At 41.9% G+C, this 144,179-nt stretch overlaps 1 protein-coding gene and 1 long non-coding RNA gene across 3 annotated transcripts; both read right to left on the minus strand.

The window, feature by feature from the left end:
• Positions 1–23,545: 23,545 nt before the first annotated feature.
• Positions 23,546–101,980, minus strand: SDHAF3 (succinate dehydrogenase complex assembly factor 3). 2 transcript variants are annotated; one of them, XM_073333875.2, is made up of 3 exons: positions 101,484–101,980; positions 100,769–100,843; positions 23,546–24,228 (listed from the first exon to the last, which is right to left on the minus strand). In XM_073333875.2, the coding sequence occupies exons 1-3, from the start codon at positions 101,664–101,666 to the stop codon at positions 24,025–24,027; spliced, it is 462 nt and encodes a 153-aa protein (XP_073189976.1). In that variant the 5' UTR covers positions 101,667–101,980; the 3' UTR covers positions 23,546–24,024. The 2 variants fall into 2 exon arrangements, with proteins under 2 accessions (XP_073189976.1, XP_073189977.1); XM_073333876.2 differs by lacking the exon at positions 100,769–100,843 and having other exon boundaries at positions 101,484–101,920.
• On the minus strand, positions 85,070–86,200 carry LOC140907596 (uncharacterized). The gene is made up of 2 exons (XR_012157548.2): positions 86,089–86,200; positions 85,070–85,193 (listed from the first exon to the last, which is right to left on the minus strand). It is a non-coding gene; the product is annotated as an uncharacterized LOC140907596 (long non-coding RNA).
• Positions 101,981–144,179: the final 42,199 nt, after the last annotated feature.

Here is a 144,179-nt window from a genome sequence, read left to right on the forward strand (position 1 = left end):
GCAGCGGGGCTGCAGTGGGGATTTAAAGGGCCCCGGAGCTCCAGCCACTGCTACTGCCCCAGGGCCCTTTAAATCCCCGCCTGAGCCCTGCTGCCCGAGCCCTGGGGTAGCAGCGACTGGGCTCTGGTGAGGATTTAAAGGGCCGGGGCAGTAGCGGCGGCTGGAGCTCCGGGGCCCTTTAAATCCCCGCCAGAGCCCCACCGCCACTACCCCAGGGCTCGGGCAGCAGAGCTGAGACTGGGATTTAAAGGGCCCTGGAGCTCCAGCCCCCGCTACCCTCCCGGGGCCCTTTAAATCCCCACCTGAGCCCTGCTGCCGAAGCCCTGGGGTAGCAGCGGCGGGGCTCTGGCGGAGATTTAAAGGGCCCCGGAGCAGTAGCGGTGGCTGGAGCCCCGGGGCCTTTTAAATCCCTGATGGAGCCCGCCCACTGCTACTCCAGGGCTTGGGCAGCAGGGCTCAGGCGGGGATTCAAAGGGCTCGGGACTCCAGCAGCTGCTACCACAGCGGAGCCCCAGGCCCTTTAAAGCTCTGCCAGAGCCCAGAGCCCCAGGGTAGCAGTGGCAGCTGGGAGCCCCCAGGGCTCCTCAGTGATTTAAAGGACCCGGGGCTCCACTGCGGTAGCGGCAGCTGGAGCCCTGGGCCCTTTATCACCCTCGAGCCCCGGGGATCCCAGCTGCCTCTGCAGCTGGCAGCTCGGGGGTGATTTAAAGGGCCCTGGGCTCCCAGCCACCACTACCACAGGTGGAGCCCTGGCCCTTTAAATCTTGATTTAAAGGGCCCGGAGATTTAAGGCCCTGCCTCTTCCAGTTGAGGCCACGCCTCTTCTGGTTGAGGCCACGCCCTCTCCTCAGAACTCCAGCATACCGGTAAGTCCTCTAACTTACTTTCCCCCTGGGTACAGGTGGACCTAAACAGAGAGGTCCTGTGGGTTTGCTATGCAGGAGTGGCGAGAGCAGGATTTGGACGGCCAATGCAGCCTTCATGAGACAGAGGTACAGCAGCCTTCAGGATTAGTATAGCCCAAGATTACTGTAAACCATGTCAGATCAGCCCTGTGGCCTGGGCAAAGGATGTCTTTGGCCCCCAGCAGATAGCATGTTTTGAGACCCCAAATTGCCCAACTAAATCTCTGTTTAAGGGAGGGAGCTACTATAAAATGAAAGCCACAAAACAACGTGGTTTTGCTTGTAATCATTGCTAAGGATTACACCTGGTATTCATGAAACAGCCACATTGGAGAACAATGGTGTAGAATGTGCTATTCATCCTAGTATCTAGTTTAAAACAGCAGTTTGAAACAGCTACCCCAGTAGCACCCATATTCCATCTTACAAGATGTCCCCAAGTTTCTTAAGGCAGAAGGGGCAGTAAAAACCCTTACAATTTACTATGCCTTAACTAACTGCTCAGTAATTCATTTGCTTTAATGAAAGTGTATTATGTAGAGCATGTTGCAGCAACAATTAAAATCATCACAGTGATTATTGCTCTCCGATGGAGTCATTGGATATGTATGCTTCCTGGACCAGGTATTGTATTTTACATCAAATGATAATCTCATTAATTTTTTTAGCAGTCTAAGTATGTCTCTCAGGCATTTTTAGCTTTCCAATATCTCAGGTTTTCATAACTATTTGTCTTAAGAGCCTGTACCATTGTTGTTCCTAATTATTCTTTGACATGAAAAAATTAGCCACTATATTTAAACTTCAAGTGGTTCCTATGGTAATAAAAAGATGCATCACGAAGGGCAAAATATCACGAACAGACAAACTGATGGCTTGAGAGTTCTATACGACAAGTGCAAATTGCCCTTGGTGACTCAGCTGAATCATAAGATACATTCAGTGTGAAGGGAATAACAAACATGGTGAGCTGGGATGAGGATATATTTTGCTTATATCAAAAGTTCAGGCCACAGTACTAAACCTTAGCACAATTCCGGGAAGGGAAAAGTTATTGAAGTTATCACCTTTTGACAGCACAAGTCACACTTGCAAGGACCCATTTGTCCCATTAAGTGAATGAAAGCTCAGACCCGTGAGCCTTAGGTGAACCTTTAGCGTACTTACCAGGCTTCAGCAAACCAGTCAGTTCTTTGAGCTTATATGTACAGTACACAGACATGTCTGTTATTCCAAGAGCATTAGGCAAGCTTCAATAGGGGGAAAGAAAAAACAACACTGCACTTCACCACATCACTATATCTGAAAAGGTTGGTGGCATACAGAGGGGTGAGAACAAATAACTCCTTTAGTGCCCTAAGCTTTTTTTCCCTCTTCATCCCCAAATAACCAAATAACCAAAACTATAATTCAGCCAAAAGCATCCTCAGAAACAGCAGTTGCAGCTTCATTTTATTCAAAAGTGTTTTGAGAACTAGGTCTGAAAGGGTCAGATTAGATTCAGTGAAGTAAACAAGTGCTTTGGAAAAGTTTATGTTTTCTTTTTCTTAAATGAAACACTTCCTAGAAAATGGTTTGCCTTTGAGATAAACTAGTCTTCCCTCTTCAGTTATTTACCTACATATTAACTGGGTGTACTGCTATATAAAGACAAGAATCAAAGTTACATTTAATGGCTAGATCCAGCTATATAACAGTAAGTATAACAAAAATTAAGGGCTTGGATTGTTCCCAGATTTGTAAGATATATAGGGGCCAGACAGCACTTAAAAAGGTTCCTTCCCTCACCATCTTCTTTCCTTGGACACTTGCTACCCAAAGGAAGCAGGAAGGGGGCAGGCCATAACAGCACCTCCATGTCTGCAGCAGTCGGCAGGCTTTTGACCCTTTTGAAAAGCTAACGGAATTCCCACCATTGCACATTGCACCATTCCACCATTGCACATTGCAACCGATAGGCAGTCTGGATAGTTTATTCTAAGTACCTCTACTTAACCTCTGAAGGAACATCCTGCACATGTTGCTGAACTGTCACTCCCAGAAACACCAACTTTGTGGAAGTGTTTTAGTGCCCAGAATATCTGGGTACCTGTAGGTGAAATGGCACATGCAGAAGTGTGGCTCACTCTGGACATGCACCGTTATAATAAAGCCCAGACACAGTACATGCAGTGAGCAGGTACGTTCTTTGCTTAGCAACCCTAAAGCCTACTCATGGCATGGAGTGCTTGCACAGAGGTGTGCAAAGTCATCAGCTCAGCTGTGTACAGTCACATGGAGAAATGAGACTTTTTAAAAATGCTTTTCATGAAAATCTGTACAATTGTTTAAGGGTGAAGTTTCATGGCTTCCATCTGCAGAGTTATCTGCTGGGAAAATGGCAATATTTTTTTCAGGAAGCCATCCAGATAAATCTTTAATGCTTAACTTGAAAAATACCTGTACAACAAGCCCTGACATTCTCAAACCCAGAGGGTTAGTACTCTGTCTACCTAAGAGATTATATAATGAGAGAAGGCACTCCAACGCTCTGTGGATGCAACCCTATCCACTCTATACATCTTGAACAAATCCATACTTAGTCTCCTGTATCAATTTCTTCACTCATACTTGGCAGAACCTCTGAACTCACCTGCCTATCCCCCACCACATTTCTTGTCACATCTCTAAAAGGTGTCTTTGAATCTACATTACACCTCCCTTCATTTGTCCTTGCTTTTCATATAAACTTTAATAAATGGAAATACCTCAATATGCTTCAACATATTTTTTGCCATTCTCACAACACTTCGGATGAGATCCAGCAGCCCTTATGAATGCTAGTAGCTCCAGTAACCCTTATTTATGTGAGTAGCTTCAGTGACCCTATTAAATCAGTGGAACTATTCACGTGAGTGTAACCCTTCTGCCAGGTGGAGCCAGCAGCAACCAGGGCCGGATTCAATATCTAGGGGTTCCTTTCCATTGATACAACACAGAACCAGCTTGAGCTCCCACCCAATAAACAGGGAAATTTACACACCACCTGTGGGTGCCTCTGAGAGGCAATACTTCCCGACTCCCAAGCACAGAGTCTGAGTGTAGAAGATAAACTTTTAATAAAAGGAGGAAAGTAACTGGGTGTTAATTTGGGAAAACACTGCAAACAGGGTTCATAAACAAACCATGAGTAAAAGACCCACTCCCAAGTAGGATGGGCAGTGTCCTTTTCCGCTCAGGTTCTTAAGTCCAGCAACCCAAAAGTCCCTTTCACATGCCCGACCCTTCTCTGAACCCCACTCACAGTTGCTGTCCTTGATCAATGCAGACCCAGAGTTCAGAGGTGCATCTGAAGAGTTCAGCTCCCCCCCACAGTGGGGTAAAGAGGTACTTTACTCACTTCACTGCTCAGGCACTCGCTCGCTACCCCTGTCTGCCAGCCACCCTGCTGGCCGCTGACCGGCCACTCCTGCCAGCTGCCTGTTCGCTGCTTCCACCAGCCACCTGCTCGCCACACCAGCCGCCCGGCTGGCCACTCATTGCACCTTTCTGCCGCACCAGCCACTTGTTCACCAGCTGACTGTCAGTCGCCTTCTGCTGATCACTTTGACACTGCTGTATCTGATGAATATATAAACAGAGCAGGAGCAAACTGTATGTACATAGACACACCCAAAGTCTCTTCCCCTGCTGGTAGCTGTCAGGGAAGCATTCATTCAGACCCTGCTTACATGAGTTAAAACCACAGGTATGACCCTAACACTGATGGGAACTACAGGTATTTTGTCACAATCAGGTCTCAGCCATTCTTGAACCGCTCTGCATCTTGTAACGATGAGTGTGGTATTACAAAATTTCAATGTTATGCACAAAAGCAACCTCTCAAACAAACTCTATGTGGGACTTTGAAAAGTGGGATATTGATGTTTTCTGAAATACTATAGTCAGTGCTCTCTAAAAAACCTTTAGTTTAACTCTTTTTCCTTCTCTAAGCTAGTGTATTTTAGAGGTGCTGGATGACTTGGGCTTAACATTTATCATTAAGAAATGGATTCCAGTAACTATTCTAGTGAGCAAACAAATCATTTTGAGAAAACGGAAATCAACAAGTCCTCCCTCATTCACAGACTGGCTGAGTTAGCTCTCTACTGATGCATTAACGGGCGAAAATGCCTCAGAAATGTTTGGAAAAAATACAAGGACGTCTGGTCACACGTGATACTATTGCATACCTTTGCAATTTAGTATATATTAGTCCCCAGACTATGTTTGCACTTATTTTGTTGTTTTAATAATCAATGCCCTGCATGACCTTTACGGGTTCAGGTTTTGTTAGTTTTGCTTTCAGGTTTTGCAAAAAATGAACATTGAACTGTGTTATTTATACACTATTTCCATCTTGTATATGTATTTATGTATGTTTTGTTCTATTATGTTCTTATATTTCATATAAAAACAATAAAAATGTTTAAAACAAAGAAAAACAAAGCAGGATATTTTCCCAAGTTTTTGATAGATTCATTTAAACACATTAGGCCATATCCAAAGAGCCACTGAAGGTGCCCTTCCAGCAGCTAATCTGGGTGATTTACCACAATGGATGGCTTCTCCAGTAGGAGAATAAGGGATGTGGGAAGCTGAATTAGTTTGCAGCCAGGGCTTAATAGGAGGCCCATTGGCAGAGGTTGCTGGAGGGCTCTACTGAATCATTGCATCACCCAGCCTGGCCACAACCCCTTCCCAGTTAGCATCATCCTCTTTTTTGGACCGAACTCCCGCCCAGGGCAGACTGTGGTTACTTTCTGCTGCAGCTGCAAACTCTTCCTAGGTGGGCTTTCTACTGGGTGGGCTTTGTGTCTCAGGTCCATCAGCGTAAACCAAATAAAATCTGGCCTTTGATGTAACTCCAGTGGAGTTACACATGAGGTGAATTTGGTCCATTTCATTTTATATGCTAAAATATGCTTTCAAAGAAACCACTTAGTACCAAGCTAAAATTTTGCTATTTCACCAGTCAAAACAGGACTCTTCGCCTGTTGAAAGCCAGTAAATGGAGTCGTTAGCTTTCTTAACAGCACTTGGAGGTTTCAGTTCATTTTGTTAAGGTCAACATATCAAAAGATAATCAAAGAGAGGGCTCACCTTCGCCAGGAGTTGTATGTTTCAAATAGAGTTTCCCAATTGACCGTACCTTAAAGTCATTACAGATAAAACCACAGACTTGTTTCTGTGTTTTACAGCATTTCCATAACAAGCTGAAAAATGCTGAACAATGAAGGTCATTTTATGAAATAAAAGATTTATTTCTAAGGCCCTGAGTGCTAATTTCTGAACTGCAGAAGCGGAAATTCACTGTGGTAAATCATCAACTAATATGCAAAAATAAGTACAGTAAAAGCTGTTATCTGGCTCTATACCAGACGGAAAGCTCTATAAACTGGCATTTCTAATCTTCAAAGAAAGTCCGGTTTATAGTCCGGTTGGTGCGGGGCCAACAGGCTCCCAACCTGGCTCCTCATAGCTACTCGGTAGTGGCGACATGTCCCTGCTGCTCCTAGGTGGAGGAATGGCCATGAGGGGTTCGGAATGTGGGAGGAGGTGCGGGGCTGGGGTATGGGAGGGGGTGCAGGCTCTAGGAGAGAGTTTGGGTGTGGGAGGATGGCTCAGGGTAGGGAGTTGGGATGCAAGCGGGGACTCGGGGTGCTGGATCCAGGGGCACTCACCCCAGGCGGCTCCCTGCAAGTGGCAACCTCTCCCTGCTCTTCTTAGGTGGAGGCACAGCGAGATGGTTCTGCATACTGCCTCTGCCCGCAGGTACCACCCCTGCAACTCCCATTGGCCGGAAACCACAGAGGCATCCTCCATGAACTTATCTAGTTCTTTTTTGAACCCAGTTATATTTTTGGTCATCACAACATCCTAGGGCAATGAGTTGCACAGATTAATTGTGCATTGTATGAAAAAGTAATTCCTCTTGTTTGTATTCAACCCTCTGTCTATTGATTTCATTGGGTGACCCCTGTTTCTGTATTATGAGTAGGACTGTCAAGCGGTTAAAAAAATTAATTGTGTGGTTAAAAAAATTAATCATGATTAATCACACTGTTAATAATAGAATACCATTTATTTAAATAGTTTTGGATATTGTCTACATTTTCATATATATTGATTTTACTTACAACACAGAATACAAAGTGTACAGTGCTCACTTTATATTTATTTTTGATTACAAATATTTGCACTGTAAAAAACAAAAGTAATCATATTTTTCAATTCACCTAAGTACTGTAGTTTAATCTCTTTGTTATAAAAGTGCAATTTACAAATGTAGAATTTTTTTGTTACATAACTTCACTCAAAAAACAAAACAATGTAAAACTTTACAGCCTACAAGTCCACTCAGTCCTACTTCTTGTTCAGCCAATTGCTCAGACAAACAAGTTTGTTAACATTTGCAGGAGATAATGCTGCCCACTTATTTACAATGTCATCTGAAAGTGAGAACAGGCATTCGCATGGCATTTTTGTAGCCAACATTGCAAGGTATTTACATGCCAGATATGCTAAATATTCATATGCCCCTTCACGCTTCCATCACCATTCCAGAGGACATGCTTCCATGCAGATGATGCTCATCAAAAAAATAATTAAGTATGTGACTGAAGTCCTTGGAGGAGAATTCTATGTCTCCTGTTCTGTTTTACCCACATTCTGCCATATATTTCATGTTATAGCAGTCTCTGATGATGACCCCGCACATGTTCGCTTTAAGAACACTTTCACAGCAGATTTGACAACACGCAAAGAAGGTACCAATGTGAGATTTCTAAAAATAGCTACAGCATTCAACCCAAGGTTTAAGAATCTGAAGTGCCATCCAAAATCTGGGAGGGACGAGGTGTGGAGCATGCTTTCAGAAGTCTTAAAATAGCAACACTTCAATGCGGAAACTACAGAACCTGAACCACCAAAAAAGAAAATCAATCTTCTGCTGGTGGCATCTGACTCAGATGATGAGTATGCACATGTATCAGTCTGCACTGCTTTGCATAGTTATCAAGCAGAGCCCATTATCAGCATGGATGTATGTCCTCTGGAATGGTGGTTGAAGCATGAAGGGACATATGAATCTTTAGTGCATCTAGCACAAATATCTTGCAACACCTACTACAACAGTGCCATGCGAACACCTGTTCTCGCTTTCAGGTGATATTGTAAACAAGAATCGGGCAGCATTATCTCCTGCAAATGTTAACAAACTTATTTGTCTGAGCAATTGGCTGAACAAGAAGTAGGACTGAGTGGACTTCCAGGCTGTAAAGTTTTACGTTTTTTTTAGTGCAGTTATGTAACAAAAAATCTACATTTGTAAGTTGCACTTTTACGATAAAGAGATTGCACTACAGTACTTATATTAGGTGAAATGAAAATACTGTTTCTTTTGTTTTTTTAGAGTGCAAATATTTGTAATCTAAAATAAATATAAAGTGAGCACTGTACACTTTGTATTCTGTGTTGTAATTGAAATCAATATATTTGAAAATGTAGAAAAACATCCAAAAATATTTAATAAATTTCAATTGGTATTCTATTGCTTAACAGGGCAATTAAAACTGTGATTGATCACGATTAATTTTTTTAAGTTAATCACATGAATTAACTGCGATTAATCAACAGCCCTAATTATGAGATAGTAAATAACACTTCTCTATTCACTTTTTCCACACCATTCATGATTCTATAGACCTCTATCATATCCCTCCTTAATCATCTCTTTTCTTTAAGATGAACAGTCCTAATCTTTTTAGTCTCTCCCCATATGTAAGTTGTTCCACATCCTCGATCATCTTTATTGCTCTTCTCATTTCCCTATAACATTTTTAAGATGGAGCGTCCAGAACTGGACACATTATTCAAGGTGTCAGCACACCATGGGTTTATATAAGGGCATTATGATATCTTCTGTCTCATTATGTATCTCTTTCCTAATAGTTCCTAACATTATTAGCCTTTTTGAGCAATGCTGAAATTTTCAGAGAACTATGCATGATGTCTCCAAAAATCTCTTCCTTGAGTGGTAGCAGCTAATTTAGAACCCATCATTATACGTGAAGTTAGGATTATTTTTTTTTCTAATGTGTATTTCTTTGCACTTATCAATGTTGAATTTTGTCTGTCATTTTGTTGTCCAGTCACCCAGTTTTGTGAAATCACTTTGTAATTCTTCGCAGTTAGCTGCCTTGAGTATTTCTGTATTATCTGCAAACTTTGCCACCTAACTGTTCACTCCCTTTTCCAGATTATTAATGAATATATTGAACAGTATAAGTCCTGGAGGGACTCAGTTATTTACACCTCTCCATTGTGAAAACTTACCATTTATTCCTACCTTTGTTTATTCCTATCTTGTAATCAGTCACTGATCTATCAGATGACCTTCCTTTTTATCCCATGGCTACTTAGTTTCCTTAAGTGGGACCTTTGGTGAGAGACCTTGTCAAAGACTTTCTGAAAATCAAATAACACTTTATCGACTGGATCACCCTTATCCACAAACTTGTAGACAGCCTCAGAGAATTCTAATAGACTGATGAGGCATGACTTTCTTTTACAAAAGGTAGGCTGACTATTCCCCTATAAATCATATTCATATGTGTGTATGATAATTCTGTTCTTTACTATGGTTTCTGCCAATTTGCTCAGTACTGAAGTTAGGCTTACCGGCCTGTAATTGCCAGGATAACGTCTGGAGATCTTGTTAAAAAATCAGTGTTACATTGGCTACCTTCCACTCATCTGGTACAGAAGCTTGTTTCAGTGATAGGTTACATAACCCCAGTTAGTAGTTCTTCAATTTCATATTTGAGTTCCTTCAGAACTCTTGGGTGAATACCATCTGGTCTGGGTGACTTATTCATAGATACTAAAGTCAGAAGGGACCATTATGATCATCTAGTCCGACCTCCTGCACAATGCAGGCCACAGAATCTCACCCACCCACTCCTGCGAAAAACCTCTCACCTATGTCTGAGCTATTGAAGTCCTCAAATCATGGTTTAAAGACTTCAAGGAGCAGAGAATCCTCCAGCAAGTGACCCGTGCCCCATGCTACAGAGGAAGGCGAAAAACCTCCAGGGCCTCTTCCAATCTGCCCTGGAGGAAAATTCCTTCCTTCTTTTAACTACTGTAGATGGATACAAATGTATCCATCAATACAAATACCTCTCTATCCATCTACTACAAATGTAATGTAGATGGATACAGAGGTGACACATGGGTGGTGGTGGGGGGAATGCTGAGTCATGTGCTTGGCTTGTACTGAGCATGCTCAGTAACACTCAGTAACACTGCTGAAGCTGGCTGCCCTCACTCTGCACCCCCACTCTGGATGGATACATTTAATTGTAGAAATATTTTCACTTTCCAACCCAGGAAAACCTTTATATGAAAACACCTAAGCAACACTATAGTGGAACTTCAATTTGAAAATGCTCAAATAATTGACAATACGGATGATTTAAAACGTTTTGATTTTTTTCCACAAAAAATATAAGACACTTCCTAACTTTTGTTTGAAATTTTTTGCAGAACTTTTTGGACTTTAAATTCAATGAAAAAGAGGTTACTTGCCATACGGTCTCTGGAGTTGGAGATGCATTTGTCCCCACAGATCTCACTGTAGGTGTGTGTAACCCATATGTGCAAGCCTGGAATCTTTTAACCAGCAGCATCTATTGGGGCTCCACAAAGGCCTTTAGCCACCCCAACCCGGCACTCAGTTCCTTCGTTCACACAGACATCCAGGTATAAAGGGGCTCCTTCTCCCCATATCCATGGGGAAGGAGGATGGGTTGTGGGATGTGTGTGGACAAAGGCATCTTGAACTCCAGTTACTATAAGGTAAGTATCCTGTCTCTCTTCTTGGAGCATTTTTCCAGATGGATCCAACTGTAGGTGATTGACTAACAGTTACCTCTCAAGGAGGTGAGTGATGGAAGTCCTGTCTAAATAACGGTAAGAAATCCCTGCCAAATAGGGCATCTGATCTAGAATGGAGTAGTGATTGGTAAATGACTAAGCAGAACTCAAAGTGGCTGCCCTACAAATCTCAGAAACTGGGATTTGCCTAAAACAAGGTACAGATGTTGCCTGAGTCCTAGAAGAGTATGCCTTAACTTGAGAGGGACAGAGTGGTTTGTTCAATACATTAGAGACCTTAATAGAATCTGAAACCTACTTCAAGAGCCTGTCCCTTGGATTTTTCACCAACTATGATAAGCTTGGGAGACTTTTCGGATATGTTTTGGCCTAGAAAGGTAAAAGCGCAGGGCTCTAAGAACTTCAAGTCTATGAAGTTGAATCTCCATCAGAGAGCCTTGAGACTTGGGAGCAGAAAAAACCCCTCAAACATATGAATTAGTTTAAATTAAAATCCAAAAAATTAAAAATTTCAGGTGCAGCCTGCAAGTGACTCTGTCCTTACGAAATACAGCTATGGAGGGCCCACCATCAAAGCCTGTATCTCACTCTTCAAGTTGAAATGATAGCCACTAAAAATGCTGTTTCGATAGAGAGAGGATATAATTAACAGGATGACAGGTTCAAAAGGATGGACCATGAAGGACAGAAGCATTGCAGTCAACTCACTGGTAGGAAAGGCTCTAACAGCTGGAAATATATGAGTCATACTTTTGAAATCTGGATACAATAGAGTGGGGAATAAACAAATGACCCTTCACTTACAGATGATGCACCAGAGATAGCAACCAAATGCACTCTAATAGAACTGATTGCATGTGTCACAGACAATAAGTAGTCCAAGAAAAATTGAGATAGAAGGCTCTAAGGGTTGAAGTGCTTCCATTTAGTTTTATGTGTCAGTCCTTTAGAGGCATTTCTGCTCTGAATCCAAACTTCTTGACCTGCTGCCGTACAGCTTCTGTCAACAAAGATTAATCAGCTGATCTCCACATTCTCAGATGTAGAAATATTGAGTTTGGATGAAGTACTAGATCTTGGTTCTGTGAAATGTTGTCTGGAAGGTTTGAAGTGGAAAAGGTGGGCAGATTGATAAATGAATAAGAACCAAAACTGATGTGACCAGGCTGGAGCTATTGTTATTACCCAGACCTTATCCTGACTAACCTTCCTGACAATGCTAGGAGTTAGTGGAATAAGGGCAGGGGGAGAAGACATATGGCAGCTTTTTCCCCCATGAATCAGAAACATATCCATTAGAGTGTCTGGATTCACTCCTCCCTAGGACCAAAATATGGAACACCTCTTGCTAATATTGGTAGCAAATAGGTCTACAGAGGGAACCCCAGCCCCACATCTCTGGAATACTTGACCTAGAACCAAGTTATTTACTTCCCTTCCCAAGTTATTTACAGCCCTTCCTGCTAAGGCAATTCACCAAATTGTTCCCTGCCCTAGCAAATGAAGGGTTACCGGGTTGATTTGACAAAGAATGCACCATTCTCAGCTGGGGTGACTGGCCATGGTTATCAGGGCTGGTAGGCTTCATGCTCTGCAGCAGGGAGTCTGGCAGTTTTGGGGTCCCTGGCCTGGGAGAATCCGCATGGCAGGCTGCCCTGGAGCTGTGGATCCCAGAACCCATGATTGCAAGCAGCCTGTTAGGAAACCAGCCATTTTCTGATGAACGAGTATTTTCCAGTGAAACTAAGTACCACTGGAAAATTTCCAACCACCTCTATTTATAGCTACACAAACAGTAACACTAACGAATTAACTGTCCTAAAACTATCTAATTCAGGTCAGATTACAGGGTTGTGAACAGCAGCACACACTGAAGTACTGTGCTGTGATTTCCCTGTGTGGACACAGCAGGAGCAAACTAAAAGGTTCTTGTTTGAAGAGGACTATGCCTGCAGCGTCCACATCATGGCAGTTACAATGCAGCACTTTGGTGCACACTGCTATTTCAATCCCTGTAATCTGGACTTTGGGACAGTATAGAAGAGCCCTAAAAAAACTACAGGGAAGCAGCTGGATACTGTAGCTCTGTCTCACTGCCGCAGGCAGTGAGAAGGATCTGAGTGGCAGTTGGGGCTGCTACATCCTTTGTGCCTTCAGGAAAGGGGGGCATGCAGAGTTCATGCATAGCCCCAGCAGTGGGCACTGCTGGCTAAAAGACTCCAAGTTCACACATCTGGGATGCACACACCTACAGTTGGATTCATGTGGACAAATGCTCAAAGAGACAAATAATTTTTGAGTTTCACACTGAAAAAATATTCATTCCCTGCCCCTTTCCTCATTTTTTTCCACCTGAAAGGAGAGAAAGGGGAAAAAAGTGAAAAAACATTCACAAATATTTTAGTCAAAAAGCCATTTTTAATAAAAAAATGTTTAAATGAAAAAAACGTTGACCATTTCTAATTGATGCTGTTTTCAATCTAGTACTGCACCCATTATTTCTTTTCCAATATTTAATAGCTCCTTCATATAATGTACATAAAACCAAAGCTTTTTTAGAAGCTTGCTCCAGAAGCCAACACTATGAATCTAGCACTGTGGCATGAAAAGACAGTAAATATTTAACAGAGCTCAGCCCTTCAAGTATATTACCCCTGGAAGGGTCCACAAAACAGCCCCCTGACCACAACAGATGTTACAGTTACTTTTCAGCATTAAGACATTTAGACTTTACTTACCTGCCAAATTTGTATTTTGGGCACATTGAGTGGGAGAGTTTGTCACATCTCTGAGGGATCTGTCATTTCAACACTCATTAGATGAGAACCTTGATCTGTTATTCTGCCTCCGACAGCCTCAGTAAATGTGCAGCTAAATACCATTTCTTGTAGATCAAGGGAATTACTCAGATTTATACATAATTCTATTGTCTATGTTTAATAATCATGAGAGGGGGGTTTTAGAAAGCAACTTGTTTACAAAGGAAAAACAATAAAGGTTTGAAGTTAATAAATAATTGTTTTCTAAACAGATAAATATAAGTATATGCAAGTAAAAACATTGTTTTTGATGTAAATTCCCTGAATTATTTTATCCAAGATGTAAAGAACTCACATTCTAATGTTTTAGCTTTTCTTAGATTTGTATTATTTTACTTTGCAATTATACCGTAAAAGCAATTGAAATGCCTCCAAATTATTATACCTAACCATTATGCTTTTATCTGTTGCCTCAACTAGGGAAAAGGTATGTTTTTCTATATAAATTCTGCTAGAACATTCAATTACAGCATATATTTTGAGGTTTTAAGCAATCGCTGCAGGTAGCAATTGCTTGTGAAATTGAATATTATGAATGTGAATTAGAGCCAGCTGATTTGTGCTTCCATTCACAAATGGCATAATGACATACCATGGACTATGTAAATTTAAAATAATCAGTGCAAAGATATGATATTGATAATGTACAGAGGTGGCAGATTTTATAATTATGAAAGAGACAAAAGTCAACACAAATTCTGGCTTCCATGGCACAGAACTTAAGACATCTTCCTAACTCAAGCCCTCCCCCTTCCAACACACAATTTTCAAGTCTTTCTCACTGCCCGAAGTAGAAGCATAGTTATCAGTTTTCTCTTAGCAGTTCAAATACTTTTCTGATCGTTCCCTCACTGTCTTGTTTGATCGGTCCTCTACCTTCCATATCCCGCTTCCTGTCAGGGTCTCACAGAACTCGGTCTTTGACACACACACACACACACCTTTCCATCTACACCCTCTTTCTAGATGATCTATATGCTTGCACACTGTAACATCACACAGCTACGTGATCTGGCTCCAGGCTTGTTACTGCCTCAGTTTCCCCCTCACACACATTGGTTCTCTCAGCCCTCGGCATGGTCAGGTCACTGAGGTGATTTGGCCCTCTCTCTAAGGCAGAAGTCCAATCCCTTCCAAGGTACAAACAAGCACAAAACCAAAAGAGTCTTCAGCCCCACTCTTAGGCTGGGCACAGCCCTCACTTCCCAAAAGTTCTGTCCTATTCAGCCATACATTTGGCCCTGCTCCTGGGCTCTTATCAGCGTCTCACGTCTCCCCTTATTATAACGGGTCATTGCTTCACTTTGGGAGGTGGCAGTACAGGGGGAACCCACACCCTTCTGTGGATTCCTAGCCCTGGGACCCTAAAGAGTTGTGTTGCTTGCTCCACATAGGCTCAACCTGCCCTGTTTCTCCTTCCTACGCCCTCTTACCAGGCTTCCCCACTTCCTCCCACTCTTTATAGAGAACTGACACCTAAAGCCCCTCTCTTCTTGGCTCTCCAGCTAGAATCAATTCTTCTCTGCTGTCAGGTTTGCCCTTCTATCTTCCAGCAGGCCCAGCTTTTAGTCACCTGACCCCTCCTCAAATGACTGCTTTTCTCCACCTGGGGAGGTGAGTTGGGTCAGTCACAGGTGCAACTGAGCCCCAGCTCTTAAAGGGCCAGCTCACCCTGTGACCTCTCCACCCTTGACCTTTCACCCTGCATCCAATCCCACATCTCAGCCAGTCTGTCTGACACTTGTTTGCGGATCTCTCGCTGTTAGCTTAAATACAGCAAAACTGAACCCCTCAGTTTACCCCCAAGTCCTCCCTTTTCCTGCCAATAGTAACTATCATCATCATCCTCAGTCACTGGCCTGTAACCTAGGGGCCACTTTTCTGACGGAACCCTCACTAAATCCCCATGCAACCAGGCCATATCAAAATCTTGTTTCTTCTTCTCAGTGTTTCCAAGATCATGCCTTTTCTCTCTATCCACAGTGTTAAAACTCTCATCCAGGTCCTTTCTCTCATCTGGGTGCCTACAACCTTATTCTCTACAGCCTTTCTTGTCCCACCTCACCCAAAAGTTCCATTCTAAACACTCCTGTAAAGATCATCTTCCAAACCCAATTTCTGATTGTGTCAACAATGCCAGGCTTGATCACTGATTTGGCCTCTTCTCTCCCACGAGGACCTTCAAGCTTCTTTCCATGCCACCCTTTACGTATTGAAAATCCTCACTGCACAGCCACTACCCTGTCTTCCTTTTCATTCTTCTTTCACAACCGCTCCTACCATGTTGCCTAGAGTAAATTGCCAACTCATAATAACTAGGCAAGTAGCCATCAGGGGTTATGGTTCTTATTCTATAGTTTATTTATGCATTTTTAAATCACCTACACCACGTTGCTGCTACCATCAAATTCCCTTCATAACACCCTGCCTTTGTTTGTTTACACTCCCTTTCTGCATCTTGATTTATTCTAGATTGTAAACTCTGCAGAGCAGGGATTGTCAGCACCTAGCCCAATGGGTCCCGAATCTGACTGGAACTTCTGGGCACTACTGTAATACAAATAATGATGATAGAATACATAATGTTTTTTAACAGATGACATTACAGGCTTTGTTTAAAAATGGTACAAGAGCCCAGTGCTATTGATGCAAGAATCCATGGGAACTGCATCCTGTTCAAAAATAACAGCATCCTTGTTCGCATCTGATGTGTACTTTTAAATTGATAAGAGCCAAGCCATTCAGTTCATTAACGTTCCCAAAGTTTGGGGGTGCTTAGAAACAGAGTTTTGGTTCAGGCCAGTATCATAATAACAAATAGATGTTCTTGTACAATGCTTAGAAGACTCTAGCTACTTAATGAATAATGATTTGTATTTAAGCACCAGCCCTGTACAAGGCACAAATATATAATGAATCATGGAATCATAGATTTTAAGGTCAGAAGGGACCATTATGATCATCTAGTCTGACCTCCTGCACAATACAGGCCACAGAATCTCACCCACCAACTCCTGTAACAAACCCCTAACTTATGTCTGAGTTATTGAAGTCCTCAAATTGTGGTTTAAAGACTTCAAGTGCAGAGAATCATCCAGCAAGTGACCCGTGCCCCATGCTGCAGAGAAGGCGAAAAACCTCCAGGGCCTCTTCCAATCTGCCCTGGAGGAAAATTCCTTCCCGAACACAAATATGGCGATCAGCTAAACCTGAGCATGTGGGCAAGACTCACCAACCAGATACCCAGGAAAGAATTCTCTGTAGTAACTCAGATCCCACCCCATCTAACATCCCATCACAGGCCATTGACCATATCTACTGCTAATAGTCGAAGATCAATTAATTGCCAAAATTAGGCTATCCCATCATATCATCTCCTCCATAAATTTATCAAGCTTAGTCTTGAAGCCAGATATGTCTTTTGCCCCCACTACTTCCCTTGGAAGGCTGTTCCAGAACTTCACTCCTCTGATGGTTAGAGACTTTAGTCTAATTTCAAATCTAAACTTCCTGATGGCTAGTTTATATTTATTTGTTCTTGTGTCCACATTGGTACTGAGCTTAAATAATTCTTCTCCCTCTGTGGTATTTATCCCTCTGATATATTTTTAGAGAGCAATCATATCTCCTCTCAGCCTTCTTTTAGTTAGGCTAAACAAGCCAAGCTCTTTGAGTCTCCTTTCATAAGACAGGTTTTCCATTCCTCGGATCATCCTAGTAGCCCTTCTCTGTACCTGTTCCAGTTTGAATTCATCCTTCTTAAACATGGGAGACCAGAACTGCACACAGTATTCCAGATGAGGTCTCACCAGTGCCTTGTATAACGGTGCTAACACTTCCTTATCTCTACTGGAAATACCTCACCTGATACCTCCCAAGACCGCATTAGCTTTTTTCACAGCCAGCTCATAGTCATCCTGTGAGCAACCTGTGAGCAACCAATACTCCGAGGTCCTTCTCCTTCTCTGTTACTTCCAACTGACACGTCCCCAGTTTATAACAAAAATTCTTGTTATTAATCCCTAAATGCATGACCTTGCACTTTTCACTATTAAATTTAATCCTATTACTATTACTCCAGTTTACAAGGTCATCCAGATCTTCCTGTATGATATCCTGTCTTTCTCTGTATTGGCAATACCTCCCAGCTTTGTATCATCCACAAACTTTACTAGCACATTCCCACTTTTTGTGCCAAGGTCAGTAATAAAAAGATTAAATAAGATTGGTCCCAAAACTGATCCTTGAGGAACTCCACTAGTAACCTCCTTCCAGCCTGACAGTTCACCTTTCAGTGTGACCCGCTGTAGTCTCCCCTTTAACCAGTTCCTTATCCACCTTTCAATTTTCATATTGATCCCCATCTTTTCCAATTTAGCTAATAATTCTCTATGTGGAACCATATCAAATGCCTTACTGAAATCGAGGTAAATTAGATCCACTGTGTTCCCTTTGTCTAAAAAATCTGTTACCTTCTCAAAGAAGGAGATCAGGTTGGTTTGACAGGATCCACCTTTTGTAAACCCATGTTGTATTTTGTCCGAATTACCATTTACCTCAATGTCCTTAACTACTTTATCCTTCAAAATTTTTTCCAAGACCGTGCATACTATAGATGTCAAACTAACAGGCCTGTAATTACCTGGATCACTTTTTTTACCTTTCTTAAAAATAGGAACTATGTTAGAAATTCTCCAGTCATATGGTACAACCCCTGAGTTTACAGATTCATTAAAATTTCTTGCTAATGGGCTTGCAATTTCATGTGCCAGTTCCTTTAATATTCTTGGAAGAAGATTATCTGGGCCCCCCGATTTAGTCCCATTAAGCTGTTCAAGTTTCGCTTCTACCTTGGATGTAGTAATATCTACCTCCATATCCTCATTCCCATGTGTCATTCTACCATTATCCCTAAGCTCCTCATTAGCCTCATTAAAGAATGAGGCAAAGTATTTGTTTAGATATTGAGCCATGCCTAGATTATCCTTAACCTCCATTCCATCTTCAGTGTTAAGCAGTTCCACTTCTTCTTTCTTTGTTTTCTTCTTATTTATATGGCTATAGAACCTTTTACTATTGCTTTTAATTCCCTTTGCAAGGTTCAACTCTACATGGTTTTTGGCCTTTCTCACTTTATCCCTACATGTTCTGACCTCAGTAAGGTAGCTTTCCTTGCTAATCCTTCCCATCTTCCACTCCTTGTAGGCTTTCTGCTTTTTCTTAATCACCTCTTTGAGATGCTTACTCTACCAGCTTGGTCTACAACTCCTGCCTATGAATTTTTTCCGCTTTCTTGCGATGCAGGTTTCTGATAGTTTCTGCAACTTTGACTTAAAGTAATTCCAGGCCTCCTCCGCCTTTAGATCCACAAGTTTTTCAGTCCAATCCACTTCCCTAACTAATTTCCTTAATTTTTTTAAGTTAGTCTTTTTGAAATCAAAAGCCCTAGTCACAGATCTATTTTTGTTTATCCTTCCATTTAGTTTGAACTGAATTAGCTCATGATCGCTTGAACCAAGGTTGTCCCCTACAACCATTTCTTCTATGAGGTCCTCACTACTCACCAAAACCAAGTCTAAAATGGCATCCCCTCTTGTTGGTTCAGCAACTACTTGGTGAAGGAATCCAACAGCTATCGCATCTAGGAAAATCTGAGCCCTATTATTATTACTAGCACTTGTCCTCCAATCTATATCTGGGAAGTTAAAGTCTCCCATGATCACACAATTCCCATTAGTATTTACTTCATTAAAAACATTAAAGAGGTCTCTATTCATATCGGATCCCAGCAGTCTCTAGCACACCCCAAGCACTATCCCAGGGCAGGCTCTAGTAGTTTTCTTCCCCAATGTGATTTTTGCCCAGACAGACTCTGTCTTATCCATTCCATCACTTTACAGTCTACCTCATCGCTGATATACAGTGCTACTCCACCGCTTTGCCTTTATTTCCGTCTTTCCTAAACAGCACATACCCTTCAGTACCCGTACTCCAGTTGTGACGACTAGTCCACCATGTTTCTGTTACCCCTAGAATATCTGGTTTCACTTCCTGCACCAGTAGCTCGAGTTCCTCCATTTTGTTACCTAGGCTCCTCGCATTGGTGTACAAACATCTTAATTTTTGCCGTTTGGCTTCACTCACATTCTGTACCCGATTGGGCACAGACACTCTACCACCAATATGACCTGTTAGATTGGTATCAACACTGCCCTTCCGCCTTATGTCCATTCTCCTACCCACAGCTCTCAAGAGCTCCATGTTTAATAATACTGAACATAAGCATTTAAATCTATTGTTTTTCTGTGGTATTAAAGTCAAAAGTTGACTGCCTCTCTCTAAATATTTCCCTTAGTTATAAAAAGATAAAAGGAGTGTTCTAGATTTGCATTTCCTCTACTCATTCGTGCTGCTAATAGCCCCAAATTAAATGAACTGTTAGTCGGCATGTTTAGATTACTAATTAAATTAGGGAAATTTTCTGAAAGCATATTCTTGAAGCCTCCTGGAAAAGTACAAGAATATATCTTCTCAAAAATAAGAAGGGGAAAAGGTAACAGGAATTAAAAGTATTTACCAGCTAGAAAAGAGAGACACACCCAAATGCATTCAATTAAAATGGCTACTTCTAGGAGAGCAGCAGCTTCTTTCTAGCAAATTTAAAGAGCCGCCCCCCGAAATGCAAGTTGGGGAAAAATTCCAATAAAAGGGTAATCCTCAATTAGGAAAAGTCATTAAGGGCCAAGTAACTTCAAAGGAAGCTGTGTTATGTACTGCTGTGTTGTTGTGCATCAAGATGAGCTAATAAAAAATGTAGTTACAGGTGAGTTGTTAATCATGGGTCTTATTTGCTTTTGTTGCATCTTTCCCCCTATTCCCTGGGTATTTATCTATTTAGACTGTAGTTTAAGCTGGAGCCAAGGGCCAGACAGGGCTGAAGGAAGGGGGAACAGCAAAGGGGGGTTACCTGCTGGTTTCCTTGCTGGAGAGCTGGACTCTGAGGAGCAGTGAGAGAGCTGGGGGAGTGAAAGATGAGAATGCTCCTAGCAAAGAGTTGGTGGGAGATCCCACAGGTAAGAAAGGGGTGAACCCCACAAGGAAAGGCTGGGTTGGGTTTGTCCCTGGCAGAGGGACACGAGTGTGAGAGAAGACAGCAGGGTACAGTGAGAACAAAGCTGTGTTTTACAGACTACATGTACCAGTGGGGGGTGGGGAATTGGATTACGTTTGGGGACTTTTGTTATGGACTATCTGCACTACGTCTTGTTAAGGCACTAAATGATAAGCTGATATGGAGCTAGTGGGGACCCAGGAGGGAAACTGAGGTAAGGAGCCACTGTAGGCCTGCCCCCAGGGGGCCCCGGGAAGAGGTCATGCATTTACAGACTGTATTCCTGTTTACCTCTCCATTTTCCATTTCTAGTGATTAACACCACAAACTTACTCAGACCTTTGATCAGTTCCTCATGAAGCCTCATTTTCTGCTGTTTGTTGTGTCTTTTTTTCTTTCCTCCTTTGCTCCAGTGAAAGAATAGTTTGTGCTCTAATTTATGCATCCTTTTGGACTCCCCAACCTCCTTCTACACTAGGGGATTTTAATACTTCCTCAGTTGGCCCTTACTCACCAGATTTCTTACACTTCCAAAATCTGTAGTGTGAAATCTAATATCTAGGCACTGTATGCTCTCGGAGTCCAGTCCTTATTGTGCAGAATTCAAGTAGCCTAAGGTAGCTGGTTCCCAAGATTCCCATATACTCCATTCTTCTCAAGAATAGTAGATCCAGTACAGGTTTTCCTCTAATAGGGACTTCACATTTTAGATCATTACCTGCTTGCTATATAATTTTGAAAACTTTGATGCATGTTTGGCCTATACTTGTTACCCAACACAAGATAGTTTAAAATCCCCCATCAGTAGAGTATCCTGTGCTTCCAAGGAACCTGATAGATGCATTCCTTAACAACTTTCTCACTCTTCTTCAGTGCTGGTGGGCTGTAGCAGATGCCCATTGTCCTTTATTTTTCATTCATTGTATTACAAACCAAAGCCTTTCACCACCTCATTGTTTGTTGCTAGACGCGTAGCTGGTTGTTTTTTTAAGGACTATTCGTGTATGGGAAGTTAAGCACCTGCAGTGTTTGCAGGATTGGAGCAAAACTTGTTTGTTATGACCAATAGTCTTATAAAGCTTATAATGTGTTGAGATTTTTCCATCAATACTGGATTTTTGTGAAATGTGTAGGCAAAGAATATTGTTTAACTTACAAGCTGATAATAAAAACTCTGAACTGAAAAAAATTTAACTTCAGGGCCAAAATTAAACTTGAGTCCTTGCATTTATTAAAAAGAGGTGGTGGGTTTTTTTTTTTAAAATAGATTAATCTTATCCCCAGTTTACTTTAAGTGTCAGGCCTATTTAAATATTTTAATGTAGATATTTACATACCAAATCACTCTATTACCCAATTTGTCTACTAGACATGTGTGTGACTAACTCTGCCACCAAATATTTTTATATGACTATAGACATACTCAATTAGCTATTTAAGAGTCAGATGGGTTTCATTTTTATGTGCTAACAAAGGAAGATGCGTTTAGAATAAGAGTTTTTTCACATTCAAATATTAATGGTCTAGAGGCAGAAATATAAAATGGTGCTGACTTGGCTTGAAACTATTAAAAACAAGGTTTTGCAAGTGAGATTATTTAAAGAAGCTTTCCCATGAACACATACATTGTTCCACATTCAAGCTTGAAGGAGACTTATTACAGAAACTTACCAAATTTACTGTAAATCCAATTTGAATTTGATAAGTTTACGAACTATATTCAAAGGTCTGAACTGGAGTTTGATTTAAAAAAAAATCTAAAGACTTTTGAGCTATTGAAGAATGGACCATGTCTTCCTATGTGTTTACATAACAGCACAATGAGGTCCTGATACTAGTTGGGCTTTTGGGTGGTACGACAATGCAAAATAACAAGCGCAGCTGAGGCATGCTGCCAGGACATGCTGCACAGCAATCAAAAGCACCCCTTGTAAAGAATCTAGGCATTGATCACTGAATGGTGATAAACAGCCTGCAACTCCTACTGAGGGTTTCAGGAGCTGGGAGATACAGGGTACTCCCTAAACCGCTCAGAATTAACTCCCAGAACAGTAATTTTGGCAAACACAGCATTTTGCTATGGCTTGAGATCTGTACATGCAATTCCTTGTCCAAGCTGCTGTCCTGAAAGAGGAAAGAAATTATCTTGAATACTCTACCGGTAGCAATCAGTGGAAGATCCAAAAGTAGAACATGAGCAATAATTATAAATAGGAAAATACGGAAGAGAAAATTGCCTTCGAGCAGATAGGCTGTGCATTTTGAAGAGATGAGAGGGCTAGATGGGAGGGTTTTTTTTTTTTACAAAACTCTGTACATCACAATGATCTGAGCATTACAATAGGTACACACTGTATTGCAGAATGCAGTGCTTTGTTTCCATCAAAGCTTGTCTAATCTATTTCTAATATTTATAAAATACTATGAAAGGGAGGGGTCATTCCTGTTGTTGGATATAACCATTTTTTCTTCTATAAAGCAGAATATGGGATGATACTGAGCCTTTAAGCTTCTTTATATTTTAATTGTGTAATAATGACTGAGTATGCAGTTCTACTAAAGAATTATTTTATTGCTGAATTAATAAGACTGTAAAATAGCAAGATTTCAGGGATAAGGAAGGGAATCCTACTTTGATAGATTCTAGGGATCTAACTGACAAACTGATTATTTTGCTTGTAAGACTGGTTTTAAGCAGGGTGAAGTTTAGAATAAAAATGTATCTTGTTTTAAGGAAAATTACACAATAAAACTGATGAAGAAAACTAGCATTCAAATGAAAGAACAACACATCCTTGTAAGCATGGTTTACTTCTTTGCAATGCAAAAAACCCAAATCAGTAGCACACATTCATTCTTTGTACTGTTATTGCTGAATCCCCATCAGAAAATTACTGTTGATTGCATCCTTTCCATTATTAGCGGAAGAAGTGGATGATACACAAATAATGACTTGCTTGAAATCAAGACCTACCAGGTGCTTAAATCCAATTCTAGCATAAATCTTTTAATTTTGAAAACATGACAACTTTAATATTACCAAATTCTTAAAATAAAGAACATTTTCTAAGTTCCACAAAGTGCAAGTGTTATAATTTACATAACCTGGGATCATACAATAATTCTAACATCATTGCATAAGGAAACAGATACATCAGGTTAAAACACAAAAAAGTTACCATATTATCAGCTTTCATTATTCATAATAATGTTCTATTCAAATTGAAAAAGGAAGCTCTATAAAATGCTTTTAAGTGCATTTTAAAAAAATCTAGTTCTTGTATTCAGAATCATCAGAAATATTAAATTGCTTATTAGGTTTAGTGGCTTCTTGCATCAATTCCTGCAGTTGTCTTATCTGTTCATTATGGAAGTCATTAAGTTTCTCCTCTGTGAGGGGGATTCCAAAGCAAGTCTTTTTTCTTGAGTTTTGTCTGTCTTTGTTAGCTTGCTGCCACAGCGTTTCTGCATAGATCTAGTACAGAAAGAAGAAAAAAAAAGTCAAAGAAAGATGACAAAAGCAAGACTTGTGTTGACTTTGACTCTGCTAAAACATACAAAGCATACAGTTTTTTTTACCACGCATCCTTCTCTGGATCTGTCTCAAAACAAATGACGAAATGGGCATCTTCAATAAGAATGAAATCCTATTAAAATATGTATCAAAATTCCAATACCTTTTCGTAGTTTTACACTTCTACTTAAAAATTAATCTGCATCAGCTCTCTACCAATTTATTTGTCTGTTGTATCAATTCATGCATCTCCACTGGCCAATAGTATATTTAATTATAGACTTTTTTGAGCAAAAGTATCAACAGAATTCACTTTGCACATTGGTGTGATTGGACTGATACTACTTCCCTGCAAATTACACACTAGAATACTGCAATACACTGATGGGGCAAGCCTTGAAAGTTACTCAATGACTCAACAGCTAATATATAATATTGCTCCCTGATTTCTTAGTAGCATGTTGACAATATTCTGTGCTCCAAAGCTTGAGCTAACTATTGGCTATTCACATGCTTCCTCGTAAAATCAGATTTTGATCCATAAAACCCTACCTATTTTGGAATACTGTCTCTAACCCCAATTTGGAAAAGTGCTTAAGACCACACCTGAGCCCTACTGACCTAAGACATGTTTAAGTGTTTTTCTGAACAGGAATGTTTTCCTAAATTGGGGCTGATGTGTCTTCCTCATCTGGGGGTGCTTATCTATATTGCACTTTTTAAATGCACCTCTACAGAGCTCAAAGCATATGTACAAATCATTTTTAAAATGCATACAAGATTTCCAGTTAGTCTCATAGTGGCATTGGTTTTCATTCCCTCTAACCATCTGATGGAAATTTTTTCCATTGACTTCAGTGAGTTTTGGATCAGGTCTCTCATGAATTACAATACATTATGTAAGCATCACAAACTCTGAAAGTGAAACTTATAAAGAAAGCAATTTTTCAAAAAGAGAATTCCGTAGCATTCAGAAAGAGGTCAGATACCTAATTAAAAGGAAAGACCATATTATGAATTGGCAATGACTGTGTGAAAGGAACTGATAGAGTGGAATGGTTCTCATAGAGCTTAAGGTCAACAGGGACCATCAGGTTCATCTAGTTTGACCTCCTGCACCTCGCAGGCCAGAGAACTTCACTCACCCTCTCCTGTAACAGACCCCTAATCTCTGGCTGAATAACTGAAGTCCTCAAATCATGGTTTAAAGACTTCAAGTTAAGAGAATTCTGCATTTACACCAGTTAACTCCCTTTGCAAGGTCCAAGGTTCTACTTGCTTGAAATGGTGAAGATATTCTCATGGGAAAAGATTTATTTGGTGAATAGACATTCTAAATGCTTATCAATTACTTAGATGACTGCTTATGGCACTGATGTCTGATTCCAACTTTTCCGTTACACAGAGCTTTCACCTTGTTTTACCTTCTAGGATTAAATAATTGCCATGGACAGCAATAGTCTACTAGGAAAGTAAATGGGAGTGGTAATGAACATTACTACTATTCTTTATGCTAACTGCATTCCGATGTAGCTATCTGAACTTAAAATATTATCCTACTTAATTATTTTTACAACACTAATTTCTCCAAATACAAGATGATCACAATAGGGAATCTCACCTCCCATCCAAGGTCCTAGATTTGTCAACTATAGTGACCGAAAGATTTATTAAGAATATTATATTACTTCACTCATTTTTAAAAACTTAAATCCTACAGTTTAGCCCTCAATTACACATCTGTCTAGGGAATATGGACCCAGAGATAGCATTTTCTTTATTGGGCAAGAGAGAAGAAATTAAATGTAACCAAAAATCTTATTAAAAGAGACCCCCAAAAGTATGCACACTAGAAAAATAAGCATCTCACTATGCAAAGATTCAGATTTTAAGGTGAGAGAGAATCATTAAGTTGTTTAGTTTGATATCTGGTATAACACAGGCCACAGAATTTCACCCAGCTACCCTTGCATTGAGCCTAATAACTTTGTTTGACTAAACTAGGGGTCAGCAACCTTCAGCACGAAGCCCATCAGAGTAATCCGCTGGCGGGTCGCGAGACACTTTGTTTATGTTGACTGTTCGCAGGCACAGCCCCCCGCAGCTCCCAGTGGCCGTGGTTCGCTTTTCCCGACCAATGGGAGCCACTTCCTGCAGCTCCTATTGGCCAGGAATGGTGAACCAGGGCCACTGGGAGCTGCGGGGGGCCGTGCCTGTGGATGGTCAACGCAAACCAAATTTCTTGTGATGCGCAAGCAGATTACCCTGATGGGCCATATGCTGAAAGTTGCTGACCTCTAGACTAAACCACAACTTCCAGAAAGGCATCCAAGTTTTGATTTGAAGACAAGAGATGAAGAACCCACCACTTCCCTAGGTGGCATGTTCCAGTGACTAATCACTTTCACTGTTAAAACTTGTGCTTGATTGCTCATTTGAATTTGTCTGGCTTCAACTTTGAGCCATAAGTTCTTGGGACACAATTGCCTGCAAAACCAGGGGACTGGACTCAATGACCCAGGAGATCCCTTTCAGTCTTATGTTATGCTGTTCTCTGCCAGACTGAGCAGGAGCCCTTTAGTATCCAGTATTTTTTCCCCCTGAAAGTACTTACATACTGTCATCACATCACCTCTCCAATCTTCTTTTTGATAAACTCAAAAGATTGATCTTTTAAGTCTCTCATTATATGGCATCTTCTCCAGCCCTGAGATGATTTGGGTGGTTCTTCTCTATACTCTCTCCAATTTTTCAACACCATTTTTAACTATTACAAAATGTATTAAATCCATAAGCTCACACTGCATCTTTCTAAGTCACAATAGCCTTATGCTAGTAGGTGCAATGAAGAATGCTTGGGATGTTTTTCTACATTTTCAAATATATTGACTTTTTATTACAAGACAGAATACAAAGTATACAGTGCTTATTTTATATTTTTATTACAAATATTTGCACTGTAAAAATGATAAAGAAATAGTATTTTTCAATTCACCTCATACAAGTACTGTAGTGCAATCTCTTTATTGTGAAAGTGCAACTTACAAATACAGATTTTGTTACATTGTTTTGTTTTTGAGTCCAGTTATGTAAAACTTTAGAGCCTACAAGTTCACTTAGTCCTACTTCTTGTTCTGCTAATTGCTAAGCCAAACAACTATTTACGGGAGATACTGCTGCCTGCTTCTTATTTACATCACCTGAGGGTGAGAACAGGTGTTCACATGGCACTTTTGTAGCCAGCGTTGCAAGGGATTTACCTAAACATTCATATGCCCATTCATGCTTCGGCCACCATTCCAGAGGACATGCTTCCATGCTGTTGATGCTCATTTTAAAAAAATAATTAAATATGTGACTGAACTCCTTGGAGGAAAATTTCTGTCTCCTGTTCTGTTTTACCCACATTCTGCCATATATTTCATGTTATAGCAGTCTCTGATGATGACCCAGCACATGTTCGTTTTAAGAACACTTACACAGCAGGTTTGACAAAACGCAAAGAAGGTACCAATGTGAAATTTCTAAAAATAGCTACAGCACTCAACCCAAGGTTTAAGAATCTGAAGTGCCGTCCAAAATCTGAGAGGGACGAGGCATGGTGCATGCTTTCAGAAGTCTTAAAAGAGCAACATTCCGATGCAGAAACTACATCACCCAAACCACCAAAAAAGAAAATGAACCTTCTGCTGGTGGCATCTGACTCAGATGGTGAAAATGAACATGAGTCAGTCTGCACCGCTTTGGATGGTTATCAAACAGAACCCGTCGGCAGCATGGACGCATGTCCTCTGGAATGGTGGTTGAAGCATGAAGGGACATATGAATGTTTAGCCCATTTGGCATGTAAATATTTGCAATGCCGGCTACAACAGTGCCATGCAAACACCTGTTCTCACTTTCAAGTGACATTGTAAACAAGAATCGGGCAGCATTATCTCCTGCAAATTGTAACCAACCTTGTTTGTCTGAGCGATTGGCTGAAGTAGGACTTAGTGGACTTGTAGGCACTAAAGTTTTACATTGGTTTTTTTTAATGCAATTATTTTTTGTACATAATTCTACATTTGTAAGTTCAACTTTCATGATAAAGAGATTGCACTACAGTACTTTTATTAGGTGAACTGAAAAATACTATTTTTATGGTGCAAATATTGGTAATAAGAATAAATATAAAGTGAGCACTGTATACTTCATATTGTGTTGTAACTGAATTAAATATATTTGAAAATACAGAAAACATCCAAAAATATTTAAATAAATGGTATTCTATTATTAACAGCATGATTAATCGTACAGTTAATCAAGATTAATTTTTTTAATCGCTTGACAGCCCTAGTTATAACTAGCCACGTCAGGGGACAGTACTCACTTGTTTGTACCAGCGTATAAAGTGTATCTCAGAAAGAGTATCTTTGTCTGGCCTAGGGAGGAAAGGAAAGTCCTGCCGTTTACTGAACTGATCCATTGTTACGGGCATACATATATTAGTGGTCTGGTAGAGTCTGTGGAATACTAGTACCATGCTTTGTCATCAATAAACCTGGCTGGGTGCATTCATCCCTTAACGGATCTTGTGATCATTTGGTGGTTCACTTGATGTCTGCCATGCCAGCTGTCTGCATAGGGTTGGGGCGGTACACAGAGGAAACACACACACATGCAGCCAAACATCAATCAACGTCAAACCACACTATGGAATAAGGTCCTACCCAACATGAGTAACAGTGGTGAAAATAGTCCCAAAATAATTTTGTTTAAACTAGCCTTCACAGGTTAAGGGCACGCATTCTGCAACACTTGCTCTTGGTGTGTAGTACCTTACTCTTTGGACAGCCCTACTGGTTTCAATAGGACTATTTAAAGTATAAGGTACTGCTTACCATAAGCCAGGGTGGTGGGGGGCATGGATCAGTGTTCATGTCACACTCCCCGTCAGTACACAGCCTGGGCTGGGGAAGCTAATGATCCAACCAGTGGACCAAAGTCAGTGATGAATCCAGCTCACATGCCACCTGAGGCACATTGTACATATGTGAAGAAGCAGCAAGGGTGGCAGAATCCTTAATGGGGATTCGTACACTCTATGCACTAATATGGCAACCATCTTTTCAAATAATTGCTAGTAGAAAGATAAGGGAAAATGGCAAGGAAAAGGATAAACATTTCCATATTGTTTTGAATATTTACTTAAAATAAGTTAGTTCAAGACCCCTTTGCTTTTCTCCTAGTACAAACCACTTCCCTCAATCCCATTCCAGCTTTTCAACAGTAGAGCGTAGGCCAATGAATATGTACAATTCTCACTGTGTATTCCTCAATATTAAATGGAGAGCTATTTAAAAGGCCTCCAATTTAACTTTTATAAGAGATAGCAAGAAATTAAAGTGGCATGGGATTAAAGTGGAAGGGGGACAAGAATTAAAACTTACTTTTCCCCCTCTTCTTTTAAAGCCTCCGGCAACTATAACTTGCTGACTGTCAAGACTCCAGGTTTGGCCAGACAGCTTAAGGTTCTGTAAATTTGTTCCAGGTAATTATGCAATGGAATTGAAGCAGCAGGATACAGCTGTAACACTGCTGGGCTTAGAACATCTCAACAAGCCTTCCACCTACTCAGAGGCCCCTTCTTGCTGATTCTGACAGCTGCAATTTGAGCCAGAAGATTCCCAGCTGTTACCTCCTATATATACACTTCTCAGTGCTGCTTGGCACAAGGGCTTTTGCTGAAGCTGAGAAGAAAATGATACTGTGAGCAGGCTGGGAAACCTCAGTTTCACACAACAGGACTGGATATCAGTTCTGAAGTGTGGGGGAGGTGGGTGAAAAGGAAGCAAAATGTTTTCAGGGTAGATTTATTTTTGAAGACAATCCAGATCTAGGGTGGGATTTGAGGGAGATCACTATAGGGTTTGAGCATTTTGTTGACTGGATTTGTCAGGAGCTGCCTAGGATGCTCAATGATTAAGTATTTGAATAGTTCCATTGATTTCAAAGTTAAACACTGGCTTAAGTGTTTTTGCTGGATTAGAGCCTAATTATTTACTTTTCTTAAGATGACCTGGGAACAATAAAACTCTAAAAGTTAGAAATGAAGCATAAAATGCATTTGAGCATAATGATTTCAGTGGAGTTACATTAGGCAGGAACTGGCCCTAGGTTTGTGGATGGGATCACAATTTGAAAGGCACTGATGTTAACGAGACCATAGCTCAGAAGCTATGCCATTCCTAATGAGGCTAGATTCCAAAGGGGCAGGAATACCTTCCCCCACGTGGTGGTGAGCAGCCTGGGAGTTACTCTGTGATTGCTACTGCAACTATGAGGATATAGCAGTTTCCTTAGCTCCCGCATCCCCACTCAAGAAGGGACAAGAGCTAGGGATTTGAATACATGTCCCCTGGGAATACCTATCCCTTGCCTTCCACCTCTTCTGTGTGACAGTTCTCTGCTCCACGACATTTCAAGGGTGGCACCCAATAGTTGCCATCTAGATGCATATAATCACTGATTTCCCCTTTCCCTGGAGACATCTGCCTCTGTGCGGGTAGGTGCGTTCATCAGAATTTGTCTCTAGGTGAAAGAATGCTTTGGATGTCTCAGAAAACTTCAATAGTTCCTGCATACATCACAAACTGATATGAAACAGAGACTTGAAAATACGAGTTTAAAGATACGTCATCCTTTTCTTTTGCATGTACCAGAAAATGGAAAAGTCTGACCTTATCGTACCTAAAGGCAATGATGCATCAACACAAAAGTAGCATCTAAAAGAACAAATAGAGTGGATCTGGCTTTGTCTGTGGTGCCATTTCAGGAACCACCCAAACTTGATTTGAATACTTATTGAATTCAATGTTGTTTCTGTCTGAAATTCACATTTATTCTTTACGTAATTTGCAAATATCTGTAAAATGTATTACATAATTTGCTGACTTGGAAAACTGTAAATTTAAGGTTCTGCTTACAATATCAAGTGACATTTTGTTCATTGCATACATATTTTGACATGCAAGGCTGAGACAAAACTCCTACAGTAAGTTAAAAGCCATAATGGGAAAACAACCTAATCTTCAAATAAATATGCATCTCCTCTCTGTCCCCATGAGATGAATACATGTAGGTAACAAGCATCAAGAATGAAGTGCCTGCAGCATGTCTTAGATTTCATCTAATAAAATACTCTAGATATAGATCACCTTTCTGTGAATACCTACCAGCGTGTCAGTGTCCTTGAAATGAGAACTGAAAGCAATTCAATTAATAAATTGAACTCTTGTTTTTCACTACCATATCAGTAATTTACCTCTCTTCTGGCACAATGTTTTTTGGGGGTTTTTTTTGGTAACTTCCAACTATGGAAAAACTCCTCAGTACATCACAATATTTTACATAGCAATACACACTGGATGGATTATTCTGCCAGGTTTGTTATTAATAGTTTGTAGCAGGCACTCTGCAAAATGGACAAAACTGAAAACAAGTGGCTAGGTCTGCAGGTGCTTCACAGCCATGCTGAGTGCACTTGAGGAGGAAAGGGAGGCACATAGGTGTCTTTCTGTCTTCCTGTCCAAGGTACTGTGGGGCCAGGGTCAGCGAGTGCTACTTTGGCCCCTGGTGCATATTAGAACAGCCTTAGGACTGCTCTAACTAGCGCTGGCTTTAATGACTCCTTATTGGCTCAAACTGCAGCAACTTTTCACCAGCTGGGTATTCCGCTATGCAAGGAGACCTGCTAAAGCCGCTTTCTGTCCCTTGTGTCTATCAGTACAAAGAGCACAAGAAGGGGCAGGGATCAAGCCCAAGGTGCCTTCCCCAAAGAGTTTACATGCTAAATGTACTGCCGTTGAAAAACACCAATCTCAAAAACTGTGCTCAATCAGGACTCTAGGTAACTCTATATGTGACCACTCTGTGAAGCAAAATACTAAGAGCAATTAAGAATTGATTCCCCAGTAAAACTACATTTAAGATACCAGCAAGTGAAATACGAGATACTAAAGAATACTTTTTAGGTTTATTGGGTGGATTTTTCAAAAGAGGCTAAATAAAGTGGCTTAGGCACAAGTCCCATTTAAAAGAAATCTCAATGACGCTTGTGTCCTACATCACTAAGGCTCCTTAGAAAATCCCATCTATTATGTTAATTTAAAAAAGCAAACCTTCATTAAGCCTTTTCTACAAAAAACGGCAAGACAGTATTTACAGTAAGTGATAACCACAGAGATAAAATGAATGGGTTAGTCAAATAATAATGAGGTTCATACAGTTTTCTTCCTCTCTTATGAATTATTAACATCCATGGAATTCATAAATTATAAAAAGGCAATTGAATGCATGATATTCAAAGTTCTAAAATATCATGACAAAGGACGAAAGTATTAGTCTTGCGGGCTCCAAACTGCAGAAAGGAAAAACGTCTCCTTTGAACTGCAATGTACAGACTGCCACCTAGTTCAGTGAACGCTGTTATGTTATGCTGATGACAGAAATAAATTCTAAAGCAAACATAAGAGACCATTTTTGGGACAATATTTGGGACAATAGGAGCTGTTGGACGCGGCGCTGGCCTAGGGACGTCCTGGCTGCCGCTTCCAGCAGCTCCCGTTGGCCTGGAGCAGCGAACCGCGGCCACTGGGAGCCGCGATCAGCCGAACCTGCGGACACGGCTGGTAAACAAACTGGCCCGGCCTGGCAGGGGCTTTCCCTGCACAAGTGGCGGAACAAGTTTGGGAACCACTGCACTAGACCATTAAAGCTGATTTTCAGTAAGTCTTGGAGCATGGGGGAAGTTCCAGAAAACTGGAAGAAAGCTAATGATGAGCCAATTTTTAAAAAGGGTCCCAATTTTTGACCCAGGTAATTAAGAGCCCTGTCAGACTGTCATCAATCCCAGGCAAGATAATGGAGTGGGTCATATGGGACTTGATTGATAAAGAATTAAAGAAGAATAATGTAAATGCAAACCAACATGGGTTTATGGAATGTAAATCTTGTCAAAGTAAATCTTTTTTTTTATGAGATTACACGTTTGATTGATGAAGGTAGTAGTGTTGATATCTATGTTTACTTCTGTAAGGTGTTTGACTTAGTACTGCACAAAGTTTTGATTAAAAAGCTAAAATGATATAAAATTAACATGGTACAGACTAAATGGATTAAAAAATGGCTAACTGATTGATCTCAAAATATAACTGTAAATAGGGAATCTTTATCAAGCAAATCTGTTTCCAATGGGGTACTGCAGGGATTGTTCTTGGTCCTACACAATTTAAGATTTTTATCAACGACCTAGGGAAAAAAACACCATAAAATCATTGCTGATAAACTTTGTAGATGACACAAAAATTGGGAGAGTGGTAAATAATGAAGAGTCCCTCAGGGAACGGATGGGTAGGATCCCCTGGGGGACTAACATGAAGGGGAAAGGAGTCCAGGAGAGCTGGCTGTATTTCAAGGAATCCCTGTTGAGGTTACAGAACAAACCATCCCGATGTGTCGAAAGAATAGTAAATATGGCAGGCGACCAGCTTGGCTTAACGGTGAAATCCTAGCGGATCTTAAGCATAAAAAAGAAGCTTACAAGAAGTGGAAGGTTGGACATATGACCAGGGAAGAGTATAAAAATATTGCTCGGGCATGTAGGAATGAAATTAGGAGGGCCAAATCGCACCTGGAGCTGCAGCTAGCGAGAGATGTTAAGAGTAACAAGAAGGGTTTCTTCAGGTATGTTGGCAACAAGAAGAAAGCCAAGGAAAGTGTGGGCCCCTTAATGAATGAGGGAGGCAACCTAGTGACAGAGGATGTGGAAAAAGCTAATGTACTCAATGCTTTTTTTGCCTCTGTCTTCACGAACAAGGTCAGCTCCCAGACTGCTGCGCTGGGCATCACAACATGGGGAATAGATGGCCAGCCCTCTGTGGAGAAAGAGGTGGTTAGGGACTATTTAGAAAAGCTGGACGTGCACAAGTCCATGGGGCCGGACGAGTTGCATCCGAGAGTGCTAACGGAACTGGTGGCTGTGATTGCAGAGCCATTGGCCATTATCTTTGAAAACTCGTGGCGAACGGGGGAAGTCCCGGATGACTGGAAAAAGGCTAATGTAGTGCCAATCTTTAAAAAAGGGAAGAAGGAGGATCCTGGGAACTACAGGTCAGTCAGCCTCACCTCAGTCCCCGGAAAAATCATGGAGCAGGTCCTCAAAGAATCAATCCTGAAGCACTTACATGAGAGGAAAGTGATCAGGAACAGTCAGCATGGATTCACCAAGGGAAGGTCATGCCTGACTAATCTAATCGCCTTCTATGATGAGATTACTGGTTCTGTGGATGAAGGGAAAGCAGTGGATGTATTGTATCTTGACTTTAGCAAAGCTTTTGACACGGTCTCCCACAGTATTCTTGTCAGCAAGTTAAAGAAGTATGGGCTGGATGAATGCACTATAAGGTGGGTAGAAAGTTGGCTAGATTGTCGGGCTCAACGGGTAGTGATCAATGGCTCCATGTCTAGTTGGCAGCCGGTGTCAAGTGGAGTGCCCCAGGGGTTGGTCCTGGGGCCGGTTTTGTTCAATATCTTCATAAATGATCTGGAGGATGGTGTGGATTGCACTCTCAGCAAATTTGCGGATGATACTAAACTGGGAGGAGTGGTAGATATGCTGGAGGGCAGGGATAGGATACAGAGGGACCTAGACAAATTGGAGGATTGGGCCAAAAGAAATCTGATGAGGTTCAATAAGGATAAGTGCAGGGTCCTGCACTTAGGACGGAAGAACCCAATGCACAGCTACAGACTAGGGACCGAATGGCTAGGCAGCAGTTCTGCGGAAAAGGACCTAGGGGTGACAGTGGACGAGAAGCTGGATATGAGTCAGCAGTGTGCCCTTGTTGCCAAGAAGGCCAATGGCATTTTGGGATGTATAAGTAGGGGCATAGCGAGCAGATCGAGGGACATGATCGTCCCCCTCTATTCGACATTGGTGAGGCCTCATCTGGAGTACTGTGTCCAGTTTTGGGCCCCACACTACAAGAAGGATGTGGATAAATTGGAAAGAGTCCAGCGAAGGGGAACAAAAATGATTAGGGGTCTGGAACACATGACTTATGAGGAGAGGCTGAGGGAATTGGGATTGTTTTGTCTGCGGAAGAGAAGAATGAGGGGGGATTTGATAGCTGCTTTCAACTACCTGAGAGGTGGTTCCAGAGAGGATGGTTCTAGACTATTCTCAGTGGTAGAAGAGGACAGGACAAGGAGTAATGGTCTCAAGTTGCAGTGGGGGAGGTTTAGGTTGGATATTAGGAAAAACTTCTTCACTAGGAGGGTGGTGAAACACTGGAATGCGTTGCCTAGGGAGGTGGTGGAATCTCCTTCCTTAGAAGTTTTTAAGGTCAGGCTTGACAAAGCCCTGGCTGGGTTGATTTAATTGGGGATGGGTCCTGCTTTTGAGCAGGGGGTTGGACTAGATGACCTCCTGAGGTCCCTTCCAACCCTGATATTCTATGATTCTATGAAGAGAACAGGTCACTAATACACAGCAATCTGGATAAGCTGGTAACCTGGACCCAAGCAAATAGTATGCATTTTAACATGCCTAAATGGAAATGCATACATCTAGGAATAAAGAATGTAGGACATACTTGCAGGATGGGACTCTATCCTGAGAAGCAGTGACTCTGAAAAAGATTTTGGGTCATGCTGGATAATCAGTTGAACAGATGATGCTGTGGCCAAAAGAGCTAATACAATCCTGGGATACATAAACTGAGGACTCTTGAGTAAGAGTGGAGAGGTTATTACTTCTGTAAAATACTTCTGTATTTGTTACTGGTGCAACCACTGCTGGAATACTACATCCAATGCTGGTGTCCGCAATTCAAGGAGGATTTGACAAATTGGAGAGGGTTCAGAGAAGAGCCACGAGAATGATTAAAGGATTAGAAAACCTGCCGTATAGTAACAGACACCAGGAGCTCAATCTATTTAGCTGATCAGAGAGAAGATTAAGGAGTGACTTGATTACATTCTATAAAGTACCTACATGGAGAACAAATATGTAAAAATGGGCTCTTCAATCTAGCAGAAAAAGTTATAACTGATCCAATGGCTGGAAGTGGAAACTAGACAAATTGAGAGTGGAAATAAGGTGTAATTTTTTAATGGTAAGAGTAATTAACCCTTGAAACAATTTACAAGAGTCGTAGTGGATTCTCTATCACTTAAAAGTTTTAAATCAAGATTTTGGGGATTCTCCAGGATGAAACGTGTGTGTTGTGTAAATACAGAAACAATCAGAAAAACTTCCAAGAGTCCTAAATTCCAATTTGGAAAAAAACAAAAGGCTCAATAAGAGAAGAGGAATTTGGCTATTATCATGATTTTGTTTGAGATTCAGGAAAAGGTATTGTAATGAAACAGGAGAGGGGTCAAGACCATGTGGTGATTCATGTGAATTACAACCACATATACATAAGTCACGTTTTTAAAATTTATTTATTTATTTCCTGTTTTGTTTTTTGTAATTTGGGAGAAGAGAATGAAAGATTGTTCAGTTACAATGGAGCTGATGAATAGAATCATGCAGTATTTAGTAATGAGTATGGAGAAATATTATTAGATCAGGAAGATAGTAAGTGGGCTGCTTTATTTGAACATAATTTACTAATGATGTTAAGAGGAAGAAATGACATTTATTTAGAGGAACGTGAAATGGCTCAATGACAGATTCAATAATTTTGGTTTTTTTAGTTTAAGGACGTAGCAGGGTTGCTGCAGGGTCCTCTTCGCTCCTGCTACTGATGTGCTGACAAAGTCACTCGGAGACCCTGGGGTTCAGCTACCACGAGTGTCGTTTATTTACAGCTTGTGCTCCCACCACCTTTCCACCATACACAGCTTGGGTTCCAGTGTCTACACCCAGGAGGGAAGAGCTATCGCTCTGCTTCCGCTCCCTCACTTCCCGCCCCCTTTCTGGCTTCCTTCCTCCCACTCTTCTCTATAGCCCCAGGCTAATTGGGCAGGCAGCTGTCTCCCATTCACCAATTAGGCCAGCTCCAATTTACTTCCCTTAATGGGAGCGGGCGTGACAGAGGGCTGAGTCAGCAGTTCTTGCCCAGCACCCGGTCATAAAGGACATTCAAATTGGACATGATTTTTTACATGAGACATCTTAAACTGGGACAAAACTGGAATGTTTGTGTGGCCTCACTGTTAAGCTAGGCGCAGAGCAATGCTGTTAAGTCAGTAATATGGTATAACAGTAATAAAACGTAACAGAGGTAGGAATATTGTAATTTATGGATGATTAATCTGTACTTAAGTGTGTTATTTTTATGCAGAATAGATGTCTTGAATGCTTTTGATCTCATTTTTTAAGTAGTAACATAACTTTGCTAATATTCACTATTTATGACTAGGCATGGTGATTTTAATAATTAAGAGATAAATTCTTGGTCACTAAAAGCCTTATACATGGTCTCATAATAACCCATAATCTTTAAAGGGCCTCTTCACTAATGATAACAGGGTTTGGATCAGGCCTTAAATTTAGAACTTGTTCCCCCAATTTTAGTGAAAAAATATGGAAGCAAAGTCTAAGAAAGAAGAAAGCAATTGACATGCTATGAAACTATGGGAGAAGATCATTGAAAAGTGTCTGCATAGAACAGTTGAAATTTGGAAGGGTCAGTATGGATTTATGCCAGGAAGTAGTACAATTGATGCTATATCTGTTTTTTCCGAACTTCTCCAACAGGATTCGTAAAAGACTGCAACTGGGCATAATCTTTATGGACTTGAGAATGCCTGTGATCATGTACCAAGAATTAGTTTGGTGGAGCTTGTGATTGAGTGGTGTACCATGAGGATACATCAGTCTTATCCAGGATGTGTATGATGGAGTTACAATTATAGCCAAAACCAAATGGGGCTACAGCAAAGAATTTCCAGTAAACACTGGTCTGTACCGGGGTCAGCGCTGAACCCTTCTCGTTTGCGATTGTCTTGGATGTGATGAGTAAAAATATACAAAGGGATCCAGCCTTCAAATATGCTGTTCACTGATGACTTAGTGATATGTGCAGAAGATTGTGAGACTCTGCAAACCAACTTTGAAAAATGGCAACAGCTTTGAGCCGGTGAGACTTAGAGTGAATGTTGGTAAGACTGAGGCTATAATAACTGGGGGAGGAGGACCTACCATAAAGAATATTACAGGTAGAGAGCTTAGAATAGCAAAAAAATTTAAATACCTAGGGTAAACAGTTGCTATCGATGGTGCCCTCCTGAGTGATGCCTGGCTTTGTACTGAAGCTGCCTGGTGCAAATGGCGGGAGCTGAGCTCACTTCTCTGTGATAAAAAGATGCCAATTAAGTTAGAAAGCAGAGAACTTGACCTCTCCTAGTATACAGAGCAAACTTAGCCAGCCACAAGAAAAAATATCAGTTTACTCTCCACAACAGAAACAAAGATGTTGAGATGGTCAAATTTTTGGGCACTTCAGGACGGGGGGCCTAATGTGGGTTGCCCCAACTGAAGACAAGTTGAGGGAAGCTAAGTTCCATACATTGGTATGGACAAGTACAGTGAAGACCGTGAGTAATATTGGTAGGATGGCCCTTGCAATGATCGTGGACGGAAGATGACCAAGGGGGAGGCCAAAGACTTGGTACCCAAACCAGATATTAGCAGACCTTAGAGCAGGGGTGGGCAAACTATGGCCCACGGGGTGCCGGATCGGGGGCCACACCACACAGCTCCCAGAAGCAGCCGCATAGCCCCACTCGGAGGGTGGGGGGGCCGCTTCATGCATAAGAGTCAGAGAAGGGACAGGCCACAGCTTCCGGGAGCCACTTGAGGTCAGCGCCGCTCGGAGACTGCACCCCAACCTCCTGCCCCAGGTCCCCCTCCCGCTCTCCAAACCTGGAGCACCATCCTGCACCCCAAACCCCTCATCTCCAGCCCCATCCCAGAGCCTGCACCCCCAACCAGAGCTCTCACCCCTTCCTGCACCCCAACCCCAATTTTGTGAGCACTTATGATCCGCCATACAATTTCTATTCCCTGATGTGGCCCTCGGGCCAAAAAGTTTGCCCACCCCTTCCTTAGAGAGACGAATATGCGCAATAGACAGACATATTATCATGAGTTTTGGAAGAAAGCTATAAAAATCACCAACCCTGCACAGGGAAGTGGTGAGGAGGAGGAGGAGGAGAAGGAAAGAGATTACCACCTGAAGTTTAAATGTTGCAATAAGTGAGGGAATTAACAGAAGGAAGGGAATGGGATGAAGAAAGAACACATGTCTGGGTAGTCCATGTAGCGGCTCAAGAGCGGTTCTTATTTTCCCCTGCTTGGACATATCAAGGTTTCAATCCAGCCTTAAGAGACACTATCTTCTTCTTCTAAGGAAAAAAAAGCTTCTCCAACTATCTGTCAGTGTGCTCTGGGAGGCTTTTAAAGTGGTACCAATTGAAAAAATATTTATTTTCAGAAAGATAATACAAAAATCTTAATGAATCTAATTAAAAATTCAAAACAAGCAAAGAAAATTGTTCATTCTGGAGCTCTAATATATAAACAGGATGATAAACATATTTTATAATCTGCTATATGATGATAAATTATACCTAGCTCTAGAAGAATAGACAGTAACCAAAGAAGTTACAGAAAGGAAATAATTGCTTTGTTGAAAAATATTCATACACATTCTAACAAATCCTCAGAAGAAAAGTCAATTCCAAAGATGACTCCGTTTTTGTTTTGTTTTGACTTTCTCTGCTTTATTTGGCAGCTTTCTCGCCAACTAAACAATATGTTCAATGCATTTTGCCTACACTTGCTATTTTGTCTGGCAAATGTAATGCCGCACACACAGGCAGAATACAAAGTTTTACCACTTGCTTACAAGTAGAATAGAATGAGGAACAACATTTTTAACCACACCATCAATTAAGCATAAGAAAAAAGGTTTAACAGATTGTATTGCATTTTTTCACTTTTATACTAAAAAATATAGCTAAAGCAAATTATAGCCTGGGATTTTTCTAACACTGACTGCTTCCAGTTAATTGCAATTGTAATCTCATTCAGACCTTTGATGTAATAAATTATAGGGCTTTTGCCAATCTAATTCAGCAGCACATAATTAAAGCACAAAATGGAAACATCTCTTACACTGCTCTATTCAAAGTTCTCTAGCTGAAGGACTATCACCTTAAATTATCAATGTTTTTTCTTTGGGAAGTTCAAGCCTACTACTTCCAGGTTTTCCTGGAAGCCAATGTAAAAACATCAGAAACAGTATATGCTAGAACATGTAGATATTTGCAAGGAAAAACCCTGTTTCCAAGACAACCACATTAGCTTCCAGATCAGCAGACACTAAACAAGAATGCATGAAAGATTACGCATCGCAGCTGATGGCAATTTAAAGAGCATGCACCATGTTTCAGTGCACATTCTTATACTTAATTTATACCCAATGAAGCTCTTCAAGCATAAATATTTCCAAAAAGGACTCAATACTGGTGTTCTTTTACTGGTCATGTAGGATGATTGTAGCCAAAGACTCAGATATACTAGAAATTAATGTAGCAATGAAAATCTAAACACTGAAATTCCTGTGGGAGAATACAGAATTCTTTCTACACATAGACACTGTATGCTGCTGTTACTGGCCTAATATAAATACAACGTTTGAGAATAATCTGTTAAAATAATAATTTTATATAAAATGTAGGTAATATTTCATAAATCATCCAGAAAGTTGTGTCTGAAAAACTGACACGCACAGCACAAAGCACCGACTGAAAAAAACCAAACCTATTTATCTGAATAAATTCCATATTCTCTACTTTAATAGAATAAAATTGGGTCCTTCAGTGGTCAATCTGGAAAACAAACTGGTAATAGAAAATACTGTACACGATTCTGTCCTGCAGTTCTTTGCACTACCTTGGCCAGTTCTATCCTGCTCCCGCCCAGTATAGACCAACTGTGGCAGTCCAGCTATCCCTAGTCCAGCTATCCCTAGGGAATTACAGCCCCTTGGGGGTCGTTATTTCAACAAAATTGCGTATGCATCTTTAGGCATTCCTCCCCTGGAGCTAATCCTGGGAATTTCATTAGGATTTCAATAAAAAGAAAACCTATACATGGAGCCATGTGCTTTTTAAGTATGAAGAGTCATTGGCATTGGGCAACATGGCTGGGATTTTCAAAAGTTTCAGACGGAATTTGGCACTCAATATAGCCCCTTTGAAAATCTCACCCTCCAAAAACAGCCATGCATGTGCAGACAATGGCTCCAAAGACTGAAAAAAAATTATTTGTCATTAAAATTCCCTCCTTACTTGTTTTTATGTGATATCTCTGTGAAAAGAAATATATAGATTAATTCTCTTAAGAATAACCTCAATAAAATTGGTTAATATACCAAACTACAGACGGTTTATATCCACTGTGTGTCCAATAACTCTTTGGAAGGACCATGTAACAGGAGAGCCAAGTGAAGTAGCAATTTAAATGATTATTGGTAAGGGAGGCTCATTTGTGTAAAATCCTATAAATTAATTATGGGAAAACCAAAAAAATGTTGGAAGGCTACTTACTTTCAAGATGTCTGGTCTCTATGGATATTCACTGGGGGTTCACATGCACTCCATGCACTGTGATCAGAAATTCAATAGCACCATGCATTGGTCCATATCTGTGCACTATGCTTCCTCATGCTGCAAGCTGAGGGTATAAGTGATGATGTAGACCAACTGCCCCTTCAGTTCCAACAATACCACAAATCATAAGAATGGCCATACTGGGTCAGACCAAAAGGTTCATCTAGCCCGGTATCCTGCCTTCCGACACTGGCCAATGCCGGGTGCCCCAGAGGGAATGAACAGAACAGGTAATCATCAAGTGTTCCTCCCTTGTCGCCCAGTCCCAGCTTCTGGCAAACAGAGGCTAGGGACACCATCCCTGCCCACCCTGGCTAATAGCCACTGATGGACCTATCCTCCATTAATTTATCTAGTTATTTCTGAACCCTGGTATAGTCTTGGCCCTCACAAATCATCTGAAGCAAAGGGGAAGGAGGGCAGGTCGTGAATGCCTAAAAGAACCACACATCTCAAAGCACTCCAGTTACTATAAGGTAAGTATCCTTTCTTTTGTTCTTTGAGTGCTGGTCCCTATGGGTATTCACTGTGGGTGATTCCCAAGCAGTTACTAATTAAGGAGGAAGGTATGAGGAAATAAATGGCACCAGAATCTGCCAAGACTTGAGTCAGGGCAGTGTATGTATGGATTGAGCTCCAAGTAGCTGCCCTGCCAATTTGAGAAAAAGAGGTGATGCTACTAGGGCAGCCTGTGCCCTATTTGAGTGAGCCCTGATACCATGCAGAGGAAAAGTTTCTAAAAGCTGGTTGCAGAGATTGCCCTTCAATCTTTTGGCAAATGAAATGAACAGTGAAGGAGATTTTGAAAAAGCTTTGTTTGATCCAAGTGGAAAACCAGAGCCCTTCGTATATCTAGAAAGTATAATTTCCAGTGACTCTAGTGCTGTATGGTTTTGCCTAAAATACAGGTAGATGAATTGTTTGATTCAGATGGAAGTCTGATGGGACCTGAGGAACAAACTTAGGATGTAGTCAGAGTGACATCTTGTCTCTGGGAAAGATGATATAAGGCAGATCTGCCCTGAGGCTCATCCTACCCTCCTAGCTGAAGTAAATGCTGTCAAAAAGGCCACCTTCATTGATACATATGAAACCAAAGGGTCAAAGGACGGCTGCATTAGCACTGTCAGCTCTAAATTCAGATCCCAGGGAGCTGTTGGTCGATTTACCAGAGGAAAAAGTGCTAACAATGCTTTTAAGGAATTGGACTATCATGGGATGAGTAAAAACTGAGTAGCTCTCTACAGGATGGTGAAATGTGATGATAACCACAGGATGCACTCTCACTGAGCTGACTGAAAGTCTTGATGTGTTTAGGGAGAGGTAGTCAGGGATATAGGAATGTTTTGATGGTTCCACAGAAAGGTGAGGTTTCTGGCAACACAGCGAAAAATGCTTCCACATAGCAGCATAACAGGTATAGAAGGTTGTCTACTACTAAGCAAGATGGACTGCATCTTATTTGAGCAGGTTCACTCTAAATCTGTTGCCCAACCAAAAACTAGGCTCTGAACTGGAAGGAAGTCAGGTTGGATGGTCTGTCCTGTCCCCATTCAGAGAGAGTCATGGGCAAAATGATTGTAGGTGAATTCATATGTGGGTGGTCACGATGGGGCCACCAATATGCTGTTAGAATTACCTTCACCAGAGAACATGAGATCTGAGAGGGAAGCGATACATTAAATGACTCTGACCCAAGATTAGGAAGGCATCCCCTCTGAAGTTCAGACCCCTGCTGTTGTGAGAGCAATAAGCTCGGCATTTCCTGTTTTCTTTGGTTGAAAAGAGGTCCCAGGACAGGTACCCCCACTGTTGGAAAAATTTTTGGACCACTAAAGAGTGGAGTTCACACTCGTGGTCATTTCTGAAATGTCTGCCAGGGAATTCATGAGTTCCTGAAGATGTGCCCTATACTGCGGAAAGGGTAATGTGCTGGATGCACCAGTTCAAAAGTTGTACCACTTACCTGCGTAGTCGTGTGGACCTGGTTCCTCCCTGCTTGTTTATATAGTAAACAGTGGTCATGTTGTCTGACCTGATCTGAACTTGAGTGGATCAGTTGATGGATAGGAAGCATTTGCAGACAGCCTGTAGTTCTAGCAGATTAATATGAGGCGTGGACTCCTGCAGGGTCCATGAGGCTTGGGCTATGTGGTTGTTCAGGTGTGCTCCCCTACCCAGGAGAGGCGCATCAGTAATGAGTATCTTTGAGGTAGGAAAGGGAGTGAAAGGGATCTCTCTGCATACATCATTCCTCTTTTCCCACCAGGTGAGAAGCATTCAAACTGGAAGCAGGAGCAAGGCCTTCTTCTTTAAGGAGTCCTTGTTCAGGATAGAGACCGATTTTAAACCAGGTTTGAGGACTTCACAGGTGTAATCTGGTGAATGAGGTCACATAGATGCATGCTGCCATGCGCACCAACAGCACCAGGCAGAAACAAACTGTCGTCTGAGGCCTGAGAAGGATTTGGGCACTGAGGTCCCTGAAGGCTAGGAACCTGTCTTGTGGTAAGTATGCTTTGGCCATAATTGAGTACAGGGTTGCTCTGATTAACACCTACATGAACTATAGAGTTTAAGTGGACCTTACATGAAGCCCCAAGGACTGGCACAGGTCTAGTAGGGTGGTCAATATTATGTATACTTCTTGGTTGTGGTCGATCCTTTGGAAGCCAATCATTGAGACAGGGAAATATGGTATTTTGTGGAAATGGTCTGCTACTCCTGCCATGACTTTTATGAATACCCTTGGGGCAGCTGATAGCCCCCATGGGGAGTATTTTGTACTGGAAGTGGTACATGCCCACCATAAAATGCAGAAATCTCCTGTGGGTTTGATATATGGAAATATGCATCTTTCAGATCAAGAGCTCCAAACCAGTCATGTTTATTCAGCTAGGGGATTATGGCAGACCGTGCAACCATCCTGAATCTTGTATGACAGATGAAAACATTCAATTGTCTGCGGTCCAGGATTGGCCTCCAACCCGTCGTCTTTGGAACTAGGAAATACCTGGAGAAAAAACTCCTCCTTCTGTAATCAAGAGGTATGGGCTCTATGGCTTCTAGCTGGATCAAGCAGTCCACTTCCTAGTTGAGAATCCTCACATGAGAGGGGTCCCTGAAGAGGAACAGGGAGAGGGGTTTAGAAGGTGGGGTGGACTGCAACTTGATGGTGCAGTCAGTGGAAATAATGTCCAGTACCCATCCGTCCAAGGTTAAGATCTGTGGGAGGAAACAAGCTAGGCGACTGTCGAATGGGGAAGAAGGTGGTACTAAAACAACTGGTGACAGCTCTCATTAAAATACCATTTTATAAGGCTTCTGAATCTGCAGGAAAAATGGTAATGAAGCCCTATTTCTGCCTGTTGCAGTCTTTGCCACTTTTTTGGTAGCTTACAGGACTCTGGGTGGTGTGGCGGTGGTCGGTATTGGTTGTGATCTCAAGAATTTTCTCTATGAAGGTGAGGTATATAAATCCAATGTGCAAAGGGCGGCGCAAGAATCTTTCAGTGAGTGGAGTGCCTCGTACATCTTCTGCTGAAGAGAGTGCTCCCTTCAAAGAGGGGGTCCTCTATTGTTGCTTAGGGAACCCAGATGTCTGTAACAAGGTTTGTCTCATGACCACAAAGGTTGCTAGTGAGCAGGATGCCATGTCTGCTGCATCAAGTGGTTCCTGTAATAACAACCTGGCCACTAGCTTCCCTCATCAAATATGGCCCAAAATTAAAACTTACTCCCCGAAGGTAGTCTGTCAGCCGGCTCTACCAGCCTATAATAATGGAGAAAGTCATACTTCAGCAAAAAGGGTTGGTACTTCACAATCCTGAGGAGGAGGCTGGTTGAAAAGAAGTTCTTTTGTCCCAGTAGGCCCAGCCTCTAAGTCTCTTTATCTAAGGCGGTGGCTTTTGTATGATGGGGTCTTCTACGTTCAGTCGCCTTCTGAACTATCAATGAGTTGGGTTGGGATGGGAAAATAAGTATTCTGTCTGTCCCCTTAGGGGTTGACCCAGAGGCAAGATTTTAAGGAACCACACAGAGAAAGAAAATTAGAATTCATTTTATATGCTGAATGTCCCTCTGATATTTAGGAAATTCAATACTAAGAAGTGTTGCAATGTAAGATTGACTTATTTCAAAGCACTTTGAGAAGACACCTTTAAATCCTCTTTATACACCTTTAAACTCCTAGCAGAGATCAAATACAATGTGTCAAATCTGTTTCTTTGAAAAACTTATTGCTGTTAACTCCATAAAATAAATCCTGCTAGAATGACAAACACACTTAAATCTGCTCCTGTTCTTTCTTTTCTACTTCTGCTACCACACAAGCATTTTTCCTAATGTTATGTGTGCTTTGCCTTATGAGCCCAAAATAGATTGGGGGGGAGGGAGCCAGAATAATTGCTGAGAGGTGTGTTCAATTTGCCTAGAAATGCATATACATTTTTGTAATTCTGTAAGTTGTACCAACAAAAATCCTAAATGCCCCCATAGAACTCTCATCCATTTTGCATATATGCTGAAGTAAAAATATTTCTAAAATTGGCCTTAAAGTTCTTACTATATTTGAATAAACTGAGGAAAAAGTCTTGTAAAAACAGTTACTAACCTTTCGTAATTATTGTTTTGAGATGTGTTGCTCATGTCCATGCCATGATAGGAGTGGCTTGCTGCGCACACTGTTGCTGGAGATTTTTCCCTAAGTGGTATCAGTTGGGCTGGCTTTAGTGCTCTCTGCAGTGCATGTGCACTGGTATAAGGGGTGCCACCAGCCCCACAACATCTCAGTTCCTTCTTGCTGGTAACTCTGACCGAGAGGTAGAAAGTGGGTCATGGAATGGACATGAGCAACACATCTTAAAGAACAACAGTTACAAAAGGGTCGTAACCGTTTTTTCTTCTTCGAGTGCTTGCTCATATCCATTCCATGGTAGAAAGAATAGGAGTACTTGTGGCACCTTGGAGACTAACAAATTTATTTGAGCATAAGCTTTCGTGAGCTACAGCTCACTTCATCGGATGCGTTCAGTGGAAAATACAGTGGGGAGATTTATATACATAGAGAACATGAAACAATGGGTGTTACCATACACACTGTAACAAGAGAGTGATCACTTAAAGTGAGCTATTACCAGCAAGAGAGCGGAGGGGGGAACCTTTTGCAGTGATAATCATGGTGCTAATAAGCGATGGTCACATAAACACCACCCTATACCAGAAACCTACTGACCACTATTCCTACCTACATGCCTCCAGCTTTCATCCAGACCACAACACACGATCCATTGTCTACAGCCAAGCACTACGACACAACCACATTTGCTCCAACCCCTCAGACAGAGACAAACACCTACAAGATCTCTATCAAGCATTCTTACAACTACAATACCCACCTGCTGAAGTGAAGAAACAGATTGACAGAGCCAGAAGAGCACCCAGAAGTCACCTACTACAGGACAGGCCCAAGAAAGAAAATAACAGAACGCCACTAGCAATCACCTTCAGCCCCCAACTAAAACCTCTCCAACGCATCATCAAGGATCTACAACCTATCCTGAAGGATGACCCATCACTCTCACAGATCTTGGGAGACAGGCCAGTCCTTGCTTACTGACAGCCCCCCAACCTGAAGCAAATACTCACCAGCAACCATACACCACACAACAGAACCACTAATCCAGGAACCTATCCTTGCAACAAAGCCCGTTGCCATCTGTGTCCACATATCTATTCAGGGGACACCATCATAGGCCTAATCACATCAGCCACACTATCAGAGGCTCATTCACCTGCACATCTCCCAATGTGATATATGCCAGCATGTGCCAGCAATGCCCCTCTGCCATGTACATTGGTCAAACTGGACCGTCTCTACGTAAAAGAATAAATGGACACAAATCAGATGTCAAGAATTATAACATTAAAAAACCAGTTGGAGAACACTTCAATCTCTTTGGTCACTCGATTACAGACCTAAAAGTTGCAATTCTTCAACAAAAAAACTTCAGAAACAGACTCCAACGAGAGACTGCTGAATTGGAATTAATTTGCATATTGGATACAATTAACTTAGGCTTGAATAGAGACTGGGAATGGATGTGTCATTACACAAAGTAAAACTATTTCCCCATGTTTATTCCCCCCCTCCACCCCCCACTGTTCCTCAGACGTTCTTGTCAACTGCTGGAAATGGCCCACCTTGATTATCACTACAAAAGGTCCCCCCCACCCCTGCTCTCTTGCTGGTAATAGCTCACCTTAAGTGATCACTCTCTTGTTACAGTGTGTATGGTAACACCCATTGTTTCATGTTCTCTATGTATATAAATCTCCCCACTGTATTTTCCACTGAATGCATCCGATGACAAAAGCTTATGCTCAAATAAATTTGTTAGTCTCTAAGGTGCCACAAGTACTCCTTTTCTTTTTGTGAATACAGACTAACACGGCTGCTACTCTGAAACATTCCATGGTAGGTGACTCACAAGCAGTACCCTAGGAGGTGAGCTCAGGGTTTATGGACATGCTCACTGTAACAATGATCTCTCAAAACCAACATCATCTTGGGCCTGTTGGGGGATGGCACAGTGGGACACAGAGGTATGAATCGATGACCAGGTTGTAGCTATGCGGATGTTCTGGATTGGTACTTGTGTGAGGACTGCTGCTAGCGAAACCTGGGATCTTGTGGAACGAGTGGTCAAGATGGCTGGAGGTGGGACGTTCGCCTGCTCATAACTGCCTGTATTCAGGCTTGCTATCCAGGACAAGATTCTTTGGGTTGACACCAGCAGCCCTCTCATCCTTTCTGCTATTGCTACAAAGAGTTACATGGATTTACAGAAGGGCTTAATCCTCTCAGTGTAAAAGGCAAGGGCCCACCTAATGTCCAACATATGAAACCATCATTCCTCAGAGCTTTTTGTGCGGTTTTGGGAAGAAGACGGACAGAAAAATGACCTGGTTGTTGTGGAATTACGACACCACCTTTGGCAGAAAGGCCAGATGGGGGTGCAGTTGGACCTTGTCCTTGAAGAAAGCTGGGTAAGGTGGTTCTGACGTAAGGGCCTTGATCTCAGAGACCCTTCTGGCTAAGGTGATCGCCACCAGGAAGGCGACCTCCCAGAAGAGAAGTAGTAGGGAGCATAATGCTAATGGGCCAAAGAGGGGGCCCATAAGCCTTGCCTGGACCAGGTTTAAGTCCCATGGGGGAACTAGTTCATGGACCTGAGGATAGAATCTTTCCAACCCCTTCAGAAATTGGACCGTCATATTATGGGGGAATACTGATCTGCCATTCACTGGGGTGTGGAAGGCTGATGGCTGCCAAATGAACCTTAACAGACCAGAGTGCCTGGTCCAAGATAGACTGAAGAGAAGATCGAGATGGAGAGAGATCCTGTTCAGAGGCCCAACAACTGAAACATTTCCATTTGGCCAAGTAGGTAGCAATGGTGGAAGGCTTTCTACTACCTAGCAAGACCAGTTGAATCTGTTCTGAGCAAGCCTGATCAGGGTTCAGCCACTCAGTGTCCATGCAGTTAGGTGCAGGGAGGCAAGGTTCGGGTGAAGCAACTGGCCATGGTCTTGTGAAATCCAGTCCCAGCAGAGTGGGAGTGAGAATGGAGCTGCCACTGAGAGGCCCAGAAGTGTCCCAAACCAATGCTGGTATGGCCATACCAGTGCTATCAGGATAATTCTTGCCTTGGTCCATTTGATTTTCAGAGAACCTTGTGAACCAAGGAGATCGGGGGGAAAAGGCGTACAGTAGGCAGTCTGCCCACAAGAGCAGAGAAACGTCAGAGAGGGTGTCATAAATATAAAGGGAAGGGTAAACCCCTTTGAAATCCCTCCTGGCCAGGGGAAAGCTCCTCTCACCTGTAAAGGGTTAAGAAGCTAAAGGTAACCTCGCTGGCACCTGACCAAAATGACCAATGAGGAGACAAGATACTTTCAAAAGCTGGGAGGAGGGAGAGAAACAAAGGGTCTGTGTGTCTGTCTATATTCTGTCTTGGCCGGGGATAGACCAGGAATGGAGTCTTAGAACTTTTAGTAAGTAATCTAGCTAGGTACGTGTTAGATTATGATTTCTTTAAATGGCTGAGAAAAGAACTGTGCTGAATAGAATAACTATTTCTGTCTGTGTATCTTTTTTGTAACTTAAGGTTTTGCCTAGAGGGGTTCTCTATGTTTTGAATCTAATTACCCTGTAAGGTATCTACCATCCTAATTTTACAGGAGGGATTTCTTTATTTCTATTTACTTCTATTTTTATTAAAAGTCTTCTTGTAAGAAAACTGAATGCTTTTTCATTGTTCTCAGATCCAAAGGTCTGGGTCTGTAGTCACCTAGGCAAATTGGTGAGGCTTTTTACCAAACCTTGTCCAGGAAGTGGGGTGCAAGGTCTTGGGAAGTATTTTGGGGGAAAGACGCGTCCGAACAGCTCTTCCTCAGTAACCAGTATTAGTTTGGTGGTGGTAGCGGCCAATCCAAGGACAAAGGGTGGAATATTTTGTACCTTGGGGAAGTTTTGACCTAAGCTGGTAAAGATAAGCTTAGGAGGTTTTTCATGCAGGTCCCCACATCTGTACCCTAGAGTTCAGCGTAGGGGAGGAACCTTGACAGAGGGAGCCTGGACTGTGCCCACACAGCGAACAGAACTGATGACACTTTCTGTTCTGTCTGGTAGCGAACAGGTCCACCTGGGGATGCCCCACTTTTGGAAGATGACACCTATGATCTCTGAGTGAAGAGACCACTCGTGGTTAGAGAAGGACCTGCTGAGGTGATCCACCAGTACGTTCCCAGCTCCTGAGAGGTGAGAGCCCTGAGATGAATGTGTAGTGTCTCGCAGAGAAGTCCCATAGACAAACAGTCTCATGACACAGGGCAGAGGATTGAGCCCCTGCTTGCTTGTTCATATAGAACATGGCCATGGTATGTCAGGACTTGTACCACCTTGCCTGAGATGTGGGGAAGGAACATTTGGTGTGCCAGATGTACCACCCTGATATCACAACCTCAAGGGTTCCCCTGGGAAGGCAGATCAGCATTGTATGTGGCTAACACTGTTGCAAGCATCACAAACCATTTTGGGGAGGGTCAAAGATGTATGAGTGGAAAGTGGAAGTTTCCTTTGCAGAATACGAAAGGCCAAGGGGGAGAGAAAGAAGAAGAGAAGAGAACGGGTTAACTCAACACTTCAGCTAGCTCCATGTGAAGATAAGACGCTGGCCCCGGCCCAAGATCATGGGCTCGATGAGAAATCAGCAGCTTCCCAGCCTTAAAAAGAGAAGAACTAAGTTGAGCAGAGCTGCAGAGATAGCAGCAAAAACAGTGAGAGCAAATAAGACAGCGACAACGAAGGCCAACAGAAGGAAAAACAAAGTCCCCAGATCCGGGATGTTTTGGGAAACCGAGGAGGCCACAGCAAGCCGGTTTGGACTGGCACAAAGAGCACCAGAAGCAGAGGTCCTTGAGTGGAATACCCTCCCCCCCCCCCCGCCCAAGGAGCCCAGGACTTAAAACCCTCCTTAGAGCTGGAGCAATTTGGAGATCAACAGTGCATTCTTGGACGACCTGGGCCCAGGACACCACTCCCGTTCACCCTCCCCCGCCGCCCTGCTTCTTCTGACGTTACACCCAGGCCTGGCCAGTCTTGGGTAGTGCATGTGTGAGTATGAAAGTAGGTTAGGACTTGGGGCATTAACGCTTTCTTTCTTCTCCTGAGTGACGTGGGAGCATTCCCAGCACTCTCTGCTGTTATTTTATTATTTTATCAATAAAGCTTTAAAATTTAGATGCTTCATGTATTTCACCATCTCCCCACCAATGATCCTGTGGCATCAGTCTGATCATCTGATGCGGCAGCAGATTGGTAACAGAAATCTGTCACGTTGAGCTTCCTGACATTTATGTGCAGGGAGGGTTCTTCCCGGGACCAGAGGCTCTGAGTCCTGAGGTTGTTGGGGTGATGCATCCTAGGTCTGATGCATCCGAGACTAAAGACACCGATGGTTGTGGGTTAACAAAAGGCACCCCCATCATTACCAATCTTGGTTCTTTCCACCAGCCCAGGGAGGTGAGGACCAAGGGACGGACCGTAAGCACAGAGTCCCAGTGCTGTCTGCTCAGGGAGTATACTGACGCTAGCCACATCTGGAGGGGTCTGGGGCACAGCCTTGCATATTGAACCATGTAAGTACAAGATGATATGTGACCCAATAGCTTGAGGCACACCCGAGCTGTCGTGATTAGGTGGGACATGACCTTGGATATCAGGTCTGCCATGGTCTGGAAGCGGGCCTCCGGCAAGAAGGTCCTGGCTTAAGTCAATTTGAGCACTGTCCCAATAAATTCTATTCTCTGAACCAGGACAGGAGTTGACTTCTGCTCATGTATCAGCAGACCCAGCACCCTAAAGGTGGTACAGACCTTGCTGATGCTGATCAATGGTCATTCGCAGGCTCAAGTGAAAAAAAGCAAGTCATTGATGGACGGGTAGACCTGTATGCCTCCACCGTCTGAGGAAGGCTGCTAAAACCGCCATACACTTTGTGATAACCCATGAGGCTGCTGATAGGCCAAAAGGAAGGGTGGTGAATTGGTAATGGCGATGACCCACTACAAACCTGAGATATCTTCTGTGGCCATGGAAGATAAGAAAGTGAAAGTATGCGTCCTTTAAGTCAAGGGCAGCATACCAGTCTCCTGGGTCCCAGGAGGGAATGATAGAGGCCAGGGAGACCATGAGGAATCTCAGTTTCTTGGGATATCTGTTGAGGCGATGCAGGTCCAGGATGGGCTGGATCCCCCCTTTGGCCTTTAGGATTAGGAAATACTGGGAGTAAAATCATTTTCCTCTCAAGTCTTGAAGCAATTCCTCCACAGCCCCTATACATAGGAGGAATTGCACCTCCTGGACGAGGAGCTGCTTGTGAGAAGGGTCCCTGAAGAGGGATGGGGGTGGGATGGGGGATGGGAGGCAGGGGTGGATAAAAACCCGAAGGGTATATCCAACTGTCACTGTACTCATAACCCAATGGTCCAATGTTATGGATGTGTATGCCATACTGAAGAGTGACAGATGGTCCAAGAATGAAAGGGGGAGAGGAATATCTGAAATGGTGACTGGTACAATACCTTCAGGCGCACTTTCAAAAGTCCTTCTTAGGCCCACCAGAATATCTCTGAGACCCGACTGGGAGGTTGAGGTGGACAGAAGTGGCTGGCACAGTTTATAATCTCTGCCTCTTCTATGGTAAGGCTCCTGTCTTGGAGGCACTGAGAAGGGAGGACGCTGCTGGGGCCTGAATTGCTTTCTGGAGGCAGATGGAGCATAGAGGCCTAAGGATCATAGAGTGGCCCTCCAGTCTTCAGTCCATGAAGTCTCATGTCCATTTGCTCCAAGAAAAAGGGAGGAGCCTTCAGATGGAACATCCTGGATGGACTATTGGACCTTGTGGGGAAGGCCAGAGGACTGGAGCCAGGAACAGCGCCTCATGGTGACCGTGGAGGCCACTGTCCAGGCCACCAAGTCAGCAGCATCCACGGCTGCCTGGAGAGAGGTCCTAGCCACATTCTTACCCTCTTCTAAGAGGGCCACGAACTCCTGTCTCAACTCTTGGGCAGGGAGTTTCTGAATTTATTCAGAGAGTCCCACAGATTAAAATTGTATCTCCCTGAAAAGCTTGCTGTTTGGTGATATGCAGGTGGAGACTACCCATGGAATAAACCTTTCTTCTGAAAAGGTCCAGTTTCTTAACATCTTTTTGGTTCGGGGTAATGCTTGACTGGCCCAATATGTCCCTTTCATTCACTGCAGACACCACCAGGGATCCCAGAGCCTGTGGGGTGCGAGTACAGGTAATCAAATTCGCTTGTTGGCACATCATACTTTTTCTCTGCCCTATTTGAAGTCCACAGGAGAAGTTTACTATAGGGCCTTGACTGGTCCCATCATCGCCTCATTGATGGGCAGAACCACCCTGGATGGAACTGCTGCAGCCACAATATCAATAAGGCTGTGCAATGTCTCTTTAAGCTCCTCAATCTTGAAGCCCCGGTTTGAAGCAACCCACTTTGGAAGGTCCTGATGGGCCCTCAAATCATCCCGGGGAAGTAGGCTGCTGGGACTTGCAAAAGCCTCATCTGGGGAGGTCGAGGAGTAGGCTTGCACCGGAGGAGGGGCTCCTTCCTCTTCCTCAACTATGTCCACTGGAGGCAGCTACTGGATTTTGGTGCCAAGGTCTGTACCAGAGTCGGTGCTGAGCAGGAAGCAGTAGGTAGCCTGTTTCTCAGAGAACACCAAATAGGAGCAATGGGAGGAAGGCACTGGTACCAGGGGAAAACCCCAGTTGGCCAGTAGGGCCACTGCATTTTGAACCTATGACCCCCACTCCTGATCCTGTTTTTCCTTATTTGTCCCCTGTCTTCAGTTGAGTCCCGGTTTCTGTGGCTCCTCCTCAAAGGTTGGGGGAGGGGCCTTTAGATGCAGGCAGGCTTGCACCCACCTGCCTGCCTCCCAGAATTCAATAAGGCTGGTGACCTGCTGGCCAGGTGCCAGCTGGGTGACCAGCACTGAAGCTTGGTGGTGTGTAGGCTGGGTACCAATGGTGGGCTTTCGGCAGTATACAGGATTCCCCTTCAGACTCGGAAGAGGATTCTTCTCTTGGTGACAATGGTGGAGCGGTACCCGCTTCTGCCTCCATATCATTCCAGGGACTTGTGGCATGCTGGGAATCGGGATGCTGGGATCAGGTGGGGCTTGTCCCTGGATGGTGCCAGTGGATGCACCCTGTTCCCCTCTGCTTCCGGATGTTGGAGCTCGTAGGTGCCCCATTGGGGTTGGAGGGACCGGAAAAGAGAGGTCCCTAGCCACCTGAAAAGCCTCCAGGGTTGATGGCACTGTTAGTCCACTGGTACCGTGGTGCTTCCTGGTGTGAGGGGGTCCAGCACCGGACTCAAACGCCCTTGGCGGAGTCGATGGTGCTGACGTGGGTCCAGGGGTAGAACAGTGGCCTGGTGCAAATCTCATTCTTCTCCCTACTTGTCTCTCTTCTGAACCAGTGAGCATCCTCTCTTGGTGCACTGCTTTTTGTACTTCTTCCTCAGCACTAGGGATGGAGAACAGTGCCAAGAAGAGCTCAGTGCAGGGGAGCACTTCACACCAAAGTACACCAAAGTACTTGGCACCAAATCAGAGAGGCTCAGCTCTGACACAGATCTGAGGATGGCTTCCATTGAGGATAGCCTTTAGCCAGATGTTCTGGTCCTTCTTAGTGCAGGGTCTGAAGTCCTGACAGATCTGTCCCTTGTCCTTTATGTGACTTTTCCCCAAGCACTTTAAGTAATTGGAGTGCAGGTTAGTCACAGGCATAGTTTTGCCACAGGAGGTACCAGGCTTGAAGCCCAGGGACTGGAGCATGCATGGCCCCTGGGGTGAAAAGTCCCTTGACGATAGGAACTATATACACTACCACTACTTGCAAAAACTATATACACTAAACTATTAACACTACGAATGAAGAAAGAGTTCAAAACTACTTCGAAGAATCCTTGCCAGAGCAAGAAAGTGTCATTCCAGCAACTGTCAGGTGCAATAAGAAGGAACTGAGAGGGTGCAGGGCTGGTGGCGCCCCTTATACCAGCGCGTATCTGCATGGCTCCGGGGGGGCTAGAGCTGTCCCAATGGATGCCACTAAGGGAAAAATCTCTGGCAACAGTGCACACCCCTAGTATAGAATCATAGAATATCAGAGTTGGAAGGGACCTCAGGAGGTCATCTAGTCCAACCCCAATAGAAAGAATGTTAAGGGGTAAAAAACAAACACTGGAAAAGCTAGGAAATGTTAAGTTAAGGAAAAGCTTTAAGAAGAAAATTATTTACAGGTAAGTGTCATTGTCTCAAGCAATCTTAATTAGGTTCTGTTTTGCTACCAGCCTCCCCTTTTCCCTTTGATGACTTGTGTCAACTGTTAAATTCTTAAATTTAGTTCTGGATTGATGATTTTTTTTCTAATTACTTTAGGAAATCCTTAGCCAACAGTATCAATGTTTGGAGAAGACACTGGGCTTGTATAGTGAAGTACCAAGAATAGAAAACAGCATTGCTTATTATACATAAATGTCTCTGATAACCACCTCTGCTCTTTGTATGTTCGGTGGCATAATTTTATGGCCTTGGCATAGGAGGTACACGTACATGGCTACGTTAGCCCTTGAGTCTAATGACAAGTTTATAATTAGCAGCAAGACTAATGTAGCCTTCTTTATGCTGCTCTTCAATTTGTGAATTGGAAAAGTATACCTTTTTCTAGGGAACATCTATGGCTTTCAAGAAAGGAAGAGTTTTCACTGTCACTGTACAACCAAGCATAAGGTAACCTCTTCTTGGGGACAATTGATTACATGAACATTCCTAAGTGTTTAGTATGTAAATTAAGTTCATCCACACTGACCTACTGTCTAACTTCACTAACGAGCATAGCTTTAAAGGCTGTATACTTTAATGAGATCTGCCACTTATTTTCTAATGTATCAGAGGATTCACAGGAGTCTTAAACCAGGACTGCCACTGTGGAAGAACTGCCAAATCAGCTGCGTCAGGACAATGTCAGAATAAGGTGAAATAACATTTATACTACAAAGCGACTGGATTCTGCGTTGAAACTCCACTCTTGATAATTATGAAGTTTCCAATGAGCGGTATTCAATTTAATATTCACTCCACTAAATAATGAAAATATATTATTGCACAGTAGAACCTTCACTGTTCCTCTAAAAAACACACTTGCAAGTAGCATTGATTTCACTGAACATTCTAAGCTCCCAATGCAGGTTTGACAATGAGACCAAAAAGTACCTTTTAACAGAAGCTCTTTAGCAAATTGAGGATCCTATAGAAAGTTACACAGATTTTAAAAAATGACTTCTAATTCTCTAAAAAATTCTCTAACCCTGTTACCCATCCACATTGTTGCATAAATATATAAGCAAGATGCAAGCTAAAATCCACTGGAAGGTTTTGAAAGCTATCGAGTAAAGCATTTTAGTTGTACCAAAACAAATGTTTACAACAGCTACAATTTTAAATATTACAGGGATATATGACTGACCAAATATTTCCAACATGGGTGCCTAAAGTTAGACTCCTATATCTATCCTTATAAGTCTACAGTCCTGATCCTGCAATGAGCTCTATGACTGTGAGGAGCTCATTGTAATTTTGCGGCCTAAATATGCATTTAGGAGCTTATTTGAGGTACCCAGATTTGGAAATGTTAGCCCCTGTAAACAGCATTATGGGAGTCCAAGTGTATTGTCTGTCAATAACTAGATCAAATTTGCTCATCTTATAAGTACAAATACGATTTTTAGAGAGAGTACCAGCCCTGTAAAATCAACCAGATATCTGAAAGTTAAGATGAGCTATTTTTGGCTCAAACCCAGCAAAAAAAATGTTCTGTAATTGGAACTGTTAAATTGTTCTATGAAAGAAGCATAACACAAAAGAATCCAGATGACTATCTCACAGCTGTGCTGATTCTGCAGTGCAAAAAGAAGTAAAAATTAGTTTAAAACAAAGTTTGCCAGTAAGCAGATATGACTTTAGACATCTGTTGAGTAATAAAGGGTTATTTTTACATGACTGCTTTTCTGTCCACAACTGCACGTAAATATTTTCTCTATCAAAAATAAAATCCACATAATCAAAAGTAACATAGGACTACCAAGTTTTCCACAATACCACAATATTCCTTGCCCTATCACAAAAAATGTATTCAGCCTTTCCTAATTCTTTCTTTCTTTCTTTTTTTTTTAAGCAACTGGTTGTGGGTAGTGGAAGCCAAAAGACCCTCACTAGCCAAAAGAAAAAAATACTTTACTGAGAAATATGGCAACTGACAAGTGTTTGCCCAAACTTTTTTTTTTGAAGTTGAAATTAATTTTACGCTGTACAAATGCAAAATACAGCTGCACAATGAAAACACTTCTGATATATGTGTTTGTATTTCTTGTCTGTCTTGCTTCTATTTTTTACTGACTGAAAAAGCACGATGTGATAATGTATAGCCTACACTTTCTTATTTTTAAAAAACAGCCAATCCCATGCATACCTTTATATCCTCCTTTACAGAACTTCCCTCCATTTCTATTTTAAAAATGGTAAAGTATAAAAATATGACAAAGTGGTAACTGATTTTTTTGAGCAAGAACTGTGTAAAATATTCTCCTCTGCACAGCAAAATGCCATCACTAGTTATTTCACCAGGTGGGTGTAGAATTTTCCTAGGGAAATTCTACCACTATTGCTGTCAAAGTTATCATGTTTATTTGAAAAATCTTTGGGATCATGTGTTCCCTCAGAAATGTGGTGTATAAGCAATTTCTAACCAAAAACATAACAAACAAAAAAGTTATAATACTCATGAAAGAGGAGACCCTGTAGTTTTATGTACCTTGGCAAGCATAGGAACACATGCCATTGAAATATTACTCTCTGGAAGGTTTTAATCAATAAATGGAATATGATCATTAGGACAAGGTCATTAGAACTCCAATAAATGCAACACAATGAGCACATTTGAAGGTGAAGAACAAAAGACACAAAACAGAAAATAAACCCGAATCTGAAGTGCTCATTCACAATTAAATTCATTATCTGCTGTTGCTTGTTTTCTGCCAGGTTACTAAATAAACTCACGTGAGGTACCATTACTTACTGATTTGGTTAATACATGCCTAACGTTTTAATTCTTGTGAAAGAAACCATCTGGAACAAAATCTTTTTGATGCTCTGGGACTGATCTTCAGAATTAAAATCTTTAAAGATTCACATGCCTAATTTGCATTCACAGATACTATACGGTAGCAGTATGTTAGGAACTATTAGGAAAGGGATAGAAAATAAGACAGAAACTATCATAATACCATTATATAAATCCATGGTGTGCTGACACCTTGAATACTTTGTCCAGTTCTGGTTGCTCCCCACTTCTGAACCCCAGTCCGTGACCCCCACAGCAGCTCCGTATGTCCCATGCTGTCTATCCCAAGTCTCCTCACCTGGCCCTGCTGTGAGGAACGCAGTCTCTCGCATCCCCCTCGGCCCGCTGGCTGCCCTCTCACCTGGTGGGCAAAAGGTATAACTGCAGCACCTCTACAGCAGAATCTATAGTCTGCAGAGAAAAAAATCTGAGGGGGGACATGAATTATGTGCATGCGCAGTGGCGCAGAATTCCCCCAGGAATAGAATATGAAGGCATTAAGAGCCAATTTTTCATATAACTCTCAACCCAGCTTCCATCCACTAATCATTCATGCATGAAATTTTGATGCACCGTTACTTGTGCACAGTGACAGAATGAACATGTGCAAAACACATTTGTACGAGATTTTCACACAAATGGATTTGTGCATGCAAATTCTATGGTTAGTCTGTACATGTTATAGTGTGCAAAATTTGAACATCTGCATAAATGGAAGAATACTTTGAATACTGGTCCTAAACTCACTGTTACAGTTCAGGGATGACCTGTATTTGTGATCTCTCTTACAGTCTCTCCCATGGGCATCCTTTCCAAAAGGCCAGGGCCAAAAATAACAAAAGCCTAACTTCACTGTGTGTTCCTGAAACTTAGCTTTTTTTGCCAGAGTATGCAGGTTCCACCTGCCCCAGCCTCCCCCAAACACCGCGTTGGGTGAGACAGGTTACCCCCTGCAACTGCTGCCTCCTGGACAGTTTGACACTCCAATAAGTAGCTCTCTCCTCCTTAGTCACAGAATCTATCCCCTAGTCCATTTTTTCAGAATTCCCACCCAAAGATCAAATGGGGTTCTGATCAGGGCACCTGAACCTGAGGCCAGATTCTGTCCTGTGATGAGCTCCGCTCTCTGGAGGAAAAAAAGGTACGTCTATATGGAGGGACTGAGGGGTCAGGGAATCAGAGCTCAACGGGTTCTGGCTCTCTAATCCTGTGTGCTTGGCTCGGCTGCACCAGACCAAACATGAGTTATGGCCCTAGCTGCTCTAATTTACACACTGGCACGTAGCCCCTAATGCAGAAACTAGTTCTTGTCATTTTACGTCAATAAAGATTTACTAACCACTAAGTGAATTCTCTGTTAGCCAACTATGGCCAGAATCAGTCCCTCTATAGCAACTGAATGGCACAAAGGGGAAGAAGCAGAAAGAATAATCTGGCCCTTATGCCTCAAATATACACAAAGGTTCAACTTGGATTTATCAAGACTGACAATTAAGCTGGTCAGCTCAAGGACCTAGCTACACTTCAATTGCCATTGAGCCCTGGGACCCAGTGATAACAGCTGTGCCCCCACCCGATTACAAGCCTGTCAAAATTTCTAATATGGATGGGTTCTAACCAAGTTCTGCATCCATGCTTCAAGCTTTAGCTTGATTAAAGAAAATGGTTAGGACCCATGCACACAGCACATTTTTACTACAGTATAACAGTCAAGGGACACACACTGTAGTAACTGGGGCCCTTGGCTCAGTTACAGTAGCTGGAGAAAAATAGTCCAGTGCACCAACCTGCATAAAAAGCAGCAAAATACAGCAGAGGTGGCCAATGTGGAATTAAGGTATAGTCAAAGAATGCTTGGCCCACTAGTTCCTAGAGAAGACTAGTTTGTATGGGGTACTTCCAAGTTATCTTCATTAAAGCTATTACACCTTATGTAGATGCACCTGCCTCTGTGCACTCATTGGTCTAGCTGCACATTACAGTCAATAGCAAAGGCTGAAACCATGAACTGCCAGCATCTTAGATACCTAGATACCATGGTGATGGACACAAATGAAAAACCTGAATAGACTGGACTCCTATAGTTCAGGATAATTAAATGAAATTGGAAATCTACTAGAAGGGGATCACTCTAAGAACATGGCAGTAAAACATGTAAACTCTTTGGAATACTTATGCTGAGACCCTACTAGATGTGTGGTGTTTTTCCTGGTGCTGGCCAACAGTGATTAACCCTGCTGAAGATGAAAGATATGAGTGAACACTGCAGAGGTGGAACTGTATGAAAACCACAATACTGGGCAAGAGCTAAAGAAAATGTATAGAGCCACTAAAACTAAATTGCAAAATAAACTTTGGTAAAGGTATGACAGACCGTGCCCTTATGTTCACCACATGTACAAAAAGTATGCCTTGTGAGGTATATTTGAAAACTCATGATTCACTGATCATTATTGTCATGGTAAAACATGTGTGGCAATATTGTATGTAAAGTCATAAGATTATACTGTATGATGTTCCTAAGGCATATTCCGAATCTGAGGAAACAGCCCAAACCAGCTCCTCAGAGACAAATGGACATCTCAGCCAGTGTCAACAAAATCAATTGGACAATCACCTGGGTAAGTGGCCATTCTTTGGCAGGAAGAGGCATGTGGGCAAGAAACTTACATCTTGGCAAACAGACTTGCTGTTGCCTGAACCCCAGCTGAAGATAATTTTCAAAGAGAAATGCTATAAGGGTGAACAGAGGACACAAATCATCTCTCTCCCCTCATCTCTACTCACAGCATCAACATTTGAAAGACAAAAGGAGCATCACTGAACTGAGGGTGGGGTCCTGGCTGAAAGATCCAGCCAGACTGCTGTCATCATATGGTGAGATAAATCTTTGCTTTGGAGTCACTTAGTTTGATAAGTTAGGTATTAGTTTGCATTTTACCTTTTATTTCTTTGTAACCAATTCTGACTTTCTTGCCTCATTACTTGTAATCGCTTAAAATCTTTTATCAGGGTTCTTAAACTTCATTGCACCATGAACCCCTTCTGATAACAAAAATTACTACATGACCCCAAGATGGGGAACTGAAGCCTGGGCCTGCCTCCCCTGATGAAGGGGCCAAAGCCAAAGCCCAAGGACTTCAGCCCCAAGCAGGGGGCCTGTAACCTGAGCCCTGCCACCCAGCAAAAGCCAGAGAACTCACCTCCCAGGGCTGAAGCCCTCGGACTTCAGCCCCTGGAGGCGGGGCTCAGGCGTCAGCCCCCGGGCCCAGCAAGTCTAAGCCAGCCCTGGCGACACCATTAAAATGGGGTCTCAACCCACTTTGTGGTCCCGACCTACAGTTTGAGAACCGCTGATTTAAACTAATGTGTGTTTGAATTGAAGTATTTGGGAAACTCCATTTGAGAGAACAGAGTTTGTGCATACCATTTTCTATTAATGAAATGATGGACTTCAGGACCCTGGACTTCAGGAAAGCAGACTTCGACTCCCTCAGGGAACGGATGGCCAGGATCCCCTGGGGGACTAACTTGAAGGGGAAAGGAGTCCAGGAGAGCTGGCTGTATTTCAAGGAATCCCTGTTGAGGTTACAGGGACAAACCATCCCGATGAGTCGAAAGAATAGTAAATATGGCAGGCGACCAGCTTGGCTTAATGGTGAAATCCTAGCAGATCTTAAACATAAAAGAGAAGGTTACAAGAAGTGGAAGGTTGGACATATGACCAGGGAAGAGTATAAAAATATTGCTCGGGCATGTAGGAATGATATCAGGAGGGCCAAATCGCACCTGGAGCTGCAGCTAGCCAGAGATGTCAAGAGTAACAAGAAGGGTTTCTTCAGGTATGTTGGCAACAAGAAGAAAGCCAAGGAATGTGTTGGCCCCTTAATGAATGAGGGAGGCAACCTAGTGACAGAGGATGTGGAAAAAGCTAATGTACTCAATGCTTTTTTTGCCTCTGTTTTCACTAACAAGGTCAGCTCCCAGACTGCTGCGCTGGGCATCACAAAATGGGGAAGAGATGGCCAGCCCTCTCTGGAGATAGAGGTGGTTAGGGACTATTTAGAAAAGCTGGACGTGCACAAGTCCATGGGGCCGGACGAGTTGCATCCGAGAGTGCTGAAGGAATTGGCAGCTGTAATTGCAGAGCCATTGGCCATTATCTTTGAAAACTCGTGGCGAACGGGGGAAGTCCCGGATGACTGGAAAAAGGCTAATGTAGTGCCAATCTTTAAAAAAGGGAAGAAGGAGGATCCTGGGAACTACAGGCCAGTCAGCCTCACCTCAGTCCCTGGAAAAATCATGGAGCAGGTCCTCAAAGAATCAATCCTGAAGCACTTACATGAGAGGAAAGTGATCAGGAACAGCCAGCATGGATTCACCAAGGGAAGGTCATGCCTGACTAATCTAATCGCCTTTTATGATGAGATTACTGGTTCTGTGGATGAAGGGAAAGCAGTGGATGTATTGTTTCTTGACTTTAGCAAAGCTTTTGACACGGTCTCCCACAGTATTCTTGTCAGCAAGTTAAGGAAGTATGGGCTGGATGAATGCACTATAAGGTGGGTAGAAAGCTGGCTAGATTGTCGGGCTCAACGGGTAGTGATCAATGGCTCCATGTCTAGTTGGCAGCCGGTAGCAAGTGGAGTGCTCCAAGGGTCGGTCCTGGGGCCGGTTTTGTTCAATATCTTCATAAATGATCTGGAGGATGGTGTGGATTGCACTCTCAGCAAATTTGCGGATGATACTAAATTGGGAGGAGTGGTAGATACGCTGGAGGGGAGGGATAGGATACAGAAGGACCTAGACAAATTGGAGGATTGGGCCAAAAGAAATCTGATGAGGTTCAATAAGGATAAGTGCAGGGTCCTGCACTTAGGACGGAAGAACCCAATGCACAGCTACAGACTAGGGACCGAATGGCTAGGCAGCAGTTCTGCGGAAAAGGACCTAGGGGTGACAGTGGACGAGAAGCTGGATATGAGTCAGCAGTGTGCCCTTGTTGCCAAGAAGGCCAATGGCATTTTGGGATGTATAAGTAGGGGCATAGCGAGCAGATCGAGGGACGTGATCGTTCCCCTCTATTCGTCATTGGTGAGGCCTCATCTGGAGTACTGTGTCCAGTTTTGGGCCCCACACTTCAAGAAGGATGTGGATAAATTGGAGAGAGTCCAGCGAAGGGCAACAAAAATGATTAGGGGACTGGAACACATGAGTTATGAGGAGAGGCTGAGGGAGCTGGGATTGTTTAGCCTGCAGAAGAGAAGAATGAGGGGGGATTTGATAGCTGCTTTCAACTACCTGAAAGGGGGTTCCAAAGAGGATGGCTCTAGACTGTTCTCAATGGTAGCAGATGACAGAACGAGGAGTAATGGTCTCAAGTTGCAGTGGGGGAGGTTTAGATTGGATATTAGGAAAAACTTTTTCACTAAGAGGGTGGTGAAACACTGGAATGCGTTACCTAGGGAGGTGATAGAATCTCCTTCCTTAGAGGTTTTTAAGGTCAGGCTTGACAAAGCCCTGGCTGGGATGATTTAACTGGGAATTGGTCCTGCTTCGAGCAGGGGGTTGGACTAGATGACCTTCTGGGGTCCCTTCCAACCCTGATATTCTATGATTCTATGACTTTCTATGAGCTTGTACTGCACAGAAGGAAAGAGCTGGGCAGTACAAGACAAACATTTCTAGGGACAAGTCGGGGACTAGGAATTCGCTGGTGTCGCTCTGGAATACAATTCAGGAGTGGCTGGCTAGAAGCACTCAGATAATTCAGCTGGGAGTGATTTTGCATGCTAGAGGCTGGGTGTAAACAGGACAGGAGTGATTGTTCTCACAGCAAAGCAGGTAAAAGGCACCCCAGGTTGGACAGATGAGAGGACACAGCCGTTCAGTAGTCCAGATTGTACCCTGGGGAATGTCACAAATCGGTAACATCTCAAATTAAGTAAACTGATAGAACTGTAACATCAACTGAGACTGATACAGAAAAAAGTAATTTGAGTAAATAATCTTAAGAATATGAGCACTTGCTTGTGTGTAAATTGAATTTTGCCCCCAAAATTCTATACTATACTTTATTAAAACAAATAATATAAAACAAGTTTGGCAGCCATTTTGGAGAAAAATAAAATTTGCCAAATTTTCTTCTGCCCACTAGGCTGCATATTCATAAAGCCACTACATATGGAATATATAATAGCTGAATACCACAAGGAAGGGAATGAGTGAAAGAGAGGAAAATGCCTTCTATTTTAAGAACAATCTACTTTATGTCAAGTACATCCTGGAGCATCTTGGACTGAAGGATGCATGCAATGAAACTTGCAGATTCTAATTCACAAAAACATACTCAGCCAAACTGGTGACAGAACGTGTAAATCACAATCCTTGTGACAGCAAACCCACTTATTGGTGTTCACCCCAAGGGAAAGCAGGTGGTGATCATTCTGTCTGACCTTCTTTGGTGTTTCCATCAGATAGGGACAGCTCTAATTTCTACCAGGGACTCCACAGTTTCCCTCCACAGTCATCACCACTTGGGGACATGCTAATCAGGATACCTTCTCTTTGCCCTGGTCATATCCCCTTCCCAGGCAGCATCACTCACTTTTCAAGCTGTGCTAACTTAAAAGGCTCCCTGATAGAATGGAGGTTGTAGAGGAGGGGTTCTCATACGGGGGGTCAGGACCCCTCAAGGGGTTGCAAAGTTATTACATGGGGGGTCGTGAGCTGCCAGCCTCCACCCCAACCCCAGCTTCACCTCCAGCATTTATAATGGCATTATAAATTTAAAATGCTTTTTTATATATTTAAGGGGGGGGGTCACACTCGGAGGCTTGCTATGTGAAAAGGGTTACCAGTACAAAAGTCTGAGAACCACTGTTGTAGACCTTCACCCTCAGCCTTGGTCTACACTAGGAGTTGAGATTGAATTTAGTAGCGTTAGATCGATTTAACCCTGCACCCATCCACACAACAAAGCCTTTTTTTTTTAACCTTAAAGGGCTCTTAAAATCGATTTCCTTACTCTACCCCCGGCAAGGGGATTAGTGCTGAAATCAGCCTTGCCGGGTCGAATTTGGGGTACTGTGGACACAATTCGATGGTATTGGCCTCCGGGAGCTATCCCAGAGTGCTCACTTGTGACCGCTCTGGACAGCACTCTCAACTCAGATGCACTGGCCAGGTAGACAGGAAAAGGCCCGCGAACTTTTGAATTTCAATTTCCTGTTTGGCCAGCGTGGCAAGCTGCAGGTGACCATGCAGAGCTCATCAGCAGAGTGACCATGATGGAGTCCCAGAATCGCAAAAGAGCTCCAGCATGGACCGAACAGGAGGTACGGGATCTGATCATTGTATGGGGAGAGGAATCCGTGCTATCAGAACTGGAGGATCAAACTAATATGCTCCAGCATATGGTTGAGCTGCAGGAAGGCAGCTGGAGCACAAACCGCCACGACAGCCCCTGTGTAACCAACCGCCCTCCTCCCCAAGTTCCATAGCCTCCTCTCCCAGATGCCCAAGAACACGGTGCGGGGGCGTCCGGCCACCCAGCCACTCCACCACAGAGGATTGCCCAAGCAACAGAAGGCTGGCATTCAATAAGTTTTAAACTTTTAAAGTGCTGTGTGGCCTTGTCCTTCCCTCCTCCACCACCCCTTGTGGGCTACCTTGGTAGTTATCCCCCTATTTGTGTGATGAATTAATAAAGAATGCATGAATGGGAAGCAACAATGACTTTATTGCCTCTGCAAGCAATGATTAAAGGGAGGAGGGGAGGGTGGTTAGCTTACAGGGAAGTAGAGTGAACCAAGGGGCGGGAGGTTTCATCAAGGAGAAACAAACAGAACTTTCACACCATAGCCTGGCCAGTCATGAAACTGGTTTTCAAAGCTTCTCTGATGCGTACCGCGCCCTCCTGTGCTCTTCTAACCGCCCTGGTGTCTGGCTGTGCGTAACCAGCAGCCAGGCGATTTGCCTCAACCTCCCACCCCACCATAAACGTCTCCCCCTTACTCTCACGGATATTGTGGAGCACACAGCAAGCAGTAACAACAGTGGGAATACTGGTTTTGCTGAGGTCTAAACGTCCAAGTGCACATTCTACCACCATTCTGCACTTGCTCAGCCTGTAGTTGAACAGCTCCTGACTACTGTCCAGGCTGCCTGTGTACGGCTTCATGAGCCATGCCATTAAGGGGTAGGCTGGGTCCCCAAGGACAATTATAGGCATTTCAACATCCCCAACGGTTATTTTCTGGTCTGGTATTTTCTGGGACTTTCTAAGTCCCTTCCTGCAGCTTTTGAAACAGACCAGAGTTCCTGAAGATGCGAGCATCATGTACCTTCCCCGGCCATCCCACGCTGATGTTGGTGAAACGTCCCTTGTGATCCACCAGTGCTTGCAGCACTATTGAAAAGTACCCCTTGCGGTTTATGTCCTCGCCAGCTTGGTGCTCCGGTGCCAAGATAGGGACATGGGTTGAAGCCTGCCACCAGAATTTAGGCTACATTTAGCCAATAGTGTTTTGTGAGGAGGGGGTGTATAATGGACTGAATGGCAACTTGACACATTTTCTCAATTAATGTAAAGGACTTCGACACGCTCTAGATGAATGTGCTTCTTTATAGGAAGCTGAATAAGTTTATATAAGTGTATCTAATGGATACAGAAACCAAGCTATAAAGAATGAAGATTCTTTCCCCCTTTTACCTCCAGGATACAAAATGACAAATGCAAGCTATCACTGCCTAAAATCCTTTGTTCAGCTGAAGAAGAGCCTTATAGTTCTTCTCGTATCAAGCATGTACCACACCGTCTTTCCTGACACAGATAGAGAGTTTAGAAAGACAGTAAGATTTCTTTTATCCTCTGACAAACTACATTCTCCTTTAAGGAATGAGTCAAAGTTCTTAATAGGATTTTTTCCTCTGTGGACTACTCAGAATTGCTCTTCACCGAATAGACTGCCGAGCTTTGAAACCTTTTTTTGCTAGGGTAATGGCTATAAGGACTACTGCTTTAATAGGTTGGAAATAGAGTGAGAAAGAAGTTCAGAGAGAGATATCTGTTAAAGCTTTCAGAACTGCATTCAGGTTCCAAAGAGGACACTTCCTGATTTGGAGACAACTATATACAATTTGACAGCTTATGAGAATTTGAGAACATAATGGGAAGAGATTAGATTTTGTCCATCTGACAGTAAAGTAGTACTCAATGCTGACAACTGAACTCCAAGAGCGTCAGTGCTGAGGCCCAGTGATAACCCTGGCTGTAGAGAATTCAATATTCTCTGCAATGGTTACCTTTCTGAGTCAAATGTTTCTTTCACATAACAGCTTGAGTTTTAATGATATTTCAGTGCAAAGACAAGTATTGCATTCTCTCTTGGGATGAGTAGTTTTTATTGAGCAAAATTTTTCTTTCAAAGACATACAGCGTAACCTGAAGAGGTTTGAATGGCTGACAAATCCCTGCTATAAAATTCGGGTCAGAATAAAAGAGGAATCAGTCAAAACACTAACATGTTTACTAAATCCAGATATCAATTTCTTTTAGGCTAGTTATGGACTACCAGAATCATTAGTGATCTGTCTTTTGTAATATTTAATTGTATGTGTTAGAAGACTGAGTGAAAAAGCAGGATGTACATGAGAATAAAAGTTTAGTTCACGTTCTTCAATCTTCTCAGTTTTCTCCAATTATGAAGTACTGGAAAACTGAATTTGGCTCCATTCTCTTAGCTGAATAGTTTTGTATTTGAGTTGGTCCATCTTCATACTTTATGGTCTCTTTTATATTATAAGGTATATTTCAGTAAAGTAAATGAAGAGGCACATCATACCTTCTTTTAAAGAGAACTTATCTTTGTCTCTCTACATATCCTAATGCGGGACACAATACTAAACACGGTTTGTCACATGATCACTTAGCGCTGATAATGCTAGTCGACAGAAAATATAAATCTGAGTGATACTGCCTGCCATCATTTGCCTTGAACAGTGTTCTGAGCTAAAATGAAGAAATCTTACTGGGAGAATTTACAATTGTTGCTTGCATATATTCACATGATTATATCACCTTCAGAATTATGTCCATATTCAACAGTGTCTCTATGAGTAAGAATTTAACTAGACATGGCTTTAGTTTCCCTGTATTTTATCTCATTCCCCAAAGTGTCTCTTTCTAAAATCCAATGTATTTCAAATTAGATGTGTCCTTCCTCAAACTTGTGTGATTGTTACTTTGATCTTCACTTATTTCAGAATATATATATGTATATTTTCACACCTTAAATTCAACTTTCCTAAGTGTTTTGTCTCTTTATATTTTATAGTTAGTCTTTGCTAAAAGTCTGGAATAGGTTTGTATGTCTTTTCATTATTGTTCTACTCAGGACACTTACAAAAATGTAATGATTTTGTTTAGTTATTTTCTTTTTCCAGTTTCCCTACCTATGTTGTAAGTGACACTTACAAATTGTTTGTACAAAAGCCACTAAATAAAACTGTTGTGTATGGAATAAAGCAAACAAATACTAGGACAGATGCAGTTTTGTTTTCAGCATGTAAGATTTCAACTCTACTTGGCAAAGGAAAACAAACAAGGAAGAGGAGCATAAGAAGAACAGATTATTTTGAACAACTGTTAAGCATTTGTTTCTTATATTTGGTTTCAATTTTGTTTTACTATCAGAAAAAAGAATTCAAACTACTGATACTAAAAAGGCTATAATAAAAATTTTGCTGTTTGTGAATCCATAGTGCAGTTGCAAAAAGTATCACAAAAAGCCATCGTTTCAATTAAAAAACAATAGTTTGAAAGCCTGACATAGTGCAGAAGAAAAAAAAAAACCACCACCAAGAAACTGGATTGTATTTATTTGATCATTCCACAATTCTGATTGAAAGGGTGATTTCAGACAGTCACTGGAGCTGAGTGCATATTGCCCAGTAAATGGAATCTTTTGTCCAACACACACTGACTAAACCTCAACTTTCACAGTTTAGCCTTCTTCATATTAAACCCAGAACTGCTCAGACAAAATGCAGTGCCCTCCAGGAGCTGTTCCATAACAGAGCCAGCCATCTGGCTTGCTACATGTTATTTTACTCCTCTAACCCCACTTCCCTTAGCACTGGCACAGTCCCTTACCAGGACATCTTTCAATACAAAAGTTGTTCAGCATTATGAATTATGAGTAATTCCACCAAAGTAAACAGAGCAAAATCAGGTCACGGTTTTGATTGTGGCTACATGACCTTGTCAGTTACTGCAGTAAGCGTCCGTTGCTTTGAGACAAGGAATGGAATTTACCATATGTTCATACAGCGCCTAGCACAATGTGGACCTCACTGACCTCTAAACAGAGCACTATTGCACTATGGGACTGATCTAAAGCCCACTAAAGTCACTGGCAGTCTTTCTATCAATTTCAATGGGCTTTGGATCAGGTCTTATTATTTACTATTTAACATGCATAACAAGACAAAGGAACAGACATCAAACAAATCTTGGAGAACAATTAACACATTGCAAATTCAGTATCAGAAAAACTGCAGTCAATGAATTAATAGCTCATACTAGGAAAGACTACAGAGAATATTTTAAAAAAGGAAGGATTCAACATGTTACAGTGGACATTGAAGTCAGAAGACTTGTTTCTGAAACTTAGTGGGAATACAACAAGAGTCCTTAGAAGAAAAAAAACTCATTACAAAAGCTGACTAATATGAATAAATGCATATTATAAAACGGTTTCTGGTCCTCATGTTCTCCTTTACATAGGCTATGGGACATCATTTGTAAAGTATCAATTTAACGAACAGGAGATTTGTTTTTCTCTGATTTATCCAAAACCCATTTTACAATACGTAACAGCCAGAAAAGGATTCTACAAAGTTTCTTTGTGCCAGTTCATTCTTTTAACTTTCATACTGATGAAAAAAGCACATGGTTTTAGCATTTCAAAACTGAAATCACATTTGCAAATGCAGGACTTTTAATATATAGCTACCTCTACTGCTCAATGCATCAATCATGCAATATTTCAGAAATATGAATGTGCATTCCAAATTTCCCCATTAAAAAAAACCAGATTAGATTAAATGTAATAACTATCCATCTGAAGACAGGAGACACACAATAAAATCCAAAACAGATGATAGAAGCACTTACACTACTGAATGTCGATCTTTCATTTTAACTGCTTGTTTCCTCAAGCCCAAGAGTGCTTTTTTTTTTTTTTTAAAAAGAAAACAGTAGTTTTAAAGAGATGATGTTTGAGTTATTGTACGTGCACGAGTCTTTTTCTTTTAAATGGTTAAGTGTATTTTTCTTCTCATCTAAATCAAAGGGACTGAAAAGATGATCTGGGGCATTAAAGAGCACCTTGCAATCACGGCTCTTCCACAAGGCCCACAGTAGCATTGCTACAAACAGCAGCAGTATTGGCTGGGCCGAGGTATGGCTAACGTGGCAAAGGCTTCTCTGATTCAGTACATCCTCAGTAGCCTTAATCTGACAAAGCCTCCATGGAATCCCAGCCACAATTTAAAGCTGCCCTCCTCTGGTGGAAACCCTGGGGGAGTGCAGTGACAGAGACACTGCCTGCTCTCCTCCCCAGTGAATCCCCCAGGGTTGGAGTGGCACCCCGTTGTCAATACCTGCTTCCCTGCACCAACACAAGTGAATCTAGAAAAAAGGAGATCTTGTGGCACCTTAGAGACTAACACATGTACTTGAGCATGAGCTTTCGTGAGCAACAGCTCACTTCATCGGATGCATTCAGTGGAAAATACAGTGGGGAGATTTATACACATAGAGAACATGAAACAATGGGTGTTACCATACACACTGCAATGAGAGTGATCAGGTAAGGTGAGCTATTACCAGCAGGAGGGGAAAAAAACCTTTTGTAGTGATAATCAAGGTGGGCCATTTCCAGCAGTTGACAAGAACGTGTGAGGAACAGTGGGGGGGGGGGAATAAACATGGGGAAATAGTTTTATTTTGTGTAATGACACATCCACTACTTCAAGGATCTAGCACATTCATGAAGTACAATAGAAAATAAAAAGATCCTTACAATGGTCCCTCCTCCACTATCCAATACAGCACTGTTGAATAATACAGTACCTTAAATCAATTTTTAACTAAACTGGGAAGCCTTTTACATTTAGCAGAACAGGCTCTCTACTGGTGCAGCATGGAGGGGTTAGGGAGATTAAATCTATCCCCATAACCTGGGGCTGAGCAAGGGAAGGCTGATATTCCAGCGTATAAGCCGTAACAATAACCACAGTTTGTCCTCACCAATTGCAGATTATTAGAGCCACTAGTCCTCCAATGCAGACTTCTATGGCGAACACAAGGTTTATCCATACCATGAGCACATGAAACCCTCAACCATTAAAAAATAGGAGTCTGCTTCTGGTATATGTGCATGTAACTTACGGTTCAGATATGGGGACATGCCATCATTCATAACCAAAGACAGTTAGCCACGTTAAGTTGTTTCCAAAATAAATAGTAAATACGTAAATAATAGAAAATTCTTACTAGGGACTAAAATATCATGGCCCGTTTTTATTGTTTGGCATTTCCATTCTGTTTCTTGACATATGTAATTACACATATATTAGAGACTGGGTATTATTTTCCCAAGAGCCTAAGTGACTTAGAAGCAAAAGTCCCATTGAAAGTCACGGGGACCTGTGTTCCAAAATCAGTGAGGCACTTTAAAAAACTATGATAATGAGTGGGGTTTTCCAGTTCCCAATAAAGACCCCTAATCCCTTCAGTGAACCCTAATGTATAGATCAATCTCATAACAAAGCTCCTTGAGCTCTGAGATATTTCTACTTTAGTTTCTAGTCAACTAAAACAGCTGCTCAACTCAACTAATTCCAAAATTCAATAACTTTGCAGGACCAGAAAGCTAATTTTATTTACTGGCTTTTTAATCCACCTGTTTTCACTGCAACAGTAGAAAAAATTCTTCAGAACAGTTTTTACAATATTTTGTACTGAGTAGTGTTAAGAAAGTCACCAATAAGTATTTAATTGCTTGAAGTATAATTTGCATACTCTAAAGAGACAAATGAAAATACCAAGATTATTGTCACGAAGGCTTCTAAGGAACAAGCCACCTCACAAACATTGTCCGCCATTCAGTCATTGCTGCATATGCTGGTCTCCCTGTTCAGGACTGCCATCTGCTGTCAGATGGTAAGCAAAACTGACATTCATGATAACAGAAAAGGAGTACTAGTGGCACCTTAGAGACTAACCAGTTTATTTGAGCATAAGCTTTTGTGAGCTATAGCTCACTTCATTGGATGTATTGGATGAAGTGAGCTGTAGCTCACAAAAGCTTACGCTCAAATAAGCTGGTTAGTCTCTAAGGTGCCACTAGTACTCCTTTTCTTTTTGCGAATACAGACTAACACGGCTGCTACTCTGAAACCATTCATGACAACAAAGTACATTGTTCACAAAGCACCTTCCACTCACCTCATCAGTTCCTGGGACAGCACTATTTTTCTTAAGGAGAACTATACAATTCATATACTTTCCTCATGGCAATAATGATGGTATTGTACTACCAGATAGGAACCAGGATGCTACAGTACCAACACTAGAGTCATGAAAAGAAGAAAAAAAAAGCATACAGAATTGTGTATCAATAACAGAACTGCAGAAAATATACCTGAGATACCATCTTTGCCAGGTACTAAAGACATGATATTGTATGCTTTGTTTAATCTAACACTTGAAAGGTAGAGCTATTTTACAGAAACTCTTATGTTTTACTGTAATCATAGTAGGAAGCTTGCCAACAGGTGCCAAAGTGAATTTCTAAAAAAAACTGTCACTCTAAGAGGAACAGAGAACAGCTATGGCATTTTGCTGTAATCTTGAAACAAGTGTAAATTAAAATAAGAAGTGTGAAAAAAATTTAGAGTTTAAATTACACAGCTTAACTATTTTAAATGAAGTAAAAAGGTTTTGTATAGATGTGTATATACACACACACACACACACACACACACACGCAGAGTGAACTAATAATTCCTAGAGAAACTGGAACATAATTGTAAGGGGAGATGGCATTGACATCTATGGTTAAGATTGCCATACACTTCCCATTATAAGATCCCGTTTCAATGTTGCTTATAACTTTGCCGAACTTTAACCATTTAGGCTGAATTTTTTCATGCTGGGTGTTGCCATTTCTAAAACTGAAATTAGAAAAAAAAATGTTGTTTTGCCCATATCTATATCTTATAACTGTTTCATTAAGAAGTTTTGGAGCACCTCCATGTTTTGGAGCAGGGACTTGATATTTGGCAAGGGGGTGAGGCAATGTGGTGTCACAGATGGACCTTTTGCTGTCAAAATAGGCCAAGTTACATGCCTCCAAAGATCTCAATTCACTCATGCTCAGTAGAGGCTTGCTAAAGTTTAGCAGATAAATTCTCTGAAGATTCCATGTGCACTGAGCATGCAGGACTTTCTGTGCAATTGCTCATCCCAGCTGCCAGAGACCAATGTCAAGCAACTGAACTGAGAGCAGAGACTACCTCCCCTGTGTTCTCAATGTCCCTTCTGCTGGTACCCAAACAGTAAGGAGGAAAAGATGGAAGGAACCTGACTGGGATGCAGAGAGGTTAGAGAGGGAGGAACAGAAGTTGAAGGTGGTTGGAAGGGGGGCAGACGGGCAGGGAGCCTGGAGCCAGGAGATGGATAATAGCCAAGGAGGGGAAGGACAGGAGTCAGGTTGTGGGTGGATATGAGTAGAGGGAAGGGAGGAGCCAACATGTGTGAGTAGGAGCAAAGGCGGGGGGGCAGGCTAAGACCAGGCAGCAGAAGGGTATATAACCACTACGGCCCATCCCCCTACAGAACCTGGAATTGAACCAAGAAGTCCTCAGTCTCTACTTTCCTCTGCTTGCAGAAAACAGAGGTGAAACTCACTGGCAAAGAGTGTGTCTCATCCCCCCATTATAGTTACTGGTCCACATAAAGGATAGCAGTCTACCTCTGCTGCCAATTACTCCATTAGCTCAAATGGTAGGAGGTTTTTGCTGTGGTTCTGAAGTCTTAAACCCAGCTGATGACCCAAGTTGGGGGTCAATATCTTGATGGAATTTCTGTTTTTTTCAGTTTAGGTTTTTTATATAAAAGTTAAGAAATTGCATTAAAAATAAGCTATGTTAAAAAGAACATTAAGGTTGCAAAGTCAATCAGCCAAAAATTAGGAAATGCCAGAATTAAGGCTGTGTAGGCAATTATGTTATAGTAATTACATGATCACATACTATTTTTAACACCAGACGCCTGCCTCATTCGGTGCACAGATCAGGATGAACCTGTGCTGGGAATGCATCACAATCACGTAGTGCCTGAGGCTGTTGTCCATAGGGTCCTGCCTCATTTGTTGCAGAAGTTGGAAAATATGGAGAGAATAGGCAGGGAACTGCAGGAGGAGAAAAGGATGGTCTTGTGGTTCATACAGCTGAATGCCACTGGAAAGAATTTGATTCTACCCCTGCCTCTGCCAGAGTTCCTATATGATGCCAGGCAAGTCTTTTCAACCAACGTTTTCACAACTGGTCACTAATTATGTGTTCACATGAATTGCCAAATAGTTTCAACCCAAAAATAATCTGTCTGGGACTTATATGCCATTCACAAAACAGGAAGAGGAGATAGCAGCAGTGGCGGTCTCCCCTTTTAACCCTGCACTTAGGCCTGGTCTACACTACGAGTTTATGTCGGATTTAGCAGCGTTAAATCGAATTAACCCTGCACCCATCCACACAATGAAGCCATTTTTTTCAACATAAAGAGCTCTTAAAAACTATTTCTGCACTCCTCCCCAACGAGGGGATTAGCGCTGAAATCGACATCGCCGTTTCGAATTAGGGTTAGTGTGGACACAATTCGAAGATATTGGCCTCCGGGAGCTATCCCACAGTGCTCAATTGTGACCGCTCTGGACAGCACTCTGAACTCGGATGCACTGGCCAGGTGTTCAGGAAAAGCCCTGGAAACTTTTGAATCTCATTTCCTGTTTGGCCAGGCGAGCTCATCATCACAGGTGACCATGCAGTCCCAGAATCGAAAAAGAGCTCCAGCATGGACCGAACGGGAGCTACTGGATCTGATCGCTGTACGGGGAGAGGAATCCGTGCTAGCAGAACTACGTTCCAAAAGACGAAATGCCAAAACATTTCAAAAAATCTCCGAGGTCATGAGGGACAGAGGCTACAGCAGGGACACAACACAGTGCCCCATGAAATTTAAGGAGCTCAGACAAGCGTACCAGAAAACCAAAGAATCGAACAGACTCTCCGGGACTGAGCCCCAGACATGCCACTTCTATGCTGAGCTGCATGCAATTCTAGTGGGGGCTGCCACCACTACCCGACCCGGGATTCCGATGATGGGGTAGTCTCTGCCATGCCTGAGGATTTTGCTGACGGGGAAGAAGAGGAGGACAAGCTTGAGGAGAGCACACAGCACACCGTTTTTCCCCGACAGCCAGGATCTTTTTATCACCCTGACTGAAATACCCTCCCAACCCAATGAAGGCAAAGAAGGGACCTCTGGTGAGTATACCTTTTTAAATATAATACATGTTATAAAAGCAAACGTTTTTTAATGAGTAAGTAGACCTGAGGACTTGGGATGCATTCGTGGCCAGTACAGTTACTTGAAAAGTCTGTTAACGTGTCTGGGGATGGAGTGAAAATCCTCCAGGGACATCTCCATGAAGCTCTCCTGGAGATACTCTAAAAGCCTTTGCAGAAGGTTTCTGGGGAGAGCAGCCTTATTCCGTCCTCCATGGTAGGACACTTTACCACGCCATGCCAGTAGCAAATAATTTGGTATCATTGCATGACAAAGCCTGGCAGTGTATGGTCCTGGTGTTTGCTGGCATTCAAGCAACATCCGTTCTTGATCTCTCTGTGTTATCCTCAGGAGAATGATATTGTTCATGGTAACTTGGTTTAAATAGGGGAATTTAATTAAGGGGACATTCAGAGGTGGCCGTTCCTACTGGGCTGTTTGCCTGTGGCTGAAAAGAAATCCACCCCACAGTTAGCCATGCGGGGGGGGGGGGGGGAGGGAGCGGCATTGGCACTGAGCTATTTGTGTTTGGCTAACAGGGATCTTCCCTGATAACAGCCAGGTGGTGGGGGGAGGGGAAAAGCGATCATCCCAGAGAATTGGATTGGAGGGGGTTAGTTTGGTTTCTGCTGCTGCACGTTAACAGGAAAACCGCAGCACTAAATGGCCAACTCAACGTGCTTTGCTTGGTATGGGAGAGGAGGGCACTGCTGTTATGAAGGTTGCAGAAGCCAAAAGACTATGGCTTACCATGGCCGTCTGCAAGCCGAATTCTGTTGCCTGGCACTGCGTGTGTGATCTCTAACACCAAAGCCGCAGGCACTCAATATAAGATGCAAAATGCGACCTTGTACCAAAATCACATGTGCTATGTAATGTGAATAGTGTTGTTCACCGTGAAAGAGTATAGCCATTGTTCTGTAAAATGTATCTTTTTAAATACTTCACTCCCTTTTTTCCCTCCAGCAGCTGCAAATGTTTCAAGCCTCCCTCCTCCGTCCCAAAGGCTATCTCAGATAAGGCATCGAAAAAAAAAAGCACGTGCGATGAAATGTTCTCTGAGCTCATGCAGTCGTCCGGCACTGACAGAGCTCAGCAGAATGTGTGGAGGGACACAATAGCAGAGTACAGAAAAGCGGCCAATGAATGTAAGGAGAGGTGGTGGCAGGAATATCAGAGGAGGCATGAGGCAATGCTGGGGCTACTGAGGGATCAAACGGACATGCTCTGGCGTCTGGTGGAGGTTCATGAACAGCAGCAGGATCACAGACTGCCGCTGCAGCCCCTGTTTAACCTCCCTCCCTCCTCCTCAAGTTCCATAGCCTCTTCACCCAGACGCCCAAACGCTGCGGGGCGGGGGGGAAGGCTCCGGGCACCCAACCACTCTACCCCAGTGGACAGCCCAAGCAACAGAAGGCTGGCATTCAACAAGTTTTAAAGTGGCCTTTTCCTTCCCTGCTACCCTCCTCCCACACCCCACCTTGTGAGTTATCTCCCTATTTTATAATCAATTAATAAAGAATACATGTTTTTTAAACAATAGTGACTTTATTTCCTTTCCTTGTGATCGAAGCGGGGAGGGCGGGTGGCTTACAGGGAATTTAGAGACAACCAAGGGTGTGGGTTTTCATCAAGGAGAAGCAAACAGAAGTGTCACACAGTACCCTGGCCAGTCATGAAACTGGTTTTCAAAGCTTCTCTGATGCGCAGCGCTTCCTGCTATGCTCTTCTAACCGCTCTGGTGTCTGGCTGCAGGTATGCAGCGGCCAGGCGATTTGCATCAACCTCCCACCCCACCCTTTAAACGTCCAAATGCACACTCTACCACCATTCTGCACTTGCTCAGCCTATAGTTGAACAGCTCCTTACTACTGTCCAGGCTGCCTGTGTACGGCTTCATGAGCCAGGGCATTAAGGGGTAGGCTGCGTCCCCAAGGATAACTATAGGCATTTCAACATCCCCAACAGTTATTTTCTGGACTGGGAAGTAAATCCCTTCCTGCAGCCATTTAAACAGACCAGAGTTCCTGAAGACGCGAGCGTCATGAACCTTTCCCGACCCTCCCACGTTGATGTTGGTGAAACGTCCCTTGTGATCCATCAGTGCTTGCAGCACCACTGAAAAGTACCCCTTGCGGTTTATGTACTGGCTGCCCTGGTGGTCCGGTCCCAAGGCAGGAATATATTTCCGTCTATAGCCCCACCACAGTTAGGGAATCCCATTGCAGCAAAGCCATCTAGTATGACCTGCACATTTCCCAGAGAGTCACTACCTTTGATAGCAGCAGCTCAATGATTGCATTGGCTACTTGCATCACAGAAACCCCCACAGTAGATCTGCCCACTCCAAATTGATTACCAACTGACCAGTAGCTGTCTGGTGTTGCAAGCTTCCACAGGGCTATTGCCACTCGCTTGTGAACTGTGAGGGCTGCTCTCATCTTGGTATTCTTGAACTTCAGGGCAGGGGAAAGCAAGTCAAAGTTCCATGAAAGTGCCCTTACGCCTGCAAAAGTTTCGGAGCCACTGTTGCATCCCAAAGCTGCAACACTATGAGGTCCCACCACTCTGTGCTTGTTTCCCGGGCCCAGAATCGGCATTCCACAGCATGAGCCTGTCCCAGTAACACCATGATCTCCAAATTGCTGGGGACCACGGTTTTAGAGAAATCTGTGTTCATGTCCTCATCACCATGCTGCCGTCACCTCCTCGCCTGGTTTCTCAAGTGCTGGTTCTGCATAAACTACACGATAATGCGCAAGGTGTTTACAATGGTCATAACTGCTGCAGTGAGCTGAACGGGCTCCATGCTTGCCGTGCTATGGCATCTGCTCGGGTAATCCAGGGAAAAGGGAGTGAAATGATTGTCTGCTGTTGCTTTCATGGAGAGAGGGAGGGTTGACTGATGACATTTACCCATAACCACCCGCGACAAATTTTTGGCCCCATCAGGCATTGGGAGCTCAGCCCAGAATTCCAATGGGCAGCGGGGACTGTGGGAACTGTGGGATAGCTACCCAGAGTGCACTGCTCAGAATGTCGACGCTTGCCACGGTACTAAGGAGGCACACCGCCGAATTAATGTGCTTAGTGTGGATGCATGCACTCGACTTTATACAATCTGTTCCCCAAAATCGACTTCTGTAACATCGGAGTACTTTTGTAGTGTAGACATGGCCTTAGGGCTCTCCCCTGGGATGTGGGAGGCCCAGATTCAATTCCGCACTCTGCCTGATGTGGAAACAGGATATGAACTTGGGCCTCCTTCACTACAAGAGAGACAGATATTCCAGGGTGGGCCTCTCACTGGAGCAGGGACTTGAATTTGTGTCGCCCATATCATAGGTGACTGCCCTAACCACCAAGCTAGAGTCACTCTCACGCTTTCTCTGGTCCAATAACTATTCACTAAGAAAAGGAGTACTTGTGGCACCTTTGAGACTGACCAATTTATTTGAGCATAAGCTTTCGTGAGCTACAGCTCACTTCATCGGATGCATACTGTGGAAAGTGTAGAAGATCTTTTTATACACACAAAGCAATTTTATACACACATGCTTTGTGTGTATAAAAAGATCTTCTACACTTTCCACAGTATGCATCCGATGAAGTGAGCTGTAGCTCACAAAAGTTTATGCTCAAATAAATTGGTCAGTCTCTAAGGTGCCACAAGTACTCCTTTTCTTTTTGCAAATACAGACTAACAAGGCTGTTACTCTGAAACCTAACTATTCATGGTCATTCATACCCAAATAGATTTTTTTCTATTTTTTCAGAACTTCCAACCATCAGTTATTCACCCAGCTCTAGTTTGGATGAATGAGGAAAATAAAAAGAAATACTGAATAACTACCTCATTCACTGAACAAGGCAGGTGCCCTGTGGAAAAAGTAGATCATGTACTGAAAAAACATACTGCTTGGGCCTGGGGGCGAGGGGTGTGTGAATTAAGATTGCACTGGCAACCTTAATTCTAGCAGTTCCAGACTTTTAAGTGCTAAAATTTGCAGCCTTGACATTTTTAGAACATAGATTATTTGGATGTATTATAGAAGTAAGATTACAGAGACGCGTAAGGTCTTCAAACATATTAGAGCGCAAACACAATGGAGAATAACATAAAATCTATAGATTCAACTTAAAATATTTTTAAATCACTTTTGCACTTTTCAGAATCTCTTGTAAAAAATTTAAAAGAAAATGTCATTCAAAGACAAGAAAATCGAAATAATTAAAAAAGCAAGAGGAATGTATCCAAGCAAAAGGGTAGGATAAAACAAATAGGCCAGAACTGAAGGACTGAGGGATGGACCCATACTAAATATTTACAATTCTAAGTATAAGATTAGTGTTTGATTTTTGGAAAGAATTTACAGTGTAAGCAATCTGATTAAATTAAATTTAAAACATGAAAATTCCCAAGTTCTTCCAGTCTAGGAAGAAGCTTTTGAAATGTAAGTATTTGCTGCCATCATGTGGAAACTTCAGAAATGGCACTTATGTCAACAAAAACTGACCATAATGCATAGAAACAGACAAACTGCCAGAATATCTATTAAAGCTTTAAACTTTTAAAATTTCTTTATGTAAAGGGGGAATTAATCATTTGGAAGTTTTTTTTGTTTTTTTTTTTAACAGTATGGCAGATTACAGAGTTGGATATAGTCATATGTAAAGCACTATGTGAATTCACAGTTCCGTATGTTTTAGAACAAGAAGTTCTGGAGTGACAGTAGATATCAGATTAAGACTGTTCACTGATCTCCATAACACAAATTGGTGAATTCAGTTCATTATGGGCTGGTACTCATGTCATAAAACCATCATCACAACTCAGCACTTTGCCGATAGCTTCTCTGCTGAGGTTAAGGACTGAATGGCTTGGAGAAGTAAATCCTCAGAGATGGTCTGTTCAGGTCCAGATTCAGACAAACTGAATTGGTAATGGGTTATAGCCTACACTGACCCATACAAGATATAATGGGTTGGCTTATAGGAATTCTATACATTACAATGTCAGGAATGGAGTAACTAGGAGAAGGAGGAAAGGAAAGAGGTTAAGAGAGAGTTGGCTGCACTAGTTTTATGCCACCCAGGGATTCCCCTAGATCAAGGAAATCTGCAGCTGCCCCATAAGGGCCACTTTCCAGTGCTTTGTGCTGGGTAGATAAGGCAAGTGGATGGATGACCAATGATCTGGCTTTTTGAGTCCGTGGAATGGCTTCATTTCTTAATGTAAAGAAAACAGATAAATTCCTATTACCCTAAACTATCAACATGCAGCAGCTTCAGCTTTCACCTGTACTATGGATCACTACAACTAAAGAAAATGCACAAATCATTTTAATGAGTCATCTAAACCCACTACACCCCAACAAATCTAATATAAAAGAAATTAAAGGATATGACCTTAAACAAATCAGAAAGATAAACAATGTACTTTGTAGTGCACTATAATTATCAAGAGCTTGATTTTCCAAGTAATTGCCAATTAAAATACAATTTGAAATTAGTAGCTCCCAGGCACAGGAAAAAGATTTCAGTACAAACAACAAGCCGCTCAGTGTACTCCAAGTATTAGGTTACAGTGTGAACTGGAAGAAATCAATTACAGGAGCTATTATTGTATGTACATTCACATGGCCCAGCTTCAAGTGATGAAAACCTTCAGCAATACAAAAGCCTTCTCAAGCAAAATGAAGATCCTCTATGTTGCTAATCCAAACACAAGGTTACAAAGACAAAACTTTAAATTCCTCACCTCACATAAATGCATACTTGATTTGACAGAATCCAATACCACAGTAAACTTTACCTTAGGTCCTGATCCTGCAATTGACTTCATGCAAGTAAGCCAATGGGACAAAAGTGCAATTACGAAATATATCCTTAAAAAACTAAAACAGTTTTGAAACCTGCATATTGACATATGTGCAGGCAACTCATCATGATGCTCCAGCAAGAAACAACATCTTGGATTGGAGGGCCAAAGAGAGACATTTCTGAGAATCAGAGAAGCTGAGGAATTTTGAGATGGCCAGGTTTGGGAAATACCAATATCCTAGGCTCAAGGAACACTGGAGCTGGCCACCAAGGAATCGGACAGGGAGGAAGTCAGAAAAGAGGCTTGGCCATTTGTAACCACCAGAGGCAAAAGGTCATGGCAGCACTTGACATGGCTGCAGACATACAAGGATAGGCAGGCTGTGGACACTAGAGAGAAGGGGATCAAGAAGAATTCCACACAACTAGAAGTTTCAAATCAATACCAGGTCCTCAATGTGAAAACTTTGGAAAATATACCTCTCATGATCCCATAGGTCCAAGGGAATGGAGAGATGTACCAGACACACATAGATGGCAGATCAGTACAACATGTAAGAAAATCAAGCTTGCCTGCAGAAAGTTCTCCAATCGTCCCAGGAAGACGGACAATTCTTGTTAGAGAATCGAATACTCAGATTAATCAAAAGAACATTCTACATGGGACAGGCAGACAACAAGACAGCCTGCTGCCTTCCCAGAGCCAAGACATGAGATGTCCGATTGGATAGGCTTCTGAAGTTGACACACAAAGATCCACTGGTGATGGCTCATACTGGCATTAACAACACTAAGTCGTGGGATATTTCATAGATAGTAGATGACTTCAGGGAATTCAGAAGCATAAGTGGGATGACCAAAGTAGTCACAGGCCTATCAGCCTGACATTGATACTGGGCAAGGTAACGGAATAGCTGACATGGGACTTGATTAATAAAGAATTAAAGGAGAGTAATGCAATTAATGCAAATCAACATGGGTTTATGGAAAACAGAGCCTGTCAAACCAATGATATCTTTTTTTGTTGAGATTACAAGTTCGGTTGATAAAAGGTAATAGTATTGACATAATACACTTAGTGTTCAATAAGGCATTTGACTTGATACTGCTTGACATTTTGATTAAAAACCTAACATGACACACAGTAAGTGGATTAGTCACTGGCTAAATGATAGGTCTCAAAATGTAACTGTCAATGGAGACTTGTCATCAAGCAGTTATGTTTCTATTAGGGTCCCATAGGGATCATTTCTTGGCTCTAAGCTATTTCTACATTTTTATCAATGACCTGGAAGAAAACATAAAATCAACACTGATAAGTCTGCAGATGGCAAAAAACTGGGGGTGTGGCAAATAATGAAGACAGGTCGCTGATTCGGAGCAATATGGATCTCTTGGTAAACTGGGTGCAAGCGAACAATATGCATTTTAATACAGCTAAATGTAACTGTATGCATCTAGGAACAAAGAATGTAGGCCATACTTACAAGATGGGGGACTCCATCCTGAGAAGCAGTGACTATGAAAAGATTTAGAGGCGGGAGGGATAATCAGCTGAGCATGAGCTCCTTTTGTGACGCTTTGGCCAAAAGATCCAGTCCTGGGACGTATAAACAGGGGAATCTTGAGTACAATATATAACAACTGCTCCTGGAATTCTGTTTCCAGTTCTGGTGCCTACAACTGAAGAAGGATGTTGATAAACTGAGGAGGGTTCAGAGAAGAGCCATGAGAATGATTAAAGGATTAGAAAGCATGCCTTATAGTGATAGACTCAAAAAGCTCAATCAATCAATTTACCTTCTCTTTGTTAAATTTAAGACTACAGTCTATAAGTATCTACCTGGGGAACAAATATTTAATAATGGGCTCTTCAGTCTAGCAGACAAAGTTATAACATGATCCAATGGCTGGAAGTTGAAGCGAGAAATAGACTGGAAATAAGGCATACATTTTTAAACAGTTAGGGTAATTAACAATTGGAACATTTTACCAAAGGTCATGGTGGATTCTCCATCTCTGATATTTTTAAACCAAGATTGGATGTTTTTCTGAAAGAGATGCTCTAGGGATTATTTTGGGGACATTCTATGGCCTGTATTACACAGGAGGCCAGACTAGATGATCACAATGGTCCCTCTCGCTTTGGAATTTATGCATCTATGGTAAGAGTTACTATTTAAGAAGAGTTCCAGATTCAATATGAAATGCATCCACTACATTAGCTCATAAAAATAACTTTTCTGAGGTATCCTCAGTCTTACACAGGCTTTCACAGTACTGAAGTGGACATGCTTAATGTATACACAAACACAGCACTAGATACTTGACTGCAATTATTCCAGAACATGCTACTTTATCTATCGCTGTTGTGGAAAGCTAGTGATTTTTAAGTTGGTATGCTAGTTTTTTCTACTTTTTTATTTTTGAATTCACTTTTACTGCAATGTTTATAGATCATTTCCAGATAATAGCTAGGCAGGTGGCAAGCAGAAATTACTGGCACAAATCTCCTTATTTAGCTCCCTATCTGCAAATCATGCACACAGAAGCTCTATGAAAAAAAATTGTTTTTCTATTACTCCATCTTACTTTTCCCCAGCCTGTTTCACTCACTTGTTACATTTTGTCGTAAGGTAAGACTGCAAGCTCATTTGAGCAGTTACTGTCTTTGACTATGTGTCTGTAGAGAACCTCAACCCAATAGTGCCCTAATCTGGTTAGGGTTTCTAGGCATTACTGTGAAACAAATAATAAAACTGGATACTGGAAGAATAACAAAATGGAAAAGACAATGTCTGGCAACTTTTCCTCTTCTTCAAAGCCATACTCAGCAGTTCTTACTCAAGGGATCTCCTAATAAAGTCAGTTTTGTCCAAATAATTAAGGAGTGCTAAAGTTGGAAACTTAACAAAATATGTTTACTTGTACACATACAAACAAAGATGGGCTTTACAGATTTGATCTTCACTATTTTTTTTATATCCAGTTAGACTTTTTGTTTAAAGCATAATCCAAGAGCCCTGAAAAAAACAGAAATATTATTAAATTTGCAGCAGAACAGGAGATCATGTTCTGATAGATTCAGAAGTTCTTCAGGAACCTGAATGTAATCCTGGGATAACAGGTTCTAATCATGATGGCCCTAAGTTACAAAAACCTCACGGTCATGTACAGTTATGCACATAATTTGTGTGCACAATCTTCTGATTTGTTAAGTTTGAAAGCTACAAGCCCCATAACAAGATAAATAGGTTATATGTAGCTGAGGTAATGTTTTTCCTGTTTGTCTCATTTCTGTTGGACAGAATACCCTACCACCACTAGGTGGAGGCCTAAATTATCTTTTAAAAGATAACTTCATATTCTTTTTAATGCTGATTATAACAAATGTGTTCACTATAATATTCTTTTGAGAGACCTAATCATGTGTTGGCTATTACTAAACTGTATTTATGAGAGAAGTAGGGATCATCCACAGATGAATAAATGGGTTCCAGGACATAATTCTGTACTTAAACTACAATTTTTTTAAATAATGTGTTAGTAATAGTATGACTCTTGATACTTTCACTGTTGTTACTGAAAGCATTAAATATTTAGACATAAGATCACGCAGGTACAACTACAGGGTAAGCTTTAAAATTCATATATTAACAACAAAAACAATAAGTGGTATAGCAATATGGCAGCAGTGTTAAAAATACTAATGGTATTGCCCATGCCATTTTGAACTTGGAACATGCAGTAAAGGCCTGTACCAAATGCCCGTCTCATTTTCCATTAACTCAAGACCACACCATTATTGGAATGCAGGGGAAATGGCACTGTATTTACATATAACAGAGTTAACAAAAGAAGCTAATCAAACATTATACCATATCCATGTGAACAAAGAAAAACACAAAAATTACCGACCTCAGTAGTGGAAAGACTAATCTAAAAGAGAATGATGTCACTTTCCAAATGAGAGGTACCAAATGCTTCTTCCCACGACAGATGTGTACCACACACATACAAATTCATCTACTGGGTATACTCACAGATCATTCCAATTCTCTCTGAAAGACAAGATTCCACTATATGATAAGGATTCTTGACTAAGGGCCCTAACGGGGCTTGTGTTTTTCTAGATTTGGAGGCAGCACCGGTAGAATGAGAATGGGGCCATGAAATTTTAAGGCTATATTACAATGGAATCCTGTTTTACAAATCTGTCTGGGGAACCTTCATTTTGATTGTTCTATCCCAGGGGTGGGCAAACTACAGCCCAGCCTTCAGATGTTTTAATCTGGCCCTCAAGCTCCTGCCGGGGAGTGGACTTGGGGGTTTGCTCTGCGTGGCTCCCAGAAGCAGTGGCACATCTATCCGGTTCCTATGCCTAGGGGCTGCCCGGGGGCTCCGAACGCTGCGCCTGCCCCAAGCGCCAACCCCACAGCTCCCATTGGCCAGCAAATGGGGCCAATGGGAGCTGCAGGGGCAGTGCCTGCAGACAGGGCAGCGCGCAGAGCTGCCTGGCCACGCCTCAGTGTAGAAGCCAGAGGGGGGACATGCTGCTGCTTCCAGGGAACTGCTTGCGGTAAGCACCGTCCGGAGCCTGCATCCCTGACGCCCAATCCCTTGCCCAGCCCTGATCCCCCTCCTGCCTTCCAAACCCCTCAGTCCCACCCACCTGCACCCCAACCCCCTGCCCCAGCCCAGAGCCCCCTCCCGCACCCTGAACTCCTCATTTCTGGCCCCACTGCAGAGCCCGCACCCCCAGCTGGAGCTCTCACCCCCTCCCACACCCCAACCCCAATTTCATGAACATTCATGGCCCACCATACAATTTCCATACTTAGATGTGGCCCTCGGGGCCAAAAAGTTTGCCCACCGCTGTTCTATCCAAATGATCACTACACCTCAATGCTGTTTTATGCAAACTTCCCAAATCAAAGATGCAGAAAAAACAAACTCTCTGCCTTGCACAGAGAGTGAATAAGACTAAGCATTTAATGCCAAAGCAGATCAAGCGGATTAAGGGAAGTCACTGCAGCCACACCACACACATCTAGCCTGACAGTCAGAACAGCATCCTGATTTCCTATCTGCGATCATGTCTGATTCTCACAAGCTCTCTCATTCATCAGCTACAACTAAAGACACTCAAATGAATGAGAAAAGTCTTTTCTGACTTTGAGAAATACAAAAAAAAAACCTAAGGAAACAGTTTCCAATGTGATCCTTACAACCAAATGCCCACTGAACATTCTAAGTTAGGGTTAAGGTTATCAGCAGCAATAGGAATTTACTTTTAATAAATAGTTTTTGATCCACATAATGCAACATTGCCAGATACAGCAGAATTGGTTTTTAGTGACCTTTCGACTATGTGGAAATATGAAATAGCACTCCTGAATCTTATGTCACAATTTTTATTAAAATCTGAAATGACAAATGCTTCAAAAATCATATTTAACAAGGTAATAGATTTTTGAAAGTTAGACAAAGACCAGATCATCTAATCAATGTACTTCATTGCCACTTACAGCAGAATACAAAAAGGTAGCAGCGGTCTTAAGCTTATATATCCAATACAGTTGCTGAGGGACAATCAAACAGGCACCCCAGATTTCCCATTCATAGCCCAGGTTGATTCCAGCATTCACAGATGATAGCGGAAGCTCAGTCCCCTAAATGCTCTTCCTCACCCATCACCTGAAAAATTGTTTTTCAGTTTCACCTCTCAAATCTCAGTCCATTTGTGGGTGGGCAAAGACCTTAAGAACAAGTGAAAGTGATGTAGGGAGAATCACACCAGCCCAAGGAGTTCAGAAACAGGAAATGATGTTGTGGTTATGTGAAAGTAGGAGACCCAGTCATTGACAGGTTGCCCATTCCCAGCTTCTGGCAAACAGAGGTTAGGGATACTTCAGAGCATGGTTTTGCATCCCTGCCCATCCTTGCCATTGATGGACCTATCCTCCATAAAACTTATCTAGTTCTTTTTTGAACCCTGTTATAGTCTTGGCCTTCACAACATCCTCTGGCAAAGAGTTCCACACCTTGACTGTGTGAAGAAATACTTCCTATTGTTTGTTTTAAACCTGCTGCCTATTTAGGGTTGCAACTTTCTATTTGGCAGTGCAGGCTCCAGGATGGGGATAGAAATGAGAGGTTCAGGGTGCAGGAGGAAGCTCTGGGCTGGGGCATGGGGTTCGGGGAGGTGAGAGCACCAGCTTGGGCAGACTCTGGGGCGGGGCTTTGCATGAGGGGTTTGGGGTGTCGGAGTGGGCTCTAGGCTGGGGCCAAGAGGTTTGGAGTATGGGAGGGGCCTCAGGGCTGGGGCAGGAGGTTGGGGTGCGGGAGGGGATGAGGGCTCCAGGCGGTGCTTACTTCAGGTGGCTCCCAGAAGCTGCCGGCATCTCCCTCTGGCTCCTAGGCGGACGTGGAGCCAGGCGGCTCTACACGCTGCCTCTGCTTGCAGGCACTGCCCCTGCAGCTCCCATTGGCCACAGTTCCCACCCAATGGGAGCTGCAGAGGCAATGCTCGAGAATGGGGCAGCATGTAGAGCCCCTGTTGCCACCCCTACGCCTAGGACCTGGAGGAAGATGCCAGCAGCTTTCCAGGAGCCATGTGGAGCTGGCAGGCACCCTGCCTGCCCCACTGAGAGTGGCCAACTGGACTTTTAAATGGACCGGTCAGCAGTGCTGACTGGAGCCGCCAGGGTCCCTTTTCGACCAGGCGTTCCGGTTGAAAATTGAATGCCTGGTAACCCTATGCCTATTAATTTCATTTGGTGAACCCTAGTTCTCATTATTTACTCCTTCTCATAACACACTTCCTCATTTACTTTCTCCATACCAGAAATGATTTTATAGACCTCCATCATATCCCCCCTTTGTTGTCTCTTTTCCAAGCTGAGAAGTCCTGGTCTTATTAATCTCTCCTCATACAAAAAACTGTTCCATACTCCTAATAATTCTTGTTGTCCTTTTCTGTACCTTTTCCAATTCCAACATATCTTTTTGGAGACGGGGTGACCACATCTGCATGCAGTATTCAAGAGGTGGGTGTACCATGGATTTATATAGAGGCAATATGATATTTTCTGTCTTATTAGCTATCCCTTTCCTAATGATTCCCAACATTGGCTGCCGCTGCCCACTGAGTGGATGTTTTCAGAGAACTATCTACAATGACTCCAAGATCTCTTTCTTGACAGCTAATTTAGACCCCATCATTTTATATGTATAGTTGGAATTATGTTTTCCACAGCTCCTGAATGCCTTCATGTGTTACTAGAGAGCAATGTAAGCATCTCCCTTTTTCAATGAGCCAAGCACACTATGGTAAAGCATAACTCTGAATCAATTTCAGTCACGTGGTAGCTCATAGAAAGGCTGTCAAAATCCAGTGCTCCAGGGCTAACAATGGCTAGAAACTGGTAGAGGCAATTTATTTAGCTTATTAGGAAGATGGACTCTCTTGTCACTCTTTAGTGATTCTCTGTAGCCCCAAGACAGCCTAAACCTTCTTAGCTAGAGGACTGGTCCTCGTAACATGGCAGCCTTAAGGATTGGAGGAGGACAATTCAAATGTCTTAGAAGTGAATAAAAAAAGATGCAGCTGAATTTTCTGCTGTAACAACACTAACCCATAATTTGTAACCCAACCAGTTTGGTAATTAATATTAGCTTGTTATTATTTGTTTTTAAGCAATACATACCCATCAATTATTGTACAATTTAGAGGTTGAGCTAAATTACTTATCAGCTCTGCCAACATTCATAACATTCCCAGGCAATAATCATCATCAATCTAATTATACCAGCTGCCTCTTGTTAATGAGCACCAATTATTTTAATTAAAATATTAAATATTTAGAAAATAGAAAGCAATGTATATTAATAATTGATATGCCTCATTTGAATCCACCTGAAGAGCTATAGTTCCTGACTAACAAAGCTTGTTTTCTTTAGAAGTATCTCCTTCTAGTATTAATACTTCCCCAGGGGTTTCAAGATACAAACCATTAATCTGAGCCCACTGCTATAAAATATAAATAGGCATAACATGACATTATACAACTAATTATTTTTATAAATTTAACATTTACATACATACTGTTTCTATTAATCTAATTCTTAGAGGCCTTGTTTCATGCAACAGCATTCAAAAGGCAGTTCATTTTTCTATTTTGTAAGTTCAAACAAGTCAAATTAGATTTCCCATAAAAATATTTCATTACCCACTTACATCTTTTCAAGAGTTTAGGGATTTATTTTTTTAACAAGCTTCCTAAATTCCTGTACTAAGCAAACTAAAGAAACCCTTGTCTCTTTCTAGTAAAAATTATAGTATAGCTAAGACCCTACCTGAATCATGGGATGTTCTTCAAATAATTGCTGCGGAGTTGCGGACAAGACATGGAAAATCGTAGAATAGTAATTACAGACCTTAGTTGTAATTGGAAAAGCCACAGTAGACCTATTTGTTTAAAAAAAAATTGCTGGAATGATAAACACTCACTTATTATGTTCTTGAGACAAAGTGGGAATTTTTCTTAATATTTTATATAAATACTGTGTGTCCCTCAGTTTCCCCTATGTACTGCATGTTTAACTAGGTGGTGGGAAAAGGTGGTTTAATCTTTGCAGAGACCTAGGGGACCAAGTGTGACTGCCACCTTGCTGTCTGGGCCCATACAATGTCCCAGACCTTTTGTAACCTAGCAATTGATGACCCTGGGACCCACCCTCTGCAAGAAGCCAGCCAGCTACAACCAGCCAGAGAACAAAGAATTGAGCTGAGTAGCCAGGTGACCTGTTTTTCCCAGGAATCAGAACAAAGGATGGCTTTGGAGTGTTGTATAGTGCACGCTACTAGAAGCAGGACTCTCACTTCTGGATTGGGACTCAAGGAAGGTCAGAGAGAGAGTGCATGAGAGATCAGGGTTCTGGACAGACCCCGGTGGACTTTGCTGTAACTTCTCCGTTCTTTATGCTAACGTAAGGACTTAATCTAATAAACCCATCTGCCTTTACAATACTTTCTAGGAGTCACTCCAGTTTAAGGAAGTCGGGCTGCATTGTCCTCTTTGGGCGTGCAAGCCTTCCCCAGATGTCCAATTCGAGTGGACTAACTGAGGGGAACTCATGAGGTGACGCAGAGGTGCTGAAGGCTGTGAAATTCAGTCCCAAGAGGCAGTGAAGCCAAGGGGCTTACCCCAGAGAACTTGTGCAACCCTTGAGCAAGGATGACACAATGAAGGGAGTTCTCGCAGGGGCTGTTCCAGAGCACGGGACCTGTGAATCCATGACAGTTATGCCTCCTCATTATTATTTTTTTTTTTGACAACCAGACAATTTGGTGCAACTATATTATATTATAGGGTTCAAAAAAGAACTAGATAAATTCACAGAGGAAAGGTCCATCAATGGCTATTTGCCAGGATGGACAGGAATGGTGTCCCTAGCCTGTTTGCCAGAAGCTAGGAATGGGCAATAGAGGATGGATCACTTGATGATTTCCTGTTCTGTTCATTCCCTCTGGGGCACCTGGCATTGGCCACTGTCGGAAGACAGGATACTGGGCTAGATGGACCTTTGGTCTGACCCAGTATGGCTGTTCTTATGTTCTTATTCATTTTTTTAAAAAGTGACTGGTGCAATATAAAATTCAGAAGACAAATTCTTAACAGAACTGCTATAGAATTCAGTCACTTTAGCCATTTATATTTTACAGGCACTGAATATTACTGCAGCACACCCCACTACAGGGGTCTCCTTCATGTCCTGTCTTTGCTTTGTGAAGACTTGTCTGTATCGAGATGTTGCACACTCAGCATCCACAGAATTAGGTAAGATCAATAGTGATTGCTTTGCTGCCTCTGCTAACTCTGGAAAATGCTGTAGAACTGCAGATGAATCCCAAAACTCTCCAAGATCATTTGAAGTACTAATAGGCAAAAAAGTGTGTTGCAAAACTCAAAATGTATGCAAATTGTGGACTGTGCAAAGTAAGATGATTTAAAATAAAACTACGGTGGAAGCCTAATATTGCAGAATCTGCAATTTCTGGAATATCACAAATGAAGTAGGACCTTAAATACAGCAATATTACAGTAACTCAATGGTTATTCTGTGTTCATTTATCTATTGAGACATTATATCTCAAACTTGATCCCATTTCTCTCATTTTTCTTTAAAATTAGTCTTAAAATCTGCCTTTAATGTTTCACTTATCTTTTTATACTCTGCAAATATATTTAAGATGGCAGCATTCTTGCCTGTGAACTAAATCATAGGTTCAAGTTTCACATTGAGATTTGGGTACATATCCAAGGAGAGCTGTCCTGAAACTAAAATCCTAAAATACTATGTTACAAAAGATGGTCCCAAAATATGAAACAGAGAACTTAAATTATGTGGATTGATTTCCTTGACATAAACACCTGATGCGCTCACTTTCCTGAATCTGCATTTTTTATGTAAATAATAAAGTAAGAACAATAAAATTGTTTGGAACAGTGGTAAGTTTTGGTCAAAAATGCCAGGGCTATTTTAACAATTAGTAAGTATCCAGGAGGAAGGCTGGATAACAAGAAGGCACAACACAACCACAGTCCCAATTATCAATGGCCCAGTATACATACTCAATAAGGCATGATACACACAGTGGGCATGATCCTCCTACGAATGAAATCAGTGTTAAAACTTCTACTGACTTCAGTGGTGCAAGGCCAAGCCTTTTCTTGGAGTTAATAGGAGTTTCAACCACAAAGTCAAGTAGTTCCAGATTAAGGATTTCTTTTAAAACCTAGGAAAATCCACTAAAAAAACCAAAAAAATTCTGAGAACATTAAGGTTGCATAATTAGATACTCAAAGTCACGAAATGACAAAGTTAACATTTGCAACTTTAGCTCAGCTCTCATGTGCTTACATTCAGATACAATATTTAATTATAGGATCACACATTCTCTCTCTCCATTAATACAACATATCGAACCACATTGCAATATGCATCTTGTAAAGTGTGTAGAGAGTGAGGAAAAAGCCTGTCCAGGAATTAAAATTGTATTTGTGCAACAGTAAGCTATACATCTAACAAGAAAATCAGGAATAAAAATACTTCACATATGCAACATGCCAAGTTAATGTTGCTGTAAGAAACTTAACTATTACATCATTTTAATTGTGAAACTTCAAAGTTGCTTTGACACACTATCTAGCATTTAATAGAATCGTAGGCCTGGAAAGGACCTCAAGAGGTCATCCAGTCCAGTCCCCTGCACTCATGGCAGGAATAAGTATTCTAAACTATTCCTGACAGGTGTTTGTCTAACCTGCTCTTAAAAAACTGCAATGGAGATTCCACAACCTCCCTGGACTATTTATTCCAGTGCTTAACCATCCTAACAGTTAAGAAGTTTTTCCTAATGTCCAGCCTAAACTGCCGTTGCTGCAATTTAAGCCTATTGCTTCTTGTCCTATACTCAAGAGGTTAAAGAGAATGTTTTTCTTCTCCTTCTAACAACCTTTTATGTACTTGAAAACTGATATGTCTCCCCTTAGTCTTCTCTTCTCCAAACCAAACAAACCCAATTTTTTCAATCTTCCCTCATAGGTCATGTTTTCTAGACCTTTAATCATTTTTGTTGCTCTTCTCTGGACTTTCTCCAATTTGTCCACATCCTTCCTGAAATGTGGTACCCAGAAGTAGACACAATACTCCATCTGCGGTATAATCAGTGTGGAGTACAGCAAAAAAATTACTTCTCGTGTCTTGCTTACAATACTCCTGCTAATACATCCCAGAATGTTAGCTTTTTTTGCAACAACATTACGCTGTTGAATCATATTTAACTTGTGATGCACTCTGACCCCCAGATCCCTTTCTGCAGTAATCCACCCTAAGCAGTCATTCCCATTCTGTATGTGTGCAACTATTTGTTCCTTCCTAAATAGAGTACTTTGCATTTTGTCCTTATTGACTTTTGTCCTATTTTCTTCAGACCGTTTCTCCAGTTTTCCAGATAATTTTGATTTTTAATCCTATCCACCAAAGCACTTGCAACCCCTCCCAGCTTGGTATCGCCCACAAACTTTATAAGTGTACTCTATATGCCATTATCTAAATCACTGATGAAGATATTGAATAGAATTGGGCCCAGAACTGATCCCTGCAGGACACCACTCGATATGCCCTTCCAGCTTGACTGTGACCCACTGATAACTACTCTCTGGGAATGATTTTCCAACCAATTATGCACCCACCTTAGAGTAGCTCCATCTAGGCTGTATTTCCCTAGTTTGTTTATGAGAAGGTCATACAAGACAGTATCAAAAGCCTTACGAGAGTCAAGATATACCACATCTCCCCCTCTTCCCCCGCCCCCCGCATCCACAAAGCATGTTATCCTGTCAAAAAAACCCATTAGTTCAGTTTGACATGATTTGTTCTGTTACTTACCAACTTGTTATCTTTTAGGTGTTTGCAAATTGATTGTTTAATTATTTACTCCATTATCTTTCTGGAAATTACTGAAGCTAAGCTGACTGGTCCAATTTCCCAGGTTGTCTTTATTTCTCTTTTTATAGATGGGCATGATATTTGCCTTTTTCCAGTCCTCTCCTGTCTTCCATGACTTTTTGAAGATATTCCCTAATGGCCCAGATACCTCTTCAGTCAACTCCTTGAGCATTCTAGGATGTATTTCATCAGGTCCTGGTGACCTGAAGACATCTAACTTGCTTAAGTAATTTTTAACTTGTTCTTTCCCTATTTTGGCCTCTGATCCTATTGCATTTTCACTGGCATTCACTATATTATAGATGTCCAGTTGCTACTAACCTTTTCAGTGAAAACTGAAACAAAAGTCATTTAACGCATCTGCCATTTCCACATTTTCTGTTGTCCCATCCCGTGGGCCTCCCCCCCCCCCCATCTCCTCCCCCATTGAGTAATTGGCCTATCCTGTCCTTTGTCTTCCTCTGGCATCTAATGTATTTGTAGAATGTTTTCTTGTTACCCTTATGTCTCTAGCTAGTTTAAACTCATTTTGTGCCTTGGCTTTTCTAATTTTGTCCCTACATATTTGTGTTATTTGTTTATATTAATCCTTTGTAATTTGACCTAGTTTCCACTTTTTGTAGGACTCTTTTTTGAGTTTCTGATCATTGAAAGATCTCCTGGTTAAGGCAGTGTGGTCTTTTGCCATACTTCCAATCTTTCCCACGCAATGGGCTAGTTTACTCTTGTGCCCTTAATAATGTCTCTTTAAAAAACTGCCAACTTTCTTGAACTGTTTTTCCCCTTAGATTTGCTTCCCATGGGATCTTACCTACTAACTCCCTGAGCTTGCTAAAGTCTGCTTTCTTGAAATCCATTATCTTTCTTGTGCCATTATCCTTCCTACCTTTCCTTAGAATCATGAACTCCATCATTTCATGATTGCTTTCATCGAAGCTGCCTTTCACTTTCAAATTCTCAACCAGTTCCTCCCTATTTGTTAAAATCAAATCTAGAACAGCCTCTCTCCAATAGCTTTCTCCAGCTTCAGAAATAAAAAATTGTCTCCAGTACATTCCAATAATTTGTTGGATAATTTGTGCCCTGCGGTATTATTTTCCCCAACTGGTGTCTGGGTAGTTGAAGTCTACCATGACCACCAAGTCTTGTGCTTTGGATGATTCTGTTAGTTTTAAAAATGCCTCTAGATGTTTTTTAAAGAAAAAATAGAAAAGAAAAGAAGCTGGGTGCACGCAGAATTTCTAGAAGCACAGCTGTAATAAGCAATATGCTAGTACCACTAGGGCACACTTCTTTAAGTGTGCCATATACATGCACTTCATAGATGCACTATTGCAGGATGTTCAAGAACTAATCTAGAGCCTCCACGAAATTAGTATTGAATGGGCTATTCCCTCCAGCCAAGGGATAGACTGATGCCCTATATCCCACTGGAATAAAAAAAAAAAAAAAAAAAAAGAGATAACACTGGCCTGAGAACCTGTTTCCCAGCAAAGGAAGAGAATGATGAAGAAATGCTTTGGGGCCTGTTGTCCAATTATCTATTTCATGATTCCAAGGCTCTGGGAGTCCTAGCGCATTCTAAGGTGCAAAAAGTCCCTTAACTCTGTGAAATAAATGTGAGATTTTTAGTTATCACACCTTCAGACTGACACAATTTGGGGGGGAAATAAGAAGACTGAGATATAGGTAAAAGGATCCACATGAACAGCTTGGCAAAGCCTGAATCTTCCTTGGTATCTTTTCAAACTGTCCATATAATGCATCCCTCTTGAAGTGTGCACTATGCCATTTTCAAACAGACACTATTAAATCTAAAGCAATTTCCCGTTCCCACCCCCATGCCTTGCAAAACCATTAGTGCTCATTAAAGATCATCCTAAATTTCAGGTTTTGAAATTCAGGTTTTTTGCTGAAAAACCATGTATTTTTACAACTCCAATGGGACTAAAAGGAATTTTGTTAAAAAAAAATTCCAAGTCACTTTTGGAAAAGAACCAAACATGGAAAATTTAAACCGCAAAGTTGTACACTACAGGCAGCTATGAGAGGAAACTGTTTTACAGCTTTAATTATAGAATTCACTACCAAATAAAACCCATGGTAGCATGGGCTGTTTGAGAGGTATGACCAAGATTTTCAGTTTTCAAGCTCTATCAGCTGGTATGGGGAAATGAAAATCAGAAAATCATTTACTTTTTAATTCTGAAAAGGATATCTTGCAGGATTCTCACTCCCAAGCTGTGACTCCTTACTGAAAAGCTGATGGAACTGTTCTTACTCTCAAGGTTTTTTGACCGTTAAGGTCAGCAATAGTGAGATAAAAAATGCAAGTCAGGCCCCCCGTTAGCCATTCCATGGCTCTACTGCTGACTCTAAAAGTGCTGCCTTCCAATTATTCCGTTCTTATATTGAGCAGGACATGAAGCTAAGAGAAAGAAAAAACCATTCAGGATGATCAATGTGAGATTACAAATAAAAAAAGTGCACCTCAGACAAAAATGAAAAACAAGGTGTAAGAGAAAATGGTCTTTAAAAAAAGTTAAAAGTTAACCTCCAGACTCTTACAGGAACCGGGCAGGTGAACGAGAATCCTGAAAAAGGATCTTTTAGAGAAGTAGAATTATAAATTACGTATTTTTCCCTGTCTAATGAGAGCATCTGTGCAGGACTCTCACTTCAGGAAAGAAAGACTGAAAAATGTCCAAAAAGAGAGACAGACATTAAAACAAGTGGCAATAACAAGGTTAGTGACAAAAGCATTAACTGAGATCTTCTTTTATTACGTCCAGCATTAAACAGTATAAGGAGCAGCAAGTGACCTCTTACAAATCAAGTAATTGGACATAACATTGAAGTCTGCTGAAAGAAATAATTATCAGAAAGACAAACCCACACAAGTGAGACAAATGAAAATTTGGGATATCTTGACATTAAAAAAAAAAACTTCTCCAGGTAAAAGAGTTTGGCCTTCTCCACCTTGGAAATGCAAGAATCCAAAACAGGATTTCCTCCTGGATGATGAGCCTATGCAATAATGCTTTGTGAACATATGGAGAGAAAACCATGCAGCTACTTTACATATGTCTGATGAAAACATCCATGAAGGTAGGTTATGGTCAGCGTTCATCTGAATTGCGCGAACATTGACATAACTTTCTAGTTTCAGGTCAGCCAGTCCCTAGCAATGTGAAATGCAATCAGATATTCATTCAGGTATAGTCCTCTAGTAACAGCCATGCCCAGTGAACTGGTGACAAAAGAAACAACAAGTTAAATGGACTGTCTAAATGTTTTGGTCTATTCCAAGACCCTTTTAAATCAAACTCATGAGGAAGGGCCTCCTTTGTCATGAAAAGAGCATTGACAAGAGGACAGACTCACTATTGTGGAAACTTCAAGACCACCTTGGAGAGGACTCTTAATTATCCACTTGGAGTTGTAGCTCCTTTTTGTAGATGGCTTCTGAAATGCCAGGAGGACCAAATCACCTGCTCAGAGATACCATACCTGAAGATCTCTAACCTAAAAGGAACAAGATGTCAGAGAGATGGCTCTTAGGTTGATAGAGAAGTACTAGTTCTGAATGACTACTGAGGCCAGATTCTGAACCTGATCAGACCAATATGGGACTATTAGAATCATTAAACCTTTGTGTCTCATAAGCTTTAATACGTCCTTTGCTACTAGAGGTAGGCTGTTGAAAAGTACAGCAGCATCCCTTCCCCAGCTGGTGGAGAAAATATCTTTAGCTAACATTGCCTTTTCTTGATGCCATGAGCAAACCACTAGCTTTTTCTTCCAGTGAAAGGCAAAGAGAAAGGTGTCCTCCTCCAGAAGAAGGCCTAATCCACCACTCCCTCCTCTCCTACCACCTGTGAGACTATATCACTGATTGACTCAGACTGAGATGGGTGTTCTGATCTTGTAAACCCTTCCTCTAAATATACTCAGGATCAATACAAACAGTCTTCCTTCTATCTATGGCTGACTCCACAAAACTCACATAAGGAGGGTGAGAGCTGTAGAGGGTATGATGCTGACAGACCAGGTACCAGCTCATGCCAAGATCCCCATGTCTCAATTGAACACCGACAAATCCATAACTGGAATCAGTCTGGCTCACCTGTGTAATAGTATTGTTATAATAGATATTAGAATTATAAGAATGTGTTAGATTTTATTGAATGCTTGTGAGTTGCTGCATGCATTCTCACTTATAATATGTATCCCATATTACACAATAATATTTAAGCATTTGTATTGTAAGCCTCAGTAACTGTGTAAATCACTAGACAGGAGAGGGACATTAACTAGTGTGAAATGCTGGTCTCCAACAGAAGGTGTTATGTCCTGCTCAACAGGGAAGGCCCATCAACTCCAAACAAACTACTATGGAGCATTAAAGAGGACAAAAGACTTTGCTGATTGCTCTCTGCCATGAGATGCAAGATGAGTCATGCAAGTGAATTCCTCCCATTAGATGAGTTTGCAGCTCAGAGCGCAAGGGGAGAAGTGAATAAAAACCTGTAACAAGAAGGAACTGTTTCTCATTGCTGCTTGGAACCTGGAGGCAAGGTTCCTAAACATAAGCCAGTGATCCCCTGCAGTTTAGCCTAGATTAGCCCTAAAGGACATACAGAGCTTGCTTATTAGAGAATCTACTATTACCTTTTGAAATTTAAGATTGTAGCTTATTTCTCTACCTATGTTTACCTGATTTAACCTTGTAAATAACTCTGTTTCCTTTTCCTATTTAATAAATCTTTAGCTAGTTTAGGATTGGCTACAAGCATGGTCTTTGGTGTGAGCTCTAAGGTGCAACTGACCCGAGGTAAGTGACTGGTCCTTTGGGACTACAAGTAACCTGAATATTGCTGTGACTCTTGATGTAACGTACCATCTAGCACAAAGGTAGGCTTATCCGGGTGGTAACACAGAGAGAGTACCCAAGAGAACTGTCCGTGACCCTGTGTTAAGGCTCTTGTAGTGACTCAGAGTTTATACTTGATAATTGGTTGGTGACATCTAAGTATAGAACTCATGACCAATTTGGGGGGTTGGTGCTGCCCTGAGGTTGGTACTCTTGCTCTTGAGTCACTCCAGACAGTTAGATAGCTGGGATCACCCTCACAAAGAAAATATTTTTTTCATTGGCTGTCTTCCAGGCTTGGTCAGTTGCATGAGAGGTCTGCTACACCTTCTTCAGTTGCTGGTCCAAAATAGGATGCAAGAGTATCCTGGGCTACGTACTTCAACTGGGGACTTAGCAAATTTTTGGACCAGTTTCAATTAAAATGCATTTGTTTAGTCAGCTTCTATAAGAACTGGAGAAAGTTGGACTCCTCTCTTGTAGGCATTGGTGTGTTCCTCTACCGCAGAAATTATCTGGCATAAAATTAGTCCTCTTGCTCACCTAAGTCCAAAGATCAGCCTTTATCACCCTGATACTCAGTCTGCCCTCATTTACACAGCTGGAACTGTCTAGGTGATGGTGGGGTTCTAAGCATCTGATCTGCTTTGTGAAATCCACAGCGTAAGAGGTGCTAGATCATCATTGTCAAGACTTCCTACCTGGGAAAAACAGACTCTTGCTGCATGAGCATCAGCCTTAGCACAAAAAACATTCCAATGCATCAAGAGATCCTACCTCTGCCAATGCAGGGTCAGAGGAATGCCTCAAAGGTACTATGGGTTTTGTGGCAGACGTGCCAGGACTAAGAATAATTGTGACAGACCACTACACATACCAATATCAGGAAACTCTGCCCCATGCCCGCTTTGAGCTCATGAATGCATAAGGATGCCCAGAGACCTACATACTCAAGCTACCAGGAGTCATGGGCTTTGAGAAGCTGTTAGACCTCTCTTGGTGTTTCATGCCTTGGCCTTTTCTACGGAGGCTCTGCTTCACACAATGAACCAGAGCTCCGTACCACCAACTTCAAACACTAAAGCCCCCAGTGTGTCCAGATGCCAATATTGGAGTAGAGTGCCAAAATGCCCAAGGCACGGACCTCTAATATTTACAGCACAGTCTCAGATCTAGCTAATTGGAAAGGTTAGGCATACAAGAGAATACCTGACAAGGCATTGTTGGGATCTGGGAGACAGCTGGAGAACTGGCCAGTGAGAGCATCTTGTGGTGAAGGGTAAACTGAATGGAAAATTGGGGGGAGGGGGGGAGAGAGAGAGGGACATGACAGTTAGTAGGAGGTCTGCTACTACTCCCCCCACCCCAGCCAAAAACCTTAAGCGCTATGAGAGTTCTACCAGTCTGGTGCCACGCAGAGAGAAGCCTGCGCAGAGAGAAGCCTATTATCATGGGTATCCCTTAACCTTGTGCTGAGGTTGTTGGAGGTTAGTATACAATAATAAATAGGTTACACTTATAAGCTTTTAAAAAAAAAATCTGCAGTTCTCAGGGTACTTTGCAGAGGTGTCTAAACATCACAGCTTCCATACTATGCAGGGAAGGCCTGAGGCGGAGAGAAATTAAGCCCTAAATTTTCTACAATGAGGTCACTGGGAGCTGCAGGTGCTCAGCAGCTACTTTTGAAAATATTGGGCCTAGAGACTCCCCCAGGCCAGGTCACGCCACGCAGTAAGTCAGAGCACAGCCCAGATCTCCTGACTCCCCATCCCCGGCCTTAGCCCCAGGCTGCGAGCTGACGGATGCAGCCGAGGCAGGGCCCGAAGGCAACACCGAGGTGAGGGAGGAGCTGGATGGCCCGCAGCCCCCCCAGCAGCGGCGGGGCTGGGGTGGGGGGGGGTGAGGCTTGTCCTAGGGCACTTGCCTCCCATTCCCGCAGGAAGCGCTGGGCATCAGCAGGCCCGACCGAGCGGTGCCTCCGGAACTCCTCCTTCACGTACTCATCGCCCAGCGCCTTCAGCTCCAGCGGCAGCGCCCGGTGCAGCAGCAGGATGCGCCGGTACAGAGCCCGCACTCGGGACACGTGCGGGGCGAGAGGGCCCGGCATGGCTGGGAGTCCAGCGGGCTGCGCTCAGCAGCAGGGGCGGGGCGGGCCGGTCAGTGCAGCGGGCGGGCGGGCTGGGGCGGTGCTAGGGCAGCCGCAGGCCCCGGAGAAGCTCCCCCGGGGGTGGCGGGGCGCGGAGAGAAGCGCTCGCACGCCGGAGCTTTGAGGCGGTGGCACCGGGGGGCGGGACGCGGCGCGTCGGGCTCTTCCCCAGCCGGGACGCCCCGCCTGGCCCTGGGTCCGCAGGGAGCGGGAGCCGCCAGGCCGGGGGGGGGGGGCGGATCAGCGACTCGCCGCAAGCCGGCCCGGCCGAGCTCAGGGGCTCTCTCGCCCCCAGCCGCTATCCCGGCGGCAGCCGAGCAGCAGCCGGGGCGGGACGCCCCCTGGCGGAGCAGGGGCAGCGGAGCCCCGGGAGTCCCCAGCCCAGCCCAGCCCAGCGCACTCAGGCGCCCCCATGCTCTCGTATGGAGGCTCCCTGGCTGGGGCTACAACCACTATCTCTGTGGGGCGGCCTGAGCCTCTGGAGCCACATAAGTAAGAATCCACCAGCCATGGGTTGCGGGTATAATAGGCCAAGGGTGGCTCTGCCTCCCCTGCCCTTCTACCTCTGGTTGCAGAGTTGGGAGGGGGAGTTTTTGCTTAATTATGCCCCATGCGTGGAGATTACTGATGGACCTGGAAAGGGCATAACACAAGAACAGCCCAACTGGGTCAGACCAAAGGTCCATCTAGCCCAGTATCCTGTCTTCTGACAGTGGCCGGTGCCAGGTGTCCCAGAGGGAATGGACAGATCAGGGAATCATCAAGTGATCCATCCCCTGTTGCTCATTCCCACTCTCTGGCAAACAGAGGCTAGGGACACCGTCCCTGCCCATCCTGTCCATTGATGGACCTATCCTCCATGAATTTATCTAGTTCTTTTTTGAACCCTGTTATAGTCTTGGCCCTCACAACATCCTCTGGCAAAGAGTTCCACAGGTTGACTGTGCATTGTGTGTAGAAATATTTCCTTTTATTTGTTTTAAACCTGCTGCCTATTAATTTCATTTGGTGACTTCCAGTTCTTGTATTATGATAAGGAGTAAACAACACTTCCTCATCTACTTTTTCTACACTAGTCATGATTTTAGAGACCTCAATCATATCTCCCCTTAGCCGTCTCTTTTCCAAGCTGAAAAGTTCCAGTTTTATTAATCTCTCCTCATACGGAAGCCGTTCCATACCCTTAATCATTTTTGTTGCCCTTTTCTGAACCTTTTCCAATTCCAATATATCTTTTTGAGATGGGGCAACCACCTCTGCACACAGTATTCAAGATGTGGCTTTATATAGAGGCAACACAATATCTTTTGACCTATCTATCTATTTATCTATCCCTTTCTTAATTATTCCCAGCATTCTGTTCGCTTTTTTGACTGCCGCTGCACATTGAGTGGAAGTTTTCAGAGAACTATCCACAATGACTCCAAGATCTCTTTGTTGAATGGTAACAGCTAATTTAGACCCCAACCTTTTTGTATGTATCATTGGGATTATGCTTTCCAATATGCATTACTTTGCATTTATCAACATTAAATTTCATCTGCCATTTTATTGCCCAGTCACCCAGTTTTGAGAGAGCCTTTTGTAACTCTTCACAGTCTGGTTGGGACTTAACTATCTTGAGTAGTTTTGTATCATCTGCAAATTTTGCCATCTCACTGTTTACCCCCTTCTCAGATGTTGTTGCCATCTCACTGTTTACCCCTTTTTCCAGATCATTTATGAATATGTTGAATAGGACTGGTCCCAGTACGGACCCCTGGGGGACACCACTATTTACCTCTCTCCATTATGAGAACTGACTATTTATTCCTACCCTTTGTTTCCTATCTTTACCCTTTGTTTCCTATCTTTTAGTTGCCAGTCCATGAGAGGACCTTCCATCGTATCCTATGACAGCTTACTTTGCTTAAGAGCCTTTGGTGAGGTACCTTGTCAAAGGCTTTCTGAAAATCTAAGTACACTATATCCACTGGATCCCCCTTGTCCACATACTTGTTGACTCCCTCAGAGAATTCTAGTAGATTGGTGAGGCATGATTTCCCTTTACAAAAACCATGTTGACTCTTCCCCAACAAATTATGTTCATTTATGTGTCTGAAAATTTTGTTCTTTACTATAGTTTCAACCAGTTTGCCTGGTACTGAAGTGAGGTTTACCAGCCTATAATTGCCGGGATCACCTCTGGAGCCCGTTTTAAAAATTGGTATCACATTAGTTACAGTTAGTAGTTCTGTAATTTCACATTTGAGTTTCTTCAGAACTCTTGGGTGAGTACCATCTGGTCCTGGTGACTTATTACTTTATCAATTTGTTCCAAAACCTTCTCCAATGACACCTCAATCTGGGGCAGTTCCTCAGATTTGTCACCTAAAAAGAACGGCTCAGGTTTGGGAATCTCTCTCACATCCTCAGCCGTGAAGACCAATGCAAAGAATTCATTTAGTTTCTCCGCAATGGCCTTATCGTCCTTGAGTGCTCCTTTAGCATCTCCATTGTCCAGTGGGCCCACTGGTTGTTCAGCAGGCTTCTGATGTACTTTAAAAAAAAATTGCTATTACTTTGAGTCTTTGGCTAGCTGTTCTTCAAATTCTTTTTTGTCCTTCCTACTTATATTTTTACACTTCATTTGCCAGAGTTTATGCTTCTTTCTATTTTCCTCACTAGGATTTAACTTCCACTTTTTAAAGAATACCTTTTTGTTTCTCACTGCTTCTATTACTTTGTTGTTTAGCCACGTGGCACTTTTTTGATTCTCTTACTATGTTTTTTAATTTGAGGTATACATTTAAGTTGACCCTCTATTACGGTGTCTTTAAAAAGTTTCCATGCAGCTAGTAGGGATTTCACTTTTTTCACTGTTCCTTTTAATTTCTGTTTAACATCCTCATTTTTGTGTAGTCCCCATTCCTGAAATTAAATGCTACAGTGTTGGGCTGCTGTGGTGTTTTCCCTGCCACAGGGATGTTACATTTAATTATAGTATGGTTACTATTACCAAGCAGTCCAGCTATATTCACCTCCTGGACCAGATCCTGTGCTCTACTTAGGACTAAATCAAGAATTGCCTCTCCTCTTGTGGGTTCCAGGACTAGCTGCTCCGAGAAGCAGTCTTTTAAGGTGTAAAGAAACTTTATTTCTGCATCCCGTTGTTGTACCAATAAAATAAAAACCAGCAGGATCTTATTAAAGGGAAAAAGGCAAAATACCACATTTATTGTGAATACAGAAAGAATCATAGTAAGCAGTTAGTTATAGTTATAACATTCCATTCAGTCTCAAATTTATTCTCACATTCATTCATACAAACATACACACACACACACACACAGGTTCTGCAAGGTTGTTATCATAGTTACCAGCCTTAGAGTTGCTCATGCCAAGCCACTGGCCAGGTGGCCTGGACATGAGGAGGGAGCAGGGCCTTGTCAGATGCTCATCTGATGCTCCTGGAAGTTGGTTTGCAGAATCAGACCCCAAAGTTCTCACTTTTTAGAGTCTATTTTTATAGGAATTTCTTCCTATGCCAGTCTATGGGAATTGCTTCATCATGCTGTTGCTGAATCAATCAGCAGATAGCACATTCCTGACGGCTCCAAGATGTTATCTTGTTCTTTGGTTCTCCCATCCTTGAGGCTGTTGGGTGGATTCCAGTCTGCCCTCCGGGGGGTCCTCTGGTTATTTCCACTTGACGCCTTCTTCAGCCGATGGACACTGGATTCTTAGGCTGGCACCTCCCTGATCATTCAGTTATTATCCACACCAAGCATCCATCCACATACATCCTCTATCTCTATTTTAATCACAATTGTGAATACAACAAAAGGGTGGGGAGTCTCTGGGTGCTGTTTCTGTTGTTAGAGTATTGCTTTGAGTCTCTCTCTCTTGTGAATTGCTTTGAGAACAGACTCTGTCTTAGAATGTACTAACACAGTTAGCAGCTTGCAAGTTTCACACATAGAGGGAGAGAAACAATACCAAAAACCAAGAGACCTCTTAATTAGTAATGCCCTGGAATTTAAACTCTGGGGAATCAAACTCATTTGTGATTTTAATACAGAACTTCTTTAATATGATCCAACATAATCCCCCTTTTGACACTAAGATTTATAATCGTCAGTGTCACTTTCTATGTAACCTATTCAAGAGAAAGTACTGTGAGTTTGTGATTCCAATTCATGCCACATACATGATCCTAGTGATGTATCTTTACTATAAGGTTCTGGGGCAACAGGCAAGGTGAGGCACACCCACTTTTGAGGAGTCCATTCGGTACAACCTCTAGTGTCCAATAGCTTCCCTCCCTCCCCAGCCCACTGGCTCAAGGTCCAGGGTAGCCAAAAGGATCCCATGTGTAATATGGGGAGTGGGTTAACCTTCAATACCTTTGCCTCCAGGGACTGTTGGTGTGCAATTTTGACAACAATTTCTCCCATTAATAAGTCTGCTTTACAATAGTGGAAACATATTGCATCCATTCATATTGATACGTGTCAACAATGATCTCTTTCTTTTTTAACAAATGCATCAAACCCTTAATATTTCCCAATATGACCCAGAACATTTTGTGTTCCAAAGTAGCTAGTGCAAGTATCTGCATTTCAGTGCATCCCATAGCTATGGCTGTGTAGTTTCCTATTTCTAATATTTTTTTTTTCTTATGGATAAGCCATGTGGTAGTATTAAGCCATTACTAAAGATTCCATTGGCCTTTTAGGTTACCCAGACCAATTTGGACCAAGTCTACATTGGCATGTACTTGTTTTTGTATCAGGCTGTCCTGTAGCTGGGACAGAAAGCTTAATTTATTTTTAAGTTCCTGCAGGTCTTCAGTATTTTTTTTTTTAACACACAACAGTGCGAGCAACAACACAAAACACAAGACAAAACATAGAACACAGAACACAATTTCTATTGTGACAGTAGATTCATGGTATTGGGTTGCTTTTCAGCTGGCAGCTTTTCCTGATTTTCTGAAAGACAAAAAGAACATGTTTCTACCCCTTTTGGGGTGGCAGATTATTGCTTAAAATATTTCTTTTACAAATACCCTTGCTGATTGCAGGCAAAACAGAGAAATTGCCCCCATATTTTCCTGTTTTTGTTCTATAGGCAGGCCAGGTTTCAAAGGCTTTTATCTTTTAAGGGTTATGGGGAAATTATCCCACTGTTTAGTCATTAAATCCCTGAGTTTTCCTTCTTATACAGCAGACCAAGTTTATAATGTTTTTCCTGCTGTGTTAAGCTTTAAGTTGTATTTACAGGTAATAACTGAGAAGCATCATTACCATACGACCTTAAAGGATTTTTCCAAAAATCATACACACTATACGTTGTTACAGGGATACTTATTATCATTAAATGTATTAAAATTATCTTGTTATCCCATGCATTTTATTTAGACAATTTGTTTGCTGACCAGGTATGTCCTTTATCTGCAGCTTCTTTGTGCTGCTAGTTCTTTCCTTCCTTTATCATTTAGGTAATTTGCATTTTCACAGAAACTTCCTGCTTTTGGATTTAAAGCCATCAGCAGCTCAGAGACTCTATCTTAAAAGGGACACAATCAACTTTCACCAGAGTTTTGATTACTTTTAACTTCTGCTTCCAAAACACACAGCAATCTGAAAAAGAAAACCCAACCTATTGTGGCTCCCTTTGGAGCCCTAATAGCATTTTAATTAAGTAGCATGGTATGTTTGCATTTCTTTTGCCCCTTCTACAATATACCCTGCACATGTTCTGGGGCAAATGCACATTTCTTCCATAGTTTAACTTCTATAACATTATCCAGATCCATTTTTACATAAGGTGTCACTATTTCTTTTTTTTGCTTACAGAGTTTTCATGTACCTTTATCAAAGTGACAGTCTGATTACTCAGAGCCATTTTAAGACTCAGTGTTTCTAACATTGCTTCTTTTTGTTTTGTGCACCTCACCCCTGCTGTTGCTTCAGAGGGGCACTGTCTTTTTTTAATTTTTTTTTTTTACTACAACTCTCATCTGCTATTTTGTTACAAAAACAAACAAACAAAAAACAAACAAAAAGAATCCAAAAATTTTTTTTTTTATATTCTCCTGATTTTGACTGCCCTGCTGCAGCCACAACTTAAAAACATTTTAAATTTTGTAAAGCATTGAGTTACCTTTTAAGGGTTAAATGCCAAATCCCAAAGCCAAACAACACTAATTACCTGTGTCTAGCAAAAAGGTCTGTCAGTTTTGCAACTTTGAATTAAAGAGTCAAATGGATTTTTAGTGGCATTATTTAAAAAAAAACAAAACTAACTGGTCCTTAGAACTTTACATATTTACACACACACAGACAGATACATACACATTTTCTTTTCCTTAACATCCCTTCCACACTGCTCTGTTTTTTACATCTTACATTCCCTTTATACATTTGAGGCAGTTAAGTTCCAATAGAACCCTCTTATGTTCTTTTAGCAAATTTGACTAAATTGTCCAGTCAAATGATTTTAATCAGATAGTTTATTTTTGCCTGGCTAATTTACAGACATTCCTTTGGAAAAGGGCCCATTTTTCTTTCAGAATGGCTGCAAAGAAACCAAGAATGCTCTAACACTTTTCCTTTTTAACATTTTCGGTTAAAAGTTGTTTGGGTGAAATACAAAGTTTAACTGCTTAATTCCCTCCAGCCTCTGCAGAGTTAACTTTTTTTTTTTTTTTTTAACTCTCTTTTCTCTTTGTAATTATGCCTGGGGGTGCCGTACATAGGACCTTCTCCCCCTTTACCTGCCTCCCTCCAGCCTCTGCAGAGTTAACTTTTTCACTCTTTTTGTATTCCTGGAGTGCCTCTTTCACTATTTTCAGCTGGCTTTGGATATTTGTAGCCAGCACCTTCCAATTGTCTGCTCCCTTTTCCATTTGTGCCTTTTCCTCTTTACATGAAGACAAGCGGAGAGAAGAATCCTTACATGCCTCCCACAACAACCAAATTGCTGCTGCATCTCTTTTGGCAGCACTAGAAGGTTTGTATATGAGGATATACTGAGCCAATCTATCCTCTAAGTCCGAAATAGTGCAGACATCAGCTAGGGCTTGTTTAGTCCAAGGACTGTGCCCACATTTTTGAAGGATTTGTTTAAAAGGTGTAATTTCTTTAACAAAAGGTGAGGTTGGAGTTCCTTCTGACTCCATTCCTCCCTCTGGTACTGGCTTACCCTGTTTTCTTTTAAACATCTTAACATGGATATTTCAATCTCTTTGTCACTGCTGGTATTACTTAGCAAGTGACACAGCCTAGATTCTGAAATCATAGCTTAATCTATGCGTTTTCCCCCTGCTACCTTCCCAGAGGCCAGCAGGTCCCCTGCTACCTTCCCAGAGGCCAGCAGGTCCAGTTAACCTATTTCTCCCTGCTACCTTCTCGGAGGCCAGCAGGTCCGGTTAACCTGTTTCTCCCTGCTACCTTCTCGGAGGCCAGCAGGTCTGGTTAACCTGTTTCTCCCTGCTACCTTCTCGGAGGCCAGCAGGTCCGGTTAACCTGTTCTTCCCTGCTACCTTCTCGGAGGCCAGCAGGTCCCCTGCTACCTTCTCGGAGGCCAGCAGGTCTGGTTTAATCTGTTTTCCCTACTACCTTCTCGGAGGCCAGCAGGTCCGGTTAACCTGTTCTTCCCTGCTACCTTCTCGGAGGCCAGCAGGTCCCCTGCTACCTTCTCGGAGGCCAGCAGGTCTGGTTTAATCTGTTTTTCCTGCTACCTTCTCGGAGGCCAGCAGGTCCCCTGCTACCTTCTCGGAGGCCAGCAGGTCTGGTTTAATCTGTTTTCCCTACTACCTTCTCGGAGGCCAGCAGGTCTCCTGCTACCTTCTCGGAGGCCAGCAGGTCTGGTTTAATCTGTTTCTCCCTGCTACCTTCTCGGAGGCCAGCAGGTCCCCTGCTACCTTCTCAGAGGCCAGCAGGTCTGGTTAACCTAATAGAAATGCCTAGCTCACTAGAGCTGGGGGTGTGCACACCAATATTTACAATAACTGAGGTTTTTTACCAATATTCCCCCTTTCGCAATTCTCCACCAAAATGTTGTACCAATAAAATAAAAACCAGCAGGATCTTATTAAAGGGAAAAAGGCAAAATACCACATTTATTGTGAATACAGAAAGAATCATAGTAAGCAGTTAGTTATAGTTATAACATTCCATTCAGTCTCAAATTTATTCTCACATTCATTCATACAAACATACACACACACACACACACAGGTTCTGCAAGGTTGTTATCATAGTTACCAGCCTTAGAGTTGCTCATGCCAAGCCACTGGCCAGGTGGCCTGGACATGAGGAGGGAGCAGGGCCTTGTCAGATGCTCATCTGATGCTCCTGGAAGTTGGTTTGCAGAATCAGACCCCAAAGTTCTCACTTTTTAGAGTCTATTTTTATAGGAATTTCTTCCTATGCCAGTCTATGGGAATTGCTTCATCATGCTGTTGCTGAATCAATCAGCAGATAGCACATTCCTGACGGCTCCAAGATGTTATCTTGTTCTTTGGTTCTCCCATCCTTGAGGCTGTTGGGTGGATTCCAGTCTGCCCTCCGGGGGGTCCTCTGGTTATTTCCACTTGACGCCTTCTTCAGCCGATGGACACTGGATTCTTAGGCTGGCACCTCCCTGATCATTCAGTTATTATCCACACCAAGCATCCATCCACATACATCCTCTATCTCTATTTTAATCACAATTGTGAATACAACAAAAGGGTGGGGAGTCTCTGGGTGCTGTTTCTGTTGTTAGAGTATTGCTTTGAGTCTCTCTCTCTTGTGAATTGCTTTGAGAACAGACTCTGTCTTAGAATGTACTAACACAGTTAGCAGCTTGCAAGTTTCACACATAGAGGGAGAGAAACAATACCAAAAACCAAGAGACCTCTTAATTAGTAATGCCCTGGAATTTAAACTCTGGGGAATCAAACTCATTTGTGATTTTAATACAGAACTTCTTTAATATGATCCAACACCGTCCTGAGGCGACGTACCCAGTCAATATGGGGATAGTTGAAATCCCCCATTATTATTGAGTTTTTTATTTTAATAGCCTCTCTAATCTCCCTGAGCATTTCACAATAACTATCACCATCCTGGTCAGGTGGTGGATAATACATCCCTACTGCTATAGTCCTATTATTAGAGCACAGAATTACTATCCATAGAGATTCTGTGGTACAGTTTGGTTCATTTAAGATTTTTACCTCATTTGATTCTATGCTTTCTTTCACATATAGTGCTACTCCCCCACCAGTATGACCTGTTCTGTTCTTCCAATATATTTTGTACCCTGGTATTACTGTATCCCATTGATTATCCTCATTCCACCAAGTTTCTGTGATACCTATTATATCAATATCCTCATTTAATAGGAGGCACTCTTATTCACCCATCTTATTATTTAGACTTCTAGCATTTGAATACAAGCACTTTTTAAAACTTTTCACTTTTTAGCTGATGTAATTGAATGGGACTTTTTTTCATTTGACTGTTTCTCATCAGATCATACCTGTATTTTATTATCTTCCATCCTTTCCTCCTTGGTAGGACATAGAGAATCTCCATTAATAGATCCTCCCCTAAGGGATGTCTCTGTCTGAACCACGTTTTCCTCTGCACCTGTCAGCTTTTCCCAGCCCTTAGTTTAAAAATTACGACCTTTTTAAATTTAAGTGCCAGCAATCTGGTTCCATTTTGATTTAGGTGGAGCCCATCCTTCCTATATAGGCTCCCCCTTTCCCCAAAGTTTCCCCAGTTACTAATAAATCTAAACCCCTCCTCTCTACACCATAGTCTCATCCACGCATTGAGATCCTGCGGTTCTGTCTGTCTAACTGTCCCTGCGCATGGAACTTGAAGCATTTCAGAGAATGCTACCATGGAGGTCCTGGACTTTAATCTCTTACCTAGCAGCCTAAATTTGGCTTCCAGGACCTCTCTCCTATCCTTCCCTATGTCATTGTTACCTAGCTGTACCATGACCACTGGCTCCTCCTTAGCGCTATACATAAGTCTATCTAGATGTCTGGAGAAATCAGCAACCTTTGCACCAGGCAGGCAAGTCACCATGCGGTTCTCCCGGTCATCGCAAACCCAGCTGTCTATGTTTCTAATGATCAAGTTGCCCATTACTAATACCTGTCTCTTCCTAATAACTGGAGTTCCCTCCCCTGGAGGCGTATCCTTAGTGTAAGAGGATACCACAACATCATCTGGAACGAGGGTCCCAACTATGTGATCATTTCTCTCTGTTCCAGTTGGATATTCTAATTCCCTGAAACTTTTATTCTCCTCAACAGTACAGAGGCTGTCAGACCAGGGGAGAGACTGTTCTACTCTGTCCAAGTCTCATCTATGTACCTCTCTGTTTCTCTTAGCTCCTCCAGTTCAGCCACTCTGGTCTCCAAAGCCCGTAAACGGTATCTGAGGGCCAGGAGCTCCTGGCACCAAATACACACATATGCCACCTGCCCATAGGGCACGTAATCATACATGCTGCATTGGGTGCAATAAATTGGATAGCCCCAATTCTGTTGCTGGACTTCTCCCTGCATTATCTTTTTATTCCTGCAGCTCGTTCCTTTGTTGTTGTTGTTTTGTTTTTTATCAGAGGGTGCTTCTGGCTTTAAGTTTAAAGAAGTTTAAGGAATGTGAAGTGTATCTAGCCCCTGCCTCCCTCTAAACTCCTTCGCAAAACCCCCTGTTAGCCACTCCTGTTCACTAGCTCCTCTAGTTGCTTAGGAGCAGGCTTTTTAAAGCCTTGGTCTTCTTGAGCACCCAGATCCCCTGCTTAAGGATTGATAGGTGTTAAAGGGCTTAGGGATCAAAGCCTCGTTAAAAAGCTTTCAGTCTTGCCTAGAATGCCACTAGGCTCAGCAGACAGTCCCCCAAACAAACAGACCACATGTTTGAGGAACATCCCAAGTGCGGAAGGGGAAGGGTAGAAAGAAATGGTTGTCAGAGGAAGAAGGTGCTGAGCAGCCTGTCGGGGAGGGAAAGGTCCCAGGCCTGTGTGGTGGGAGGAGCTGTGTAGCCCCCAAAGGCGGCCTGCTGGGCAACTGCATGTGAGGAGGTACAGGGCTTTTGGCAGGGCTGTTGCTGCAGCCAAAGTCTTTAGGAAGGAGAAGAGAGCAAGGGGTGTTATTGCCCGGTGCAGCCCATGTTGTGGTGTAAGCTGGTCTCTAGGAACTCTGCAGTGTGTCAGGTTGTTCCTTGTTAGTATAGTGGTGAGTATTCCCGCCTGTCACACAGGAGACTGAGGTTTGATTCCCCGATGGGGAGCACAGCACCTTTTGAATGGGGAGAAAGAAATGCCTTTCCCAGCCAGCACATTCCTCACCTCCTTCCATGGTGACTTCTGTTCACACCCCGCAGTGTTGATTTTCACCTCCAGAGAGACAATTATCCAGCAAGGCCACCCCTGCCTGCTTGCCCTAGCAAAAGCCTCTACATCGCCTTCCACCACTGAGCCTAGCTTCAAGACCTGCACATCAGGGCACATGTCAGAGTCGCAAAGGAAAATATTCTGGCCAAGGGCATGGGGAAAATTGCAAACCAAACAGGGTGGCAGCTGGCAGGCTGGCCTCGTCTCTTTTTCCTTTTCACTGTGCGGGGAGACCTGAGAATTTTGTGTTGAGTTTGTGATGGCGTGACTTTGAAGAGCTTCCAAAGTGTGGAAGAGGGAGGATGGAAAGAAATGGTTGTCAGAGGAAGAAGGTGCTGAGCAGCCCATCCTGAAGGGAATGGTCCCAGGGAGGTGTGGTGGGAGGAGCTGTGGAGCCCGCAATGGTGGCCTGCTGAGAGGTTTTTCCCTGCAGCATCTTGGGTTTTGGGGAAGGGAGGCGCAGGACGACTGCGGCTGACCCAAAGCACCTCCGGGTCGTGGCGGGAAGGTTCAGGGCTTCAGCTGGCCCAGGACGACTCCAGCTGAGCCGGGGGGACATTTGGGCCTCCAGCTAGCGCAGATCTTCTGGCTGAGCGGCAGGTGCTCGGGAATCCTCTGGGTAGGGGGTACTCTTGGCACTGGCCACAGGGCAGCAGCAGGGGCTCAGACTGAGGTGGGTTGGGGGGTGGTCGGAAGAGGCAGACCCAAGTGCTAGCCTCCCCTAAGGAGGGCTCCACCCACTGGCCAGACCACTAGCTCATTTCCAAGCCTGCTAATCCAGGTGCTACCCTCGCCTTCAGATCTCCACCTGCAGGAATCAGGCCTTTCCTACACTGGGCTTTGTCAAAAGCTTGTCTTCATTGGGTGAAAATGGTGCATTTGAACTGGTGTGAAACTAACCATTGTAACTAACCCACCTAGGCTATGTCCATACTGCTCACTCCTGGCAGCGAGGTGCAGGGTGTAGCTACTCAACGAAGTGAAAAGCAGGCTGTGTCCACGCTGCAGTACGTAGCTACACCTGTTCGTGAAAGGCTCTGGCAGCTCCCCACTGCAGGAGTCTTTTCCTTCTGCCTCACCACTTAGTCTTTCCCTGATACTGAAGCCTTTTCACTGCAGCAGGGAGACAGCAGTACACTGGGGGAAAGAACTGCTTGGCGAGTGGGGTGCATACCCACGGCGTTCAGCTATGTCCTTACTCTTCTCACCTAAGCTCTGCCTCACCATCTACACTGCTGTTTATACCCTGCGCTACACACTGCCACAGGGAGTGTACAGTGTAGATGTACCTGTAGACAGTTACAGTTTTAATCTGTTACTGGTTCAGTTAGACTGTAGGGCCAGCTAGCACTGGTTAAAACTACAAGTGCCTTATGTATATGCTAACTAAGGATACAATTTAGTCACGGAGGTCACATATTCCGTGACTTTAACGAACCTCCATGACTACTTTGGCTTCAGCTCCCATGGCCACAGCAGCAGGGGCTAAAGCTGTCAGTTGCCCCCAGCGGACAGCCCACCGCACTCACCCACTTCGTTATTTTTAGTAAAAGTCACAGACAGGTTGTGGGCAATAAACAAAAATTCATGGAAGCCCGTGGCCTGTCTGTGACTTCTTTTCTAAAACTAACCGTGACAAAATCTTAACCTTAATAACTATATGTAAATACCACATTTTTTTCACTGAAGGCTACCCATGATTTGAACACTGTTTAGCTTAACATGAGTTAAAAACTATACTTTTTATTTTTCCTGAGTGCAGACATGTTTCCCTGGCATGTGTGATATCCTCACTCCTCTGATAAATGTATCATACAGATCCTCAGCTCTTCAAAGCCAGGCTTGAGGGCCTGGCACAGCTAGGACAGGGTGAGGAAACCCAGGCTGGTGGAATGGGCAGAATCAGTGGGACCCCAGCACATCAGGTGGCATTAAAGCTTTCTAATGCATGTTCTGTGAAGTGCCTAGCAGACGTGTGGACACTATGAAATAAAAATAATAACCCTCTCCCCAGATCACTGCCAGACAGTGCCCTGCTGTGTCGACCGTGCTGTGGTAATTTGTTCCTCCATCCTTACCCGGGTAATGAAAAAATAATATTTTATTTGCCTGTCCAAAGAGCGCTTTCCCCAGGCAAGCAAAGAAGTAAAATTTTTGCAAGGCTGAGATGAAAATGCTCTATATAAAATGTCTCTTTGGGGAGGTAGAGTTGTGTGTGGCCCATCAAGGAAGGAAGAGGTAGGTGTGTTTGTATGTGGTTGGGGGATGAGGGTTTCAAATAGCAACACTCATTTGTTTCAGCTGTACCCACCAAATTAATTAGTAACAATGAAAATAGCCAAATAATTTCAAAACATGAAGTTGAATTTAACTAACATAATAAAATATAGCGTTACCTGGTGTAATGTCACCACCATGCATTAAATCCCCTGTACCCTTAGGTCTTTGTATATGTATAGCCACTTGGTCTCAGTTACCTTGCCATAGTAACCAACATTGTTTTCTACATGGGAAGTCTGTACAACTCAGACAGCATAATTATCTAAATTATGAACTGTGGGAGAAGTTATGTAGAACAGAAATTAGAAAATATTCATTAATGTCTAAATATTAACATTAATGTCTAAAAGTGACTGTTAGCAAAAAAAGATACCACTCTGTGGAAATTTGGAATTCTGCATGTGGGCACATTGGGCTCGATTCCACAAAGCTACTTAGGGTCCTGACTTCCAGATGTAGGGGTGCCACTGGTATTCACAAAACCACCACGTGGCTGCTGCTTAACCCTGTAGCTGCCTAAACACACTCAGCACCTACATTTTTGCAGTAAAAGTTCCCTAGATGCTTATGTTTCTGCCTCGGTGCATGTGTGCTGCAGCCTCACTCAAGATCTAAGCTCCAGTACAGTTCATGAACTAGGGGAACGGAAGATCTAAGCTCCAGTACAGTTCATGAACTAGGGGAAGGGAAGGTATTTTCCTGCCTAATCACATGCTGAGCCAAATCCATTAAGTGTGCTCAGAGGCCACCCAATGCTACACAAAACAGCCTGGGGGGAGAGAAGGAGGGAGCTCCCTCATAACTTTTAGCACAGTGGTTAGTGTGCTCACCCACAATGTGAAACCACCAATTTTTAAGTTCCCTTCCCACTGAGGAGAAGGGATTGGAACAGGGATCTGCCACCCGTTGGTGAGTGCCTTCATCATTGCGCTGTGGGATTTTCTGATGTAGGGCTCCCTCAGTGTCTGCTGTTGAAGCTGTTCTTCTTTGGATAAATAATTAAAGAGTAGGCAGACTGGATCCTGGGTCTCCCCCTTCCACAATGAGTGCCCTACTCTATCCACCAGGCTGTAGCATCATTCTCACTGTCTCTGTGGCCCAGTAATATTTAGTTATCCAAAGTGGAACAACTTTAACAGGAGAGATTGAAGGAGACCTACATCAGAATATACCATAGCCCAGTGGTGAGGGCACTCCCTGTGACATTACACTGACATATTTTTCATATAAATATTGTTATGAATATGGAATAACTAAGATATGGTTTATGCAAGATGGGTCATGTGAGGTATCATTGGAAAGATTATGATTTACTGAATGTGTTTATCCAATTTGCATGCATGTATCATTTCTGTATCTGAAGGTAGGAATATTGTCTACGTAACAATTGCAACTGTGTGTGTGTGTGTGTTTATGTACTTGGGAAACATCCACCAGACAGTAAGCAATCAGCCTTAAATGGACCATTAGGAAAAGACAGTGAGTCTTTGAAAATGTGGATTCCCCATCTTCCCAGTTCCTTCCTGTGGACATTGCAAATAAACCTTGTTTCATGGTTGCTTTGACACTGCAGGGTCAGGTGATAAGGTCACCTGGTACAAAATACCACCTTGGACACTGCTGGTACTTTTCCACTGGAAACAAAGGCTTCCCGCCTTATGTAAATTCTGTTTACGGCTGGGAAGCAAGGCAATCTAGGCTCTTGTCCATTACCTGCCTGCCCAAGAAGAAAGACTGCTGAGAGTACCTGAAGAGATGAACTAAGCTGAGGGTAAGGCAAGAGCTGAGTCCAGGCTGAGACAGGAGTCTAGTCTGTAAAGAGAAATAACTGGAACTCTAAGCTACAGAAACTTTGCAACCTGCCTAAAACAACATTTAGGGTGAGAAATTACATTTTGTAACCTATTTCTTTAAGTGTATTAAGCTTAGTTTGCATGTTTTGTTTTATTTGTTCAGTAATCTGCTTTGTTCTGTTTGCTATCCCTTATACTCACTTAAAATTTACCTTTTGTAGTTAATAAACTTATTTCTTGTATATAACATAACCCAGTTTGTGCAATTCATACCTGGGGGGCAAGAAGCTGTACCTATATCTCTCCACATTGAGGGAGAGGGTGATTTTTATGAGCTTGTGCTGTGCAGATCTTTCTGTACAGCACAAGACATTATTATTTTGGGTTTACACCCCCAAAGATGATGTGCATGTGAGTGCTGAGCAATCCCCAACCTGATTCCTCCCACACAGAGCTAAAATGAGTGTCTCTGTGTCCATCTGCAGCTGGGTGTGCCCTTACCTGTGTGTGTGCTGGAGAAGGCTTGAGGGCCTGGCACAGCTAGGACAGGGTAAGGAAACCCAGGCTGGTGGAATGGGCAGAACCAGTGGGACCTCAGCACATCAGGTGGCATCCCGGATGGGGGGGTTCAACCTATCACACTCCCCTTAGATGCGGCTGAGCCCTGTTTTAATTCCTTTTCCTCATTAGGTGGGTGGGAAACTTGAAGTGGTCTCCAATGTCCTGGATGAGTACCTTAACCACTGGGCTAAAAGTTATGAGGGAGGTCCTCTTCCGCACCACAAGAAACACTTTAGGTGCCTACTCCAGGACAGGGTTCACAAATGAGAATCCCAAGTAGAGATAGGTGCCTCCCAGCAGCCTGGTTTTAGGTGCTGAACAACCCTGAGCAGGGCAGAGCTTAGCATACCCCTCCCTTGGCATCTCTGATTGGCTGTTTTAGGTGGCTCCCTGCTTAACATACTGACTTTTGTGAATTTCATTTTTAGGTGTATATCTTCCTCCATTCATTGTATAGGAAGCCTGAGAACCTAACACAGGCTTTGTGACTCCCAGTGATTTTCTAGGCACCCAATTCTGCTCGCTGAATAGTCAAATAATGTATCTGCTTATTGTCTTTTAAATAAAAGTCGTTATTAGCGCTCACGAAGAATAAATTCACAAGACTGGAGAACTAACTGGTCAGTGGTATGCTGCACAACACAAAAGTTCTATACAGCACTGGTCATCAGAATAGTAAAGCTAGGAATCAGCAAGACTGATTTAATCCAGGAAATATGGTCCTCCACTGTTACTCAATATACCTGCTAGGTATCAAATTTCTGTTCATTTGAATAAACGTTCTGTTGAAATATGCTGCTAAATCATAGGCATGGTCTGGCAGACAACAAGGGGTTAAAATACTAGGTATGTAACTGGTTAAGGCATCATTAGTATATAGTTGTACTAAATATAATATCCAAAATAATGTGTTTTATATTGTAATCTGAGATTTAGTGCAATGTGAGACCATTGTACCCTAAGAGAAACTGAAAATCAAGCAATAGCAGCTGTGACAAAAGGCCTGCCTAATTATAAAATATTAACCTTCTTGTAACCAATCAAGTAACTGACTCATAAAATCCAAGGAAACTTTTCTACAGGCCTGATAGGCCTGCCAATAAATATTGGATCAAGGTTGGTAAGAAATGTAGTAACAGCATACTGTCAAGTTACAAATAATATATAATAATACTTTACATTATTCTAGAAAGGATTATATGAATATAATTTACTTATAACCATTTATGATGCTTATTTAATTTCTCACCATTCCACTTGGACAATGAAAAGGGGCTAGGCCCAGATCCTCAAGGGTATTTATATTCCTATCTTCCACTTAAATCAATGGAAATTAGGAGCCCAAGTACCGTTGAGGATCTGGGCCCTAGTCACTTTCACATTTCCTTATAATCAGTTTCTAGTCTATCATTTTCTGATTCTTATGCATAGTGCAGCATTGTTAGGGTTGTGAACACTGCAGGGGTTTGTTTAAATCATAGAATCAACTGTTTTCACTGAATATTTAATTTTTTTTTTTTTTTTTACATTTCTGTTAGTAATGGGGTTTGTAATTATGAAATTATTATTAATTTATATTACTGTAGTGCCTAAAGTAAATAAATAAATTGAGCCTGAGTTCCTTGTCAGTGTCTCATTAACACCCTCCAAATTAGAAAAAAGGATGAACTCAAGAAGCCAATTTCTGCCCTATCCTATACTCATGGAACCCCACTGAAGTTAGTGAAGCTGCATTGGTTTGAGAAGCTTATTTAAGTCTTCCATGACTTTTTTGCGATAATGACCAGGCAACTTGCTTTGTGGACCTACAGTATTTGTTATCGATACAGCATGTATGGTTCTTAATACTTTATTTTTTTCTGCAGTGGCCTATGTGAGCCCGCTGCTGGACAAATACTTTGTTATTCAGCTACTGATTAACTTCAAGTTATATCAGCCTGTTAGTGAGAACTTTCTTAAACTTAATCTACAACTTTTTGCTTCAGTTTGTGTCCCCTTGTGTAGGGAGAGAAAACTCAGAGGAGTTTCCTAGGAATTCCGTCTTGGAGAAGAAGAGGGTTGTCTCTTCTGACCTTACAGAATAAGCAGTTATTCAGTCCACAGTACTAGCACACATAACAGCCATCTGCACAGATGTCAGCTCTTGAGCCTCCTATTTCTTCCCTTTCTGGTTCCCTGGAATGAATGCCATGCCTGGATTCTCCCACCTCCCTCTGGCATTTCACATCACAGAGAGCGCTCCCTTAGGATCTATCAACTTGGCAGTATATTCTCCAGGAGGTCAATGGAAGAATGACAGATGGCCACCCAACAGCCTTATCCCACCCTCTGCCAGTTTACAGATCCCAAAGCCAATGGAGGGCTCTCCACAGTCTAGAAGGACAGGGATATTTTGTTGCAGAGGCAGTTAAATCCTTCTACATGGACACGGAGGGATTCATGCACAGAACTCACCAAAGCATAACCTGGCCTGGTGGCTGCATTGTATTATTTCCCCATCTGTTTTAAATACACAAACTCAAGGAGGTGTTAAACAAATATTGGTCATGTTATGAATATTTTGTTTTTCAAAACACCAAATGGGGCTTATTCCACATTTAGAACTAATTTGAATAATTAGAATGTATTTTACCATCTGAAGCTGAAACCAAAATAATTACCCTGCAGAATCAGGGTATTTTGGAGAGGATCTGCCTTCATGGAGATCACTGCAGAATTAGGACCTAAGTTCTTGCCACTTTCTAAAGAAAACTCTACTGGAGGCCACTGTCATGCAAGTGTACAGGGTCATTAATCGTCTCCTGCTCCACAGAACTATGACTTTCAGCAATGTGCAGGACATAGTGAATGGCTTTGCAGCTATGGAGTTCCTGAACTACGGTGGTGCAATAGATGGCATACACACACATGACTATGTTGGTCCCTAAGCACCTTGCCTTGGAGTACATCAATAGAAAGAGCTACTTTTCTGTGGTTCTGCAAGTGCTGGTGGATCACTGGAGACACTATACTGACGTCTGTGTTGGCTGGTCAGGGAAGGTGCATGATGCTCACACAGGACTGTTTGGAAAGCTACAAGCAGGGACCTTCTTTCCCAACTAGCAGATTACCATTGATAATGTTGAAATGCCAGCAGTGATCCTGGGGGATCCAGACTACCCCTTGCTCCCCTGGCTCATGAAGCCATGCACCAGCCACCTCGACAGTGCCAAGGGAATATTCAGCTACAGGCTCTGCAGGTTCAGAATGACCGTTATATGTGCCTTTGGTAGATTGAAACGGTGCTGAAGTTGATTATTCACCAGATTTGATCTCAGTGTGAAAAATATCCCAACGGTTATAGCTGCCTGTTGTATCCTGCGTAATATTTGTGAAGCAAAGGGTGAAAATTTGCTGCGGAGGTGGAGCGGCTGTCTGCTGAGTTTGAACAGTCAGACCCAAGGGCTCAGCACAGAGCTATATGACTCCTAGAGATTTTAAAAGAACTCTTTAACAGTGAGCCACAGTTGTGGTGTACTGGGCCCTACCTGGCCCTGCTGTTTTGGGGCCTGTTACGAATTGTGTGGTGGAAATGTCATTTTGTAAATGTAAATTGTAAATGTCAGTTGAAAATATCAGAATGACTTTGACATCCTTAAACCTGAATGGCATGAACACTGAAAAAGTGTAGGAATAAAATAACTAGAGCCATAGAACACAGGGCACATAAAGATGGTGTTAATTCAGGAAATATGTAAACAAGGAGCAAACCATAATAAATTATGTATTTCATACTCATGTAGATGGATTGGTGTACAAATGCAGACATTTATGTGGATAAAAGAATATTCAGCGTTATAGTAAATATTAGGGGAGAAAAGGTTCTTGGAACAGATACAAAGCTTTGTGCTTCTGAACTTGAGCCACCTTCATCATCTGTTTGTTGATGGCTTTTTGCTTATGATGAGGAAACTTTCCCTGACTTCAGGTTATCCCATAACTGCAGGATTTTTTGTATCATTCCTCTGAAGCATATATTGATCTCCTGGTAAATATACTGATATATATCTTCTTCCAACTGCTAGACCCAGGAGGATCAACTGCAAGGTAAGTCCTGCTCAGCCTGTGTAGCCCTGGGTTCAAGCACGCCCAAGGCAGATAGAATCTTCAAAGAATTTTGCTGCAAAACTCTAATGAACATGTGCAAACTGAGGTTTCTCAAACACTTCTAATTCAGCTGAATTTAAGCTTAGTTTCACTGAAACAATGCAAGGAACATCCCTGGAACTAGGGCAGCGCTCCATCCCCCACCAGATTTCAAGTTTCTGCTCCAAAGAATTTATTAACAGTGGCCAAAACTGTATTTTTCTTCTCAGAAACTGATTATCTTAGATGAAACTTTTCAAAAGAATTCTGCCTAGGGCTGACACCCAGAATGGAAAATTTCAATCTGAACATTTGAAGTTTGGCAAGTTATAAACTACTGAAAATAGAGTCTTACAATTGGAAGGACCAGGGAACCTTAACTACCAGCTCTGTCTATATGGTATACACATTTTTTTTCAGTATTCAGTGTAAATATGTAACTAAATGGAGATCAAGGCAGAATTGACTATATGAATCCACTTTTGAAAGTTTAAATATAGCCTAAAAATTAAATGTTTAGAATGACTCTGTTTTCCTTTCCTTAATGATCCTTTTTTTAAAAGATATTAATACACCTTCTTACTCTGCAATACATACTAGCCTTTTAGAAAGTTAATATATATATTAATGTAAAGGAAAAATGTACAATATGCTGGAAAATAATCCTAAACATAATTCATGTTCTGTTCATGTATATATCTTTATGTACAATATGAAGAGATACATTTTAAATTATTAAAATATATTTTAAATGTGTGCAATATTCATTTGAAGAGTTTTGTTTTATTACTCTAGTTAGCAAGCCATTTAGAAAATAAGAAAGAAACCAAGATACTTCTATCAGTGATTTAAAGTATTGTATAAAGGGTCACAACAATATCTCTAAAATTATTACATGGATGATTCCAAGGGAGAGGGAAAGCGATACAAAGGGGAAGATCACTACATCAAATTAATTAAGATTATAAAAAGTTGCCAGGTGAGTAGAACAAATGTATATGACTGTAAAACAATAGCATCGTTTATGGCCCAAGCCTGTGAAGAACAGAGCACTTCCTGGAGCAGCTGAGAATCTGCAGCTTCCACTACTAATGAAAATTAAGGGCACTCCAAATCTCACAGGATAGGGCCCCGCCAAGGCCATAGGGAAAAAAAACTGATTGGTTTACATTGCTCTAAAAGCTTTTAGATCAACTTTACATTAACCCAAAGGGAATCTGAACACAACAAACACGTACTGAAATGAATTTAGAAGTAAGCTCATGGTCCCATCTCCTGTTTTAGTTAAATATGTTTTATATGAGAAGCATATAAGTTCAAACTATGTGGTTTCCCTGGCGATCTTGCAGTCTGAGTAAATACACTACAGCTTTACTTTGTTTGCCTTTCTCCCTTAATTACGTTTTTAAAGTTTCCTTGGCACTCTATGTGGCTGCTTCAGTTTTGGCAGCAGTACTCATGGCAAAGGAGTTGAGAAGAACATACCCTTTTTTCCAGGTTGTCTAATCACAAATCAGTTATAATTCCTCTACCTTTGCAACATGGCAAGACAGAAGGATGAGAAACAACACATGAAAGTAACAAAGCATGAGCCTTGTTAAATGTTGTGACAGTTTGCACCCGGTATACACTCTACTATACCCAACCACTGTAGGAACAATGTATTGATAGTTTTCAGAGTAACAGCCGTGTTAGTCTGTATTCGCAAAAAGAAAAGGAGTACTTGTGGCACCTTAGAGACTTAATTGGTTAGTCTCTAAGGTGCCACAAGTACTCCTTTTCTTTTTGTATTGATAGTGTGAGATGTCATGGTGAAAGGCAAGCCAAACCATGCTGCAAACTTTAAAACACAGCTTGAGCCTGAACTTGAAAAGTGTAATTGAAATCTGAACTTTTCCGTACTTTGAGGGTGTTCAGATTCATCATTTTGATTTCTCACAAAGCCACAAAGTTCAGATGTGGATCCACTTCATCAGAATTTGGGGGGTTTCAGATACAACACTTTGTTTTTAAAATGAGTTGGCATTTAAAGAATCCAAATAATTTTCTATTGATAAAACAAAATACACATAATCTGCTGGCACTCATCATTTGTCAAACAATATTCTACCAGAAAAACAACATTGCTATCCCCTTAGATGCTCTCTGATTGCACCCTACTTGTCCAGGGAAGTTTAACCATTTGGCCATCTATTAAAATACTTTGCTTTTCCCTAGACTGTTGGATATGAGTCTCCTCTCTCAAACCAATTTCAGAGGCTGATATCATATGACAACTATAAACCCAACATGAAACAATGTGCGGTACTGTAACCACTCTATTCTGTTTATGGCATTCCTTAGTTGGAAAAATCAGTACTAGATTACAGACTGAGGGCATCAGAGTGGCTGTTTATTCATCCTAATGTTTTTGTTTTGTTCATCTGATCTGCAAATTTGTGTGGGTTTTTTTTGGTGCCTTGGCAAACGATTTTCTTCTAAATATGTTTCCTTTGTGGTTTCTTTGTGTAACACCAGGTATCAGTGATCCAGATTAAAATCTGGCACGACATGGAAAAGTATAAATACTGAAAGTTCCTTGGCCTAGTTGGAGATTACAATGCCATGGTTGCATATCAAATAACATCTGGAGGCAGGGCTAATAATAATCTAAAGGAAGTGCTGTGTCTCTCATCACTGAGAAGATGACATGAATGAAATATGGATTTTAATATTAATTATAATTATATTGTTAATTAGCTCTGTGGATCATAGGCTTGAAACCCTGATATGGCAAATGGAAGCTATTTTCTATGTGCCACATAAAACTAGTTTTCAGATTTGGAAAAGACAAGATTACTAACTACAAACTCCTGGTGAATTTGTGAAAGACATTCGCTTTTTAACTTTCAGTGACCTGGTATACAGTGAAATATTTAGTGATGATTTACTGTTATCATATTTGACACAGCAATATTTTGAGACTATGGAAATAACATGCCAGTTTTATGGGAAATCAAATTAATATATAGAAAATGATTATGTTTCACTGTAACTGTGGAAAGTATTCTGGAAACTGACCTCTTGAAATTAGAATGTTTATTTTGAGGAAATTCTGTTGTTAAGAGGCTATGAATGAAGTGTCCTGATAACATATAGTCTCCTATTTTAAATAAAAATGTTGATCATTGAACAAAGGTGGAAAATATCTATTTTATATTAATGACTGGGTGACACACTTAATTCACATGTTGGAAAATCAGTGAAAATTGAGCCTTCAGGGCATATCTAAGCACAGTGTATCATACCAGGGTAATGGCTCCATTATAGTTAAACACTACACTAATCTCAACCTTAAGAGCTGTAAAATCCACAGGCGTACCCTGGTTGTTTTGAACATTTCTATACCATAACAGGAACACGAGTAGGGTTGGTTGTGCAAATGTAGAGTTATTTGATCCAAGGGTTCCTCAGATAGAGCCCTTTCCCTGCTCCCCCCAGTAAGAAACTGCTTTTAATATGCAAATTATTAGAATAATGCACATTCATAAGTTAATTGTCTTGAAACTGGTATTCCACAACAGGGGTTGTAGTGCAGATCAAATTGGGAAGGTTTGGTTAAGGGATTCTTGAGATACAGCAACCCTAAAATGAATGTTTATAACAATTTCAGATTCTTATAACTATTTTGTTGTAGATCTAGGGGGAATCTAAGGCTCTGAGCCTCTTGAAACATATAGCATGCATCACCCCTGAGCTCAGCTACTGAACAATACCAAGGACCAGTTTTGAAATATTTCAGATCTATTGCTTTACTAGAAACACATCAAGACACAGCTCAGAAATACAGCAAAATGATCACAGGACACAAGTCATATCAGGTTTAAGAAAGAATGACAATTGTACTGATAAGGAGAAAAAAAACAGATGTGTACAGCTTTTCCATCCTCCTGGTGTTGGACCAAACTAAGACTTAGAAAACTGGGAACAAGTGAGTTTTCCATTGCTAACAGACCGATTAAATACATTTATGAAAATATCAAAGACTGTGGAATCTTCTGCAAAGAAACGAAGTGCAGACAGAAGAACTTCAATCTGAGGATAAGCACAGACCTGTTCAAAGTTAGTCACGACAGAGGGGGACCCTACAGAAGCATTAAAAAGATGGCATGCTCAGCTGTAGTGTAGACGTACCCTGGGTGACAAACAGCAGACTCCAGCAAAGGATGTTCTCAGTAGGTGATCATCAGCTGCAATGATATATATCACCAATTTTAATTGTATATATATATATATATATTCATTAGATGGATGATATCACACATATGGATAAAATACTTAGCATTTACATAAATTGAACGTCTGTTTTCTTGCTGTCATTGATATTGTTCCAGATTCCTAGCTGGCTATTGTGTGTTTGTGTGTGTTATGATGTAAATATAGTTACACATACTTGCCACTTACATATTACTTTACATTTCAAAGCACTGTACAAATTTAATCCAATTAAACTTCAGAACACCTTAGAACAGTGGTTCTCAAACTTTTGCATTGGTGACGCCTTTCACACAGGAAACCTCTGAGTGTGACCCCCCCCCCTATAAATTAAAACCACATTTTTTTATGTTTAACACAATTATAAATGTTGGGGGCAAAGCATGATTTGGGGGTGGAAGCTGACAGCGACCCCCCACGTAATAACCTCGCAACCTCCTGAGGAGTCAGGACCCCCAGTTTGAGAACCCCTGCCTTTGAAAGTGCTAGTATGCCCATTTTACAAATGGAGAATCTGGGAGCTTGTGATATGCCCCAAACCCACCCACACATTGAGTCAGTGGCAAAGTTGGGATTATATTGCCATCATTCCTGGCACTCAAATCCATGCTTAGTCCACTAGACCCTGTTTCCTCGATGGTTTGCACAGATTTGTATTGGTCTAAAATCTATCGATCTGATGGATTTTATGAAAAGTACTTTGGGCGATGTTTTCTCATCATGAGATAAGTTATCCATGAAACCAGTGAAAAGTACAGGGTGTGCTAAGGAAATCTATATATAGATTATTTAGGCTGTCTCAGAGGGAACACAGTTATTGAGGTTTGAAGTCTTAACCCTAAAATGAGCTGAATTATGTTCCAGCAGCACGGAGAGTTGCAAATGCTCTTAGCAGCAATAGTGCTGAAAGACATTGATTGTCTCTTGACACTGGCTAGCAGAAAGATGCCTTCAGGCAAGATTAAAAATGTTCATAAAAAATATAAATAACATCATTGCAAAATTTGAGCTTTGCTACTTGCATTTGAGTAATTACAGAAAAATACTTCTGGCCCTTAAATTGCAGCTTGCAACGGCTCTATACTGAGTCATTTAGTTTCTGTAAGGAACAACCCTGTCGTAGCCTCCTTATTGGCATTTACTCACATGCCACCCACATTGAACTCCAAATCTGGATCCAAGAATTGCTGAGCTGTGAACACTGTATTTGTACAGTTCTGCCAGTAACCACCCATATAACCTCAGAAGAATCAAAGAAAAGTAAAGATATGCTGAAGCATTCAGAAATAGTTTGAACACCATCTAATAAGAGGATGCTTGTAGGTCTCAGGAGACTTTAAACACATCTTAATCTTTTCTTTGTTTAGTCTCTAAAATGAGAGAGGGGAGAGAAGGAAGGATACCTGTGTCAGCACTGGCTGGCTGTAGTGTTTGTGTTAAAAAATAAATAAAAACTTGACATTATGACTGTTTTGTCCCATGATGATGGAAAGGTACATCTCAGCCAGTGTACTACATTCCATGATCAGAGGAAGGAGGCTGACCATGCCCACAAAGGGAAAACATCTAAGGAGGAAGAAGACTCTGAGCTTGTTATAATAATTAGCATATGTAGGGTGTTGCATGTTCTAAAGGTTGTACAGCCACTTACTATTAATCCTTACAACCCAGCCTTGTGCGGAAGGTAAGTACTGTACCACCATTTTACCAATGGGAAAATTGAGACAGTGATGAAGTGACTGGCCCAAGACCTTGTAGCAAGTAAGGGGCAGAGCCAGATTTAGAACTCAGACCATCCTCACTTCCAGCCCTTTGCTCATCTCTCCAACCCAGATAGCCTACATGTCCATCTTTTGTATGTCCCTCAAGATGAAGAGAAGAGTTTCTCGTTTGGCAGATTAACGTGAACAATCTCTTGCAGTCCTAAGGTTAGACAAGAAATTTGCAGTTTGATGGGTTTGGTTGATAATGTTTGTGACAGTTATATGTTATAAGGCCTCAACTATCCAAAGTGACCCGTGTTTTGAGTGCCCAACCTAACACATCTTAATAGAGCCTGATTTTCAGATGGCAAGACACAGCTCAGAAGTATACCAAAGTGTCTCTGAAAATCAGGCCCTTTTCAGATGTCTCAAGTTGAGGCACCCAAAATCATTGGTGAAAATTTAGGCCATTATGGTCTATCTAGCCATGTGTGTGCAGAAGTCCCTAATTCACATATACATACACAGCAGTGGGTATGCAAAGGAGGTACATCATTGTACACACATGCTGTAAGCAGACCCGATTACTGAAAATCAGGCCACTAACACACAAGAGCTTAAAATTACTCTTCTGATACATCAAACATCATTTACTTTGCTATGGGTGAAGTTGGTCTTAGACAAAAGATGCCAATAAAAGGACATGCTCCACATAAGAAAGTACCTCACTTGAAAGGTATGTAGTCTGATAGATGGTATGTAGTCAGGATTAGATGATCACCATGAATGGGAATCTGAATTTAAATGATTCTGCCAAAAAGAAGCAGAACTGACCCCGGCCCCAGCTGCTCAAAAGATCGGAGTAGCACAAAGTGGCTTAACAGCCTCCTTAGCTAAATGAAGCAGAGCTATGGCACAGCTGAGGATCTTGCCCAATATATTTTTTTAAAACCATTGTTCTGAACTCTTTCACTAACCACACCTTAGATCGTTGCAAAGACCTGATTTATTTTACACCATTTAGCTGCTTCTTTGTGTTTTCACGCGTCTCTCAATTTGTACAAGAAAAATTTAGTTTCAGTTGTATGTAATCCATTTCTAGTCAGTTTCAGTCTCTGGCTCTTATGGGCATGGCTGTAATGTTTGAGCTGCAGACCTTATAGAGAGAGGTTTATTTATCGTAAACAAAATCCCCTGTTTCCATTGGAAATTATCAATATGGAAATGTGAAAACTTGCATTTACAAATCCTAAAAGTAGGTTCCAGTCCGACATCACAACGCCCCTTTAGACAAAAAGCCTGAGCAACCCTATGTTTTTCAGTGGGAGACTGGTGGTTACAATAAATTGTCTTTTTACTGTTCAAGAGATTTTTTTGTTTGGTTGGTTAAAAGAAACCCCCATTATTATCTTTCTTAAACTTTTTTATATATAAAAAAATGGCATGTAACTGACTGCAGGGAATTTAAATAAAGTAAAACAAAGAATTCTCAAAGAGATTCTAAATAGTTTCTGGTTCTCACAGTACAGATTAATAGATTCCAAGGACAGAAGGCACCATTGTTATCATCTAGTCTAACTGTATAACACAGGCCTTAGAACTTCCCCAAAATAATTCCGAGAGCAGATCTTTTAGAAAAAAACATCCAATCTTGATTTAAAAGTGGTCAGTGAGGGAGAATCAACCACAACCCTTGGTAAATTGCTCCAATGGTTAATTATCCTCACTGTTGTTAATTTACAACTTACTTTCTAGTCTGAATTTGTCTAACTTCAACTTCTAGCCATTGGACCATGTTAAAACTTTCTCTGCTAGACTGAAGAGACCATTATTAAATATATGTTCCTCATGTAGCTACTTATACACTGTAATCAAGTCATCCCTTAAAATTCTTTGTTCAGCTAAATAGACTGAGCTCCTGGAGTCTATCACTATAAGGCAGAGTTTCTAATCTTATAATCATTGTCGTGGCTCTTCTCAGGTTCTTCTCCAGTTATTCAACATCACTTTGAATCGTGGACACCAGAACTACTAGACACAGTATTCCAGCAGCAGCCACACCAGTGCCAAATACAGAGGTGAAGTAATCTCCCTACTCCTATTCAAGATACTCCTCCTTAGACATCCAGGGATTGCATTAGCCCTTTTGGCCAGTGTCGCACTGGAAGCTCATGTTTAGCTGATTATCTGCCCCACTCCCAAATCTTTTTTCAAAGTCATTGCTTCCTACTGATTCCACCATCCTGTAAGTATGGCCTACATTCTTTGTTCCTAGATGTATACATTTTAATTTAGCCATGATAAAACATATATTGTTTGCTTGTGCCCAATTTATCAACTGATCTAGATTGCTCTCTATTAGTGACCTGTCCTCTTCATCATCATTTACCACTACCCCAATTTTTGTGTCACCTACAAACTTTATCAGTAATGATTTCATGTTTTCTTCCAGGTCATTGATAATCATGTTTAATAGTGTAGGGACAAGAACCAAAGCCTGTTGGACCCCACTGGAAATATGCCCATTTGATGATGATTCCCCATTTACAATTACATTTTGAGACCTATCCGTTAGTCATATTTTAATCCCATTAATATGTGCCATGTTAATTTTATATCATTCTAGTTTTTTAATCAAAATAGCATGCGATACTCAGACAAACACAGAAGTCTAAGCATATTACATCAACACGATTACCTTTATCAGAAAAATCTGCAATCTCAACAACAACATCAAAAAGATATCAAGTTAGTTTGACAGGATCTATTTCCATAAAGCCATGTTGATTGGCTCCTTTAATTCTTTAGGGGACAACTACATTGTCATTCACTCTGTACCCACACACTCGTCCAAATCACTTCAACACCCACTCTAAAGTAAATATAATCAAGAAACAGGGACATAAGTGTGTTATGTTTGTAGTTTTCAGGCCACCTAAATATATCTTGGCTACTGCAGCTAAGGAAATCACAAACATGCAAGAACTCTTACAGAAGTTATGAATGAACTGGTAACTTGTGAGAGCAGCCCGGAAATCTACATCTGATTTATTCTTTTTTCGTTATTAGAGGTCACTGTGTTTAACATGAAAATTCACATCTCATGATATTTCTTTTAAAAGAACTTAAATGTATGTGAACATATGGACAATGCTTTCCTGGTCTTGATTTTTTTCAACATACAATCTACCCATTCAAAACTGAAAGCCGGGATATCAGACTCAAACAAGCAGCGTAACACACATGTGCATGCCTGTTTTGTCCCGTATTCTGAATGCTGCAAGTCAGGACTCAAATGCTACATTCTGATGGCATTTGAAGGGGGAATTCATTTCACAATTTTCCAGCTGCTAGCATTACCGCAGCGAAGACCTAAAGGCAAATTCTAAGCGTGGAGCGCACACCAGGAGATTGAAGTCCTATATACTGCATAAGGTTTCCTAGCGTTTTCTGTGGTGTTTCAAACATCAGATCATTGTCATCATAGATTTCTGTTTTATTACTACAACAAATAAATATCATTACTAGCATAACAGGCCTGACTGGTGCTGCTCTGCCTCTCTCTGATTTTTCTGTTCCTTTCGCACGTCGTGCCTTTTCTCCTCCCTTCTCTCCCTCTCTTCCACCTCTTCTTTTCGCTACTGCCTTGTGAAAATCTCATTGCTGGGTAGTAGGGCTGTGACATCAGAGGTAGTTCCCCTATCCCCTTTAATTCTGTTCTCCAGTCTCCTCCTCCGGCTGTCCTGTGAGCAGCTCATTGTAACAAAGGTAAGTCAAAAAATACATTCAAAATTGTACTGGGGATTTCAGCTGCTCTGTTGCATTGTAAGCCCCCAATTTAGTAAAACACTTAAGCACATGCTTAACATTAAGCACCTTATTAAGTCCCACTGAAGTCAATGGGACTTCAGTACCTGCTTGAAGTTAAGTACATGCTCAAGTAGTTTGCTGAATCAGGGCCTTAACTCTTAATCCATATATTTGAATCAATGCATTCCCCAGGCTATACTCTCCCTGCCCAGTACTGGCTATTCTTTGAGCTAAGTACATGCTGCCTGCAGGCTATTTTCTGCTGCCTTGACAGACATTCTGCTGCTGAGGGCCTTTCACCTGGGAACCCCAGGCAATCCTGACTTGGGTCTAGTCCAGTGAGATGAGTCAAGGCCTTTGTTGCACTTAACTCCGGATTGATTTGCTTTCATGGGCCTTGAGTCAGAACCTTCTTTCCAAGCACAGTATTCCTCCACTGGATGGTACGCTGACACTAGCCATGTTACATTTCCAAGCCAGTGTCACTCACCAGTAAATTGGTACAACCTAGCATTTTTAGAAGGAGAATATGATGATTTTCTATGGTGCTGGTTCTGCTGCACTGCATCATCTTGGTGAAGCAGCAGAACTAAAAATTGTAGGAGTAGAGTTGATGGAAGACAGGGCACTTCAAAATGATACATTTTGAACTTAGCTGGCATGAAATTTACTTACCTTCCACATATTCAGAAAAATACTTGTTTTGATTGCCTATTTTATTGATTTGTAAAGGCCACGGTATATGAATTACATTTAAAAGTGTTTGTTGGAATACCGTGTATCTCTCTGGGATTGTGGGGTAACATTTTGCATGAAGTTTACAGAGTTTGTAATATTCAAATAGAAAACTGGAAAATAGCATTAGCAATGTGGCACACAAGTGATGACTATATAATTTTAAATGTTGGAAGCCTTTATTTGTGTCTCTTTCTTTTTAAAGAGAAGAGTAGACGTTTCCTTTATTGTGTACTTCCTGCCTCTGCTTTTCGTTTTTCTTATGCCAGATCCACAGAGGTTATAAATCAGCATAGCTCCACTGTCTCGATAGTTGCAAAGTATAACTAAAAATGCCATTGAATTCAACGGCGACACACCAGTTTACACCAGCTGAGGAGCTAGCCCATTATTTTTATTTTCAAATATTAATAAAAGCACAGTTGTAAAACACTTGATTTGTCTTATCATTTCTAGCCGATTGCCAGCTAATTTCTCTATATAATGCACGTCTTATTAAAACAACATTTTATGTTCTTAGTGTTTAGCTTATCCTGCCATCAGCTGCCCCGGAAAATCTGGTGACGAGATGTCACATATATTAGTCATGAAACACTCCTAAGAGCACTCTAACTGAACGCTAGGTGTCATTGTTGTTCCACAGCAACAGCATATTAATCATATTCATCTGGCTGCAAATGAAGAACCCAGTCCTGTAAACAATACTGTTAATTGTTCTGCGATTTTTTCCCCTCCAGCAAAATATATGTTAAAAATTAAGATCTTTACCATAAAAAAGATGAAAATTAAGTTTAAGGAATGTCTTAGCTGTGACTAACTGGCCAGAATACCCTTGGATTAATCTAGGGTGGTACCTATGATGTAAAGTAAACATAACTCTTAGTGGGACAGAAAACACTGTTCAGGAGCTATTATTGAAAGTGACAAGGGAAGAAGACAATGACCTGTATCATGGCTCAGCAAACTTCCGAGAGACACTCTTCTGCAGAGTAATTTATTCTTCAACATTTTAACTGAAACGATTGAATACTTAAAATACTTTACAGCTTCCCCCCTTCATAAAATAACTGAAAGCAGCAGTAGCAACTATTGTATCTCAGGCTTTATGTTAAACATTTCCTAATTTGCATGACATAATAATATTTGTAATATAGTTAGAGCGTTCCATCTGAGGTCAGACTATGATAGCAATAGAGCACCAAACACTTGGCAGTAATCCCAGATTTAAGCTTTGCAAGACACTGCAGGTTTTTGATCAACAGAAACTCAAGAAACTTCATTTTAGGCTTTTTTTGGAAAATAGCTTTTTAAAAACTTAACTAGTTATTTTAATAAGGTTTGATATTTAAAAAATAAATCTGTACTCTAAACTATAATTCATTTCTGAAATGGAAATTCTGAAAATGGAGTTTGAGTTTGGAAACAAAAGCAATATGAATTGAGGGTGAAATCTTCTCATGTGATGAGTGTCAGAAAAGACATTATTGGCCCAAATGCTCTACTGCTGTAAAGTGGTGCAAAGCTATTGACTTCAGCTGGGCTGCATTAATTGACACCAGTAGAGAATGTGGCCCCTTGTCTCAGTTTCAGTGTAGAAGTAGCCCTTTACAAGATAATTTAGACTCCAAGGGCCTGCTGCAAAGCCTACTGAAGTGTATGGGAATCTTTCTGTTGATTTCAGTTGGCTCTGGAATAGGCCACAGATAGGTTTTCCACGGGATGTGTCCCACACACCTCTGTTGGGGCCAAAGTGTCTGAAAAAGGCAGTGTGCTTTGACTTAAAAGGAGCATTTTTACCTCAACAAATTCTATTTCAAGTCCTACTAGTTCGAATCTGGCTGAAATGAGGTCATGTCCAGTATAAAAAAAATATTCTACCCTTTAGGTGGGATAACCGATGCACAACGGCTACCTTAGATGTGCAGGCACCATGAGGACCACAGATAGGCACACTAGGTCAGACCTTCGCTCTCTCTCTCTGCCCCCTTTGCACTGGCCGAAGCAGCGTAGAGGCTCTAAAATACCAATTTCTGGCCAGTGGAGAATTTCCTGTGTGCAGGCACTCTGGAGACACTATATGGCTGGTTTCTAAGGATTCCCTTAAAAGCCCTGGTGTATGGGAAGTGGCAAGGAGGGGTAGGTGGCTCAACGGGTGGGTGGAGTTATTGGGGAGGGGGCCACAGCACACAGCACTACAGAGATATTCCAGGTATCTGTGGCCCACACGGCAGCTGAGAGTCTGCCATAGCTTCCCTTAGGCTGTCTTAATTACAGTGGGGGGTGGTACTAACCCCCTGGAAGAGCCTAGGATCAGAAAAGTGCAAAGATGACTTAAAGCCATCCCTTCACCTGGGCCTGCAAGAGTTGCAGCCCAGAATCTCACCCACTGTTTTATTACCACACCTCCCTGCCAATAGAAAGTTTACACACCAATCATCAGCAGTCCATATGTTATGAATAATAACTCAACATGTATCCCTCCCCGCCCCCCCGCCCCCGCCACCAACAGGAAAGCATCATGTGACAAGTTGTAAACCAACTCCAATCTCCTAGTCAAACCACAGGAATCAGACCCAAGTCCCTCATACCATGACATATCTGTGTCATAAATACTCACCTGCCATTATCTGCTATCCTAGCCATATAAAGTACACTGTTGTGTTACTTAGACAAAAACAATCTCAGCCCCCAGCATTCCTAACTTCACTGGGACTATTGATATGAATAAGGCAAGTAGGATTCAGTCTCAAGTCATTTTTCAGGTTAAAAGTGCCTGATCAATAGATATTAAATAAGCAACTGAAAAGTGACTGAAAAGCACAGTGCAAAGCTATAGTAGTATATAAAAATAATAAAAGATGGCAATTTTTGCCCAAGCAGAAGGGAAAAAAATCCATATCTATATAGAATCGGAGAAATGTAGAGCTGGAAGGGACCTCAAGAGGGCATCTCATCCAGCCCCCTGCACTTATGTATTCAGTATAGTGTGTATTGTTATCTTCAGACAAAAAAGCCAAGCATGACTGGTAGCATTTGTCAATGTTGATACCAAGTTTAATTCTATAAGGTAATTTTTCTAAAGTTAATAATTCATGAACATTTTATGTCCAAAATAGTATTAACTAGTTACATCATTGCTAAGTTATGACGAAGCAAAAACATAATTTAGATCTGAGAGAACCATATATTATTGTTTGTATTGCAGTAGTACACAGAGGCCTAAACTGAGATCAGGGTCCCATTCAGAGAGACCTTGTACAAACACTTAATAAGATTTTCCCTTCCTTGAAGAGCTTACAGTCTAAATAGAAAGAGAGAAAGAGAGGCACAAAGAGGTAAAGTGCTCTGTCTGCGGCTATTCAGAAAATTGGTAGAAGAATCATGAATAGAAGCCATATTTTGTAAGTCTCAGTCCAGTACCCTTATGCACTGGGCCATGCTTCCTCTCATAGAGTTTAATCTCACATTAACTGCAAATTCTTTGATTCCAGTAGAATTATAACCTAATTTGCCCTGGTGTAAAAACTGAAGTTACACCTGATTTGCATTGCTCTAAAGTGAGATGAGAAATACATCTATAGTTTTGGGGGGGGGGAAAGAATTATATGGCAATTATTATGGAAGGAGCAATTATTATGACAGAAACCCTTAGATTTAGGCTGCCTAACACTTTTCATTATAAAAGATTCTTTTGACCTTTAGTGAGTAGTATTAACACCTCCATGCCTTTGCAAGTCAACTGGGACAAAGCCCTAGGTCCAGACAAGTGCCTTTTCTTTTTCCCCAAGGTGTTCAGTTCAGGTTTGACTGAGATACTAACTTTTGGAAATCATTGTTTCCATTCTGTTGCTTGGATCAGCAACAAAATATTAGGAGCCTGCCAAAATAATAAGTGACCATGAACATTTTAACCTAAGTTTGGGTGTACCCTGCACTTGAATATTTCAGTGATGAGAGTCCTAGAAGAGACTATGAAGTAAAGACTAAGTGTTTATTGCATGGTGTGCAGTAAATAAGTTAAGGACCACTAATGTAATGATGATGATAAAAAATATTGAACAACCTAATTCCCTGAGCACCTTCCATCCTCTGCACTGAATGAGGCAGGGATCCTCTAAAACAAGGGTGGGCAAACTTTTTAGCCCTAGGGCCACATCAGGTACAGAAATTGTATGGAGGGCTGGGAAGGGAAGGCTGCGGGAGGCTATGCCTCCCCAAACAGCAAGGCGTGCCCTGGCCCCTGCCCCTATTCCAGTCCCCCAGAACTCCCACCCCCATCCAACCCCTGGACCCAACTGCCCCTGCATCCTATCCAATCCCCCCTGCTCCCCACCCCCTGACCAGCCCCGGGACCCCCACCCCATCCAATCTCCCCGGCTCCCCTCCCCCTAGGGCCCCCCTGCCCCCTAGCCAACCCTCCCTTTTCTCCCCGCCCCACGTTACCTGTGAGGTGGGGGAAAAGGGGGCTCAGTTCTTTCCCTGTGCATTTCCCCTGCTCGTTTGGTTGCTCTCCCTGGCAGTCAGGCAGGGCTCGCTCCCTGTCTGGGCTTGGCTGCTGGGGACAGGGGCCAAGCATGCTGGGGGTGGAGGGGGGCCCTGGCTTGCTCTGCCCCGTCCCCGGCAGCAGGGCCCAGGCCTCTTGACCGCGCCCCCCGCTCCTTGCCTCCCCCGAACTCCGCCTGACCGCGCCGCCCTAGAGCACCAGGTCTGGCGGCGCTATAGCCGTGCCGCCTGGCCGGAGCTGCAGCCATGCTGCCCAGGTACTGGGGTAACTGTGACTGCGAGGGAGGGAGGCAGGGAAGGAGGGGAGCAGAAGGGGCAGGGCCAGGGGCTAGCCTCCGCCCCGCTCACCACGCTGCCTGCCAGGGAGTTGGGCTGGCTCCTCTGCAAGCCTGTCCTGACCACACTCCCTGGCAGGAGCTCGGGGGCCAGAGGGAAGGGTCCTGCGGGCTGGATATGGCCCACGGACCGTAGTTTGGCCCCCTCTGCTCTAAAACAATATGTTATATGATCATATAATTAAAGACTGTATCCTAATGCATATACACATGGATGAAGAATTAAAGTTGCATGGCATCCTAAATTGTGGCATTTCTTAACTACCACGTGCTTGATTTTTCCACATAAACAACATTGTTTTAACATCTTTTTTTTAACACAACAGGGATATAAACTTTACTGGAGTTGCACCAGCTTACACTGGAACTAAATGTTGCCCATAGCATGTACTATAAAGTCTTTTCATCATTTTTAAAAGAAAAGGCTTTGAAATATTTGAGTCTGAAACTCTGTTACTGAGCATGTACATCAGTTACTTTGGATAGGATTTGTTTTTCTTCAGTCATGATAAGACCCTATTTATTCAAACTGCACTTAGCATAGTATCATCACAACGCTCCTGTGGTGTTCTCAATGAAAAGTCAGTTGAGATGACACAATGATGTCAAAATGAAATGCTGTCAGAGTAAATCGATAGAGATGACATAACGATGTCAAAAAATGAAAGAAAAGATCCGTGTGAGTTCTGCTACCACTCAAAAAATCGTAAGAGAAAAGGGTGCCACAGTTTTGGGCAATGTTTGTTATGACAGAAATGCTCAAACAACGTAAAAGGGAAATTGGCACATGGCAGTTAAATAGCTTTGTATCCAATGGATTTCTCAAGATTGTCCATTAATTTCCTGCATGGAGATCTTTGGGGACAGAATGTGGGTTGTTGCTTTTTAATCTGTTCACATTTTTAAGAATCATGTCTTTGTTTCTTTTTCAATATTTAATTTGAAGGCCCATTATTCATTTAGGTACATTATCACCTTTGTTTCAAAACTATGAGAAGGAAAACACTTCTCATTCAGTTCTACTCTATGGACACCAGCACTTGAAGTGTCTTTCATAGGGATATAATAGTAAACAATCCTGAAGGAAAGAAATGCGTAGGCATTATGGATGTGATCAGTCTATGTCTACACACATCTATTTTTTTACTTAATAATGTTCGTAAATCCTGAGAAAAGCTGACACTCTTTGTGGAAAAATCTTCGTATTGCAAGTGTTCATTTATAAATTACGCCACAATGCAGGAATTCATGTATTATCTGAAGTTTTGTAAGGAGAATTTTGAAGAGGTGCTTTATAAATGTACCAGCCCCGTGCCTGCAAACCCTTATGCACATGACTAGTCTGAGTGAATTCAGTGCAACCATGGCCAAACATAAAATCACCCTTGTGCATAAACATTTTCAGGAAGCTGTTACAAAGGAGATACTAGAAAGGAAAATGGTTCGTAACTCAAAAAAAAAAAATGCAGCTCTCAGGTTTTAATACTCTGCACTTATACAAGCACTTTACAGACATTTTGGTTATAAAGTAGGTCAGTATCATTACCCCTATATTAGTATGGGAAAATGAGGCGCAATTATTATATCAACCTACTAAATAATGTTTGTAAATTGCTCGATAAATGCAAAGTATTTTAAGGCCAGGGAGGAGCAGAGATGGGAATGCATGTAACAGATGTCCTATATGTTTAAGGCTAGAACTATTGCCAGCATTTAGTCTAACCTCCTGCATAACACAGGCCATAGAATTTTGCCAAGAGATTCCTGCATGTAGCTTAACAACTGGGAGTTGAACTAGTGAAAATCATTTATGAGTGGGATTTTCAAAAACGTTCAGCACTGACCTAACTTTGCTTCAATTGAAGTCCATGATAACCCCCCACTGACTTCAACAGGAAGAGATTAGGGTTAATGGTGGATGCTTTTGAAAATCCCACCCTACAAAGACATCCATAGTCTTGATTTGAAGTCCCCAAGAGATAGAGAATTTATCTTGTTCTTTGGTAAGTTGTCCTAATGATTAATTACTCTCACTATTAAAAAATTTGTAGCTTGTTTTAGTTCAAACTCTCTGATTTCAGCTTCCAACTATTGGCTAGAATATAGGACCTCACAGCTTCTTGTCCTGGGACTAAACCATTAGTTCATATGGCTTTGGAGGAAAGACATGACCTGTTTTGGGGGTTTTTTTTGTTTATATGACCCTTGAAGAATGAAAAGATATTACTCACAGTTCTAGAAAGCTCATCTTTCTATTTCTGGATGCAACTGGAAGTTTACACGGCACAGAACTGCCTTGACTTGTTGATGCTCTATGCTTCTAGTGGATCATGTATAGCTACAATTCTGAACAGCCACGCCATGTTACAGGAGAGATAATGGGTCATTCATCTTGACAAGCCAAGTTTGGTCGCTATCCTACACTGCAGCCAGTGCCACTATAAATGTTTTACTTTATTCAGCCTGTATCCTTCCTAGGAGTAGTAGTCTGGGTATGTACTTATACAACTTCCTTGGTTCCTTCCTAAGAAGCGATCATTAGCTTTCTCTTGCTTTTTCTAGGGTTGGAAAGAGGTCAAACTTCTCTTTGGGTTCTGCTTTCAAGTATTTTCTATATTTTCAGGATTTGCACTGAGTTTCCTCACGACACTCTAAGAGGTTTACCAGATGGATACAGCAGATAGAAAAGGGAATATATTAGTGAGCTTCCTCTAAAGATGTCAGTTTGTATCCTTTATTGAGTATCTCTATGTGCATGCTAAAAAATATTGGAATTTTTTATAAAGCACTGTGGTCTTAGCATATATGATGTGTACCTTTCAAAATCACCATATCTTCTGAACAGAGAGGAAACAATACTCTGTTTTATCATGTGCCCCTTTTCAAAAATGATCAATTTATAGGAAAACAGAAACTTAATTTTACGGCTGGGATCTTCAAAGGAGACTAAGGGAGTTAAGCACCCAAATTTGCCTAAGATCCCAGCCTATGAGACAACTTTTCAGAAGTGCCTAATTGACTTAGAAACCTAAGTCCCATTTTCAAAAGAGGTTTGGTTAGGTTCAGATTTTTAAAGGTATTTAGGCATTGCTGCACTTAGTGTTGCAATTCTAACTGATTTAGTCACCTAATCTCATTTCAAAAGGGATTAAGGTACTCAAGGGCCAAAATCTCCATTGACAGTCAATGAGATTTAGGTTCCTAAGTGCCTAAATCACTTTTGAAAATAAGACTTAGGTACTGAAATGTAGAACACAGCAATGCCTTAATACCTTTAAAAATCTGGTCCTTAGGCACTCAGCAGCATATATTTCAGGGAAAGTCAATGGAATGGTATCACAGCTCAGGGCAACTGACCCTGTATTCCCTTTTGTGGTCCAGCAAGGGCACCCACCCTAGGCTCCCTGTTTCTCAGCCATCACCTCTCTTGGGCGGATACCCATGTCTCTCTCCCTTCTGACAAGAGTATGTCCAGGCTGCACAGCTCCCGGCGTACACTGTGAATTCCCCAGCAAAGTCTGTTGTAATGAAGAAGTTATGACAACAGTTAAACTCAATTAAAAGATTGTGATTCAACCCCAGCATCCAGTATCTATCACCTGGTAAAATAAAATCCCTCACACTCCATCCCACTCCCCAGGTAAGTAAAACTTAACCCCAGTGTAAGGTGCAAACAAAGTGTTATTTATCTGGGGAAAGTGAACACAGTTAAGGGGGAGAAACAATAAACAGAGAAAAACAGCACAGTGGTTGGAACCAGTTGGGCCTGAAGCCCGGCTCCCAACTAACCCTGAGCAAACTATGGGTTTCCCTAATTAGAGTCCTTTTTATACTTGCAGGGTGATGGCAATGACTGGCAAGTGGACAGCAGACAGTTGGCCAGAACCTAGTCCCTGCAGCGGCTGTTGGGCTCTGGACCTTCCACTGCCTCAAGCTGGAGTTCGCAGGAGGAACACAGAACCTGGCTGAGATGGAGCAGATCATAGAATCATAGAATCATAGAATATCAGGGTTGGAAGGGACCCCAGAAGGTCATCTAGTCCAACCCCCTGCTCAAAGCAGGACCAATTCCCAGTTAAATCATCCCAGCCAGGGCTTTGTCAAGCCTGACCTTAAAAACCTCTAAGGAAGGAGATTCTACCACCTCCCTAGGTAACGCATTCCAGTGTTTCACCACCCTCTTAGTGAAAAAGTTTTTCCTAATATCCAATCTAAACCTCCCCCACTGCAACTTGAATGGTATGGCTCAGCACATACTCAGGATCCTCCGGGATGGTTTGCAGGTAAGTGATGCCGATGATGTTGACTCTCGAAGCGCATGCCAAGTTACGGGTTCAGGGGCTGCCTCTATGGCGGACAGCCATCGTTGCTGCATGCAGTGTCCTTATATATATAACCTCTGTGGTGCAAAAGTTCTGTAGTGAAGGGCTATTGTTTAGCCCTATTCAATATGGCGATGCCAACAAGATGGCATCCAAAACCATAAATGTGCATAAGCAGCACGCAAACATCATAACATTAACCCATTATAACATAAGGATTCACATAACATGATAAAAACCTGAAAAATAAGCCTACAAATCAAGCTGCCTAAGCAGGCCTTCTTTACTTTTCTCCTCAGAGAGTTAGCAGCAAGTTAACTTACCAGCAGTTCTTTATAAGCAAGCACATTTATTCTTCGGGTAAAAGCGGTACAGAGAAAACATAGTAAAAATAATAAAAGGAACCTACATGCATGCTAATAAGCTTACCAGAGATCACCCCCATTCCAACAAGGGCTCTGTCCAGTGAGCAGACCTTCAAACCCCATCCTGGGTTTTCCTGTGATCACCAGTTCATAACAGCTGTTAGCTCAGAACAAGCCACCAGACTGGGCCAAGTCCTTCCAACCCTTCACAGGAAGGATGAGGGCCCTATTGAAGGTCCTATCCAGTTGTTGGATCAGAAAGCAGGCCCTGAGTCAATTTAAACTCAAGTTATTTAACCAAAAATCTTTTCTTTGTCTGTTGGTCCCTGGAAAATCCAGTCTGAACCAGTATATGCAAATCTGACCCTAAGTGGAGGTAGCTTTCTGGAGGTATTACAACCTGAGTGAATTTGCCTAACCACCCCGCACTGTTCTTATTTCCTGGAGAGCTATGCTCACCCTTCCCCAGGAAATTACATCCAATCCCTGGCCCACAGTGATACATAAACTTAATCCAATAAGATTTAATGTAATTCAATAAAGTATGTCTAGGATATTGCAGGAAAGCACCACATCTGTCACAAATGTGACTTAGGCTCCCTAGTACCTAAGACACTTTTGAAAATGGCACTTAAGTTCCTAAGTCACATAGGTGCTTTAGAAAAGGTTACCGTCTGTCACTAATGGATGAAGAATAGAAAGCAGCATTATTGATTTAAGATGAGAGAGTATTTTTCTCTACACCAGGTCTACTATTTTTCCCAGGGTAGAAAGAGTGCCACAGACATGTACATTTCATTTCAAAGGTAGATATTAGAGCTGGCCAAAACTGTTTATGAACATTTTCAAAAATATTTTATAAAAAAATTCAGCAATGTTCTAGTTGGGTTGAGGGGGGGGGTTGGGACCATCTAATACAGACTTGTTGAAATTTGTCAAGAATTTAAAATTGGGGCAAAATAATTTCATTTGCATTGGATCTCTGTCCATTAGGTTTTCATGTTCACAAATGCCAAATCTATATCAAGAAGTATTAACAACACTGTAAAATAACTAGTCAGGTCATGCTTATCAGTAAAAAAAACAGATAATATGGAAATATTTTGGAAAGCCTTTAAAATAAAGTTTTGATTTAAAAAATTGAGTTCCCTTTTGTTTATTTCCTGTATAATCCAGACTTACACTGTAAGCAAATACTCCAAGCTCCTTTATATATGTATATGGTTAAAAGGGGACTGAGTCCATTGCTGTGTCAAACATGCCTCGCTGGAAAAGCTATTGACTTTTCCATTCTAATGCTTTCATTTCCATCTACTCTTGCACCAGGTGTGTGCTGTGTGTGCTGTGTGTGCAACTGATTACACTGTGTTGCACAGCAGGAAAACCTCTTATCTCCAGACTGGTTGCCTGGTTGAGAAGAAAAAAAAAAGGAGTAAACACAGCTGTAGAAGAAGTATTTTGTGTTTCCGCGCTTTGTTTTAATGTACTAAAATTACGAAATCATGGAAGTCTGAAAAAAATGCCAAATTGTAAAACAAACCATAACTCTGTATACACACCTATAATATAGGTTATGTATATTGGCATATGACTCAGGTATTTTTTCTAACAATCCAAGTGATTTATACACTTTTCTTCTCCACTTCATATTCAGTTTTCTTATATATAAAATGTAATAGCTTTGGGGAGATGAATTTAACAATGTAAAGTGATCTAGGGGTTATAGTGTTATTAGAGACTGCTCACATTTCATTCTTGCCATTTTTATGCTAAATTGGGACCTTCGGTTTGAATTTTTGTAAGCCTATTATTTTCCTTTTAACTCACTACAAGGGTTTTGTTTTAAAAAAAATCTGGAATGTTTATAGATCTGTGCAAAGAATAGAGGTTTTGTAAATATAACTGCCAAAATTTCATTTGAAGAAAATGAAATCTGAACTTTGAAGGGAGAATAGGTCTCTTTTTTTCAATGTGCAAAGGAGTAGAGTAATGCAATCCCTTTTATTTTCTATTCAAATGAGCCTGAAGTGTTTTCATCTGTGGTGTGTAAAGTTTGTTTTGCAGACAATGAATTTAAGTACCCGCTGTAAATTTGCCTAGATACTTATGCTTAGGTAGGATAAATAAGCACAGTTATCATGTCATAATTGTAAAAACAAGATGTGCAGGAATCTGTAACCGTCACTCTTTTTTAACACTCCATTGGTTTGTGAAATCATGCTGGGCAAAGATTAAATGTTAAATTGTTTTACCAAAGGAAGCAGTGTTCTTCCCTATCTTTCCTCAATTCAAACCCTGCC

The sequence above is a fragment of the Lepidochelys kempii genome, chromosome 2, assembly GCF_965140285.1.
Source record: "Lepidochelys kempii isolate rLepKem1 chromosome 2, rLepKem1.hap1, whole genome shotgun sequence".
Taxonomy (NCBI): Eukaryota; Metazoa; Chordata; order Testudines; family Cheloniidae; genus Lepidochelys; species Lepidochelys kempii.

Excerpts from the sequence above, each read along its gene's own strand:
- SDHAF3 (XM_073333875.2), bottom strand. The coding sequence starts at position 101,666 with ATGCCGGGCCCTCTCGCCCCGCACGTGTCCCGAGTGCGGGCTCTGTAC. Across the intron at positions 100,844-101,483 it reads GCTTCCTGCGGGAATGGGAG|TTTACCCTTCACCACAAGAT; the intron begins GCAAGTGCCCTA and ends TTTTCCATTCAG. Across the intron at positions 24,229-100,768 it reads TCCCAACAATGCCTTGTCAG|ATCTATGCAGAAACGCTGTG; the intron begins GTATTCTCTTGT and ends TTTCTGTACTAG.